Raw genomic sequence first — 111541 nt, 5'->3', positions numbered from 1 at the left:
TCGCATTGGAGTTTCCGGGCCAGGCCGAGCCCAACGCTATCACCAATGGCGATATGATAAAGAAAAACTGGTCAGAGCGCAAGTGGCTGAGCTTTCTAAAATTTTAAAGAAATGCCTGCAGCCTGAGGAGAATTCGCCTTCTCGGATTATTGACGTTCTGGCGATATATCACTCCATCCGGGGGCTGAACCGCCATTTGCAAAGGTGGGTTCTGCAATCAGACCCACAAACTTATGAATAGCTTGCCACTGTGGTAGAAAGGTTTTGTGTGCTACAGCAAATGACTAAAGAACCTGCATTCGTACCAAAGCCGCTGCCACGCCAAAAGCCAGGTTTGATAATCCTTGCTACAGGGCCCAATGGCAAAACTGCTACGGACAGAGGGCCAGGTGCAAAGCTGTCTAATCTGAAGTGTTTTGAATGTGGTGAGCTAGGCCACTTTAAGGCAGAGTGTCCTAAACTACAGAAACCCATGGATGTTCCGTGGCACATATTGGACCTGCTTTCTAAGCTGTTTTACCATGAGTCCCACATCAGGAAGTCCTTGTTTGTTCCGGGTGACTGTGCTAATCAACCAAAACCTTGTTCTGGCATTGGTTGACTCGGGGAGTGAACTTCCATTGGTTTCCAGTTCTGCCTTACCCGTAACCATAACTTCTCGGTTGCCCAAGGTGAAGGTTCTTTGCGTACATGGCACGACAGAGGAGTATGAAAGAACAATACTACCAGTCACACTCAAAGACAAAACCGTTATGGTGGTAGCTGCCATAGCACCTAAACTCCCATATCCACTCATTTTGGGGCGAGACTTCCCACTGTTTAATGATGTCCTCGGTGAGCGGATCCGGCCAGACATGCCAGCAACTGATGCAACGGTCGGAAGCCCGGTCTTAAAGGAACCGCCTAAGAATCCACAACATCTGGGCATCGATCTTTGGGAACCGCCAAACCGGAATGCCATCCTGGGAGTCACAGCAGGAGTTCCACAAAAGCATCCACCTGCGGGGAAACATGGACAGCCCAGACTAGCACTGGTCGGTGATGTCGCAGATGAGCCCACCCCGCCTGTCAGTGAGGATACGGACTGGTCCGCAATACCAATTTTGTTTTCTCTGCAGGACTTTGCACGGGACCAACTTAATGATGCCACTTTGGAACATGCCTTTAAAAGTGTGACTGAGGTAAATGGGGTAGCGAAAGCCGCCCAGCCTGCAGAAGGTATACTATATATTATTGTCAAAAATAATTTCCTGTATAGAGTTGCTATTGTACAGGGGGAAAAAGTAGAACAATTAATGGTTCCTCAGGTACATGTACCCCTAGTGTTAAAAGCAGTGCACACATGTCTGTGGGGGACACCTAGGGGAGGATAAAACACAGGAACGAGTTCTGCTTAGGTTTTACTGGCCCGGTGTACACATGGCAGTGAAAAAGTATTGCCGATCCTGTCCCATTTGTCAGAGAACCTGTCCCAAACCCATGTACAGGGCACCTCTCATTCCAATACCAATAGTACAAGTTCCTTTTGAACGGATAGCCATGGACCTTGTGGGGCCACTGGAAAAATCTGCACATGGGCACCAATATATACTAGTGGTGCTTGACTATGCAACCAGGTATCCAGAAGCAATTCCCCTACGAAACATAAAGACCAGTACCATAGCTAGAGAACTTGTATTGATGTTTACACGCTTGGGAATACCCAAAGAAATTCTCACAGACCAGGGTACTCCCTTCATGTCCAAACTGATGAAGGACATGTGCCAGTTGCTAGGGGTTACAGCACTTCACACCTCCGTGTACCATCCACAAACATATGGCTTGGTGGAATGCTTTAACCGTACATTAAAGCACATGCTCAAGAGAAAAAAGATTGGGACACTCTTATTCCCTATTTGATGTTTGCCATCCGTGAGGTACCTCAAGCTTCAACAGGGTTTAGTCCCTTTGAGTTATTGTCTGGGAGACAGCCCAGGGGTATCTTGGATATGTTAAAAGAAGGGTGGGAGCAGCAAGGTCCCAGGGAGCAAAATCTGGTACAATTTGTGTCCCAAATGTATGAGAGGCTAGGAAAGATAGGGCCCATTGTGCAGCAACATGTAAAAGAGGCTCAGGAACGACAGAAGAAAAGTTATGACAAAAGTGCTGTTGTTCGATCTTTTAAACCTGGGGAGAAGGTCCTAGTCCTGGTTCCTACCCAGGAAAGCAAACTTTTCGCCCATTGGCAGGGGCCATATGAAGTTCTAGAGGCTGTCGGTCCTGTCAATTACAGAGTCCGCCAGTTAGGTAGGAGAAGGGAGGAGCAAATATATCCTGTTAACCTCCTTAAACCTTGGCATGATGAGGAAACTTCTCCTTAGGTAGTGAGTACTGCCATTGAAAAGTCTGAAGTGCCCATAGAGCAGGCATTGTCTGTTAAGCAGAGACAACAGACTGAAGAAATGATTCGTCGGAACAGGGATGTCTTCTCTTCCCTCCCTGGGCGCACTACCTTAATCGAACACGACATTGTCACTCCGCCAGGAGTCATTGTAAAGCAGAAGCCGTATCGTATTCCAGAAGCCAGACGGGTGGACATGAGAAAGGAGATGGAGAAGATGCTCCAGTTAGACGTAATTGAAGAGTCCACTAGTGAGTGGAATAGTCCCATTGTGCTTGTTCCGAAACCCAATGGGGACAATTAGGTTCTGCAATGACTTTAGGCGCCTAAAGAGTATGTCGTAGTTTGATGCCTACCCGATGTCACGTGTGGATGAACTAGTGGAAAATCTTGCTGGTAGCAACTATTTGGCAACCCTTGATCTAACAAAGGGTTATTGGCAAGTTCCCCTGACTTCCACGGTCAAGCCAAAGACTGCATTTTCCACCCCTGATGGTCTCTATCAATATAAAGTCCTACCCTTTGGGTTGCATGGGGCACCTGCCACCTTCCAAAGGACCATGAATAAATTGCTACGACCTCACCCAGCTTATGCAGCCGCTTACTTGGACGATATAGTGATTTATACCCCAGAATGGGGATCACATTTAGCCAAAGTTGAGGCGGTCTTAGCTTCATTGAGGTCAGCAGGGTTAACAGCTAACCCAGAGAAATGTGCCATAGCCATGAGAGAAGCCAAATATTTGGGGTATGTTGTTGGTCGAGGGCGTGTAAAACCCCAGATAGACAAAGTGGAGGCAGTCAAAAATTGGGCAAGACCAGAAATAAAGTCGCAGTTAAGAACCTTTTTAGGCTTAGTAGGTTACTACAGGCGGTTTGTAAGCCACTTCGCTGCTAGAGCTGCTCCACTTACGGACGTGTTAAGAAAAAGTTGTCCAGATAGATTAATCTTGTCTGACTCTGCAGAAACTGCCTGGTCTGATCTTTGGTTAGCTCTTTGTTCCTCCCCAGTTCTACAAGCACCAGATTTTACCCGGAGGTTCTTCCTCCAAACTGATGCTTCTGGTGTTGGCTTAGGTGCAGTCTTGTGGAGTAGAAAATCCTGTCCTGTACCTAAGTCGTAAGTTGCTTCCAAGGGAACAAAAATATGCCACTGTGGAGAAAGAATGTCTCGCCATAAAATAGGCTACAGAAGCTCTGCGCTATTATCTCCTAGGCAGAGAGTTCACCTTAATAACAGATCACGCACCATTGAGAAGGATGCAGAACAACCGGGAGGTAAATGCCAAGGTAACCCGATGGTTCTTGGCACTGCAACCTTTTAAGTTCTCAGTAGAACATAGACCTGGGATTCTGGACAAGAATGCAGATGCATTGTCACGAAAATATGCGATCCTCGCGAAGTCCACGTCCCCCTACTTGGAGACGCTAGGGGGAGGGATATGTAACAAAGGGAGGCATTTATCTGACAAGATGCAGAGAAAGCATACAAGCAGAATAAAACATTGGCGCAGTTATGCACCTAGATTGAGTTTAAACCAGGTAAATACTTATGTATAGTTTAAAGTTTGGTTAACTTACATGATTTGAAAGCTCCTTCCTCTCGGCAAACAGACAGGGTGTGTCTGTTAGTGCAAACAGAGCCAGTGATGGGCGTTTCTTCTTAAAGAGAAGGTGGGTGTTTCACCTGCCCATCAAGCTAAGGCTGGGGGAGGAGTATCATGTATAAAATCTTGATTGTGTCATTTGTTCACGGAGACCAATGCTGGGGAAGCCGGCTGGTCTGGAGAGAGCTGGTCTATGTCTAGTTAGCGTATAGGGTCTCCATAATACTGTGAATTGCATACGGTGTCAAATATATTTTAACCATCCTGACAATTAGGCTGTATAACGAGAAGAAGTTGTTCGCGTGTGCTTCAGCAGTAGCGGGCTCTTGCCACAATATATATATATACTAGCAGAATACCCTGCGTTGCCCGGGATTTAAAGAATGTTTATTTACAAAAATCAATCTAAATATTAAACATACATGTAAATATCATGTTAAAATTGGACCAGTAGAAGGTGAAAAGTGAAAATGTCAAACTGTATTTGAACTGTATATGATGGAATGAACCGATAAACAATTACTTCAAAACAGCTTGATAAACTATATTTCTCGTTTCTTCATTTGGGGCAAATACATACAAATTTCTAGGTGATCCAACTCTTGAGCACACAACGTAAAATTGTCCATGAGAAAAGCAAGGTGATTCCAAGTTGACTCCAGCTACATGTAAAGATTGTCCTTGGGCATTATTGATAGACATGGCAAAAGCTAAACGAACTGGAAATTGTAGACGCTTAAATTGAAATGGCATATTAGATGGAATGAGAAGTATGCGTGGAATGAAATCATTGTCACCTTTTGCACAGCCTGTCAAAATAGTTGCTTCAATGACATGAGAAAGGAGCTTTTGGACTACTAATCTTGTACCGTTACAGAGTCTTGGAGGATTTAAATTTCTGAGAAGCATAATGGGGGATCCAATCTTCAGTACCAGGTTATGCGGTGGCATTGCGGGAGGTTCTAAAGAGTTTAAAAATTCAGTAGGATAGTGCACAGCCTCATTTTCTTCAACAACGGTATCTATTGATTTGTATAATATGGCTTCTCCAGGCAACTCTTATTGAATCTTTAAGTTGATGTTGTTTACACAATTATTTTTTGGTGCAAGAATCGCACGTTCGCAAAGCCACTTATGCTCTGTAAAATGTTGTTGAATATTTGGAAATACTTTTGCCTTGAGTTCTTCAACAGAGACAACTGTGTTACAAAGTGTTTCTCTGAGTTTGAAGAGACCAGTTACTGGATGAAGCGGCATTAAACCATTCCCAATATTTAACAAATGATCAGCAAACTGACCGTCCATTGTGTTGCCATGCAGAGAAACTCTCAAATTTGTGGTTAGTCGCAAAGTGCGAACATGCCTCCAAAGATGTGATGATTTAAGGCATGCATTAATTTCATCCGCCATTGTTCCTTTTGGAATGACAGGCAATGTTTGTCGAAAATCTCTAGCCAATACAACAGTGACTCCACCCATTAGTAAATCATTGCCTCTTAAAAATTGAAGTGTTTGATTGAGGGCCTGTAAAGCATTTTTGTGTGACATGGTGCATTTATCCCATACAATTACCTGACATTCCTGCAGAATCTGAGCTTTTTCTGTTCGTTTAGTGATATTGCAGACGGGAGTTTCACTTCGGGCCAGATTAAGCGGTAACTTGAAAGCTGAATGTGCTGTTCTTCCACCAGGGAGCAAAGTTGCAGCAATTCCAGAAGAGGCCACAGCAATAGCTATCTTGGAATGTACTCGAATTTTAGCAAGTAACAACTTGATGAGAAACGTCTTACCTGTTCTTCCGGGTGCATCCAGAAAAAATATATTTCCCCTTTTTTTTGGAACTTGTTCCAAGACATTGTTCCAGACATTCCAGAGTTATGGTCGTTTTCGATGATTTTTAGGTGTTACCCCCCTCGCCACCCCCACCCTTAGGAGTGCTAGGGGTGTCTTGCCCCCACAATATTTGTTGTCAGACTGTAAGTCATATGTGTACCAGGTTTGGTGTAAATTGTTCCAGACATTCCAGAGTTATGGTCGTTTTCGATGATTTTTAGGTGTTACCCCCCTTGCCCCCCCACCCTTAGGAATGCTAGGGGTGTCTTGCCCCCACAATATTTGTTGTCAGACTGTAAGTCATATGTGTACCATGTTATGGTCGTTTTCGATGATTTTTAGGTGTTACCCCCCTCGCCACCCCCACCCTTAGGAGTGCTAGGGGTGTCTTGCCCCCACAATATTTGTTGTCAGACTGTAAGTCATATGTGTACCAGGTTTGGTGTAAATTGTTCCAGACATTCCAGATTTTTAGGTGTTACCCCCCTTGCCACCCCTACCCTTAGGAGTGCTAGGGGTGTCTTGCCCTCACAATATTTGTTGTCAGACTGTAAGTCATATGTGTACCAGGTTTGGTGTAAATTGTTCCAGACATTCCAGAGTTATGGTCGTTTTCGATGATTTTTAGGTGTTACCCCCCTCGCCACCACCACAACGTAATGAATTTCAATTTTAAATTTTTTTAGTTGCCTCCGTCATGTTTTAATACACTCGCATGCAAAATTTCATGATCTTCGCTTGAAAAATGTGGATTTGTATAGAAAGACAGACAGAAGGACAGAAGGACAGAAGGACAAAGTTCCAAGTTTTTTTGGAACTTCTTCCAAGACATTGTTCCAGACATTCCAGAGTTATGGTCGTTTTCGATGATTTTTAGGTGTTACACCCCTCGCCACCCCCACCCTTAGGAGTGCTAGGGGTGTCTTGCCCCCACAATATTTGTTGTCAGACTGTAAGTCATATGTGTACCAGGTTTGGTGTAAATTGTTCCAGACATTCCAGAGTTATGGTCGTTTTCGATGATTTTTAGGTGTTACCCCCCTCGCCACCCCCACCCTTAGGAATGCTAGGGGTGTCTTGCCCCCACAATATTTGTTGTCAGACTGTAAGTCATATGTGTACCAGGTTTGGTGTAAATTGTTCCAGACATTCCAGAGTTATGGTCGTTTTCGAGGATTTTTAGGTGTTACCCCGCTCGCCACCCCCACCCCGTAATGAATTTCAATTTTAAATTTTTTTAGTTGCCTCCGTCATGTTTTAATTCACTCGTATGCAAAATTTCATGATCTTCGCTTGAAAAATGTGGATTTGTATAGAAAGACAGACAATCGGACAGAAGGACAGAAGGACAAATTTTCTCTTTTATATATTAGATAAATATAGATATTATGACACTGACACCCACCAGATATCAGACAATAGCAGCTTGTTGCTGAATAAATCATGCTTTTATTATTCACATCACAGATAAACAGCACACTTTTAGTCAGGATGACATCAGGTGACCTAACTCTATGTGCCATCGGTCACACAGCACATTATAATCTTTTGTCCTCCACCCAAACATCACAAACCAAAAGGAACAAAAAGAAATAGCGGTTGCTAGAGAGACTGGGGTAGCTGACAGAGCTACTCTTTCTATCCAGAGTTTTATAAACCTTTCACGTAGATCAGTTCTGGATTTCTTTTCCCTGGCTGGTATACCTTAACAAAGAGTAGTGGGACAGGCAGACTTTTATAATGAGGTCTGGGGACATGGTACTGACCCTCAGGGCAGGATGCACAGTAGTCAGATACATCTTTACTGGCCAGAAAATCTGCTGCAAAATGTTATCTGAGGTTGTTTCTACCCATAGATGCTGCGCAGTTATAAAACCATGAGCCAGGTCTAACATCGATCTTCTATAGAAATTAATATTGTTCCAATATATCTTTTCCTTCTTTGAACGTTTGATATAGCTACCTTTGACTTATTTCCATGTAAGGATACGACAGCCTTCAGGCTTTAACGGGTTTCCATCAACTACTTTTACATTTTCTCTAGCCTTTAGTAGGATCTTTTAACTGTTCAGAGGCAAAAATATATTTTCTTACTTCAAGATCAGGCATACAGAGAACAGGTTCAACAACATTTCCTACTTCAGTAGGAAGTACACTATCCTGCGCTCCACTACTGCCCTCATCATTTTCTGACTCTACAATCATGCTTGAAAAAGGGAACCTTCAGCCTCAATTTTCAGGTTCAGAACTTACAGTCTCTGTAGGCTTCTGTTCATTTAACCACCCAGCACCCTTTTGCGTTGGAAAGAAGTCACTGGAGATCATCATTGCTGAATTACGGGCTTGTTGGGCACACTCATTAGTTCGTCCGCTGCCACATACTTGATCTGCACCTCTTTCAGCAGAGCAATAGATGAGTTCAGGAACTTGACTTCCTGATCCAGCGGACTTTTCGGCCCCTCCAACTGCGGCACATATAGGTCGGTAACATATATATATATTAAAAGTCTTATGTCTGATACCTTAACCTCTTCTACCTTCTTCATCTTATCACTATAACCTGAAGTAATGACACGAGACTTGAAATAGGACACAAATAAAAATGATTTATTCATAAACATGGTGGAGGTGAAATAAGCAGTCAGACCGACGTGAGCCAGGCGAAACCCAACTGTCCTAGTATATCCTTAGGACTACACACTGGGGAACAACCAAACCCCTGGGTTCAAGTGGGGGACCAACCAATCAAACCCTGGGCGCAAATATCTACCTGGATGGGGCACCACGTCCTGAATCTACCGAACCCGCCCCTCCTCTGGGCTATACGGAAAGCAACCACAGGGCAGCCCACAAGGGCGGTGCCTGAAACCTGAGACTAATAGCCGATTCACTCGAAGGGAGGCGGGTTTACCATGCCCAATACCGTAAATGTGCGCCCAAACCACTGGCCGTCGACTGTACTGCTTTTCCGGCCGGATCCCTAGGAGCCGCGGCCCACCACCATACTAAAACCTTCTGATGCTAAAAACTCATAAATATCCCGAACGAAAATAACTATGCCCTCATCACTCAAATGCACTCCGTCCCTCCTATATAGCGAGGGGCTCTGATAACGAATACGCGGGTGTTCAATCCGCCAACCACTCATGGAACGTATAAAACGTGTAACAACTGAATTAACTTTCCTCCTCACTTCGTCAGCAACACGTCCTTCAGAAAATGCGCGCCAAACCCTCCTCGGCACCATATCTGACCAGCAAATGACAAGGGAAGGCCAAGATGCATGTACCCAAGCCAAGTCCTCCTGGATACGCAAAATCAACTCAACCGACTTGCAACCACCTATGTCATTACCACCCAGACGTATAACTAGCACCCGGGGTACCCCTTGAACTTCAACATAACCACTCAGTAGTTCCCGAAAACCAGACCATCTAAGACCTCTACGACCTATCCACTACACTACCATTGACCCCTTAAAAAGAGAAGTATCTCTAGCTGCCCTGTGCAATCCGGCCCAGTGAATATAAGAGTGTCCCAGCACCCAGATGCGCAGCGGGGTCCGATGGTCTGTAAGGTGGAGAAACCAAACGTTAGTCACAAACAACAAAGTGTGTTCATACATCCAGAAAAAAGGAACTCCGAGAGCCCTTATGATGCTGAAAATTTGAACCTGACAAAACCACAGAAAGCACAAGAACTAACAAGTGCACAGCACACCAGAGACACAAACACCCAAGAACACACCACACGCCGACAAAGAAGGAAAAAGGTTTTGGGCGGAGGCACAGACGAAGGTGAAACCATAAAACCCAGTGGGAAAAAAAATGGACAAAGCCCTTCGAGCCCGACCTCCAAAGGCCCAAGCAGTCTAAGACCTGTGCCACCACCGCAGGAGATAGATAGGTAAAAAGATAAAAGATTTAGGTAAGGAGAGCAGGACGAACATAACGCTTATATACCTTGGTTTTCCACCTACCAACACCCTGTATGGTCTGTTCAGATGCCCCAGCCAAAGCTGCAGACGTGGCGGCACCAATTCTGAATGAATGAGTTCCGAACTGGGATCCGTCCAAACCCAGCTTAGACAATGTACGTTTAAACACTGCCGTAAACTGGTACCGGGTGAGGGGGGTACCATTACCATGCACCAGCCACGGAATTGCAGACACATGATGAATAACAGAAAATTCATTCATAATAACAACAGGGCAAACTGAGAAACCCAACTTTGGGGCCAATGTAACCCACTGTCCTCTACCTAACTGGTCAGACTTTGATCTCCTGACTTTACAACATACTGAGGAAGGGGAAACTATAACATGCAGCGCCAACATTCCTGACAAAGGACAAGACATAGAAGAGGCCACTACTTCACTTACTCTAAACGCTCCAAAATAAAGCATGACAAACGCTGCGCGAAATAAGGAAGTCTCAAATGCATCGCGCGCTACTTCCTTGATAGTCCCCAGCAATTCTATCGACAAAGCCTCACCAATGGGCCGTCTTCCATCCGGAAGCGCAGGGCGCTCCCTCGCCCAACCCTTTAATGCTTTGGCTATCATGAAACTTTTTGTATAATCCACCTCATTCCTAAGCCTGGTAAAAAAGGATATCCCCGCCAAAGCCCCTGACATTGCCGCTTTGGACTTACCGGACTTGAAACCAGCCCAAATATACGCTAGCATCAGCTTATGCCCTGTGGCCACGGACTCGCGCCCTTGGTCCCGGAACGCACACCAGTCACGCCAAGCTGAACGATACTTCTCCCTTGTAGTGGGTGCCAATGATGATTCAGCTAGACCCTCTATCCCGGCTTGACAATCTGCAGGATATAAGTGGGACAAGGTGACCCCGACAGGGATGCCTGTGGTGCCAAGGCTCGGAATTTCTCCCATTCCCCTCTAGATAATGAATCCGCCAGCGCATTATCCACCCCAGGGACATGCTGCGCCCTGAAGCTAATGTCATCTACTAAACACCTCCATACTAATCTCCTCAACAGCGTGATGACCGGCTGAGAGGTAGCCTTCTGCCGGTTGATTACTTGTACAACACCCAAATTGTCGCACCAGAAAACTATCTGTTTCCCAACCAATCTGGGGGCCCACAATTCAAGAGCAACTATGATCGGGAAGATTTCTAACAGCAACAGGTTAGCAGTCCAGCCGGCCTGTACCCATTCTTTTGGCCACCGTGCAGCGCACCAGTCACCCGCGAAATATGCCCCAAAGCCCACACCCCCTGCCGCATCAGTATACAGCTCCAGCTCCTGACTAGACACAGGGGGAGAAGGCCACAACCTAACCCCGTTAAAATTTTGCAGGAAAAGATCCCATACTGCCAAATCCGTCCGGATTTCGGCAGATAGTTGAACCTGACAGTGAGGTCCCTTACGCCCTGACGTTGCCCTTTCCAGCTTCCGACAGAACACACGACCCATCGGAATCACCCGACAGGCGAAGTTAAAAAGTCCCAGTATAGACTGAGTCATTTTTAAGGACATCCCTACAGACCCGAGCGCCTCCCTTATAAGCTCCCGTAGGTTCTCTACTTTCTCTATTGGAAGCCTACAAAGACTCAAGACCATATCGATCTCGATGCCCAAGTACGCCAACCGGATAGTAGGCCCCTCAGTTTTATCATGCGCGACCGGAACACCAAGTGAATGAAAAAGAGCCGTTACTGAAAACAAAACATCCCTGCAGGTAGGTCCCTGGCTTGGGCCTACCACAAGGAAGTCGTCCAGATAATGCGCAACGCCCTGGTGACCGGTTCCAGCACAGACGCACCAGTGTAGAAAGGTGCTAAAACACTCAAAGAAAGAGCAGGAAACTGCGCACCCCATAGGGAGGCATCTGTCAACATAGTAACCATCACTCAGACGGAAACCCATGAACAGGAACGAGTCCGGGTGCAATGGAAGAAGCCGAAACGCCGACTCAATGTCGACCTTCGCCATCAAAGCCCCGGGCCCAAAAGATCTCACCATCTCTAACGCTTCCTCAAAAGACTGATACACTACCCTGCAAAATGTTTCCGGGATTGCATCGTTAACCGATGTACGCTGAATCAGGCGAAACTTCCCCGCCGCCTTTTTAGGAACCACCCCTACCGGTGACACAACCATGTTCCGATAAGGAGGGTTAGTGAAAGGCCCAACCATCCGCCCAAACGCCACCTCCTTACGCACCTTCTCCGCCAAGATTTCGGGGAAAACACTCGCGGATTTCAGGTTAACCACCGAGGCCGTCCTAACAGACCCCTCAATAGGTAACCAAAAACCCTGCATAAAACCCTCCCGTAAAAATTCTGCAGCCCCTTTATTTGGGTAGCGGTCCAGCCAGCGGCCGAGATTGACCACATTAATTGGTGACGCGGCTTTCCGCAGGTCCGGAAGCTGCTCGACTTTCTTCACCTCCCCCTCCACGACTCTGTTTGTCACAGGTCCTGGCGGGATGACCCCCTCCGCATCGGGTACAGGTGTGTGAAAACCTGCACGCCGCTCCGCGTAGGCAACCGGATTTGTTGAAAGGGAAGCAGCGGCCCCTAACCTCAAAGGGAGCAGCCCCCCTGCTGCGGCCCAAAAGCCGCCGCCATCCTGACCCTTGGGTAGACTCTCCCCCACCATCCTGGGACACCTTTAACCATACCTCAACTTCCTTGAACCCCAACATGAGGCTCGTATGGCCTTCATATTTCTCCAGAAACGCTTCGTCATAAGCCAGCCACACCCCTGGGCGTGACGTTGCATACATCTCATGGATCATGTGTAGGTATTTCAACATGTCCATCCATTCTGAAGGGCGCGTTTCTAAATAACATGCCGCAAAAAGGTATGCCCCCGAAAGCCAATTCTTGTATGACTTGTAACTTGTCTCCCCAGCGCCACCCCGCGCGAGGGCTTGGGCCACCAATTTTTTCCCCTTATCTGTCATAGCGAACATGTCAATGAGCCTGCCCTTACGAATACGGTGTCTGACCGACATTCTAATGCCCTGCAGTATCCCCGTACTAGCACAGCGCAAATTCTCCCCCCCTGTAAGACGGGAACCTCTGAGCTGACTAAAACTCCTATCTGCCGGCCTGGTCCCTTCACGTGGAACAAAATGCTTGTGCAACTTCCTAATGAGCTTTTTGGAACAAGACCCTGATCGATCCGATCCTGAACTTGAACTATAACAGTCAGACCACACAGATTGCATGTCAGGTGAATCAAACAAATCCTGCTCACCTGCGAATTCCGAGCCAGCTACTGAACCCTGCGCTCGACCTTCGTCACCAGACCATGCCTGATAGCGGTCCGCTTCGTCCTCCGTTCCAGCAAACCGATCCTCATCATACCCTCCGGCCTTTGCTGAGAAAGAAATGTTACTGCCAGAAGCCAGAGACTGGGAACCGCGTGACGCTGCTCTATGCCTACGTCTATGATCTGAAACCGAACTTGGACTTCTTCCCAAACCTGAGGCTCCACCATAATTCTTGGTCCCCAGTGACTCACTAACAGAAGCTCCAATTTCGCTGGCTCTGCGTCGCCCTTCCGAGCCGCACACGCCTGGGCCATGCCTGGAGCGGAACCGCCGCCCCAGTCTCCCCACCGTCTCATGAGAAACTGAGGCGCCCTGAGGCTGACGACCTAACTCCCCAGTGACTGAGCGGCGGGACCCACTTCCCCCCCTGAAAGACCTGACACCAGAGCCCGCAAGAGCCATTGATGTCTCCCCCAGAGCGGAACCACTCCCCCTGCTATAAGCTCGATGACCACTGCCTCTGCAACTTGACCCTGCAGGGGAAACATTCTCCCCCACCTTCTGCGCCCTACCCCCACTACCCCTGCTTCCCCTACTCACTGGGCTGCCCCCCGCTATGCCCACCGATGAGGTGTCCGCTACCGGGACCCGGGAGACTTGTATAGTAGGGGGGAGGCGCCCCCCGCCCGAAACAATATGGCCGCCTGACCTAAAATGGGCGCAGGAGACCCTCTGCCCGCGGGACTGCTGGATTGTACCCTCGGCGGGAGGGGGACTTCCCACCAAAATAATGCTCCCCGCTACCCACCCATCCCTCCTGGATGCCCTCTGACCATGGCTGGACAAGCCCGCCGCCTCCGTGCGGACCGCCGACTCTGCTGACCTAGACCGGAAGTGACGGCCGTCTCCGCGGGCTTTCCCGCTGTACCCCTCTGCAGAAGCCCTTGAAGGGGGGACCCTCACCCTACCACTGGACCTCCGTGTACCTGGGGGGGGGGCGCTAACCCTGCTGGAGAGCGGAGTGGGGGCACCTACACCTGACATCGTAACAGCGCTAAACCGGGAAAATAAAGCACCCCGACCAAAATAACAATAACGAGAAAAAAGACAAGGTAAGGGAGGTAATTTGGGAAGAAAGGAGGGGGGGTTAAAACAGAAGGTATGGATGAAAGGGGAAAAGAGGAGATGAAATGAGGGGGGGGGGATGGGTGAAAGAAAAAGAATCGAGTGAAACAAAAAAGAGGGGGAAGATTAAGGATAGGGGCAGACAAACACTGGGGGGGTTAAGAAAATGAGAAAAAGCTCACAAAGCAGAGAAAAAAGGCAAGAGACAGGGAGAAGAAGGGGATACTTATCGAATCCACGTCTGCTGTCTAGAAAAACTACCAGATCGGCAAAGGACTGAGCAAACTCCGCCCATCCAACTTATAGTCCTAACCCCTCCCCTATGACACCAGATGGGCGTATCACCAAATTAACTGTTAACACTCCAGAGAATAGTTCAGTTAAATATACAGCAAAGCTTTTATTATCCTTCCCTCCTATGCAGATCTCAGTTCTTAATATATACAACATTTTCTGCACACAGGGGCTTGAAATAAACTGATAGCGGATTTCAATGAATAAAAATAGGTGGGGGGATTAGTTGAGCGGAAGCACATGTTAAATGGGTTCTGGAGCACAGCTGACACACAAATATTGTTCTAGAATTGCTGCTAAATAATGAAAGATGCTTTGGTCTGTCTGAATAGAAAATGAGCGTATATATCTGTCTGTATCTACCGTATTTCCCCATGTATAAGATGCACCCATGTATAAGACGCACCTTAATTTTGGGGCCCAAAATGAAAAAAAACATGTATCATGTCCTTTTGCCAATCAGACACCATCGGATGGTCGCATACCGGTAATTTGTGCTCTCCCACTCAGAGGATTCATATTCTGCCTTACCTTTGGGACTACAATCGGCCATCAGCACATGGGTAGTGGAGAACACTTGCTGGACTCGCTGGTGACTTGTTTGCTTCCTGAGACGACTGGGGTCTCCCACTGCCGACCGGACATCCTGCGCCATCTGATGCTCTGAACATGCTGCCCTCCTGGCGGTTGCCAGATTCCCAGGTGCCCCCCGCCTTCTGAGAGTCCCTCCTGGCCCTGGTGGCTCCTAGCTGAGTGCCTTACCTCATGGAGTGCCTATCACGGAAATTGTGGCCTGTTTCCGGTGGAGACCAGGGGCTGGAGTTGGAACAGACCAGCGGACCCGCTACTTCCGGTTACGCGGCAGGATTTCCAGTTCACCCGGATCGATCAGAGTCAGCACCTTATCACTGGAGCCTCTAGTGCAAGTTACCCCCACTGCTCCTCTTAATTGCTGGGTTAAAGCTCGCATAGGGATGGCTCCTGCCAGCGGGGACATGCTGTTCCATACAGCCAGCGGGGACATGCTGTCCTGATTAGCGGGGACTCCTCTCTCACATCCAGGTGCCGACTTCTTCATTGAGGTAAGTAGCGCTTGCAGTGTATAAGGCGCACCTTTTTTTTTAGACCCAAAATTTGGGGGAAAAAGATGCGTCTTATACATGGGGAAATACGGTATATCATAATATTTATATCTGTACTATATAACGGTATATGTGGTATATATATTTATACATACATTTATGGGTTATTATATAGAACTGTGCTTCTGTAGGGCAAGTTGGCAAATTGCTGCCTGTTTTGTGCCTATGCTGTATTTGTTATAGTGCATTAGGGTATGTCTGGTGGTGTTACTGACAGTGCCACTGACTGCTCTGTCATTGTGCAGTATATGGTTATGATCCTGGGGGAGCAGTGTGAAAGGAAATCTGGCACTGCTGATGGCTGTTGTGTTTCTATGCTGCATGATTGTCATGATGTCAGTTGCTAATGTAATGAAGATAAAGCACAAGGGAAAAGCCATTTGTATGTTAATTTGGTCAGAGTGTGTATACCCTCCCTGTTCTGTTCATCGCCTTCATTTTCTTCTTCCTTTATCTATCTATATTTATTTATTCCTCATTTTTCTATTCACATTTCCCTTGTCTTTTTGTTATGCTATTCTAATTTGTTTTCTTTCTAATGCACACCAGTCTCTCTCCTCACTCATTTCTCTTCTCTAATCCCCTTTATCTGATGTAGAAATCAAGGCAGCCCCTCAGCACATTGAATCCAGTATCACTTTAAACCTTCTCGCCCCCACTACTCTGTATTTCTAGCTCTCATCTCTCCTTTATGATTTCTGCTCTTTTCCCTCCCTTCAGCTACTTCACTATTTCTAGTATGCCCCTCTTCCACCACTTATCAAACCTTGCTAACCAGAAAAGGCAAGTACAAACACACACATTCACTGCATTTAAGTATATATAGACCCATTTAATCAAAGAAAACATACATAGACACATAAACATATAATACATATAGACTGATAGACATCTGGACACTTACAGAAAATAACCTTGACTGGTGCAAACAGAGCTCTCATTCTTCCCACCCTCTCTCATTTTCCTTTTCTTTCCTTCTTCTCTTTTGCAAATATAACCCCTATCTAGTCATTTGCTTGATTCACTTTCTAGAATCATGTATTTATCAGTTACTTTTCCTGCAAGCTCTTTCTCATCACAGGGCTGTCCGTATGCAGTCATCTGTCTACACCTGGTCCTCACCGCTGCATCATTGGGTCGATGTCAGTAGTTTGCCCTGAGTAGAATTAAAATGACATTCTCACAACGTGGTTCAAATCTGATGTAGAATTTGTAATATGCCGGTGGGGTCAGATGTAGGCAGATTACTACATGCACCTGGCAATGCAAAGATGAAGAATCTGCAGGTAAGGTAAGTGCTACATACTTTCTGCTAGAGATCTAGTCCTTTTTGCACATATAAAAAAGAAACAAAAATGGATTTTCATTTAATATTTGCAACCAGTGTGATTTAACAATTAGTGTGCGGTGTCCAGGAAGACTCCACCTCCAGCGACCAAGGAATGTATTGAAGTGAGGAGAGCACCACTGTTTACTAGAAAACATGGCACATCTGGCAAAAGGGATTAAATGACCTTTTCTATACTAAGCCCAATGGCAATTAAAAAAACGATGATTGATACACACAGTGGATCAGGCACATACATGAGCAGAATGTCACCTCCTTCAAACTGCAGACATGTTTAAGGCATGACAGCCCTTAGTCAGGGCATAGCTACTGTAGCGGTTGATACCTATCAGCAGTTCATTTAACCCTTTTGCTAGATGCACCAAATTTTCTGCAAACAAATGGTGCTTTGTCTTGCTTTCAATACATGTAGTGGCCCTGCTTTCAGTTATATAGAAGTCTCTGGGAGGCAGCCATTAATCTGTAAATGTAAGTCATGATTTTATTAAATGGGCTACATCTCTGGAGTTAGTTGGAGTTAGAGAGGTTAAAATGGAAAAGAATGTTGGAGTGTGGGGGGATGAGATAGAGAGGCTATTGTGGGAAAAAATCCTCATTTTGTGCAGTTAAATATGTATATTATATATGGGATAATGCACCCATACTGTAAATTGCAAGGATATTTTTTTGTTTCCAAATTATTTTTATTGTTGAAGCAAAGCAATACAGATAGATATAGTATTTAAGTGACTATGTATTGAGAAATATCTTATAGTCAATATCTATTATGATTTACAATAGATAACTTTAAGTACATTTTATAACAATAATGTTCTCAAAATGTATATCTACAGTTAGTGTATATAGCACGTATGAGAATTCTTTGAATCGTTTTGGTAGAAGATAAAGATATATGCTTAATGCGCTCTACTGCTGCCATGCGGGAAAGTGCCCCCATTTTACAATAAAATAGATGGGTCATCATCAACAATTCTCAGTTCATACCATGAGATTGAAGAGAAACATTTATAAATTTGTGATTTGATATCCAGTTGTAACAAGTCGATGTAACTTTCCCACATTTCAAAGAAATTTTTAACTTTAGACTTTCTAGCAAGTGAGGCTTCAAGCCAATCCATTTTGAATAGATAGAACAACTTTTCCTTAATTATATTGAAGGGAGAAGTTCCAGGTTGTGACCATACCTGCAAAATGGTCTTTATAGCCGCTGCACTGATAGCCAGAAGGAGACATCTACCACTCCTAGTCACGGGTTGACCCTTAGGTAGGATGCCCAGGATGGCCCAATGAAACGTAAAGGGTAGATAATTTACCAGTTTATTGATGGTGAATGTTTTAACTTTAAGCCAGAAGGCTCTTACCAGGGGGCAACTACACAGGCAGTGGAATAAATCTTCGTCCACTTCATGACAACATGGACAGCGTTGAAAAGACATTGATCCCATCATAATACTGTGGTGAGGGGAAATGAATGATCTATGATAAGTATTTAAAAATAATTCAGAAAACATGGTTGCTGGTATCAAACGGCATGAAACATCTAGGTTCTTCATAAGAGTATCTACTGTAAGATCTGGGAATGAGCGTAACCATTGAGAAAGACCTGTTGTAACCTCAGAGTGGTCAATTCAGTCCCTAATATATATAATTGTAGTGGAGGGTGATAGCCTTACATTGAGGAGGAATACGAGACAAAAGGGAATCCAATCAGTTCTGCCAATCATCTGATGAGAATTCTCTAATTACATTAGTGATATAATGGTGTACCTGGAAATATGCAAAGGGAATGGGACTAAGAAAATTGAATTTCTCTACCGCCTGGGCATATGTAAGGGGTCACTTATTTGGAATATCCAGCAAACAACCTATATTAGTAATACCATGTTCTCTCCAAGCCACGAAAGGGTAGGAAGATGAGCCATTTTGAAAATCAGGGTTTAATGTGAGTGTTTGAAAAAGAGAGAAATGAGAATTTAGATTTAATTTATGTCTCAAAATATGCATGTAAGTATATTTTAAGTCACTGGGGAGTTTGTGACCCAGTGAAAACATAAATTCACAGGCCACCATAGTTATATTTGATTATTATTAAAAGTCATAAAGTGACCAAGATAAGGATGTCTTCAACAGCTGTTTATACAAGTGTTCACACAGCTAAATTATTACATTGCTTAACAGTTACATGGCTTTTGGAAGAATCCACATTTACATATGCCAGAATGGGGATGTTTACATCATAATGCAATTTTGTCAAAATCAGTCTTTGTATTATTGTGTGTGTCATTTTTTCACACCAACACAAGTAAAAGCAGGTTGCCCAAAGAGATACCATATGTCTGCTAATAAGTAACTTCATTGGCTAACAATGTTTAAATGTTTATTAGGATGTTGTTAATGTTCTTAATGTCTGCTGAGCATAGAATACATTTATACAGTTGCTAGAATGCATGTGAGACTGTCATTACTACTCAGGACTTAGACTAGCATGTTAGCTGGAGCAAGAGATATGGCAGAAAGCCAAGTAATTTCGAGATGACCAGAGCTGGATTTGGACATGGCTGCCGGCACTTGAGTTTGGCACACAGCTACTGTAAATTGACAAAGGCAAAACGCCTCTTCCCCACCCCATTTACTCCCCAAAATCGTAGGCTGTAATAAGTGTCCTTTGAATTTAAAGACGGAGCAGACAGAGCTGTGTTCACGCCGTATATGTCCCTGTTCTGTGCATGCACATAGTGATTTTGCTTATGATAAGCTCAAAATCGGCAGAAACGTGCCTTGATGAATCAGGCCCCTAGGGTTGTGTCAAATTAAACATTTCACAGGGGTTGAGTATTACAAGTCGTCAGTGAAAATATCTACAGTCATAAGGTTGACAGTCAGAAGGTGTACATGTTCATAATGTCTACAGTTAAAAGGTCGGCATGTAAAATGTAGACAGGGTTGTAATATAGACAGTCAATGTCTACATAAATCACTATTTTTAAAAATGGCAATACATGTAAAAAACAAAGGAAATGTAAACAGACAGCTTAACCAGCTCTAGTGCTTCCAATCTAGGCTGGTACTAGCAAAATTGTATAGAATTCCACTGCAAAAATGCCAAACCAGTCCCAGTCTGGTCAGCACAGGACTGGATTCCCCAGGGAGATCGGGTCTGCAAAAAACAAATGCATGGATCCTTGGCAAAATAAAAAACACTGATAGATGGTGCAAGGTTAGCTCTTAAGAGCTCTGCTGCAAATTGAACTTTTAGCAGCATTGGTCATATTTGAAACATGGGGCATTCCCTTGGCTTGAACTCCGTTATTTTTGTTTACATTTCTTTTTTTTAAAAATTACATGTACTGTCATTTTAAATATAGTGACCTTGGGCCTGACTCATTAAGGAAGTAAAGCATTTATCCTGTAGCACACACATACTTGATCGCTTATGTATACACTGAAATTTAAAGTTGGTATTTGTGTGCTACATGAAAAAACAGACATTATTTAACTTATGTGCAAAATAGAAAACTAATTTGCCCCCCTTGCATTGTAACATGCTTTTGTCCAGGATACTACTTACTTTACTTTTTTACTTAACTTTCCTTAATGAATCAGGCCCATTATGAACAGATATATATCCTAACTGTTGACCATTTAACTGTGTCGACCTTATGACTGTAAACATTTTTACTGTCAACTTTCAACTACATCCCTTTCACAGGCATGCAAAGTTCTCTGTGAAATTAATAATTTCGAGTTCCGCTTTTGTTTCATCATTCCACACTGTAGGCCTCATTTAGAGTTGGTTGCATTTTGGGCCCTAAACTTATCCATAGAAATTCTGTCACATAAAATATCCAACTCAATACACAACAGTATTCCCCACAATAGCGTAGGGGCGCGGCGTGACAGTGTTAAAAGTAAATGCGAAAGCAGCATTTTCCTATTGCTACAAAATAATATGTAATGTAGTGCCAAATTCAAAATAGACAATAGTGTCTTGCCAGTGTCACCCCACATAGGAATCTTTTTTTCCTGCAAACGGAAATGACAAATCAGTAATATGAATAGACAACCATGGGGAAGAATCGCCGGCTACCTCTCTGTTCCAAATTTGGCTCTGGGGCTCTGGCAATTGTAAGTTATACCCCTGTGTAAACACCAATACTGTTTGTTTTATTAGTGCCTGTATTCTAAGCCACAAATGGGCCAGAAATTAATTGGAAAGGGCATGGGATAGCAGTGATTGTTAACAAGAGAAAATCTGCAAATTAAATACTCTCTTAAAGTTGAAAATAATTCTAATTGAAAATGAACAAATTAACATGCAGTTTAGTCATTTATTATGTTCAGCAAAAACATTTTTGTAAGGTCTGGAGCAACTGCAACAGTTCTCTTCGTACAATAAGCAATTAGCTGATTAAATCTTGTCATTGCTGTATATAGCGGCTCTAGTTATCAACTATTGTTTTACTTGTTAAATTAATCAGAAGAACAGCATGGAAGTATTTGCATTTAACATAAAGAGAACCGCACTGACCACATGGACAGAGACAATTCATATAGTCCTAATTTTTAAGGACTAGTTGACTAATCTGAAAACTTGAAGCATGAAAGTAAAATGTACTGTTTAACAACCCATATTAAACATCACGTGACAAATTCCACTGGCAATAAAAGAAATGGCTGCTAATATAAGATCGAAAGACGAAAAGGAAATGATCACATGTCGTGCCCCTTCATCCTTCTGACAGATTCATATCTTAATACAGCTATTTTATATTATGTTCCCTTTATTATTATAGTCCTTAACCATTAACACACACTTGATATTTAGCATCATTGAGCAGACTTTTTATTCTTTGTTGTTAAACATGTTGTCATTAATGCAAAGCATGTAGTATAGCTGTATACATATAGAAATTCTTATAATACTCTTATTATACAAAGTAGCAAGGTCACATTAAAAATTGTTTTAAACCTTATCTGTGCCATAGGGACATTTAGAGGCATGTGCTCTGTACAGAGCTCTTCAGTCCCCTCTTGTTGGTGGGGGGAGCACTTTTCAGCCTAGCCAGAAGGTCACCCAATGTCACCCAATTTGGCGTGAAGAGAGAACGAGAGCAGAATTTATAAATGCTTCCTTAATGAGTCAGTCGGTTAACTTAAACCTCATGTCCCTTATCAGATCAGACAGCTAAAGGGTGATTTGCATCTTTATAGCTCCTTTACCTGTAAAGTAACATTTATGACAAAATCAATGCTGCCAGCTGTTCTATTTCCCTTGTTCTGAATAAATGATTAAAGTTTATTCATTTATGTTCTTTGGGTTTGTAGTTTAATATTTATTAAAGATTAACGTCTCCTTATAGAGTTTGTAGTGCACCATGGTCAGGAGTAGACTGAGCTAGGGCGCAAGGGGACAACTGCCCCCCGCACCAGTCCCATAGTGGGCTACATTGGGCTGGGTCAATGGGCCACCTGCATTTTTTTCCCTTAAAATGTTCCTTTTAGGCTGCTGAGTCGAGTCTTTCCCCCTGGACTAAAATTTGCCAGCCCTCCCCTGACCAAGATCCACCTTGGCAGAACCCAAAGTAGCATGCTTCCATGCAGCAAAGTTTACCTAGAAAATCTTTGCAATTGTTGGCAACTGTGAAAAAGTTTTAATAATAATGTTTGTAAAATCAATTTATGCCAAAACAAAACATTTCACCAATATGGAGCCATATGAGTTTCAGAAATAATTTTATTAATAGAAAAAGACAAAGAAAATGCAGGAGTAAATCACATGTGCTCAAATTTGAATAACTCCTTCTCTAGTCTTCATTTCCCTTTTACTGTACAGAAGTAGCAAGGAAGTGATGATTCTTCTAAACATGTATTACAAGAAAACATAAAAACAAACGTTTGTTAATTAGATTAGGGATAAGGTACAAGATATGGGCTGAGTGAATAAAGAATAAGGCCAATGGGGTGAATAAGAAAGCTATTCTGTCTGGTTGCAGGCACACGTACATTGGTAGGAAGCACTATGACTTTTTCATTATCATCCCCTTTATGTTATGCTGCATCACAGGCAGTCTCCAGATCACTGGGGGCCAATCTTCTGTGAATGATTAAATATTCTCATATAATATTAGCCATGAAATTGTGCATCATTTTATATCTTGTAGGGGACTTTCTGTTCCAGATATGAAGCTATATAAATTGTCTGTACAAGTTTTCCAAATAGAACTAAGCATAGTTCCACTTTTGGTTCCCATACCTTTAGATGGTGTTGTTTTGGTACTATCTGAGTGTCAAAATGTGCCATCTTAGTTTACTAGATTCACTAAACATTTCCAAGGATTATGGAATAAAGCAAAGATAATTTATACCTTGATTGGGATTGGCTAAGATGAGATTGAAAGCCCAAACCACCGTATATTTGAAATATTTGCATTCCATAGCATGCAAAGTGTGACGTTTTAAAAACAAAACATCTGCTGATTTGTAAACCAAACTGCATGTGAAAGACCTGCCCTGACCTTCGAGCTTGTTTTGAACTCAATGTTCACCTGTTGATTTTGTATTTGGCTGACTTGGCTTGTATGACCTGCCAGCACCTGAGCCTTGTATCAGGACTCTCTAAGCAGATTCCTGAGAACCACATAATGCACACCTCCCAATGGCCCAATTTTGGATGGACAACCCGATTTGCAGACCACAAAAGGGAATTTGCTTAATAGGAGGTAGGAGGAAATACCCCCACAATTTGTCCATGTGTTGGTGAAATTAGGACAAAACAGGGCCTATTTTGTCCTGCTTTCAGGGTTGTTGGGAGGTATGTATTGCCAGTTTATCCAGTACTATTTCTATAAACCAGTTTTGGTTCTGGACAACTACTCTTATGGCTCTTAACCCCTTTGGTGATGGATGGCTACCTTGCTAGGAAATATTCCCTTGCAATCCTCCAGATGTTTTTGTAGACTGAAGTCCACTCTCCTATATGGAGGAAACATCTTGCTCACTAAAAACTGTGCATTTCTTCCTGGCACTGGGATCCTCCAGTTGAACTTTACAAAACCAAATATGGGCACATAGGATGGTGGATCCTGTTGCTGCTCAAATGGTCATTTAAAGGAAACGAGTGCCATAAAAGGGAACCCCACTTGACTTCTATCAATGGATGCGGTGCTTCTTAGCTTTGAGTGTTTTTAAGAATATTAAACTGTAATTGTAATTGTTAATTATTCAGTTATTTTTCCATTGTCTATTCATTTTCTGATGGCAATGAAAATGCATAGCATTTCAGGAAGTTAGCCATAGAAAGAAAAATTTTAATCTGTCTACTCGGAATAATATATTTGATTTGCGCTAGTTTTTCGTGTAAGATAAAGGGGCTTATTTTATTTTGCAACATGTTTAACCTACATTTTTTACAAGAATTTAATTTTTTTTATTGGATTTGGGAATTTTCATGTTTGGCATTAATTTACTAGCTCATGATAATGATGTAATGGTAACTTATGCGATGGTCTAACACAGAATGATCAGGACAAAGAAGAGTTTGGAAACAATGACTGTTAATAAGACCTGTGGCATTTGAATAGACAGTGATCCTGATGACGTCACTAAGCTCTTGGGCTGAGATACGGGATCTCTTCATGTGGGGCCAGCATTACACAACTTGGTTTGAAACTTCACGATTACCATAAACCTTTATATCTCTGCCCATGAATAATTTAACAATAAGAAACACAAAGTTAGTAAAATACTATGGGAAGGATATGAAAAACAAGTTGCGCGTAAAAAAGCCTCCCCCACATCTCTCTCTTGACAAGGGACAAGGGTGTCATTGACAGACTGTTCTGGGAGGAGGTAGAAAGGATTGTGACTGATGACTTGTGAAGAATAATGGATTATCATGTGGAAATGTGGAAATGAAATGTAATAATGCAGAGAAATGGCACGAACACGATGTAAAGCTTAATTACTCTGGGATATCATGAGAAGAGAAAACTGGGCACAACAAAAATAACCATTGGATCATTTCCTTATATCTTCTAATGGTTATATGTTTTCATATAATCATCCGCAAAGAAAAAGAAAAAAAAATTATCGGCCAATGTTTTTCCTATGAAGATAATTATTGTCACGATACCGTTGAACATGTTATTTTTATCCCCATGTCCCCATAGAGTGTCTGCCCTAGCACACATTATGACTGTGTATTCAGTATGTGTGTTTTCATTTCCAAAACATGTCTGTGCTCACCCTCATACTGTGTTTGAATATTAGCTTTAAGATTGGTAATATATGAGATTGTGTCGTATTATCTATTATACTGTAGGTGAGGTATTCATGCTATCTCTAGGGCTTCCTATTGTTTACTTATGCCAAAAGAGAAAGTTTATGTGTATTCTAGGTCTGCAGAAACAATACATCAATAATTATATTATCAGGTAGACCAGACTATTGTTTAACAGAAACTATCTTTGTTTACCTAAACAACAGGAGATATATAGGGATAGAGTCCCCTCCTCTGTTAAAATCTAGTCAGGTAAGTGTTCTGTTTAAAACACAATGGAGTTAATAGTCACCATTACATTATGCTGTAACCATTTATATAGATTGTGTATATTTTGTCCTGCTATTTACATTGCTAGTTAACCACGCGTTACAGGCTAAAAATGAAAAACTGTAATATTGTGCTTTTAGCTACATCTGTAGGCAAACTAGATAATGTTTAGTAGTGTATTCACAAGCCAGACATGGTGGCTTGCTGTGTTTCATTTAAGCATCTTAATTACGAAATGTGTATTGTATTCATATGCCTTAATATCCTAAGACACAGCAGACAGTCAACACACCCCTACAGCCTGAGGCTATTCTGTGGATATAAAAAAGAGCAGTGGAGTGTCAGGGGGGTTGATGGAGGAAAGATCAGGCTGGTGTAGGAGGTATGGTTCCTGCCAGCTGACGGAGGACAGAGTTCAGGAGAAGGACTGCGAGGACCCTTGTTCCTCTTACTTTGGATAAGTTACCCCAGGTCTTGTGATTCTGTGTGCTTGCCAAATGTAAAGTGACAGTGAAGCCGGACCACTGCCCTGCTGGCAGTCACTGGGGCTTCGTACTCCCAGGAAAGCGTAAGCCTATAGTCGGATTTCCCAACGTGGCCATAATAGGACTGGTATTGTATTGTATATACTACTCCCGTGTCCATTGTGCATACCTGTAATTGTTACTCCTGTACATATGTTGGTTTTGTGCCTGTTGTTGCTGTTCCATTACTAAAAGCTACCATTGGTTAAGTTGGATATCTGCCTGGGTGTAAGTATTTACTTACATACAGGGGAACACAATTGGCTGTTCCGCCTTGGTAGACACCGTTCCCTCACACTTATTATTATTATTATTATTTATATAGGACCACCATATTATGAAGCACTGTACAGAGGATATTTGTCATTCACGTCTGTCCCTGCCCCACTGGAACTTACAGTCTAAATTACCTACCACACACACAAGGGTCTATTTTAGTCAGCAGTTAATTGAGCTACCAGTGTGTTGTTGGAAGAGTCTTGAGAACCTGGCGGTAACCCACTCAAACATGACGAGAACATACAAACTCCATACAGATAAGAACCTGGTCAGAATACAACTCGTAACCCCAGCATGTAAGGCAGCCATGCTAACCACTATGCCACTGTGCTACACATAACTATAAGTGTATGCACATATTTTGTCATAATACTTATACCTTGCATGTTATATGTGCAAGGTTAGATGTGAATATACTCTTGTTTTTGAGGATGTATTTCATGTAGTTTATTATAAGCAGATCATTTCCGATTCTTTACAAACAATTACAAACATGATTTTGTCCAGGAGACTGAAATAAGAAGTTTCTCAAGTTAAGATCCTTAATGAATCAGGCCCATGAAGTGTAAGCAGATTCAAACTTAGAATCACAAATAGTTTTCCCAGTCTAGCCATCAACAAAGTAGCGTTATTTGTACGAACATACATTACAAAACAGATATGGAGATATGTAACACAGAAAGAAGAGACGTTAGAAAGATAGGAGAGGTGGGAAGATGAAAGGGAAGGGGGTGAGGTAGAGGGGGGGAACACTCCTCAAGGTGTATAGATCCCACACAAGGGGAGAAGTGTCCTGAGGGTAAACGTGCAGCATGTCCACTCTCCCATTCAACTATCCACATTCAGGTGTCACCTGAAAATGACTAGCCCGTGTCCATAAGGGAGCAGTAAGACGGGAATTCCTTAAATTCAAGCCATCGTAGCCATTTTGCTGCATATTCAGTGACCTTCTTCTAGCCAGAGAGGGTTATCTCCTCCACTAGCCTATAAAAGTCTATCTGTCTGAATCACTCCCGTATGTCAGGGGGCACAAGAGACCACCAGTTGACTGGGATGACTGCTAAGGACATGTTACATAGATGTCGAAGTAGGGATTTTATATACTGAGTAATAGGAGCCTTTGAGATACTAAATAACCAGGAGTCTGGTCCTTCCGGAGCCGGGGTACCTATGATTTTCTCTGTAACTGTTTTCACTTTGCTCCAAAATTACGCTATCACAGGGCATGACCACTGGAATGGAAGGCGGTTCCCGGCCCAGAGCCACATCTCCAGCATGACCCAGAGACACCCAGGTGCATTTTGCTAAGCTGGGAGGGGAACCTGTACCAGTAGCAAAGGACCTTGTACCGCGTCTCCACCACAGAAAGGCTAGAGGAGCTGGCCATAATATATTGGAAAGCTTTGGCCTAAAATTATTCAGAAGTTTGTCTCCCAAACTCTGTATCCCAGGCGTCAGCATAGCCAGGCAGCTTGGGGTATAGGTTAACAATGAGCAGTAGGTAAAACATTGAGATAGTATGTTTTGGTTCGGCTGGGACGCAGCACAACTCCTCGAAGCTAGTCAGGTTCCTGCCAACACCTTCCATAAAGTCTCTTGATTGTAAATAGTGTCTACCCTGCACGTATAGCCAAAACTCTGAACCAGCTAAGCCTAGTTTGTCCTGCAATAGAGAAGGCACGCACTCATCCACTAGCCACCAGCTGGCCACTTCTAAGCATCTTGTCTGTGGACCATGCTCTAAAGGCCCCTGGTGTGAGTCCAGGTGTAAAGTCAGGATTGGCAGTCTGGGGGGTAAGGGGCGATAATGGGGAAGAAATAAATTTCAAGGTTCAGAGTCTGGCCCTGCATTGGAGAGTGGGACCAAAGGTGGGATGTCAGGTTTGTGCGAGCTTGGGCAGCTAGGGGAGTATGGTTGTGCACAGTGTTGGACTGGGGCATGAAGGGCCCACCGGGGGACTGCAATGCTAGGGGCCCACCAGATATTAGAGGGGGAGTGGTCAGCCCACAAAGGACAGCTAGCACCATAGTGTAGTATATAAAGATTGCAGTGTATATATAAAGAGTACACAGTCTTGACCTGCCTCTTAGATTGGGCAGAACAGTCACCAAAAATCGGGATTGTCCCACTAGACCAGGCTTGGATAACCTGTGGCACTCCAGGTGTTGTGAAACTACAAGCCCCAGCATGCTTTGCCAATATATAGCAGCTTATTGCTGGAAGGGTATGCTGGGACTTGTAGTTTCACAACACTTGGAGTGCCACAGGTTAACCAAGCCTGCACTAGACTCAGAACATTTGGCAGACTGTCCTACCTGTTCTTGTCACTTTTACCACCTGTGGCTGCTGGTTTCTTTCGTTGCGGCTTGTCTGGATCCTGGAATGTTGGTGGCCCTATTTGGAAAAAATAATGGGTACATTTAGAAAATTTTAACCAGTCCTGGCGTTAAATCAATAGGACCCACAATTAATAGTTAGGCCTTCCTCCAGCCCCAACATTGCAGTAATAGTATTCCCATTTAATAAACCTATTTCCCTCCCTCCAGACAGCCCCTGCAATAAATTAATCACAATCACATCTAATAAATAGACCTCATGCTCCTCAAACTCAGCCCCACATTCAATTAATAGCCCCCCACACACACATTACTTCATCCCCATGCTGTGCCTCCTTATGATCAAACTGCGCCCTTCATGCTGCTTTTGCCCCCCCTTCTCCTGGCACACCTTCATAACCCTGTGCCATGCTGCTTTTGCTCCCCCATTCTCCTGGCTCCACCTTCATCACACTGTGCGATGCTGCTTTGACCCCCCCTTTCACACTCTGCCATGCTGCTTCGGCACCCCTTTCACACTCTGCCATGGTGCTTTGGCCACCCTTTCACACTCTACCATGCTGCTTTGGCCCCCCTTTCACTCTATGCCATGCTGTCTGTGCTCCCCCTTTTCACTCTCTGCTGTGTTCCCCCATTTCACTCTCTGCCGTGCTCCCCCCCTCGCTTCCGTTCCTTCACTTACCTTTTCTATCGGCTTCTTTCTTTTCTTCTTCTCTTCTGTCTTCTTCCCGACTCCTCTCTGCAGCGCTCCTCAATGAACGTTGGGCGTGTTAACATCACGCCCGACATTCAGTGCGAATGGAGCAGAGAGGAGTCAGTGAGCGCCGCGGTCACGTGAGTATTCCTTTTTTTTTTTTTTTAAGTTTCCCACTCCCGCCGCCGATGAAGAGGGGATCGATCAGGGTCGGGACCTGCCATGGGATAGCCCGGTCCCCCGGCGGGCCAGTCCGACCCTGGTTGTGGAGATCCTCATCGCCTGTCCGTCAATATGAATCCCCTGCTTAGAAGGTGTCACTCTAGTCCACTCAATTACTCTATTAAGGAATAATATTTAGCGAACTGGGGGAGTTAATGTTTTAAAAATAAAATTAATAACACATTGAAGACTTGCTCTTAATATCAAATCTATATTAGTAATAAATTAGTGGATTGTACACAGGGCTGCCAAGAGGAATTCAGGGCCTGGGTACAACAAATTCACGGGGCCCCCCTCATAGTCGAGTAAGCGGCGAAAAAAAGAATTGCGGGTGTGGTCATACATTCAGGGGCGTGTCAATGCGCCGTTGGGGTGTGGCTAGCCTAACGGCGGTGCAAAAATGTTCAGGGATGTGGTCATACTTTTGGGGGCGTGGCAATGCGCCATTGGGGCGTGGCTAGCACATCAAAATCATAGGTCCTGAATACACCAGAGCATGACATATGTCCCAGCACTCCTGATTTTTAAGACATCTAGCGCCACAGTGTAGTATAGAAAGAATGCAGTGTGTACACAAAGAGTTCAGTCTTGGCCTGCGCCCACTGGGCTCACCAAACACTTACCAAACATTGGCATTGTCCCTACTAGAATCACAACATTTCACACACTATGCTGCTCTGTCCTACCTGTTCTTCTCACTTTCTCCACCTGTGGCTGCTGGTTTCTTTAGTTGTGGCTTGCCTGGATCTTGGAATGTAGAAGGACCTATTTGGGGGAAAAAATGGCTACATTTAGAAAATTACAGTCAGACGCAGCGTTAAATCAAAAGCACCCACGATTAATAATTAGGCCTTCCTCCAGCCCCAACATTAAAATAATAGTTATCACATTTAATAAATAAACCTATTTCCCGTCATGCACACAGCCTAGCAATACCTATTTCCCACAACCATCACTGCCATTAAATAATTCATAGTCACATTTAATAAATAGACCTCATTCTCCCCAAACTCACCTCCACATTCAATAGCCCCCAAATCCCCCCATCTTAAATTAATAATCCCCACTATTAAATTGCCTCACCATCACACTACAAACAAAATAGCGCCCATTAATTAGCCACCACCTACCTCACACACACTACATTGCAACAAGCCCCATCACAACTACACTGCGCCCTCCATGCTGCTTTCCCCCCTTTTTATTCACTCTGTGCCTCTCTGCCCCAGTTTTCCTCCTCTGTGCCTCTCTGCCCCTGTTTTCATCCTCTGTGCCTCTCTGCCCCTGTTTTCCTCCTCTGTGCCTCTCTGCCCCTGTTTTCCTCCTCTGTGCCTCTCTGCCCCTGTTTTCCTCCTCTGTGCCTCTCTGCCCCTTCTTTATAGTACTGTCTCTCTGTTTCCTCTCCTTGCCTCTCAGTTTCTCTCCTTACCTTTTGTCAGCTTCTTTCTTTTCTTCTCTTCTCTTCTGTCTTCTCTTCTTTCTTCTGCCTTGGTCTTGTTTGTCTGGCTGCGGCGCTCCTCACTGACTGACTGCCGGGCGTGACTTGATGACGTCACGCCCGGCAGTCAGTGTGAATGGAGAAGACAGGAGAGGAGGGACGCGGCGCCACGGGTCACGTGAGTATGGGATTTATTTATTTTTCTCATCCAGCTCCCCCACCAACGAAGCCCACAACCCCCCCTCCCCCCTCCCCCCCGTGGAAAAAAAAAAAAGAATGAAAAGAATGAAAAATAAAAAATGGAAAAAAAAAAAAAAAATTAAGTAAGCAGCGAGGGCCCGGCCCGGGCCCCCTGGCATGGCCGGGCCCGGGTAAAATGTACCCGCTCCTTCCCCCCTCTCGGCGGCCCTGATTGTACAAAGAAGGTTTGCAAAGTGAGGATCATTGACATCCAGATTAAATGGCACAGGGGGGGGGCAAGATTTGGTCCTAGCCCATAGGTTAAACCAGCTGTTCTATAAATATGCAAATACTTTATGTACAGTATCAGAGTGGCATACAGATCACTATAGTCCTCTCTATCCATTTCCAAGTTAATTGTGATACTTGCTGTATCACTAAGATTATTTGTATAATAAAATAAAAGATACTTGGAATAATCTTGAAAAAATATTAAATGTTGACTCTACAATAAAGTATCAATCCTTATATATATTAAAGGAAACCTATGTACAAAGATTTTTATTTTCCTGACAGACTTCCAAAAGATGATATCTAAAAAAATACTGTTTATTTTAAAATTTAATGGGCTTAGTAATTGAATAATATAAATGAAAACAAACATATTGGTCATTAATGAGGTTGTTAATAGCTCCAGGTATAAAATGAAACTCCTAATTGCTTCTGTTCTTCTAATTATGCCAAGATCTCTACACTTATATCCTCATTACTTGCCTAAATTCATCATAAAAGGGCTAATTAACAGATGCCATTAGTATCAAGGGACAGGCTAAGCTCTTTTTTTTAAAAAAAAAATCTCATCTGTGTACTGTCTCTATTGATAAATCAAGGGCAAAAATCAAGTTCTAGCCACGCAAAAAATATCTAAGGCTGGTCAAACTTGGACCTATCGTGCAGTTCAGAAAGAATACTGAGCAAGAGAAGAGCTTCCCAATTTGGCCACACGTGTGTGGCTAAACTGGCCAGAGTCAGCCATTTCTCATATGGCCTCAGCAATCAATTCACTCAGGGGCCTATAAGAACGGTCAGGAGATGACTGCATACCAAGGGCAATAAACTGCATATTGTTAATGCCCCCTTACCACTGCACAGTCACCTTCCCATGTGTTATAGCTTCATACTGTAGAGTGCAAATAAAGACTCAGACACATTTGTAAATTTGGCAAAATTAGGTCTCAGTTTAAAAAGAAAGCAAATTGTGAGACATCTAAAACAAGTGGATACTGAACCAGACAGGTTTATGGCCAAATGGCCCGCAATCCACTAAACCAAGGAGAAACTCCTTACTGAAGCAAGTCAAGGGGCCCTCCACAGAAAAGGACCAAGAACCACCTTTTCCTAAAAGCAGGTAGCGACCTGCAACCAATCAGCAATAGCGCTGTATGTATCAGTCACAGTCGCAGTGGTTTCCTGCCCAACGGTGCCTACTCTGTATAAAGGAGAGAAAAAGGTTAATAACACAGAAAAAAACGGAAAACAGCCAAAATGCAATGCATGATCCAAAGGGGTTGGAAGAAATGAATTTGTGCAGAGAATGAGGCAGAATAGCAACCAGAACCCACCCACAAATGATGCCATTGGCTATAAGGAGCCTACAGAAAATATTTAACCCTTGCTAGGTAAGTGTCTGTGTATGTGGGTCCAATATGCATGAGTATAAGTGCGTTCGGCTTTAGGGCCTCTCTTGTCATAGTGCTTACTGTTGACTTCATTTCCAGTATGCCTAATAATGATACGATTAATTTTGATTGGTTCATTTTCAGGTATTGCACTCACTTTGAACCGCATATGGCCCACTATAGGGCCAAATGAATTATATCAAAAAGATAGTGTGAACATTTGGCCAGTGTAAGGGTTATGATCAGTGATTTCATTACTTGTGTAATACAGATTCCCTGTAGCTTTGCAAATCACAGCTCCCCATCCAGTTGTGGAATAAATATAGAGGGATATTATATGGTATTAATGTTTAAAAATGGCGTTAAATAAACTCCTTATTCTATCCAAAAATACCATTTTATATCCATTTTAGCAGCACAAACTCTAAATCATCGGCCAATAATTCTAAAAATAAGTCACTTGCAAAATTGTTTTATAAAGAGCACAAAACTAACAATTAAAGAAGATAAAACTGTAAAAAAAAGGAAAAAACATTATAGACAAATATAAAATTACTTTTGAAATTAATTTTTAGTTTAAACCGACTTTTTTATTTATAAAAACAATGTTTTAATAAACAGTATTACATTTTAAGATCACCTTATCAGAATGAAGACTAAATCAATAATACATCAATAAAAACTTGATTATAAAAATGATTTTATAAAAATACGGTATTAATCTCAGTTTCAAGTGAGAGAGAACATGTGTAGGATCTCCCACATTATGTCCCTCCAGAAACATGTACATAGATATTTCACCTATTAGTTGAGATTTAATGAGAAACATTCCAATCTAATGGATTTACATATTTATACCCTCTAGAGATCGAGACGGCTACCATATCTATTTGTAAGAAAGGAAGAACCTGAAAGAGTACCAAATGCACTTTTCAAACTTTCCTATAAGAAAAAACTGCAATAACATCCACAAAATATATATTTATTTTTCCTTGTCAGACTAAGGCTAGGTACACACTGAAGAATTTTCTTACTGACGTGTAATCTACAGGGCCGGATTAACCATAGGGCTAACTGGGCTACAGCCCAGGGGCCTATGGCACCCAGGGGGCCCTTGTAAGTGCTCAGCAGCAGTATTGATCGGTCGGGGGCGGGGGTGCCGCTGGTGCGATCAGTGCTGCTGAGCACTTTCCCTGCAGTTCTTCTCCGGCGCGCTGTAGTCTCCTTACTGAGGAGATCTTGTGAGTCTCACTCTCACGAGATCTCCTCAGTAAAGAGAGCACAGCGCGCCGGAGAAGGAGGTAAGTGTCGGGGGAAAGGTGCGCGGGCAGCTCAGGCAGCTCCGATCACGGAGGGTGGGGGGGGCCCAATCAGCTCCAATCACGGGGGGGCCCTCACGGGGGAATGGAGGCCCCCTTAGCCCAGGGGCCTCCATTCCCTTAATCCGGCCCTGGTAATCTACAGTGATTTTACTAACGACTGAAGGCCCGATCGCTCAGGGGATTCATGCGTACACACTAGACACATTTTAAACAATTAACGAAAGACCGACCAACCGGGCATCGACTTTTAACAGCCATAATGTTGTGTTAAAGAATTGGTTTTCGTACATACTAAAACGACATATGTGGTCCCTGTTGCAATATCCCCAAGAATTTGAAATAATGGGCTGAGCATCTAATACACATTTTTTATTTCAAATGTATGTGTCTTTATTCTATACTAGAGTGACTAAGGGGCATAATTATAGAGGCAGACATATGCAATACATATATATATACAGAAAACAAAGCTACGTGCTTTTCTTGTAGACTGTACTGACAAAGGTGTATAATTAAACAAGCAGACATGCTATACACATCAATGCAGTAGACAGCTACTATTGCTTTCCGTTAGAAGCACCTAATTGCCAATTGTCTGACATGTGGACCCCGCACCACGTGGAAGAGGTACAGGTATCAGCAATTTATATACGCATGCCCCCAAAAGAGTCACAGCTTGAGGAATTATCAGCAGTTGGTTGGGGATCGATCGGAAATTTATACACATTACATGATCGTAAGGTGATTGGAACAGTATTATAACATTATTAAACAGTGCAACCAATAAAATGAACCGACAAACTGCACTTTGGAGTGACTTTTGACCATTGTGTATTTATACATACAAACCGACATCTGAACAAACGGTCGTATGTCGGCTGTTTTGCACGATGATTGGACGAAAAAGCTCCAGTGTGTACCAAGCCTAAAGTGATACCAATACACGGTCTGGGCTACAGAGAGATCTTCTTAATCATATAACTGCTAATGAGCATGTCAAGTGCACTAAAGTCAATTGGATGAGGGTAAGGCTGTGTACACACTAAACAAAATTTCCCCCGATGTGATATTCTTAACGATTCTTACCAACGATTGAAAAATAAAGTCTTGATCAGCATGTTGATTCATGTGTACACACTAAACACATTTTATATGATTTACCTTTAGATCTGAGCTTTTTAGCTGTCATAACATCAGCTGCAAAGATCGTGACTCTGCACAGTCCATAGAGATCTAAAGATACTGCTGATCATGAGTACACACTGCAGAATTGGAGCGACAATGTTCCTTTATTGAACAAGATTTTTAATCCGGCTTTAAAAATCAAATGAAATTATACGATGAGCATTGGAACAATAATCATTCATAGTTGCAGAGACCACAATAATGCAATATCGGGCCGATCGGTCGTTTATCGTTTGATTGGCCCGATAATTAGCTGAAGACACTGTAGTGTGTACCAAGCCTTAGTTTTGGGACTATGGACACAGTTACTACTCAGACAGAAGGGTAACAAGGCACAATATTTAATTAAGATTTGGAGAACATCTCAACCCAGTGCCCAATCCCATCTCCTAGGTAGGTCTCTTCTTAAATGAAAAAATAGTGACTTATAGGATGGTTGGTCAATTTGGTCAGAAACTATGTGTGGTCAAATTTCACATCTTATTGAAAAAGTATATAATTGTTCGGCTCTTTTTTTGTAGCTGTGATTATACAATCATGGCCAAAAGTTTTGAGAATGACACAAGTATTGGTTTCCAAAAAGTTTCCTGCTTCAGTGTTTTTAGACCTTTTTGTCAGATGTTGCTATATATTATACTGAAGTAAAATTACATGTATTTCATAAGTGTCAAAAGCTTTTATTGACAATTACATTAAGTTTATGCAAAGGGTCAATATTTGCAGTGTTGACCCTTCTTTTTGAAAACATCTGCAATTCGCCCTGGCATGGCAATCAACTTCTGGGCCACATACTGTCTGATGGCCGCCCATTCTTGTCTAATCAATACTTGAAGTTTGTCAGAATTTGTGGGTTTTTGTTTGTCCACCCAACTCTTGAGAATTTACCACAAGTTCTCATTTGGATTAAGGTCTGGGGGGTTTCCTGGCCATGGACCCAAAATTTTGATGTTTTGATCCCCGAGCCACTTAGTTATCACTTTTACCTTATGGCAAGGTGCTCCATCATTCTGGAACAGGCATTGTTCTTCACCAAACTGTTCTTGGATGGTTGGGAAAAATTGCTCTTGGAGGATGTTTTGGTACCATTCTTTATTCATGGTCGTGTTCTAAGGCAAAATTGTGAATGAGCCCACTCTCTTGGCTGAGAAGCAACCCCACACATGAATGGTCTCAGGATGCTTTACTGTTGGCATGACACAGGATTGATGGTAGCACTCACCTTTCATTCTCTGGACAAGCGGTTTTCCAGATGCCCCAAACAATCTAAAAGGGGATTCATCAGATAAAATTACTTTACCCCAGTCCTCAGCAGTCCAATCCTTGTACCTTTTGCAGAATATCAGTCTGTCCCTGATGTTTTCCCTGGAGAGAAGTGGCTTCTTTGCTGGCCTTCTTAACACCAGACCATCCTCCAAAAGTGTTTGCCTCACTGTGCGTGCAGTTGCACTCACACCTGCCTGCTGCCATCCTGAGCAAGCTCTGACTGGTGGTGCCCAGATCCTGCAGCTGAATCAACCTTAGGAGACAGTCTTGGCGCTTGCTGGACATTCTTGAGCGCCCCGAAGTCTTCTTCACAACTATTGAACCTCTCTCCTTGAAGTTCTTGACGATCCGATAAATGGTTGATTTAGGTGCAATCTAACTAGCAGCAATATCCTTGCCTGTGAAGCCCTTTTTGTGCAAAAGCAGTGATAACTGCACGTGTTTCCTTGCAGATAACTATGGTTAACAGAGAAAGAACAATGATTTCAAGCACCACCCTCCTTTTAAAGCTTCCATTCTGTTAATCTAGCTCAATCAGCATGACAGAGGGATCTCCAGCCTTGTCCTCATCAACATTCTCACCTGTGATAACGAGAGAATCACTGACCCGATGTCAGCTGGTCCTTTTGTGGCAGGGCTGAAATGCAGTGGAAATGTTGTTTTTGGGATAAAGTTCATTGTCATGGCAAAGAGGGACTTTGAAATTAATTGCAATGCATCTCTCCTCATGACATTCTGGAGTATATGTAAATTGCCATCATAAAAACTGAGGCAGCAGACTTTGTGAAAACTAATATTAGTGTCATTCTCAAAACTTTTGGCCATGACTGTACAGCTGTCCATGGTATGTTGACCTGTTCTGAGTTCTACAGGATGTGAAGTCAGTATTGATGGTCTTCAAAATAGTGATCCAATGATTAATAGAACACTATGAACCTTCATTAATTATGGAACTAAACAGATTTTAGGTGCAGCAGGCTGTAGTGCAGGACAATGTAATGCAAACTGTTGTAAGACTTCTTGTGAGTACATACCTTTAAACATTCTAGCAACTATGTGCATATAGGTTGGCTTCTAAACAAATACACCTGTCTTTCATCTTAAAGCAAATAGGTGGCAGTAGATAAAACGTCTCAATGATGAATATGAAAAACAAAAACTTTCTTCCCATAAGTCTAGAAGATCCTCACCTGAAAACTAGATAAGTTGTAAGTTTGGAGTAAGTCAATGCTATAACAATCTAAAGTAAATTAAGACAATACAATTGTGTACGCCTAAACAGTAATTTCCATTCAAAGCAACAAGTGTTGAAACTGTAAAATGAAAGACCACAACCAAATTAAGGAGTTATTATTGAGAGCAGGAATAAAAGAAAGTGAACAAGCAAGTGGAATAATTGAAAGAGAATGAAGTAGTGAGTGAGATGAAGGAGAGTAAGTAAGAGGGAAGACAGAAGGGGAAACAAGAACAGACAATGTAAGAATGGGAATGAGAAGAGGGAGGGCTGTAGAGAGAGTCAGTGACTGAGATGCATGCTGCAGCCCAGTGTTTTGTTTGAGCAGCAAGGGAACAGAACAGAGTGACTGGGAGGAGAGACACAAAGCTGGTACAATGGGACACAGCTAACAAGACTGGGATGAGAAGAGACAGAAACACACACTCAATCTAACCACAATGATAAGGAGGGAGAACAACAGACGGAAGACTCAACTACAGTGAGTGTTGGATCTGAAAGTGTGCTGAGAATGAGTGCTGGAATAACATCAGGGCTGCAGGACAGGATGAAAGCACTGCTATAGCTGCATGCATGTGAGAATGAATAGCAGAGGGAACTGCAGTGCAGGCTAGATTGTAAAAGGTATGTTTAGAGGGTCAATACTTGAACAACAGTGGGGTGCTGCAGTAAAATGTACTATAGTAGAGTATGGCAGCATGCTTACAGAATAGACTACAGGGTTTATCAATGGCACAGCAGAAAGTAGAACCAAGCATTGGCACATGCAGGAAAAATGTGTTTGTTTATTTTTTGCATTAAATAGTTTACATAAACATATTATCTAAGCTCATAATTTAATCAGAAATATTTAAAAAACAAGGACTTGTTATACCCCTGTGCGCATCAAGGATTTCCAGGTGAAAAATATAAGTGTTTGTAGAGAAATGTGTGCATGGCATGTTGTGAGTCTGTGTACGTGAGCACACCTTTGTGGAATTGAATGTTTACAATAAGATTGTGTTAGCTCCTTTCATTATTTGTGTCGAAAGCAGTGCTATAGCTGGGTTTCTTATTGCTCCTTTACATGTACACAATACTTTAGTACATTTGTAATTATATATTGCCCTTAGTTCACACATATACAAATTGCAAATGTCACACACAAACTGTCAATAAGAGCATACCACAGCTTACAGTGCATCAACAATTGCTAACGCTTCATAACAAAAACATGTAACATGAAATACACTACACCTGTGCATATTTAATGAATTAAAAGGTATTAAAAGTACTCTGCACTGAAAACAAAACATCATAAGTACACTGCGAATAACAGTATGTCATGCTGACAGTGAATAGATTACATCACACACAGCCTACTAATAACAGCATTTCATGCTCAGTTTGATAAGAGGATATTACATGCCCTATCTGAAATTATTAGTATATCGCCCTCACAGATGGTTAGATAAAGATGCTATGTCACATGCATTTGACCTATTTATGCATTCTTACATGGACAAGCATCTCACAAGGTTCTTAGGTCACATTATGCACTGTACATGAAACATACAGTCACAAAACAGATCATTATGGTACACTTATAAGGATGGAAAAACATTACATTCTGTGCATGTGATTTATATTTAATCGATGGCTATGTACAAGGGTATCAAAAGCCAGATATCCAAATCCATAAAACATAAATCGTGGACTCTGTACAGTTTGCAGAGTAATTACATGAAACATTACTTGGAAACAAATGTGAGGGCAGCTAATAACAGCATATTGCACTCGCACAGCCTGCCTTGAAAATGTATGACATCCAGCTTTCATTTAGCCTCTACTATGCAATTATACACAGTGCTTGAAAACCTGGTTTGTCAGCTACATTGAAAATGTGAATGTGTGTTTCTCACATTTCCATACTGCTGAAAATCAATTTGTGTCTTACTAGTACTGTTCTGAAAATGTCTGCCACCTTTCTATATGTGTGTTTTGCCAATAAAATGGAAAGTCTACAGCACTCACTTGATTTGCCTGTAAATCTGTGCCCTAAATAAACAGAACATCCACTTTCCTGACATTATTATATTATAGGCAGATATGCTTGGATATGAAAAGCAACTCATAGAGGCAGTTGGCTATTAAATCTGTTAATGTACAACACTGTGTACTAAGGGTTACATATTCAGTGGCTTTCTCTGTGTACATGTGTATCTCAACTGATAGTATATCACACATTCAAACTGCTTATATGACTATAAACAGAGGAGTTGAGGAAGTGGCCGTGGTGCTGAACTGTTCTATGGGATTGTACATGATTAGAAATTCATGTACAATACATTATGCAATTTGTTGCATAATGTATTTAAGACTCTTGTACCATTGGATTATAACTGCATGTTTTATATGTTTAACTTTGGAAAAGAGATGGAAGTAGACACTAGAATATGTTTTCAGTGCAGGTCAATGAAATAATATTTAAAATACATAATAAGCTCTGATTTTTATATTGCCTTTAATTCATCAATCAACTTGTAGGGATGTAGCAATAAAAGTATTAGCAGCCATGGAATATGTTACAATTTGCATATATAAATAATTGGCTTTATTTGCACACCATCTATCGGTACAGTTGTTTTATAATGATAATGATACAGCCCTTCCGTTTTCTGAATCTTTAAATGCTTAATTTATATATACCATCCATCACCAGTGCATGCCATCCATCTCACCAAAAATTATCTAAACATTAATATAATAATATAAAATCAATACAATTTTTGCTGTGTGAGTTATTTATGGAGGTATCTGCTGCTTCCAGGATCCATCCACAACAAAAGATCCACCTATTAGGTACAGAGTAAAGAAAGGAAGAGTATAATAGTGTATTACTGTGGTAGTGTTCACAATGATTATTGTTTACATTATAAAAATAGGAGATCAGTTTATCTGTTATGAAAATGACACAGTACTACATGCAAGAAAATGTAATACAAGGAAATAATAAAAGGAAAACTATGCTCTTTGAAAGGGACTTAACACCTATTTTTTATTTTTTCCCTTTACATGTGTCTTTTAAATACTAAAGGATAAGTATGCAATATGTTGTTTTTGGACTTTACCTTTAATTCCTATGATGGTGCTAGTAAGTCTACTTGCTGTACTCACACATTTAGCACATTTCCATCATGCACTTTATTTTGCTTATTCCCAATTATCTTCTCAAAGAGCTCTTCTGTCTGTGGTTTTATTGATGTGTGATAATTCTCTCATGATACAGTTGTTTGAAAGCATGACCTAATCACAAGAGAGTAGACAAAGACATAACTCCTTAAATTTGCTCATAACCTGCACAAAGGATACATAAAACCATTTCTAGCACATATGTTCTCCTGGGCACAAGAAAGCACAAGGTAGAGCTCCTTTAAAGTGATCATCCAAAACATAATGCACCTGTCTAACTTTAACAGAGTATGTTACATGAAAAGAAGCTGGTTAGGTGGTTAGTTTGGGTATAAAGCGAAACATTGAGCAACAGACAACAATGCCATGGTTGTATTTTGGGACACTGTAAGAATGGAAATGAACACTTTGGGCTAGATTTACTAAGCTGCAGGTTTGAAAAAGTGGGGATGTTGCCTATAGCAACCAATCGAATTCTAGCTTTCATTTATTTAGTACCTTCTACAAAATGACAGCTAGAATCTGATTGGTTGCTATAGGCAACATCCCCACTTTTTCAAACCCGCAGCTTAGTAAATCTAGCCCTTTGTTGGCAGGATATAACAGTTTTTATATGGTATTTGTAATACCTCTAAATTCAGCACATCTGCACAATGCCATCAGAAGAGGTCTCCATTTCAACTGTACTGTTGTGGGATACCCTAATTTTAAACTGTAGGGCTGTGGTGGGTGGTGGTTTTTACAACACAAACAGTGGCACTGTTTCTATATGCTATTCATTAAAAAAATAGCAATTCTTGAGGATAACCATGCCAGTTACGGTTACACTGGCCCCAAAGGTGTGTTTCCTAAGTGCTAATGTAACTTTAATTAGTAATTAGGTAGCCACTGTAGAGGAAACATTGATGTCAGCAAGGTGATTTGTAGGCCATGGCCCACAACACCATATAGTAAAAAGTTCTAAATATTTGTTCTTTCAACACTCAAAATAAGGTCATTTACATTTTGTGAAAAATAACAAAAATAATTGATCCCAAATTCAACATGATGAATGGGGGAAAAGCTGGATATGCTGTGTAATTTCCCATAGATTATTTACCGGCAACGTAACTGTTTCTATGTGAATATTTTTATTGGAACTGGTCCTATAATGAAACACTAGACTCTATTGCCACTCTGTCCTCTGTAAATATGGACATATACTATACATAAAGTGGATCTGACATAATCTTCTATGAAAGTGAAAAACTGGGAGGTGCAGAGTTTATTTTGCACAAATGAACTTATTTGTCTAACTGACAAATACACTAGTACACATGCTCATTGTGTTTTTTTCGTGCCCATACATGCAGATGCTTTGTGCAACATCTGGATTCTAGTCCAAAAGGAGAAGTGAATATTGGCAAAATAACATCAATAGTGCCACTATCTATCACTTTTAGACCACCCACTTCATTTATACTAACTTTTCTTTTTTCACCTAAAATTTATTTTACATTGGTTTGTGTCCTTAAATTACAAAAAGTATCCTATACTTTGGGAGTAATAGCAGTCACACAATAACCGATAGCTCACAGGATTTATAAATATAAGGTAATATTGCATATCCTAAAAGACACTGACGATACACTAAATTGGGAACAGCTCCCTAAATATGTAGTCACTAACCCCATTAAGTACCGGATGTAGTTGAAATGTCGACACTGAAAATTTCTACAGTCATAAGGTTGATACAGTTATAAGGTCTACCGTCATAATGTCTACATGTTCATAAGGTCAATACAGGTGAAAAGGGTAAAAACATGTAAAATGTGCACAGTGTTGTAAAGTCAACAGTCAAATTGTAATAATCACAAGATTTAAAATGGCAATACATGAGAAAAAAAAGGAACTAAATGTAAACAAATGGTGTGCCCAACCTAAAACAGCTTAACCAACTCTAGTGCTGCCAGCCTAGGCTGGTACTAGCAAAATCAGGGGTATAAAAAGCCTGGGGTCTCCACAATTTTACAATTGCGGCACTGTAACAGGAAAACCTATAGTATGGGGTTCAGGCTGGTCAGCACTGGGTACACCTGGGGTGGGGTGGAGGGGACCGCAAAGTATAGTGCTGGTGATAGTAAAATCGGGGGGACCCCACGCTTTTTTTATATCCAATTTTTCTTGTACTAATCTAGACTTGCAGCACTAGGATGTTTGGGGAGTGGACATGCAGTTTTTTCTTTCACTTTTCTTCTTTTCTTTACACATATTGTCATTTTAAATCTAGTGATTTATGTCGACATTATGAATGTCAACCTTATGGTGTACACATTGTGATTGTCAACACTTCAACGGTTGACTTTTCTTACCCAACCCTTAAATTCATCACAATATCTAATCTCACAAAAAATATGCCAATGCCAGTTGGATGCACTAACACATGCATATGCCCTGGAAAGAGGACCAAATGCACATCATAGGCTCATAACATCCCAACACAGATGTTCTTTCTCTGAGCTTTCACTCTGCATTTGTAAATGACCTTAAGCCAGCCACCCACTGGCATTGTGTTTGAGATTCTCCACACTAGTAAAAATGGCAGGTTAAACACATATTGAACTTAAACATGTTTGGCATGTATTTGCTACTAGCATTTTTTACTAGCCTTGGGATCTCACTTGGAGCTAATTATAGGGTTCCTTAATGCATTTTGTGAGGTAATGAGGTGACTGCGGACTATCAAATATATTCTTTTTCTTGCCCTCTGGTTCGCCCATATTTGTCAGTCACATTTAAGCTTGTCCACCAGTCCTGTATGAATGGACATCACACCAGGGGCTCTCCTGTCTTCCTTTAGCTTTGATATATGTGTGCTAGCATAGGAAATGGGTCCACAGACAGAGCTCTATGTTTAATTGCAAAGGAAGGCATTGTGTATTTAAATGGAAGTGTGTCTGGAGGGTGATCTTTCCACATAACAATACCGGTTCCTAATTAAATCAGGAGTGACTAATCTACTATCTCCTTGTCTGTATGTTTACCTGTGAAAAAGGTAAACACACAAAAAGGACCAATCAGGCTGGTCCTGGAATTGAAGATGAGGTCATTTAAATTGGCATTCACTTAATAGTGATAGCTGAGGTCAGGCTGGCGTTGAGATATATCAATCTCTGCCCCTGACAGGTACGGGACAATCGATCACTTGAGTACTGCCGTGCCCTGATCTACCTCTCCAGGTCTTGGGGAGCTGTGTGTCCACCGAAAGCGGAGTGACAGTTACTTTGGGCCATTACGTTTGCTGGTAGTCTTAAAGGAGAGAGGCAGCAGTCCCTGAAAGTAACAAGGATACTGGTGAGGTGTTTTTATTATACCCTGTATGTTGTCTATGCCAGACTGTAGTGATATTTTTTGCAAGTTATTATTATTTACATCTGTTGTTGCTGTTTTGTGCTACCATTTTGTTAAATAAACTTTTTTGTGTTATTTTGGATATTTGTCTGGGTGATGTTGAACCTTGGATAGGTACCGGGTAGGCCAGCTAGGTTACGATAAACCCGGTATCCTCACACATTTACCCATGGATAGATCATTATGTGTTCCGAAAAAGTGAATATGGTGCCATTTAAAAACAATATTTTCTAGCGTTATACCCATGTCTACGTGTTTTACTAGAGTAAGGACTATTGGTAATATACATGTGATAATCATCAATGTTGAACTCTCTGCCTGAGGACCCACATAAACACGTTGAGCAATTAGATATTGCAGAACACTTGGACAGAGAGGACTGGGCAGAAATTTGGATGCATCTCTTCCAGTTCCTTTTGGGTAAAAAAATAAAATAAAATGCTTTTTGTCATGTTAGTACAATGTTCCAAAACGTTATTCCTGATGCTGTTGACAGATACTAGAAAGGGTGCACAACTCTGGGTACAGTTCTACATATCTGGTGGTCTTGTCCCAAATTGTTAAGCTACTGGAATGCCTTGTGACCTAATTCGGTCTGTCATACAATTTGACTTCTCACTCTGTCCTAAATTCTATCTGTTCCCATTAGTACCTCCCAATGCCACAAAACATCACATTAAGTTTATGCGCCATATTCTTTCTACTGTCACCTACAAGCTTGGGACAAACTAGAAATCATAAGCTCCCCTTACCTTTGCAGCCATTTTAAAGAGAATATCGTATTGTACCTTTGGAATACATGACAGCCATTATTAATAATTCAACAAAATATTTTCCAAAAATCTGGGAACCTTGGGTGTCGCAAAATATCCACCTACTTTCCATGTCTTAAGCTTTTAGCCTTTCATAATAAATTTTGTTTAAATATAACTATTCCCCCTCCACTTCTCACCATCACCCAGGGCTCTACACCTCTCCCTGCCCTTTGACATTCTTCTCATTCAATACTACTTCTTTGATTTCCTTCCCCTTCCCCAGTTGACAATCCTATATAGACCTATATGTCTAAGGTTTTTCAGCAGGTTTTTCCCCCCTGAACTTTGTTTGTAATTCTTTGGAAATACATTTTCATGTTCCAGACAATCCTATCTTTACACTATTTTGACATGATACCACTCATGATACCTTCCTATGTTCAAATGTTACTGTAAGATTGTTCAACCTTGCAATAAAGTTAATTAATGAAAATCAAATTCCTGCTGCTGTCCAAATGGAAATGTCAATTAAGTTATGTAAAGAGATGACTTCATATAATATACACTAATGAATTAAGTACTGTCAGCTGGAAGAAGTCAATACACAATTAGCCAATCAAACGAGATAGTACTGGTGATAGTCATTATCATCCATGCATATAGTTTCTCTAGTCTTCCAGCACCCACAAGGGCTCCTGACATGCGTCTGTGTACAAATCTACCTTAGTTGCAGTTATGTGAACATGCCTTTACTGTACTTGGTATACGTTCACACGCACATCTCTACCCCATTCCACCGCTCCTTTTCAAATAGTTACGCTGTAGTAAAATGGCATTTATGTGCTTAAATTGACTATTATATTAATGGTATTACAATACGAGCTGGCTGAGTATGTCATTATCTCTTTTTTCTGTGCGGGGTACACTGCAGGGGCAGATATAAGGTTTCTGTTCTTTTCATGTATTACAAGTTCTCCAGTTTCTCTTTGGCTGCTTGCACAATACAGAAGAGGAACCAGAGTGACCCGCCAGTCTGACATGAATAATTTCATTCACGCTTCCCTCACCAATCCCTTTGTGAGGTAAGCAGAGATTAGTTTACTTGAGGCTGTAAGCCTCTCATGCAGTACACAATGCTAATAACTAAACCCCTGGAGTGTTTTATAAATATAAAAACATATACCAGCTAATTATTATTACCCTAACTGCCTCTTTTTACTTAAATATGTTTTCTTGTTTAGTCACATATTTATTTCCTATTAACTGTATTTATTTACTTTTTCTCCCGCAATGCTAATTAGCACTTTCTTTCCTATTGTAGCTAGATTTCCCTTCTGGCTTCTTTGACATAAAACATTGTGAATTTAACCTGTCAAGCATCCATCTTGTCATCATGACACATACCCGACAGCAAATATATTGTACAGGGCACACATATGTACCGAGGAAAATGGAATAATATTTCCAAGATCAAAACTTGAATGATGCAATTTTGCCTATTTTTACAAGTATTCACAAAAATGCGCTCACAATGTGTCACTTGCATGTTTCTAAAAAAATGCTTCTCTCATGCATTCACATTTCATATAACTTGTAAAATTAAATGAGCATTATGGCTGCCTTTAATTAAAGTGACAAAATTCTTTAATTCCCTTTTCAAAACAAATAAATCATTTCAATACATATTATTAAATTTATGGCATAAAAGATGTGAAAATTGCACTAACATTGGCTTCTTTCACTTCACAGAACCTTATTGAATATGTCCCTCAGTGTCAAGTCCTGTTAAATACTTCATTGCCACACCTCTTTTCATCAGAGTTCTTCCTAAAGATCGCACAATCAATTTGTGATTGCTTTAATTTACACTAAAATCAATGCAAAAAATTTTTTACTTGTGATTTGTGCTACAGTTTTGACAAAGCTGATTTATTTGCATTTGTATACTGTACTATAATGTGTGTATTCACATATGAAAATATGTACATTTTGATGCAGTTCTAGTGCAATTTGTAGGTAATAGTAGTTTGTTTGAAGGCATGCAATCATAAATGCTTTTGATATTTGCATTTTTGCATAATACTTGTGATTTACTCAAACGTGCAATTTGATGTTAAATACTCAACTAAAAGCTTACTGTCCTATTACTCGCTTTCCAAGTTCGTAATAATGCACAAAGGGTCATTTATAAGGCTTTTAAGTGCAAAAATGTGCAGCACCTATTCTTATAAAAATGCACACAATTTTATTCAATGTGTTAAAATGGTGCAAAATCTATATATATGATGTGAAGATCTGGAATGCACTGGTTATGGACACACATATAAAAAGTGAGATTATTTAAATGATGTTAAAAGAGTGGAATGGGCTCATTTAGGGTACACTAACTATATAGCGTAGAACCAAAAAGCCTTTTTGCATAGCAAAAATTTTGCATAGCAAAATTGCTAGATTATTACACATTATATGGTGGAAACCAGACAAAGGTCTATACTTTAAATTTGATGCCCAATGCAATAAGATTTTTCAAAGATATTAAAATAACATATAATAAAGAGATTGGGCCTGAGTCATATAGGAAAGTAAGGCATAAAAAGGAGTAACTTTACACCTGGGCAAAACCATGTTGCATTGGAGGGGGAGCTAAATTTAAAATATTTTTATATGGTTTGTCCAGGAGAAAACATACTCCTTTTTATGCCTTACTTTCCTTAATGACTCAGGCCCTTTATGTCCCCTCACTCCTATAAAGAAACTAAGACAAGCGGTATGTAAGAGAAAAAATAAAAAACATTAAAGTGATCCTAAAGTGTTATTAGGTGTTAAAGTGAAGTATTCACTGTTTCCACCTTTTTAGGTCAGACCTGTAATCCTACAAAAGTAGGAGCAGAAAAATAGAATGTGGGTGTGCTGAAGGAGTGCAAATATTATTATTATTATTATTATTATACAAGCAGAAATGGTTTGCAATCTGCGTTATTTGGACTTGTAGTGTTTGCATTCTTTATCTTGTTCCTATGTATCTTCTCTCTAAAATATTTTGACCCTTTCAACCAAATCTACACTGTTGTTTCTTTTGTTCTTTACTGTGGCTCTCAGCCGCTTTGACTAGTCTTCACTCTTTTCAACCTGTTATATCTCTGTTATTAGACTTGTCTGTGTATTGATTACATGTGAAGATATAAAGGCAACACATGTACCTAGGTCTGATTACCTAGAAAGATAACACCTGTTTGCACTAGATCCACTGTAAAGGCACATTTGAGCAGCAGGAAAATGTTCATGTATATAGAGCCAGAAGCAATACCAGTCAACTGTGCAAATATTTATACACTGGCTATACACTACCACCAGGGCTGCCATCAGAAACTGTGGGGCCCAGTACTAATTAATCTGGTGCCCCCCCCCTCCCTGGTTCCAGTACTAATTAATCTGGCAGGGCCCTCATCCCCATACATGTGCACCCCTCCCCATACATGTGCACCCCTTCATCTTCGCCATACATGCGCCCCTATCCCTCATCTCAGTACATTCCCCCCCACTCCCTTATCACAGTAAATGTTCCTCTCTCCCCTCCCCACAACCATAGTAAATGTCCCCCTCTCCCCCCACAGTTTATGTCCCCCTCTCTCCTCCCCCCCCCCACAGTTAATGTCCCTCTCTCCCCCCCACAGTTAATGTCGCCCTCTCCCCCCAATCACAGTTAATGTCCCCCTCTCTCCCCCAATCACAGCTAAGGTCCCCTTCTCCCCCCCTTCACAATTAAGGTCCCCCTCTCACCCCCTTCCACAGTTAAGGTCCCCCTCCCTCCACAGATCAGGTCCCCCTCTTCCCCCCTCCCTCCACAGATAAGGTCCCCCTCTTCCCCCCTCCCTCCCTCCACAGATAAGGTCCCCCTCTTCCCCCTCCCTCAACAGATAAGGTCCCCTTCTTCCCCCCTCCCTCCCTCCACAGATCAGGTTCCCCTCTTCCCCCCTCCCTCCACAGATAAGGTCTACCTCTTCCCTCCCTCCACAGATCAGTTACCCCTCTTCCCCCCTACACAGATCAGGTCCCCCTCTTCCCCCCTCCCTCCACAGATCAGGTCCCCCAGGCTCTCCCTGTCCCCCCCTATCCACAATTATGGTCCAGCAGACTCTCCCTGTCCACCCCTCCACAATTATGGTCCCCCAGGTCCCCCAGGCTCTCCCTCTCCCCCCCTCAAAAAAATAGTAGCTCATTAACTTACCTTCTACTCCACAATGCTGCAGCTCTGCCTCCCGGTCACTGATACACTGGGAGAGTGGCGCGCGATGATGACGTCACCAAGCCGGCCTCGCTCCCAGCCTGTCAGAGTCTGGGAGGCAGAGCTGCAGCATCGCGGAGAAAGTAAGGAAAAAAAATGGGGGCCCGGGCAGTCAAGGGAGTCCAGTCCGGGACCCCTAGTGTGTCCGGGCCCCTCACAGCAGTACTGGCCATACCCCCCTGATGGTGGCCCTGACTACCACTGTTCTCTTTTTCATGCATAATATTCATTCTCAAATAATTGACACAATTATAATTATTTACCTTGTTTGTACCTGGTAACATGCCAAAACCATGGAGGAGCACAGGGATGGCAGCCATGGAGCTGGGGGTGGGGGGGGGGGTGTAAGGATATTCACATGAATTCTAATTAGACTTCCTTACAGGCTTTATAGACACATCCTTGCTTTAGGCTGGGTACACACTACAATGTTTTCAGACAATTATCGGACCTATCACCCGATAAATTACCTCTCTGCCAGATATTGAATTACTGTGCATAGTTGATGAGGTTGAAAAAAGACACCAGTCCATCAAGTTCAACTTCTTTTGGATCTCCTGCAATCTTTCTCTTTTATTTATAATTCTGGTATAATCCCTCCTGACCCAAAATTGCAGCCCTGTTTCTCCTGGATCCACTACTATCTTTTATTTTAATTAACAGTCATAACTCTGGATACCCTTTTCTGCTAAAAATTTGTCTAACCCTTTCTTAAACATATAAATCATATATGCCATCACAACCTTCCTTGGCAGTGAATTCCTTATCTTGACTGCCCTTACTGTAAAGAATCCCTTCCTTTGCTGATTGTGAAACTTCCTTTCTTCTAATCTTAGGGGGCGACCGCTTGTCCTGTGTACAGCCTTTGGTGTAAAAAGTTCTCATGAAAGTTCTCTGTATTGATTCTTAATGTATTTGCAGATAGTAATCATATCCCCTCTTAGACGCCTCTTTTCTAAAGTGAACATGCTAAAACTAGCTAACCTTTCCTCATAACTTAATGGCTCCATACCCTTTATCAATTTTGTCGCCCTTCTCTGAACCCTTTCTAGTTCCAAAAAATCTTTTTTATAGAGTTGTGCCCAGAACTGTACCCCATATTCAAGATGAGGTCTTACCAACGATTTATACAGTGGCAAAATTACACTGTCTTTCCTTGCATCTATGCAGCTTTTTATGCATGCCAATGCTTTATTGATCCTTGCAGCTGTTACTTGACATTGAGCACTATTGCTAAGACAACTGTCTATGAGCACTCCCAATTCTTTTTCCATTATAGATTCCCCTAAATTTATCCCATTTAACTTATAGATTGTGTGCTTGTTTTTGATCACTAAGTGCACAACCTTACATTTATCGATGTTAAACTTAATTTTCCATTTGGCCGCCCAATCCTCCAGTTTATTCAAGTCCCTTGGCAGAGAAACTACTTTTAGCTCTGATTTTATTATCTTGCAAAGATTGGTGGCATCTGCAAAAATGGAAACTTTACCCTGTAAGCTATCACCAAGGTCATTAATAAATATATTAATAAGAAGTAATCCTAGCATGGAACTGTGATGTACAGCACTTAAAATTTTTGACCAATTAGACAATGTTCCATTTATCACAACTTTCTATTCCCTATTTTCCAACCAGTTTTCAACCCAAGTACAAATGTTGTTTCCTGTTGCCTTTTGTAAAGCAACCTTTTGTCTGACACTGTATCAAAGGCCTTTGCCTGCTGATTCGCACTAATAATCTTACTGCGCACCAAGTAATCTTGAATACTAACCCTTAATATATCTTCCAGTAGTCTCCCCACTATTGATGTCAGGCCTGCAGGTCTATAATTCCCTGGTTGTGATCTCATTCCCTTTATAAATACAGCACCACATCTGCTATTCGCCAATCCCTTGCTACTGAGCCAGATGAAATTGAATCTATGAAAATTAAGAATAGCAGTCTATCTATATCTGCATAAGAACCCTTGTGTGTATGCCATCTGGGCATGGAGCTTTATGTATCTTAATTTTAGTCAGTCGCCTTTGGACTTCTCCCATTGTCAGCCAAGTATTTATTAATGGTACGGTTGCATTTCCATTTTTATGTATTATTCCTAGCATATGTTCCTCATAAATACTGAAGAAAAGAAAGTGTTTAATACCTCTGCTTTTTTTCTTATTATCCTTAATCAATTCACCCATCTCACTTCTTAGGGGTCCTATATTGTCATTTTTAATTATTTTGTCATTGCTACACTTAATAAACTTTTAAGAGTTTGTTTTACTTTCTTTTGCAACTTGTTTTTCATTTTCTAATTTAGCAAAGTTAATTTCCTTTTTGCATGATTTATTACATTCCTTGTAGATATGGAAGGACTCATCAGTCCCTTCAGGCTTAAACAATTTAAATGCACCCATCTTCCTTTCCATTTCTTCCCTTATCTTTTTATTTTGACACATTGGTTTAGACTTAATTCTTTTACATTTATTTCCCATAGGAATTAACTTATATGTGTATTTTTTACTCCAAAAACTGCATCCCAGTCTATGCACTTTATAGATACCTTTAGCATATTAAAATTTCCCTTTCTAAAGTTTAAAGTCCTAGTTGATACTTATACTGTTGCTTTTGGAAACTAATTTTAAAATGAGACCATATTAAGATCACTATTTCCCAAGTGTTCCCTTACTTGAATATTTGATATTATGTCTTAATTATTTGTTATTGCTAGGTCCAGTATAGTCTGCTTACTAGTTGGTTGATCTACTATTTGGGACATGTAATGATCTTTTAGCGTGCTCAGAAACCTATTGCCCCTAGCTGTACCACAAATCTCAGTACTCCAATCAATGTCCGAATAATTAAAATCCCCAATAAATATAACTTGCACTAGTTGTGTAGCCTTTTCAATTTGCTGCAGAAGTTGTGCTTCCTCAGCCATACTAATATCTGGCAGTTTATAGCATATCCCTATCAAAAATTTCTTTTAACTTTTTCCTCCAACCGAATATTTCCACCTACAATGCGTCTTTATTATCACTAATACTCTAGTAAACAACTTCCTGTATACTTGGTTTTAAAACTGGCTTAACATAAAGACCTACTCCCCCCCCCTTTTATTTTTACTCTATCTTTCCTGAAGAGAGTATAGCCCTCCAAGTCCCACCATTTTTCAGTAATTCCTATAATATCACATTGCTCGCTTATTGCTACTAAACATAAAAACATAGGGGCATATTCAATAAGCTTTTGGATTCGTGGTAACGCGCGTTACCGCGAATCCGAAAGCTAATTGAATATGCCCCATAGAATTTGATGGCAGGTAAGAACCGCTTGGCTAATCTAGTCTACCCATTTTTTATTAACCAATTGTACCTTAAACCCTATATGGTCATTTATTATTTATAAGGATATTCTTATGTCAAGCATGTTTAAACTACTCTACAGTATTAGCCTCTACCACATCTGATGGGAGGCTATTCCACTTATTCACTACCCTTTCTGTGAAGTAGTTTTTTCTCAAATTTCCTCTGAGCCTACTTCCCTCCAGTTTCAGTGCATGTCCTCGTGTTCTAGTACTTCTCTTCCTTTGAAGAATGTTTCCCTCCTGTACCTTGTTCAACCCCCTGATATATTTGAAAGTTTCTATCATGTCCCTCCTTTCCCTTCTCTGCTCCAAACTATGCATATTAAGATATTTGAGTCTTTCTGGGTAAGTTTTGTGCTGTAGGCCATGCACCATTTTAGTTGTCCTTCTTTGTACAGTCTCTAATGTATTTATATTCTTCTGGAGATATGGCCTCCACAATTGAACACAGTATTTTAGATGAGGCCGTACCAATGACCTATACAGTGGCATTATTACTTCTTTCTTTCTGCTACTGATTCCTCTCCCTATGCAACCAAGCATCTGACTTGCCTTACTTGTTGCTTTGTTGCATTGCTTACCTGCCTTTAAGTCACCTGAAATAGTGACTCCTAGATCCCTTTCCTCCTTAGTAGTTTCCATTATTATGCCATTAATACAATGTTTAACCTTTAGATTTTTTCGACCCAAGTGAATGATTTTTTCATTTTTTGGCATTAAACTGTAGTTGCCACTCTCTTGACCACTCCTCTAGTCTACCTAGATCATCAATCATTTGTTTTACACCTCCTGGTGTGTCTACCCTGTTGCATATCTTTGTGTCATCTGTAAAACGGCATACTTTACCTTCAATACCATTTGCAATGTCTCCAATAAAGATATTAAAAAGCAATGGTCCAAGTACAGATCCTTGGGGTGCTCCACTGGTAACATTTCCCTCCTGTGAATTCACTCCATTTATTATAACTGTCTGTTTTCTATCCTGCAACCAATTATCCATTCAACCATCTTAGAATCCAATCCCAAGCTTTCAAGTTTATTTAACAGTCTGCTATGTGGGACAGTGTCAAAAGTCTTACTAAAATGTAGATAAGCTCCATCTACGGCCCCCTCTTGATCTATTACTTTAGTCACCCAGTCAAAAAAGTAAATAAAATTTGTTTGACATGATCTCCCCCAAGTAAATCCATGATGTTTGGGATCCTGGAAGTTATTGGATTTGAGATATTCTACAACTCTTTTGGTTAAGAGTGTTTCCATCAATTTCCCTACTACTGATGTAAGGCTCACTGGTCTGTAGTTGGTCGCCTCTTCCTTGCTTCTACTTTTGTGCAGTAGGACTACATTTGCTTTTTTCCAGTCCTCTGGAATTTCTCCTGTAGCTAGTGACCGATTGAATAATTCTGTTAATGGGGTTAACAGCACCCCCTTAAGCTATTTTAGCATCCTTGGATGTATCCCATCTGGCTCTATTGATTTATCCACTTTCAGTTTTGAGAGCTCTGTTAGGACCTTCTCCTTTGTAAATGTACTTATATCTACCTCATTTTTATGAGTATACTTGCAACTTAATTGTGGCCCTGTCCCTGCTATTTCTGTAGTGAACACTGGGCAAAAATAATTATTAAGCTGATCTGCTATTACCTTGTCTCCCTCACCAAGACCCTCACTCTCTGTCTTTAGTTTTATTATTCCTCCTTTTGTTTTTCTCCTTCCACTTATATACCTAAAAAAGCTTTGCCCACTCTACCTACGGACTGGGCCATTTTCTCTTCCGATTGTGCCTTTACACATCTGATTATCTTCTTAGCCTCCCTCTGTCTAGCAAAATACACCTCCTTGGGGCATATTCAATTACAATTCTGGTCCGCGGGATCGCGCCGGAACGGGCCGCGAACTTTATCTATGTTACCACAATAACGTAGATTTTAATTCGCAGCCCATAGGGTTGCGTATGAAAATCCACGTTATTGCGGTACCGTAATACCGGCACTAACGCGCACTTTCCGCGGTAACGCGTGTTACCGCGGACCGGAACCCTAATTTAATATGCCCCTTTGTCTTCATTATTCTGAGTCTGCTTATATTTCCTAAAGGCCATCTTTTTTTCTTTCACAATACTTGCTATTTCTTTTGCAAACCACACTGGCTTCCTTTTCCTTGTACTTTTCTTATTCCTTTTTATACAAAGGTCTGTTACTTTTAGTATTGAACTTATTAATTTTCCCCATCTTTCCTGCACTCCTTTCAAGTTTTTCCACTCTACCAAAGAGTCTCTTACACATTTTCCCATCTCTACAAAGTCAGTCTTCCTAAAATCTAACACCTTTGTTTTTGTGTGGTATGAGTCGGTCTCTGTTTTTATACTAAACCATACTGCTTGATGGTCGCTGGATCCTAGGTTGTCACCCACATTTACATCAGATATTCTGTTACCATTTATAAGAATTGAGTCTATTATTGCATCTTTGCGAGTGGCCTCCCTCACCATTTGCTTGAGGGATGCTCCCTGCAAGGAATTCAGAATGTCCCTACTTCTAGTGGAACTTGCAAAAAAAAACTCCCAGTTCACATCAGGTACATTAAAGTCTCCCATGATTATTATCTCTCCTTTTAATGGCATTTTATTGATGTCCTGCAATAAGTTCCAGTCAAGTTCCTCTTACTCATCTGGTGGTCTATAGATCACCCTGGTACAAATAACAGCCTTATCCCCCTGTTTCTATGGACACCCAAAGGGCCTCAGTTTTCTCTTCAATACTTTGTATTATGCTTTTTTCACATACATTACTACCCCTCCTCCGATTCTTCCCACTCTGTCCTTTCTAAGGAAAGTATATCCCGGTAAAGCTATGTCCCAGTCATGATTTTCATTACACCATGACTCAGTAATAGCCACAATATCCAGATCACCCCTTGTCATTAAAGCAATTAGTTCTGGAATTTTATTTCCTAAGCTTCTAGTATTAGCACACATAGCTCTAAGAGTTTTGTTTGTGCATTTTTTGTTCCTATCTTCTATGTTTATCTCTTTCTCTATATTTATATGTTTATTTTGTTATGATCTGCATTGCTGTAGGGACACCATATATCCAGGCCGGATTTACCGCTAGGCAACCTAGGCACCTGCCTAGGGCCTTGCGGCTCTCAGGGGGCCCAGAAGGGGGGGACAACAGAAAATATTAAAAATAAATAAAATAAATTTAAAAAAAAGTCTGGCTCCTCCCCCGACTCGTGGCACCCCCTCCCCGGGGGGGTCGGGTGCCACGAGAGGGGGGAGGGGCTAGTGTGATGGTGGCTGGTCTCCTTCCTCCCTTCTCTGTGTCACATGGGATGTGCACCACATGACAAGTGCCGTCCCATGTCAGAAGACTGCAGAGCGCGGCACGGATTGAACAAGGTAAGTGGTGGGGGGGTTGGAATATTGTGTGTGTATGTGTGTGTTTGTCAGTCAGTGTCAACATATTGTGTGTATGTCAGTGTCTACATGTTGTGTGTGTCAGTGTCCGCATATTCTGTGTGTGTGTGTCAGTGTCCGCATATTGTGTGTGAGTGTCAGCCAGCATATTGTATATATATATATATATATATAAGTATGGGGCCAATATATTGTGTGTGTGAGGGGCCAATATATTGTGTGAGTGAGGGGCCAATATATTATGTGAGTGTCAGCCAGCATATTGTGTATATATATAAGTATGGGGCCAATATATTGTGTGTGTGAGGGGCCAATATATTGTGTGAGTGTCAGCCAGCATATTGTGTATATATATATAAGTATGGGGCCAATATATTGTGTGAGTGAGAGGCAATATATTGTGCGAGTGTCAGCCAGCATATTGTGTATATATATATAAGTATGGGGCCAATATATTGTGTGAGTGTTAGCCAGCATATTGTGTATATATATATAAGTATGGGGCCAGTATATTGTATGAGTGAGGGGCCAATATATTGTGTGAGTGAGGGGCCAATATATTGTGTATATATATATATATATATATATATATATAAGTATGGGGCCAATATATTGTGTGAGTGAGGGGCCAATATATTGTGTATATATATATATATATATATATATATATATATATATAAGTATGGGGCCAATATATTGCGTGTGTGTTAACCAGCATATTGTGTGTATATATACATATATATATATATATATATATATATATATATATAAGTATGGGGCCAATATATTGTGTGAGTGAGGGGCCAATATATTGTGTGAGTGTCAGCCAGCATATTGTGTATATATATATATATATATATATATAAAAGCATGGGGCCAATATATTGTGTGAGTGAGGGGCCAATATATTGTGTATATATATATATATATATATATATATATATATATATATGTATGGGGCCAATATATTGTGTGAGTGTCAGCCAGCATATTGTGTGTATATATATATATATATATATATATATAAAAAAGTATGGGGCCAATATATTGTGTGAGTGAGGGGTCAATATATTGTGTGAGTGAGGGGCCAATATATTGTGTGAGTGTCAGGCAGCATATTGTGTGTATATATATATATATATATATATATATATATAATATAAATGCCTAGTGGCGTGTGTTAGTCTGTCTGTGTGTGTGGAAAAAATAAAACCAAGCTGCAGCGCCACCTGCTGGGCCGAGTTATACACTGACCTACTAAATTCTTAGTGTGTGTGGCGAAAAAAATTCAGAAAGGGCTGAAATTTGGTATACTAAGATGTTTTTAATTTGTTAATTTAATTTGTTAATTGTTAAAAGTGTTTTTAAAGATTTAAAAAAAATATATATATATTTCTTGAAGGAGAAGTGACAGTTGGGAGTGGTTGGTGGTTGCCGGGGGTGACAGTGGGGAGTGGTTGGTGGTTGCCGGGGGTGACAGTGGGGAGTGGTTGGTGGTTGCCGGCGGTGACAGAGTGAGAGGAGTGTGATACTCAGGACTGCTGATGATGTGGCGATGAAAATGAAGAATGAGGTGATGGAGAAGAATGATGAGGTGGTGACATGTGGACAAAACCACGTTAAAAAAGGGCGCTTTCGTCGGGAAGTAATGCTCTTCCCCTGAGGAGGCCTGGGCTATGGCCCAAATGCATGACAAGAACCTTTTTAACACCTTAAGTAGCTAGATTTGACTAGAATGCATGAGTATCATGCACGGGTTAACTTGTGTGTGTATATATATATATATATATATATATATATATATATATATATAAGTATGGGGCAAATATATTGTGTGAGTAAGGGGCCAATATATTGTGTGAGTGAGGGGCCAATATATTGCGTGAGTGTCAGCCAGCATATTGTGTATATATATAAGTATGGGGCCAATATATTGTGTGAGTGAGGGGCCAAAATATTGTGTGTGTGAGTGAGGGGCCAAAATATTGAGTGAGTGAGTGGCCAATATATTGTGTGTGAGTGAGGGGCCAGTAAATGAATGTAGTGTGTGTGGGGGGGGTGCAGTAAATAAATGTAGTGTGTAGGGAGGCAGTAAATGAATGTAGTTAGTATGTGTGGGGAGGTTCTTAATACAATGTGGGAGGTAGGCTATTAATTTAATTGTGGAGTGCAGGTGGGGACAAATTATTGGGTGCTATTTTATTTGTGGGGTAATGGTGGGGCAATTTAATTTAATAGTCGGGCCTATGAATTTATAATGGGGTAATTAGACCTTTAATTTAATGCTGGGGTGGTTTGGAAGCTATTTATTGATTGTGGGGCTGTTTGTGAAAAATGAGGTCTATTTATTAAATGTGATTATGTATTTTTAATGCCTGTGATTGTTGTGGGAAATGGTAATATTTGTTAAATGTAATTGTTATTTAAATTATTGCTGGGTCTGTTTGGAGGCAGGGAAATAGGTTTATATATTAAATGTGTGTGCTATCTAATGTCAGGGTTGGTCGGAAGGAAAGAGATCTATTTAGCAAATGTGAATATTATTTTAATGTTGTGGCTGGAGGGAGGCCTAATTATAAAATGTGGGTGCTATTGATTTAACACTGGGACTAGTTGGAGTTTTCTAACTGTTCTGTACCCATTTTTTTCCAAATAGGGCCTCCAATATCCCAGGATCCAGACAACCAGCAAATGAGCTAAAGTAACCAGCAGCCACAAGTGGTGACCGTGACAAGAACAGGTAGGAGAGAGCAGGACAGCCTGCTAACTGTCCTGAATCTGGTGGGACAGTCCCGAATTTGGGTGACCGTTTCACTTAGGAGAGTTGGGAGGTATGTCCCACTTCACCGTGTACTGCTCGTGAAGGCAGAACTGTGTACAACTAACAGTAGTGCGCACAGTATTGCCTGTGTATGTGGCTAAAATGATAACCATGTTACATCATAGGGGGTTAACCTGTCTGAGGTGCCCAAGCCCCCCAAAGCCTTAATCCAGCTCTGGGCCTGGGCATAAAAATATATGGATTAAGCAACACTAAAATAGTCTCTTTTTATATAGATAAATATATATTGTACCAAAAACCACCCTTTAAGGATGGGCCGCTACTTATGGGCCAGTGCTATGTGCTTGCCCCCCAGGCTAAAGTCTGCCAGCCCTCCCCTGCGTGTGGCCACTGTGTGTGTGTGTGTATTATGTGTGTGTGTGTGGCCACTGTGTGTGTGTGTGTATTATGTGTGTGTGTGTGTGTGTGTATTATGTGTGTGTGTGTGTGGCCACTGTGTGTGTGTGTGTGTATTATGTGTGTGTGTGTGTGTGTGTGTGTATTATGTGTGTGTGTGTGTGTGGGGCCACTGTGTGTGTATTATGTGTGTGTGAGGGGCCACTGTGTGTGTGTGTATTATGTGTGTGTGAGGGGCCACTGTGTGTGTGTATTATGTGTGTGTGAGGGGCCACTGTGTGTGTATTATGTGTGTGTGTATTATGTGTGTGTGAGGGGCCACTGTGTGTGTATTATGTGTGTGTGAGGGGCCACTGTGTGTATGAAGGGGGGAGGGGGGCAAACCAATATCTTGCCTAGGACCCCATGAGGTCTAAATCCGGCTCTGCATATATCGTGTCAGTGGAATCACGATCTTTTGTCTGTCAAAAATTGCTGCCCAGTCAGTTGGTTATGCAAAAATCGTTTAAAATGTGTGCGCATAAATAGACCGACCAATCAGACCTTCAGTCGTAGGTACAATTGTTGTAGATAACACATTAGTTGGAAAATTCTGTAGTGTGTACCCAGTCTTAGTATCCCAACTTGGTCTGATTTAAGGATTTTCTAACAGTTAAATAAATGTTCAGCATACTACTTTTGTCCCAAATGCCGACTGGCTTATTGTTGATCTTTTCCTTTATATTGGACCTATGATATTTATAAGTGCAAACCCCAAAACATTCCGATTTATACTTATTGAACATTGAGTGCTGGCTCGGCCACATTCTATTTTCATTGATGATTATTTTTTATCCTTTATTCATTTACTTAGCTATAGAGAATAGATTATATTTTTTCTACCCTATACTATTTAAGTTCCAAACAGATAAATATATTATATGCTCTAAATAATAGGATTATTTTGATGCATTTTTTATTTTTCTGATGTCAACAAAGTAAACAAACATAATATGGTCACTCCTATACTTTATGAACCCACATTTTGTTGCTTTGCTCTCATCAATCCCTCAGCCTTAAACTTAGTTTTATCCTAATAATTCTGCTGCATGAAGTTAATTTAACCCCAGGATTTCCTCCTTGGGGAAAACAGCTAGCTTCAAGTCCAGCCAATTTTGGCAGACTTGGTTGGACAACCCAATACCATGGCCAATGCTACACTGCCTATGTGTTTGTTTTCTGTTTGTTTTTAGAGGGCGAGTGGGGTTACATGTTGCTGCAGCACCACTTTGCTTATAGTAACTCATCCTTCTAGTGGCTATTTATTAAACATTTGCAGATTTTACTGAGCTGTAGACTATTTTAGATCAATATGAATAAAATAGAATATTGCCTGAATATTAAATGTTGTATACCATAATCTGTGGCATTCCAAAACTATTTTATTTTCATCCAAATTTCCCTCTCTTGCTCATACATGATAATTTAAACCACATTACTGAGATTATATGTGTAGTATGAAGTCCCAACAAGCCATAATTGTCTTACAACAATCTAGTGTAGTGAAATCATATGGTTACCTAATCTTTATCTACACCGATCAGCCACAACATTAAAACCACCTGCCTGAAATTGTGTAGGACTTTCTCATGCGCACAAAACAGCTCTGACTCATCAAGGCATGGACTCCACAGGACCTCTGAAGGTGCCCTGTCATCCAGATCCTTTATGTCCTGTAACTTGTGAGGTGAGACACCCATGGCTCAGACAGTATATTCCACAGATGTTTGATGGGATTGAGACCTGGGGAATTTTGAGGCCAAATCAACAGCTTAAATTCTTTGTTATGTTCCTCAAACCATTCCTGAACAATTTTTGCAGTGTTGCATAGGGCATTATACTGCCATCAGGGAGTACTGTGCAAGGAAGGGGTGTGTGACTGGATCACTTATAAATAACTTATTTGTGGCTGGATCATGTCGAAATAATTTATTGTAGAAATGTATTTCAATCAGAGGTGCAGGCACTAATGTATAATTTGAAATGCACTTATCGTGTTTTGTATGCAAGTGTCATTGTTTGGGTTTGTAACATTGCTAGAGGAAGTCTGTTTGCTGATAGCAGGAAATGTTATGTGAAGTGACAAAAACCTGTTTAGCCTGTATACCCAGCATGGGGCGGCTGCCCCCTAACGTGACTGGATCTCAGATAATGCAAGTATCAAGTTTTAGCACATAACAGAGAAGTGTAAATAATGTTAGCTTTGCTTGCATGTAAATCCATGTTTGGGTAAACAAATTGCATCCTGATTCTAAAAATAGCCTGTGAGTCTATGTTCAAATTGGTATAAAAAGTCCTGTCTTGTATTGAAAATTGTTCTTTCTTGATTCATCTGACCTGCTCCTGGTACCTTCAATCAGTGTGAGCAAATAAACAATACTTGATTCCTTCAAAGATCTGCTTGGAAATTTCTCTATCCCTGTGACCTACAGATTAGACCCAAAATCTAATCCATTCCTGGCTGTAACTGAGGTTTGGACCCAGTTTTTCTGGTACCACCTCTCTGCTCACTACCCAGCAGCTCTGGCCAGTGTGATAGGCCAGGGGGATCCATCCACAGCAACCCTGATCAATCGGAAGAGGTCAGTAGTACCAGCCCAGGTACACCAGCAAGGGGTACATTAGCAGCGTCAGTTACCCAGAAGAAACCTGATACTGGATGCCGGTAAGGAATACAGTGGTAGCAGTATTTGTAAGCCCCTCCTACTGAGGCAAGAGGGCGCATTTGGGATATGGAAAGGGAATGGTGGCAAAGTAAGCGCAGCCAGATTCCCAGCAACAGCAGACAGGGTGGCACAGATTTCTGGTGGCAATGGTGAGATAACCCCGGATGGCTTTTCATGCACCAGTCAGGAGAGCCGAGTGATTCAGGAGAGGAAAAACTACAGCCAGGAGAATGCACAGGATGTCGAAGTACAGTAAAATGTCTAAGGCAGAACTTGAGATACTGTTCCAAGCAATGAAGTTAGCAATTTCTTACACAGTGACAAGAAGCAAAATGAAAAAGGCGCTGAGAACCTGGCATGTGCAGTACTGGTTAGCAGATGAGGAAGCTGACTGCGACAGTGACCAGGAGGAGACGTTAACTCCAAACCTAGAAGTACCTACAGTAGCATCCCAGAACACAGCACCTGTTTCCAGTAACAGTCCCCTCCCACAAAGTGAACCAATGATGCAAGTTCAAAAGCGTGATGTAACAGTAACTTTTCTGTATTAATGCAGCAGCTGGGGTCACTAGGAGACAAAACAACTGAAGCGGAGCGGTTGCTTATCATCAAGTTGTGTGTTTGAAATGTCTTGTAGCCTCCATGACTTGCCCAAACAGGAGTTTGCCCAAACAGGAGTGGGTAATAAATCTGGTTCCCAAGCTACAAGGTCGTGCAGTGGAAGCTTATCGCAAAGTAACCCCAAAGGACTGTGCGGACTACAACTTGGTAAAATGGGCCCTCCTTAAGCACTATATTATTACCTTGGAGCGGAGACTTACCGGCAGAAGTTTGGCTAAAAGCACCCATATCAGCCATGAGGAATTTGCCAACCAGTTGCAGCAGTTGGCAATAAGATGGATTATTGGATCCGATGCCAAGTCCTGGGAAGAATTAGTGGACTTAATTTGCAGTGAGCAATTTCACTGCTGATGCGCACCGGAGGTGAAGGAGTGGTTATTGGACCATAACCCAGCAAAAGTGAAAAAAGCGGCCCAGTTGGCGGATCAGTATGTGGCAGTGAGGCCACACTGGCAGAAGTGACTGGTAAACAGCCAACCCCAAAGGACTGTATAATCAAGGGGACACCCCTCTTCTACTCACCCCCCAAAGCAAATTCCTAACCCTTCGGGTACCATTCACCAGCCACCGTCCTGTCCTGTCCCTGGGAGTTATCAGGGGCCACCGGAGACCAGACTGGAGAAGAAGTACTACAATTATGGGCAAACCGGTCATTTAAGGATGGACTCTCCCACAGCCCCCTGCACCCCAGACTCGTGCCCCTAATCCAAGTCCAAGGGCCCGGCTGACTTGCTTAACTGGCTAAGGTGAGCCATTAGAGACTGTTTTTTACCCCTGCCAGCCCAACGGAGTGTGACGTGTCTGAAGTTGACTCAGCGGAGAGAGTCACTTGTTTGTCCAAAAGACCCCCAAAAAACATGTCGAGGAACCTGCAGCCGGTCCAAGTCAGACCTCTGCAGGGAGAAGGACTGAGAGATTCAGGGGCATCCATAATTGTATCGAGCCCCCATTTTATTGATCCTGCTGCAGTATTGCAAGGTCGTACTGCCAAAGTTACTGTGGCAGATGGACTGGAAAAGAAAGTGCCTGTTGCAAGGATGTATCTGGACTGGGGAGATGGCCAGGAGTTGCGAGATGTTGCCGTTATGGATAGTCTCCCAACTGATATGTTCTTGGGCAACGATGTTGGGGGTGGAATTGTGACCGCATTTCTCAAATCTGTTACCTGGAGCCAAGCAGCTAAAATACAGTCTTCAGGATCTACACCTGCACAACCCAAAGTCCACAGCTGCTAGGCAACATCCATTACCAGCAACCACAGCTTCAGCCATACCAGAGGAAAAGACCACATCTTCTATTTCTTCAGGAAATAGCCAACTCTTTGCCTCTGGAAAGACAACATCCCCTAGCAATGTAGAGGATGTTGTCTCTTGCCAACCTGATCTTGTGGGGGTGCCCGGTGATGCTCCTGTCCCTAGCAGTATGCAACTCCAGCGGTGAGTATAGTAGACCACAGTGACCCCCCTTTGACTGACAACACTTTAATTGACCCTAGTCACCCCAACATACACTCCCCTGTAGCGTATCCTGACTTAGACGATAGTGAGGGCTGCAGGGAAGAGTTCATGGCAGCGCAGCACTCTGATCCTCACTGCAAGGCATGAGGCGCCAGCCTTCTATCGATGGAGGTGGGGAGTGGAACCTGGCGTAAAGGGTTGTTGTACCGTGTAGCTAGGAAGGTAGATGCAGACAGACCAGTCTGGAAACAAGTTCAACTGGTGGTATCACGGGGTATATATAACATTGTACACTTTTTTGTGCAAATTCAGAAGAAAAGCCTGCAAGGACTAGTATTTGTATTTCAGCAATGACAATTAGCAATGGAGCAATGGATATTTTGTCTTTGGGTGTATATAACATAGTAAACTTTTTGGTGCAAATTCAGAAGAAAAGCTAACAAGGACTAGTATTTGTATTTCAGAAATGACAGTTAGCAATGGAGCAACGCAGCTCTCCTTTTTGTGTTACCCATATAACACAGTAGAATTGGACTGCAGAATTACACCAACCCTGCCAGCACTAGTATTTCTATTTTTCTGCAAAATTTAACACTGGAGCTATAGAGCTCTCCTGAATTTCAATGATTACTTTGATTAACACTGCTACCACCCTCCTCTTTCATTTCTATAACTTTCCCTGCCCAACTGCTCTACACTCTATGCTACCCCTTCTGTGTCCCTCTCTCAAATGGCGCTATATCGCCGTGGAGGGCGGTATTTATAGACTCCAAAACTCACAAGAGACGATATCCGACGATGTCACAATGACTTTTGCCTTGTTTTCGATTCCAAAAAAGCGTGAAATATATTTGGCGCAGCACGGTGGTTTAGTGGTTAGCACTTCTGCATCACAGCACTGGGGTCATGAATTTGCTTCCCGGCCATGGCCTTATCTGTGTGGAGTTTGTATGTTTTTCCTGTGTCTGCGTGGGTTTCCTCCAGGTGCTCCAATTTCCTCCCACACTCCAACAACATATTGGTAGGTTAACTGGCTGCTGTCAAATTGACCCTAGTCTGTGTGTCTGTTAGAGAATTTGGACTGCAAGCTCCAATGGGACATGGACTGAAGTGAGGGAGTTCTCCGCACTGTGCTGCGGAATTAGTGGCGCTATATAATTAGATGCTGATGATGACTATATATATATAGACAAAAAAACAAGAAATCATATCAATTATCATAATCCCCTCTGTTCCTTTCTCTACTTTCTCAGTCCCTTGAGACCTGATGACTGACAGCTTTTGTAAAATGGAAATAGGTGTTTGCCTCTCCTCTGGCAAAGAAAACTTCTAAAAATAAGCCCTCCCTATCCCTTTTTTTCATAATAATAGTCTCGCCCAGCAAAATGAGATCAGATTCCTCCACTGAACTGCAAATGAGGTGAAGCAGTGCACCTGCTCAATACCCCAGTAGGCAGGGGAGGGCTGGCAAATTGTAGCCCAGGGGGCAAGACTCGATTTAGCAGTTTATTTTAATGGGAAAAAATGCAGGTCCCAGTGATCTAGCCCAAGGTAGTGTACTATGGGACCGGCCCAGGGGGAAGATGCCCCCCTTCCCTCCAGCCCAGCCTGCCCCTGCCAGTAGGATGTGCACCTTCACTTTTCACAACAACTCCCATCTGCCTATGAAAACTGCAGAACTTCCACAAACACTGTCACCTTGCTCCATTAACCAATGCGTCCCAGTGGAAATCTAGACTTACATGCAAAAATTAAGGCTCATGATGAGTCCCAGGCTTTTGCACTGTGGAGTGGATATTCAGTGCTTTGTAAATTACCTGCACTGATTTTCTTTAAAACTGACAAGCAGCTACTTTTGAGAGCATGCTGCCTGCCTCATGAGAGGAAAAAATGCCTCTCAGGTGCTCAGAGAGTCTGCTTCTAAAGTGTGCACAGAATTCCTGTACATTCAATATGGAACAACTGTTGCTTTAGAGAAGGAATTACTGATAGTGCAGACAGTGCACCTGCGCTGAGGAATTTCCAACTCACCAATTGGCTGACAAATAGATTTTTGGTGGAGGAGGTGAGAAATTAGTCCTTGGCCATGCGTAGTGTCATGTGACATAAATGTGTGCATTACTGCCTTCTAATTAACCATTTAAAGTGCCCAATTAGAGGACAATAGAGCTAAAGGTGGTGGGGGCTGGAACTGTTAATAGTCAGAGACAGAGGATGCAGTGTAAGTAAGAGAACATTAGAATTGATAGACATATTAGTGAGAATTACTCCTCATAAGTATACTAGTGGTCATTATGGTTGATGGACATGAAAGAGATCTTTATTACTGATGGGCCTATTAGTGATCATTACTATAAATGAGCATTTCAGTGAGCATTACAACTGTTGGATGATTAGACATTACTGTTGATGGACTTTCTGGTAGGCATTTGTACTGATTGCTACTCATGGGTATTTCACTGGGCATTACGGTTAATGGCTATATTAGGGGACATTACTACTGGCAAGCACATTGTTTGCGTTAAAGCAAAGATTATCCCACAGCTCGTACCATGTCACCTGAACACTGCAGGGAGAGAAAATTATTGCTATGCAATGTGATATGTGTTACCCGTGTCCCTGTGTAAACTTGTGTTATGCCTGCTTTTTTCTGTTTGGTTGTGTTAAAGTCAAGTCATAATGTTATAGTAATCCCGTGTACACTGAATACTGCTGGCTTCTTGCTCCCCAGTATGTCAGTCTGTCCTCATTTAGAACCTTAGCGTACAGATCACTGTTCTAACAGGTTGAGGGCCCAGTTCAGACAATCCTGGTAAAATGGCTGCCAATTTGGACTTTAAATCATCCATAGCAAAGCTAAACAATGGTAATTACTGGCTATGGATGTTCGAAGTGGGAACATTCAGCACTGATAGACCAGAATGCAATCCTGATGAGTGAGACAAAAGAAACAGGCAGGCTAAAGCAGTAATCGGCTTACTGGTGGATCAAATGATTCCTTTTATGAGAAAACTCACAGCAAAGATATGGAAAGTCAAATTTAGAAATTTCAGAGCAGTTGACAGGAATTGGAGAGGACATTAAAAATAGACATATGGCAGCTTTACTACCTTGCAGCCATCCTCGATCATATGGAGTTTTATTTAATGCATTGAAACTAGGCCAGAATCAGAACTCACTCACTTATGTTTAGTTCTTTAGTTTCATCAAAGGAAAATTATTTGACGCTTATAACCGCAGGATGGAATTCAGAGTTAGGAAAAGAGACTTTGCAAGCAGAAACTGCTCTTAAACCTAGACATATTTTGGAAGCAAAAGCTGAATTCAAACTGTGTATTTGCCGTAGGAAATCAGGTCATTTAAAGAAAGATTGAATAATATGTAAAAATAAGCAACACATGAGAATTGCAATCACCAGGACTGACAGAAAGTGTGGCTGGAGGGTACCGCGCCTACCGGGACGCCCTGCCAGCCCACCTGTGCCAAATAATATATTTATTTCTTCTCTTTTAACCTCCGAGCCTCCGCTCTGAACAGAGTAGGGATCAGAATAGGGGCTTTACTGTGCATGTGCAAATTGCCAGCAGAGGGACACTGGAAATGCCAGCTCTGGCCCTGGCATTCCCAGTAAAATAATCTACAAATAAAATTACAAACAGCAGACTTGATGCAGACTTGATGTTTTGAAAGGGGATGACGTAATCTGGCGTCAAACAGTATAGCCAATTTATAGAGTGGAGCTCAAGACAATCAAACCAAATCGAGCACAGTACAGCTTAGGAACCTTGTATCAAGGGCAGTGCCGGATTTATGATGGGGAACAGGAACTGTAGGACTATGCCTCCACACTCAGATAGGCCCATCATGATCAGTGCCTAATATCTTTAATATATTAGACACTGTTGAATCATTCAATCATCCCAGCCAGGACCAGTAGAACCCCTCTCAGGTGGACTGATAGTTATGTGTTTAATAGCTTGTTTCACGTTCAGCCTCAGCGGGGGACTGCCTGCTCACGCTGATGACAGTGTAGCTTCTCCCTGCATGATGAATGTAACGATGACGTCAAACAACTTCCCGCCACCTAGGGTCTGACTCGAACTGCCACAGTTCACTGATTGCACCAGTATCCGGTCTTATTCCAATTATTACACATTCATTCACTGACTTCATCTAAATAACATCCCAAGTGTCTCTTGCCCCTGTTCTCTGTCTACATCTCATTGGTCTCCTGTCACACATCAGAGTCTTAGCCTCAGTTGCCAGGGCTGGCGGTATCGTCTCAGAGCCATCTATATTATAATATAGTGCAAATTCTGTGATACTGCAAATACCAGCATGCACTGACAGCCCATGAGTGTTATTGCATACTGGCAATTATAGAACTGCAAGTGACAGCATGCACATGGAAGCAAGTGAAGAAAGTTTTCTCTATAGCTGTTGCCCCCATAAGTACTAAATAAATTCTGCCCCCATAATAAATTAATAAATAATACCAAAATAAATAAATAATGTGTTGTAATAAATCAATAGTTAAAACCCCTGGAATAAATAAATAGTTAATGCCTACAAATAAATAAATAGTTCCCCTGTAATGAATAGTTAATACCAACACATTAAATAAATAGTGTCCACTTGATTAATAAATAGTGAATGTCCCCATATTAAATAAATAATTAATGCCACCTTAATTTATAATTTTTTTGCCCCCATGATAAGTACTTATCTAAAATATTATTAAAGTAATTCTACCGTTTTCAATCAAGCATTGCCCAAGCGATTGTATTGTGTTTCCAAAGCACAAAGTAATTTATTTTAGCAGATGCAAAATTTAACAATTCAATACATGATTATAATACAGTACAGCCAATACCAAAAAGAAACATACATACCGCGCCCGCATGCGCTCACTAAGCTGCGCTCCCACTGGTACCAGTGCAGAGTACTTCACTCCAGAATACTGTGGTCAGAGAAGACTGAGGCCAGTGCCAGTAAGAGCTGCTTTATATACACTCAGTGTTACAGTGAGAACAATGCAGATGGTGTGGCTTGCTTCTATTGGTCCAGGTATCAGGAAGGTCCAGAGTGCTGCAGGTCATAGGCCAGTTCAAACCAAAATATCCAAAGGTGGGGGTCATCTCTCCAGGGGTTGTGCTCTGACTTTCCCGCCAAGAATCCAGTTACAACTAGTCTATTAGCATTTTATAGTCAGTATTATTTTAAACATTTATTCCCTAACATCGCTAACTAGAGTATGCAATGTGCGATCTCTTCGGCAAAGGAACCGGACAACTGCTGATGAATAGGGGATTAAAATGATAGCAGACATGACACGTTTCCTGTAACCTGAACCTTAAATAACACTAAAGTGTACATATAATCATAATATATAAACTAAATACTATCTGCTTATAAATCACTGTGGAATGGAATCAATAAAAATATGAAATATATAAATAACTAAATGTTGTAGTGCGAGTGTGTGCGTGCGTATTTTACTGCGTGATCGCGCCATATACGTGGCATACTGAGTGCAATCGCACGATAAAACAATATTAACCAATATACTTTCGTTCATCCATATTGAACGAATTCAACAATATTTAAATTAGATCTTCAGATACATGTGACTAAATTTACACTTGTAAGTATGGGAGGTTTTTCACCAAAATTTTTAAGCGTACATTTAGATTGCAAAATGTGTCCAATTGTAAATGAAGCTCAAAATGTTTCTGGAATGTGCAAAATGTGTCCCATTGATAATATAGAAGACCGCTTACACTATGTAAAAATTATATATTTTGCTGGTCTCTGTGGTTTCTCAGTAACCTAGGAACATCCCTTCTTGATCCTCTAAAACTAATTGTAATATCTTGTCCTTGAACATAAAATCTTATTTGTAATGTGGCTGCAAAAGGGGGCGTATGAGCTGCATACAACAAGAAATGTCCTGATTGGACAAGCTCCTTCCTTCAGATGGTGCAAACTTATGCACCTTCCACATCTTGATTCACTAGTCCATGCACTTGATGTAAAAATGGCGCATTTGCTCAAATATATTATTAGCCTTTTATTTATATAGTACCGGCATTTTTCACAACACTGTACAATCTTATTCCCTAACACAAGCATATAACACACATACACTACAGACATCTTAGTCAGAAGCCAGTTACCCTACCAGTGTGTCTTTGAGTTGTGGAGGAAACTGGAGCACCTTGGAACCTCAGTGCTGCAATGCTAAGAGTACAGTGCTAACCACTGTGCAACCATTTTGCACACTAAAAAAAGGCACATGATGACAAAATGGCATTTTTCCCACCTTTATGAAGTACATCTACCTAATAGCAAGTTCAATCCATATATGTCCACAGAACAGCCTTGGGAAATTGACTCAATATGGTCTGAATGTGCAGCATAGGGATTTTAGGCCAGATTGACTGAAGTCAAATGTCAAATGTGTTCCATTTTAGCAGAAATCTGCTTTTGTTCATCATTCCTTCCAATCACAAATGCTTGTATGGGATGAAATCTGGTGATCAAGGAAGCTCCCTGTATTAAACTGAATCCATCTCTTTTATTAATTTAGTCTGTGTGCAGGAGTAGGGATGTGCACTGGCCACTTTTGGTGTCTCGTGTTTTGTGTTTTGGATTCGAATTTGCTTGAGGTTTTGGGTTCGGATTTGTTTTGCAAAACACTTGACGGAAGGTTTTGGTTCGGATTTGAGGTTTTGGATTCTGATTTTTTTTGAAAAAAACATAAAAAGTGTTAAAAACAAGTTTTTGGGTTTATTTTCACTCCTACGCTATTATTAACCTCAATAACATTCAGTAACAATCATTTCCACTAATTCCCAGTCTATTCTGAACACCTCACACCTCACAATTTTGTTTTTAGTCCAAAACGTTTCACCGAGGTAGCTTTCTGGACTGCATAGTGCAGTGGTTCCGGTACACAATTTGGTACCGGGGCCACAATATATCACCCTCAACTGGTCTGAATTCCACCAAAAAAGTATCTGGACTGCGTAGTGGAGTGGTCCCCACAATATAATAAAAAAACCTTCAACTGGTCTGAATTCCACCAAAAAAGTATCTGGACTGCGTAGTGGAGTGGTCCCCACAATATAATAAAAAAACCCTCAACTGGTCTGAATTCCACCAAACAAGTATTTGGACTGCGTAGTGGAGTGGTCCCCACAATATAATAAAAAACCCTCAACTGGTCTGAATTCCACCCAAAAAGTATCTGGACTGCGTAGTGAAGTGGCCCCGGTACCCAATTTGATACCGGGGCCACAATATAATAAAAAAACACTCAACTGGTCTGAATTTTACCAAAAAAGTATCTGGACTGCGTAGTGGAGTGGTCCCCACAATATAATAAAAAAACCCTCAACTGGTCTCAATTCCACCAAAAAAGTATCTGGACTGCGTAGTGGAGTGGTCCCCACAATATAATAAAAAAAACCCTCAACTGGTCTGAATTCCACCAAAAAAGTATCTGGACTGCGTAGTGGAGTGGTCCCCACAATATAATAAAATAACCCTCAACTGGTCTCAATTCCACCAAAAAAGTATCTGGACTGCGTAGTGGAGTGGTCCTCACAATAAAATAAAAAAAACCCTCAACTGGTCTGAATTCCACCAAAAAAGTATCTGGACTGCGTAGTGGAGTGGTCCCCACAATATAATAAAAAAACCCTCAACTGGTCTGAATTCCACCAAACAAGTATCTGGACTGCGTAGTGGAGTGGCCCCGGTACCCAATTTGATACCGGGGCCACAATATAATAAAAAAAAAACTCAACTGGTCTGAATTTTACCAAAAAAGTATCTGGACTGCGTAGTGGAGTGGTCCCCACAATATAATAAAAAAAAACCTCAACTGGTCTGAATTCCACCAAACAAGTATCTGGACTGCGTAGTGGAGTGGCCCCGGTACCCAATTTGATACCGGGGCCACAATATAATAAAAAAAACCTCAACTGGTCTGAATTCCACCAAAAAAGTATCTAGACTGCGTAGTGGAGTGGTCCCCACAATATAATAAAAAAACCCTCAACTGGTCTCAATTCCACCAAAAAAGTATCTGGACTGCATAGTGGAGTGGTCCCCACAATATAATAAAAAAAAAACAATTGTTCTGAATTCCACCAAACAAGTATCTGAACTGCGTAGTGGAGTGGCCCTGGTACCCAATTTGATATCGGGGCCACAATATAATAAAAAAAACCTCAACTGGTCTGAATTCCACCAAAAAAGTATCTGGACTGCGTAGTGGAGTGGTCCCCACAATATAATAAAAAAAACCTCAACTGCTCTGAATTCCACCAAACAAGTATCTGGACTGCGTAGTGGAGTGGCCCCGGTACCCAATTTGATACCGGGGCCACAATATAATAAAAAAAAAACTCAACTGGTCTGAATTCCAGGGAACAGATGGCGGACACCGGATGGACGTCTAAAACCAACATAGCAGTTAAGGGCGCAGTTCCTCTTTTTTGTGACTGCACAAACAATTAACGTAGTAATAGAAATGACAGGTTTTTTTTTTGTTTTAAATATAGAAAGAAAGAAGGTAGTACTAGAAATGGCAGTTATTTAGTTTCTTTTAAATAGAGAAAGAAAGAAGGTAGTACTAGAAATGGCAGTTATTTAGTTTCTTTTAAATAGAGAAAGAAAGAAGGTAGTAATAGAAATGGCAGTTATTCAAATCCCCAGGAGAGTCTAAGTGGTGTGAGCCACAGAGAGATTATTTCCCTCAGTTTCTCTAACAGGTTGTCAGTGTTGTGCCTCTTCTTTAAACCTGTGATACATAACTACACACACTCGGCAAAGCTTTTACAAATTATCTGCGGCACAGGAGAGTACCACTGGACTGTACTTTAATAGCAGTACCTATTATTTTTGAGTACAGCAACAGTGTATGATCGTAGTTAGACTTTTAAATAGCAGTACAAGCTAGATTTTTTTAAAAAAATAATATTTTTTTCCAATTAATTTTCGAAAAATTTTTATTTATTTTTTTTAAATGAATTTTTTATAATTTTTTTTATAAAAATAATTTTTATTTTTTTTTAACTTTTGGATAACTTGGAAATAACAATGACCTTAGCAGAACAGACCACAGGACACAGAAAATACAGAAAGAAAGAAGGTAGCAATAGAAATGGCAGTTCCTCTTTTTTGGAACTGCACAAACAGTGATTAAAATGAAGGTGGAGCTGGTGGCATGTCACGGTCCTCTTCAGAGGACAATCTCCTGACCAGCAGGTCTTTGCACCGCTGTAGACTTGTGTCCGCCGGAAACAGAGACACAACATACGCTTTAAACCGAGGATCGAGAACGGCGGGCAGAATGTATTCCTCTGACTTTAAAAGACTGACCACCCTCGGATCCTGGCAAAGCGTGCGAAGGGCTTCATCCACAAGAGCTACATGCTTGGTGGAATCGCAATGGTGTACCAGCTCCTCCTTCACTTTCTCCAGCTGCTTCTGCAAAAGCCTGATCAGGGGAATCACCTGGCTCAAGCTGGCAGTGTCGGAACTGACTTCTCGTGTGGCAAGTTCAAATGGCTGCAGAACCTTGCACAACACGGAAATCATTCTCCAGTGCGCTTGACTCAGGCGAATCCCCACTCCTTTTCCTATGTCGTAGGAGGCTGTGTAGGCTTGAATGGCCTTTTGATGCTCCTCCATCCTCTGCAGCATATAGAGGGTGGAGTTCTAGCACGTCACTACCTCTAGTTAATTTAGATTGCAAGGCTTGTAAATACTTTGAAGATAAAAAAGCAGGCTGCACAAACTGTGGAGCTAGAAAGTGAAATTAAATGGACCACGTTACTTTGGTGGCTATCTATGCCCCCCCCCCCACCCTACACTTGTAGTTGAATATAAAAAAAATCAGCCTGCATAGACTGTAGAACTAGAAATTCAAATATACAAAGAAATGGACAAAGGCAGTTTGGTATCTGTCTTCATCATAATCATCAACATCCTCCTCAGCGCCAGTGTCACTCACCAGACTGTGAGTGCTTCTTCCCGTGTGTTTAGGAACCGTGGCCGTCCACCATCCTGAGGGTCTGCGCATGTGCAGCCCTTTCAAACCTTCTGTTCATGTTCCTTTTAGTTAATTGGCTGATCAGGCAACAATCCCTATTTAAAGAACCTGAGTTCCATACCTCGGGGCCTGATCTTGGAGTCTCATTCCCATGAGCCTCTGAAGGTGTCCTGTGTTTCCTCGTGTATTCAGCTCTGCTGATTCCTGTGGTTTCCAGACCACTTCAACTCTCCTGTGGTTTCCAGACCACTTCAACTCTCCTGTGTTTCATCGAGACTGTATTAGCTGATTCCTATCCGTTGCCTCCGTGAACTACAGTTATCTACTCACTTCAACTCTCCTGTGTTTCATCGTGACTGTATTAGCTGATTCCTATCCGCTGCCTCCGTGCACTACAGTTATCAACTCACTTCAACTCTCCTGTGTTTCATCGAGACTGTATTAGCTGATTCCTATCCGCTGCCTCCGTGCACTACAGTTATCTACTCACTTCAACTCTCCTGTGTTTCATCGTGACTGTATTAGCTGATTCCTATCCGCTGCCTCCGTGCACTACAGTTATCAACTCACTTCAACTCTCCTGTGTTTCATCGAGACTGTATTAGCTGATTCCTATCCGCTGCCTCCGTGCACTACAGTTATCTAGTCACTTCAACTCTCCTGTGTTTCATAGTGACTGTATTAGCTGATTCCTATCCGCTGCCTCCGTGCACTACAGTTATCAACTCACTTCAACTCTCCTGTGTTTCATCGAGACTGCACCAGCTGATTCCTATCCGCTGCTTCCGTGCTCAACAGTTCCAGCTCATCTCAACTTTCCCGTGTTTCATCGAGACTGCACCTGCTGATTCCTATCCGCTACCTCCGTGTACATGTAGTGTCCTGCTTGCCGCTACCCTTCAGTTCTATTCGTGTCTGCAGCCAGCTGATCCGCTCTCCGTGCTTCTACAGTGTTCCTGCCTGTGTCAACTCGCCTGTCTGCATCGGATCAACGCCTCGCTGCTTTCATCTCGTCTAGACCATCTCTACACTTCAGTGTTCTCCAGGTGTCCAGTTCTATATACTACTGCTTCCTGAGTATTTGTTTCGATCCCTGCTGGTCTACCTACCTGTGCGCTGCACCTACTTGATTACCGCTTCTACCCTCCTGGGACTTCGCATCCTGCCGGCCTCCAGCCGTTCAGGTATCTCTGCACTCCTGTCTGACAGCCTGCTCCTGAACCACGGTATGCATACTTCTCATTGACTGTGCTGGTGTATTGCATATCTTGCTGGACTGAGTTGTTCTCCTCTGGAGTTTACTATCCGCTGAGACTATTGCCATCATTTGACTGTGTTACCTTTTGCTCGGATAGTTCCTGTGACTTTGTATTATTGTGCAGTGCTGTTCAGTCATTACTATATTGTGCATATCATCGTGGGATCAAGTTCAGTGTGCCCGTGTATACTCTGTATTGCATTTCTCTCCCCGTGCTCCTCCTCACATATATATTCAGTGGTACAACTTGCTAGAGGCAGACCACTGATCCCTGTTCCCGAGTCACCTGTTTCCAGTGTCCTTTCACATAGCAGTGGTACAACTTGCTAACGCAGACCACTGACTTCCCGGATACCTCCACCTGGATTCCATTCCTTCATATAGACAGCGGTACAACTTGCTAAACGCAGACCGCTGACTCTCATCACCTCCTCGTTGCTGCTGGACATTCCTCCTCACTATAGCAGTGGTACAACTTGCTACCGCAGACCACTGACTACCCTCACGTTTCCTTTGTCCAGTCAGTTCCTCGTGTACTACTACCTGTATATTACCAGTGCTGCTAGTCATAGACTTTCCACGAGCATTCTCTACCATCTGCTGTCTCCTGTTCCGTGATCACCCCGCTACCAGACTACCATATTACCATCTATACTGCTCTGGTAAGTCCATCACCTGGTGATCCCTGGGTAAAGACTCCTAGTGCCCGTGACAGTAAGATCAGGCCATGACAGACCCAGATTTGGAACCAACAGCTATAGAGATGCTGCGGTATCTGGTTACCCGTATGGAACAACAAGATGTTCGTCAACAACAGTTGCTGCAATGTTATCAGACTTTGGTCGCCCAAGTAACTTCTGTGCCAAATGTAGCAGCCACTGTTGATCCTTGTATGTCGTCATCTTCTTCCCCTGTGCCATCCCAGGTGTCTACTGCTTCCACGCTACACCTGCCTACTCCGTCAAAATATGATGGAGACCCCAAAACCTGTAGGGGTTTTCTTACTCAATGCTCACTTCATTTTGAGCTCCAACCTCAAAATTTCTCTATTCATCGTTCCAGAGTGGCCTATCTTATTTCATTGTTTTCTGGACAAGCTCTCGCATGGGCTTCCCCTCTGTGGGAAAGAAACGATCCATTGTTACAGGATAGTGCCAAATTTATTTCCACGTTCCGAAGTGTGTTCGATGAACCAGGTCGTGTGACCTCCGCTGCTTCCAGCATTCTCCGTTTACGTCAGGGTTCTCGTACAGTAGGCCAGTACGTCATTCAATTTAGGATATTAGCCTCTGAACTTCAGTGGAACACTGAAGCATTAATTGCCGCCTTCTGGCAGGGGCTCTCCGATAAAATTAAAGATGCACTGACTACCCAAGAGCTACCTACGTTATTAGAAGATTTGATTTCCCTCTGCCATCGTGTAGACATGAGGTTTCGTGAAAGGGAATCTGAAAAAAACAACTTCAGTTAAAGCACCTCTTCGCTCAACTCCTCAATTTCACCCAGCTTCATCTCCGGTGATACCCATGGAGATAGGTCGCTCCAAATTAACTTTAGAGGAGAGGGACCGAAGAATAAAAAATAGACTTTGTATCTATTGTGCTGATTCCACGCATATGCTCTTTTCTTGTCCCAAGAAATGCCGGGCTCTAACCAATACTGGGGAGATAAGGTTAGGGTTCCTGGAGTCCTCTCCATGTTCTACGAAATTAAAAGTCTGCGCTTTTGATGTTTCCGTTTCCTTTGCTACCAAATCCTTTAAGTCCCAAGCACTTATTGACTCTGGAGCTGTGGGAAACTTTATTTCTGAATCCCTAGTGAATCAATGGTTCCTACCAGTGATTACTTTGAAAACACCGATTACTGTGACTACTATAATGGATCACGTCTCATCAATGGTCTCATCACCCAGAGTACGTCCCCAGTAACGCTTCAGATTGGTGTACTACACCAAGAAGAAATTTCGTTTCTAATTCTTCCTGTTACTACAAGTCCGATTGTATTAGGCCTTCCATGGCTTCAACGTCACTCTCCCCAGATTGATTGGCACACTTCTCAAGTTACGTCTTGGGGAGTTGAATGTCATCATCGTTGTCTCTCTCAAGTTGTTCCATTCAAAAGACAGCAGTCGTCTATTTCACCGGGTCCACCAGGGCTCCCTCCACAGGATCCTTCATCTACGGATCTGTGCGATAAGGTTCAGTCTGAACGCCTTCCTCCTCATCGGGCGTTCGTGACGTCCTCAGACGTTGAAGACGGATCTCAGGAGTCATCTTCAAAAAGTCAACTGCTTGTGGTTTACGGTCACCATCCGTCTTTTCCGGAATTTCCTGCCCTCCCTCCCACCAAAGTTCCTGCTGTAGAGACTGTTTGTCAGACCTTCAAAAATATTTGGTCTCAGGTTAAAACCTGTTTAAAGAAGACGTCTGCCAAATATAAGTCTTTTGCAGATAAGAAGAGGCGGGCTATTCCACCACTGAAAATTGGAGATCGTGTCTGGTTATCTACCAAAAATATTCGTTTGAAGGTTCCATCTATGAAATTCGCTCCCCGTTTTATTGGTCCATATAGGATCATTCAAGTGATAAATCCAGTTTGTTTCAAACTTCTACTTCCTAAGAATCTTCGTGTTTCCAACGCCTTCCATGTGTCCTTGCTCAAACCTCTCATCATCAACCATTTCTCGGCCCCTCCTTCAGCACCTCAGCCAGTTCAAGTTCATCAGGAGGAAGATTTCGAGATTACTCATATATTGGACGCAAAAATTTCGCGAGGAGTTCTTTGTTTCCTCGTTCATTGGAAGGGCTTTGGTCCTGAGGAGCGTTCATGGATCAAAGCTGAAGATCTCAACGTCCCAGCTCTTCTTAAGAAGTTTTATTCCAAAAATCCGGACAAGCCCGGTTCCAGGTGTTCTGTGCCCACCTTTAAAAGGGGGGGTACTGTCACTCACCAGACTGTGAGCGCTTCTTCCCGTGTGTTTAGGAACCGTGGCCGTCCACCATCCTGAGGGTCTGCGCATGTGCAGCCCTTTCAAACCTTCTGTTCATGTTCCTTTTAGTTAATTGGCTGATCAGGCAACACTCCCTATTTAAAGCACCTGAGTTCCATACCTCGGGGCCTGATCTCGGAGTCTCATTCCCATGAGCCTCTGAAGGTGTCCTGTGTTTCCTCGTGTATTCAGCTCTGCTGATTCCTGTGGTTTCCAGACCACTTCAACTCTCCTGTGGTTTCCAGACCACTTCAACTCTCCTGTGTTTCATCGAGACTGTATTAGCTGATTCCTATCCGCTGCCTCCGTGCACTACAGTTATCTACTCACTTCAACTCTCCTGTGTTTCATCGTGACTGTATTAGCTGATTCCTATCCGCTGCCTCCGTGCACTACAGTTATCAACTCACTTCAACTCTCCTGTGTTTCATCGAGACTGCACCAGCTGATTCCTATCCGCTGCCTCCGTGCTCAACAGTTCCAGCTCATCTCAACTTTCCCGTGTTTCATCGAGACTGCACCTGCTGATTCCTATCCGCTACCTCCGTGTACCTGCAGTGTCCTGCTTGCCGCTACCCTTCAGTTCTATTCGTGTCTGCAGCCAGCTGATCCGCTCTCCGTGCTTCTACAGTGTTCCTGCCTGTGTCAACTCGCCTGTCTGCATCGGATCAACGCCTCGCTGCTTTCATCTCGTCTAGACCATCTCTACACTTCAGTGTTCTCCAGGTGTTCAGTTCTATATTCTACTGCTTCCTGAGTATTTGTTTCGATCCCTGCTGGTCTACCTACCTGTGCGCTGCACCTACTTGATTACCGCTTCTACCCTCCTGGGACTTCGCATCCTGCCGGCCTCCAGCCGTTCAGGTTTCTCTGCACTTCTGTCTGACAGCCTGCTCCTGAACCACGGTATGCATACTTCTCATTGACTGTGCTGGTGTATTGCATATCTTGCTGGACTGAGTTGTTCTCCTCTGGAGTTTACTATCCGCTGAGACTATTGCCATCATTTGACTGTGTTACCTTTTGCTCGGATAGTTCCTGTGACTTTGTATTATTGTGCAGTGCTGTTCAGTCATTACTATATTGTGCATATCATCGTGGGATCAAGTTCAGTGTGCCCGTGTATACTCTGTATTGCATTTCTCTCCCAGTGCTCCTCCTCACATATATATTCAGTGGTACAGCTTGCTAGAGGCAGACCACTGATCCCTGTTCCCGAGTCACCTGTTTCCAGTATCCTTTCACATAGCAGTGGTACAACTTGCTAACGCAGACCACTGACTTCCCGGATACCTGCACCTGGATTCCATTCCTTCATATAGACAGCGGTACAACTTGCTAAACGCAGACCGCTGACTCTCATCACCTCCTCGTTGCTGCTGGACATTCCTCCTCACTATAGCAGTGGTACAACTTGCTACCGCAGACCACTGACTACCCTCACGTTTCCTTTGTCCAGTCAGTTCCTCGTGTACTACTACCTGTATATTACCAGTGCTGCTAGTCATAGACTTTCCACGAGCATTCTCTACCATCTGCTGTCTCCTGTTCCATGATCACCCCGCTACCAGAGTACCATATTACCATCTATACTGCTCTGGTAAGTCCATCACCTGGTGATCCCTGGGTAAAGACTCCTAGTGGCCGTGACAGCCAGCTACATCAATATCCTCCTCCCGGAGTACAACATTCACACCTTCATTAGCCAAATCTGTAACTGGACTGTGGGTGATGCTTCCAGCATATGCAAAGGGCGTGCTGCAAATGCTGGATGGAGTCACCTCTTCCCGTACAGTGATGGGAAGGTCAGGGTTCACAACCACCAACACCCTTGGACTCGCCTTGGGGATTTGTGATGTCATCTGTTTAGAAGGCAGAGTTCTTTGCTGTTTTGTTGTTGTTGCTGACAGCATAACTCTCTTAAATTGTTTGTAGGGGGTGGGAGGAGGGGGGATTAGATCCTTGGGTGAAGCTGGACCACTAATCATGAACACGGGCCAGGGCCTAAGCCGTTCCTTGCCACTACGTGTCGTAAATGACATATTGCCAACTTTACGTTTCTCCTCAGATGATTTTAAGTTTCTCTTTTTGCTACTTTTTGAGAACTTGGGCTTTTTGGATTTTACATGCCCTGTACTAGGAGATTGGGCATCAGGCTTGCCAGACGACGTTGATGGCATTTCATCGTCTATGTCATGACTAGTGGCAGCAGCTTCAGCATTAGGAGGAAGTGGGTCTTGATCTTTCCCTACTTTATCCTCCAAATTTTTGTTTTCCATTATATGTAGCACAAGAGAGCGTACCCCTAAGCCACACACACTCGGCAAAGCCTTTAAAAATTATATGCGGCACCGAAGAGTACCACTGGACTTATACTGCTAAATCAGTGAACTTTGTAATATCAGTACCACTGGACTTATACTGCTGAATCAGTGAACTTTGTAATATAGCAGTACCACTGGACTTATACTGCTGAATCAGTGAACTTTGTAATATAGCAGTACCACTGGACTTATACTGCTGAATCAGTGAACTTTGTAATATAGCAGTACCACTGGACTTATACTGCTGAATCAGTGAACTTTGTAATATATCAGTACCACTGGACTTATACTGTTGAATCAGTGAACTTTGTAATATATCAGTACCACTGGACTTATACTGCTGAATCAGTGAACTTTGTAATATATCAGTACCACTGGACTTATACTGCTGAATCAGTGAACTTTGTAATATATCAGTACCACTGGACTTATACTGCTGAATCAGTGAACTTTGTAATATATCAGTACCACTGGACTTATACTGCTGAATCAGTGAACTTTGTAATATATCAGTACCACTGGACTTATACTGCTGAATCAGTGAACTTTGTAATATATCAGTACCACTGGACTTATACTGCTGAATCAGTGAACTTTGTAATATATTAGTACCACTGGACTTATACTGCTGAATTAGTGAACTTTGTAATATATCAGTACCACTGGACTTATACTGCTGAATCAGTGAACTTTGTAATATATAGCAGTACCACTTGACTTATACTGCTATATCAGTGAACTTTGTAATATAGCAGTACCACTTGACTTATACTGCTGAATCAGTGAACTTTGTAATAGCAGTACCACTGGACTTATACTGCTGAATCAGTGAACTTTGTAATATATCAGTACCACTGGACTTATACTGCTGAATCAGTGAACTTTGTAATAGCAGTACCACTGGACTTATACTGCTGAATCAGTGAACTTTGTAATATAGCAGTACCACTGGACTTATACTGCTGAATCAGTGAACTTTGTAATATATCAGTACCACTGGACTTATACTGCTGAATCAGTGAACTTTGTAATATATCAGTACCACTGGACTTATACTGTTGAATCAGTGAACTTTGTAATATATCAGTACCACTTGACTTATACTGCTGAATCAGTGAACTTTGTAATATAGCAGTACCAATGGACTTATACTGCAGGATTGTTTTGGGATATTTTTTCTTTTTTTATTATAATTATTTTTTTGTAATTTTTTTTATAACTTTTTTTGAAATTTTTTATAATTTGGGAATAATGGGGAAATAACAATGCCCTTAGAAGGACAGAGCACAGGACACAGCACCACTGGACCGAACAGGACACAGCACAGGACCCAGCAGCACCACTGAACTCAGAAGGACAGAGCACAGGACACAGCACCACTGGACTGAACAGGACACAGCACAGGACCCAGCAGCACCACTGAACTCAGAAGGACAGAGCACAGGACACAGCACCACTGGACTGAGCAGAACACAGCACAGCACAGAACTGAACAGCACAACACAGCACAGCACAGCACGAGATATAGCAGGACAGAGGACCACCTAACACAACCTTCCTCTACCCTGATCAATGCCCGAGTGAAGATGGCAGCGACTAGCGGGGAATTTATAGGATCCGAGTATCGCGAGATCCGACAGCGGGATTATGACTCAGAGCCTCGGTTTCAGTTTTGCAATTGGCGGGAATACCCGGATCTGTCTCGGATCCGGCTCAGATCGGCAACGTTCGGGTGGGCTCGGATTTCAGATATCCGAGCCCGCTCATCTCTATGCAGGAGTAGTGCTCTGCACAGGCCACCCGCAACATGGAGCAGCAACATAACCAATCCTCTACCAGACACAGCAGCAGGATAAAAACTGCTGTCAGGGGCAGATTGGGAGAGCAACATGAAGTTGAGCATGCCTCCCATGTTCAATTCAGATAGTTGAAAGACTGCAATTCAGTTTCAATAAATTGAGGCTGTTCTGTCTGCCAGAATCAAGGCTGTCCACACAGAATCTCATGCTCTGATCAATCAGAGCGTGTGATTCTGGCAGGCCAGTCTTGAATCTGGCGGCTCTAATTGGTTAGTTGTTGTTAGACCCCATCTGCCAAAGAGTTAGTGCAGATTATTTTAAAAGGCTGAAAAGTATACACAGTCACATTATAACCATAAGTGACAACAACATGTTGTGATGCCTAGCACAAAGCTATTTTTTCATGCTTAGCAAAATATGGTTTAGGTTTTTTGGTATGAGCAATGATTTAGTGAGTTTGCTACAGCAAGAAATTTGCAAAACTACTAAAGTAAAAGAATGCATCCATTATAATAAAAATTGCCATTCATAAACAACAAACATCAAGAATACATCCCAAAATCATCAAGTTCACAGTTAACTTCTAAATCATAAAGTATCATTATGTTTATCAATTATGTATGGTTATAACAATATTTCACATTCCACCACCCTTTCTCTTACAGTATATGACCCTTTTTGTCATGGCCTTCCAACGGAAGAGGTTTAAAATACAACTTTAAATGCTACTGCTGCAACCTCTACAATAAAGGAAGAGCAGTTTCATATGAACTGTTATATGCACTAATGATTTTTCACAACATTTTAAACTGTGTAATGGGCTGTACAAATTGCTGCCAAGACCTGACATTGAAAGCATTCGCCAACCTAAGATTTTCATGCAGGACATGTGACCTTCCATCTCTGATAAAATCCATTTGTGCATCATGATATTACATACCCTTTAATGCTAGAAAAATAAATCCTGCAATGTCCTGTAGGATTTAGTTGTGCAGTAATACAGGAAGCCCAAAGGCATGAAGCAAGTAAACTGCCATATTATAATCCTTGACTGAAAAAATTGTGAAATTGGAATACGGTATCTACGACTGAAGTAGAAGAGACTGCAACCATTTATAAATAGATTATAATTAATATTGAAGATAAAAGCATCAATGGTTTTGTATGGTTTTAATAATTTGTATAAAATTTTCCTTGTGCTCATTCCATATTTATAGTACATAGCGTAGATTAACTTTCAACTACTATAAACAAGGGAATGTATTGCCTAGTTTCCAGATGGAGGGCAGAGGTTGGATTCTCTGTTACAAATGATTTCTTAATGACTACAGATGTTCAGGAACTAAGGGGTCAAACTAAATCCAGTTTGGAGGGCTCTTCATGGTTTCTTAGCAAGAGATACTTTGCAAAATACAAATCAGTATGTATCTGTCAATAGATAGTTTGAAACAACAATAAGATTGTCTCTATGGAGAATAGTATTATTGAATCTGCATGATACAAAAAGTAAAGGTTATGCCTTCAAGGAACAATGTGATTATAGATTTTACAACTTTCTAGGTCAATGCATTCAGTACTAAAAAAATGTACTTGCACTTTTGCTACAATTTTGTTTAACCACTTCAGGATTAATTTAAATTAATTGATTTTTCCACATAACTCCTTTTATTGATCCATATAGTACATTTCTTTGCTCTAACAGGCTATTGCTCAAAATATCTGCTTGATCAATATAACCATTGTTATATTGTAACCTCAGTACTTATGTGTAACATTTCCTCAAACAAGATATTGCAATATTTTCACTTAGTTTTCAATTTATCATTCAAAATTGTATCTACTTCTGGCACTCCTGTCTGTGTAACACCTTCCCAGTGCAATCCACGTCTTTAGCAGTGAGAGATTGAGTAGATAAAAGACACAGAACACAAATCTCCAGGGTTTGAGAGACACTCAGGCATAAGCCTGATGAAGTCGCTGCTGGAGATTATATCTCTCGGATTTATATGTAACATAATATTGTAGATTTTTGGACATTAGACAGGATTAGTGAGAAGCAACAGATGTCATTTTCTGCAGCTGGAAATTTCCTGTATTTTGTGTTTTACTAAAAGATTTAACCCATGCATAGACCAGTGAAAATTTGGCTTGTAGAAGTATATAAATAGCTGAGAGGATCTTAAACATAGGGTGCTACACAAAACATTAACATGTATCATTTGAGGCTGTTGACGGGCTACAATATGGAATTTTATATAAAATCATGGTTAGTGATGTAACTTATATGGAAAAGTAGTAATATAGTAATATACAAAGCAGTAAACATGGATATTTATGTCAGTTTGATAGATAAATTGGTTGCTGGTATGCATAATTAATTATGGAAAAATCAGCATTTACTAAGCAGCAAGACTGGGGACACGGCATAAATGCATTTGTGTGCCTATTTTTGTGATATTATTGCTGCTTGCAAGGGAAAGTACATTGACTAGCACATCAGGATGCAAGGGTGCCAAGTGCTGCTTTTTCTATAGGAAGTAGCTGGGCAGATCATGGCAATCTCTGCTGAATGGGTGTCAGGCGCCATCCCTGTGTCTCTACTTCCGCACAGGGACAGATGTCTACCTTCTGTGATGTGGCCACGTCTGGTTGCTTTGTAACCAGCCGCACTACTTCCAGCCACCTAAAATTGGGCTCTGAGCATGAGCATCCTGTTGGCAGACAACAGGATGCTATTCCAGGACCCGGCAATGGCTGCTTGCGTCAGTGCTGTCGGTAATCACATGACTCTTTTTCCCTATTTACACTCAACTCTGGCACCACTTGGATGCCAGAGTATTGAGTCCCCCTGCTCCAGCGCTTTCTATTGTTCCAGTACTTGGCTCCTGTGTTTGACCTCAACTTCCCTGTGACCTTGCTTCTGCGTATCCCTATTGGCATGATACTGATCCCTGTGTTTGACCTTGGCTTTCCTGTGAATTTGCTTCTGATTATCGCTATTGGCATGATACGCAGTCCTGTGTTTGACCCAGCCTGTCTGGCCTCGCTTTTGGATCATCCCTGTATTTGTTTCTGCCCGCAGGGTTTGACCTGGATCGCCTGGCCATCCTGCTTATTTGTTGCTTCACTGGTAACCCTCTTTGAGGATGGCGACCTGCGCTACTCCTGCAGCGAAACCCAAACTCACCTGCCAGTGCCCCTGGCATTACACTCCGCACCTCACTGTTGGGTAGCGTCAATACCAGTAAGCAGCCATCTCATGACTCCTCTTCCCTATTTATACTCAGCTCTGGCATTACTTGGCTGCCAGAGTATTGGGTCCCCCTACTCCAGCGCTTCCTACTGTTCCTGTACTTGACTCCTGTGTTTGACCTCGGCTTCCCTGTGACCTTGCTTCTGCTTATCCCTATTGGCGCGATACATATCCCTGTGTTTGACCTCAGTTTCCTGTGACTTCACTTCTGATTATCCCTATTGGCGGGATACGTATCCCTGTGTTTGACCTCAGTTTCCTGTGACTTCACGTCTGATTATCCCTATTGGCGGGATACGTATTCATGCCTGGCCATCCTGTTCATCTGTTGTTTCACTGATAACCCTCTTTTAGGACGGCGAGCTGTGCAATTCCAGCAGCGAAGTCCAAACTCTGCTGCCGGTGCACCTGGAGAAGACCGGAGGCGTGTTAGACTCTGCACCTTACTGTTGGGTAGCGTCAATACCAGTAAGCAGCCATCTCAGTTCCAGACAATATAACAGTATAGTCTGGCCATATTTACTGATGGATCAGGTGAATCTTTCACCCATGACCTCCTGATGCACCTTGACCGCTGTGGGAAGCAACAAGAGGCAGACCAGGCCCAGCTGCTTCAGTGTGTTCAGAGTGTATCCTCCCCTGCCTGGATGTCTTGCAGGGATCCTTGGCAACAACCCAGTCTGTTACCACCACTACAGCTGTGACCTCCTGGACCTCCACTGCCGCTTCCACTGCTTCATCCTCAGTTCCTGCTTCGTATTCCTTCTCCAGAAATATACAATGAAGAGCCCAAGAAATGCAGGGGATTTTTGAACCAGTGTTTCATTTACTTTGAAAATAACACCAGTGCCTTCTTCTCTGAAAGGACTAAGGTTGGGTTTATCATCTCACTACTCAGTGGTCAAGCCCTTGCCTGGGCGTCTCCACTTTGGGAGTGTAATGATACCCTTCTTGAAAACTCTGCTACCTTCATAGAATAATTTTTTGCAATATTTTTCATGAAACCGGGTGCATCTCTTTCGCCACATACAACCTCATGAATCTTCACCAAGGTTCCTTACCAGTTGGCCAATATGCGGTGCAGTTCCGCACCATGACATCCGAGCTGTGCTGGAACAATGAAGCATTCGTTGCTACCTTTTGGTAAGGACCGCATTAGGCATTAGCTGTTCTCCAGTGAGCTACCTTCAAATTTAGATGCCCCTATCATCCTGTACATTTGAATTGACCTTTGCTTTTGGGAGAGAACTCAGGAAAGATCCTCGGCCAGATCCTCGGCACTCAATTTTCAGACTCCAGTATTTTCGCCCAAGGAACCAATGCAGGTCGGTTGTTCCCATTTGTCTCCGAAGAAACATGAAAGGCACTTCAAGCAGAGACTGTGTCTTTATTGTGGTGATCGTGGGTATCTCCTGAGTTTTTGTCCCAAGATACCGGAAAAACACTCCCTCCTAGGTGGTAAGAGGGAGGCCATTTTATGAGATGCTGTTTCCACTCACTGTCCATCTCACAACTCCGAGTTCCTGATGTTAGTACAGTCGGACTCTCCTAACAAACCCTTCTTGACTTTGGCCTTTGTGAATTCAAGCTCTGCTGTAAACTTTATTTCAGCCATTCTTGCCTCGCAGCTCCATTTGCCTACTCAGACTTTGCCCCAGCTGCTTACTCTTACTGCTGTAGATGGAAATCATGTTAGCAATGGTTCAACCTCTAGAATCACTTCACCAGTGTGGTTGTCGGTAGGAGCTTTGCATCAAAAGTGGATCCAGTTTCTAGTTCTGCCCCAGTTGGCTTATCCTTGGTCTACCATTGCTGTGAATCCACACTCCCCAGTTTGATTGGGATCAGGCTCAAATCATCTCCTGGGTTCCTCAGTGTCACAAGCAGTGTCTCATGTTGGTTCGTCCTTTGGTGTCTTGGACCTCCTACTATATTATTTAGTCTGAATCTTCTTTACCCGCTATTTACAGTACCTTCTGTGATGTCTTCCGCAAGACTCATTCTGAGGTTCTTCCACCACACAGCCCTTGGGACTGTCCGATCTAATTAATTCATGGTATACCAATTCCTAGGGGGAGAAATTATCTGCTATCTCTACCAGAGAGTCAAGCCATCTCCCAGTATGTGGATTAGAATATTCAGCGAGGTTTCATTAGGAAATCCTTCTCTCCTGCAGAAGTAGGGTTCTTTTTTGTAAAGAAGAAAGACAGTTCCCTTTATCCATAAATAGATTACCACCAGCTGAACAAGATTACCAAAAAACTGATATCCGTTACCCCTCATCTTCAAAATATTTGACAGGATTAGTGCTGCTCAGGTATTAACAAAATTGGATCTTTGTGGGCCTACAATCTTATTCGCATCAATGAAGGGGATGAGTGGAAGACCGCGCTTAATACCCGTGACAGGCATTATGAGTACCTTGTAATGCCTTTCGGCCTCTGTAATGCTCCAGACGTATTTCCATGTATCGTCAACAAGATCTTTCGGGAGCTCTTGTCTGTCTCGGTGCTAGTCTAACTCAATGACATTTTAATTTTTTCTTGGGATCTTCTTGCACATCGTATTCCGCAGACATTGGCCTTTTTCTAAATTGGAGAAATGTGTCTTCGAGGTTACTTAAGTTCCATCTCTTGGATCTATGGTCTCTGGTTCCAGAATGCAAATGGATCCTGAGAAGGCGGCAGTTATCAATGATTGGTCGCAGCCCCAACGTTTCAAGGCCATTCAAAGATTTGTGGGCTTTGCCAGCTACAATTGGCAGTTTATTAAAGGGTTTTCTGCAATCATTGTAGCCATTACCACTCTTACCCAGAGGTCTGCTAACCCCAATTTTGGTCCCCTGAGGCTGTGGCGGCCTTTGTTTCGTTAAAAAGGGTCTTAACTTCCGCACCTGTTCTTTTTAACCCGGATCAATAAAGACCTTTCTTTGTAGAGTTAGATGCCTCCTTTGTAGGAGTAGGAGCAGTACTTTTTCAAAAGTCTTCTTCTGGCACCCATTGTCCCTGTGTGTTTTTCTCTAGATCATTTGCACCTAATGAGAATAACATGGGATCTATGATAAAAAGCTCCATGCCATTAAATTGGTTTTATAAGAAAGGCATCATCGCCTTGAGGGAGATCTTCACACAGTCAGATCTATAGAGACCACAAGAATCTAATTTTTATTCGGGAAAATGAATGCCTCACCAAGCTTGGGGGGCAGCCTTCTGTGCTCATTTTAACCTCATCCTTACTTACTATCCTGGATCCAAGAACTTTAGGGCTGATGCCCTATCCTATTCTTTTGATAATTCATCATCATCATCATCATTTATTTATATAGCGCCACTAATTCCGCAGTGCTGTACAGAGAACTCATTCACATCAGTCCCTGCCCCATTGGAGCTTACAGTCTAAATTCCCTACTATAGACACACACTCACACACAGAGACAGACAGACAGAGAGAGAGAGACTAGGGTCAATTTTTTTGATTGCAGCTAATTACCCTACCAGTATGTTTTTGGAGTGTGGGAGGAAACCGGAGCACCTGGAGGAAACCCACGCAAACACAGGGAGAACATACAAACTCCACACAGATAAGGCCATGGTCGGGAATCGAACTCATGACCCCAGTGCTGTGAGGCAGATGTGCTAACCACTAGGCCACTGTGCTGCCCCTTTCTATGCCAGCATTATTGGTGGCCCACTCTCTATGCAGATATCAAGTCAAAGTAAACAAATATTCTTTATTTTTCCCAATATATAAAAAAATATAAAAATATTCCAATATACAGTTTTTTGGGTGGTGAGAACAGGGGATCTGAAATCAGGTGGAAACTGCCCCTGAAAGATTTGCGGGACTGTGAGGCAATGTGGCCAGCACCTGATATCATCTCGCAGTGATTGCACTCCCTACATGCCTGTTATGTGCTTAATAGAGTAAGAGTCCACCTTCATGGGTATCGAAGAGAAATTTTAAATCAGGATATTGAAATGTTTTTATATTTTTTATATATTGGAAAAAATAGAGAATATTTGTTTACTTTTTAAACAAATTGCACTATTGTTGCTTTATTTGTTTATAACCCCAATCTGTGGAGTGATAAGTGAAATAAAATGCAGAAATGTTTGGTTCATCTGTAAAAAGTGAATAACTCCTATAAAGTCAGACCTCTCTAAGAGAGAAAGGAAAAGGAGCTTGATAGTACACTTGTGGATGAAAACATTTATGAGTTTGAAATTTAATTGGAATATATCTGCTGTGAAGTTTAAATCAGAAGAAAGATGGCTGGAGGATGAAGAGGAAGTGATACACCTTTATTAAGAAGAAAGCACGCATCATTTTAAAGGACGATATTTGTTTGCTTATTTATATTGTAACACTGGAGGAAAAAGGAAGTGACACACTTCTATTAAGAAGAAGCGGTGGTAGTCAGTTTAACGGTACTGACTACCCCAACAAAGAAGGAGACGATAGGAGGACACCGAATACCTAATACAGCGTCCTGAAAAAGAAAATACTTACCAGGATTCAGATGTTTTCATGGGACGACTCATTGTTTTGCCGACTGTGCAAGATCACGTCATCACAAACCGCGACTTGTCTTAAGACGGCGATGGACGGACCCAGCTGTCATTGATGTAATGTAAGTATTATTTTAGGGGTTTAGGGGTTAACCCTAACCCTACCCTTAACTCCTAGCCCTAATACCCCTAACCTCTAAAATAATCCTTACATTATATCAATGACAGCTGGGTCCGTCCATCACCGCTTTAAGACAAGTCGCAGCTTGTGATGACGTCATCTTGCACAGTCGACAACACACCGATTCGTCCCATGAAGACATCTGCATCCTGGTAAGTAGGTCTTTTTTCAGGTTGCTCTACTAGGCTTTCGGTCTCCTCCTGTCATCTTCTTCTCTGTCAGGGTAATCAGTACCGATAATAGGTACTACACCCAGTAGAAGGCACACATCACTTTAAAAGGGCATTGTGTTAATATATGTCTACAGCCGCACCACCCTGATCAAGCCCGATCTTGGAAGCTAAGGAGGATTGGGCTGGATTAGTACTTGGATGGGAGACCCTTTGGGGATACCAAGTGCTGTAGGATAAAGCATAGTTAATGAAATTATATTCTTATTGTATAATGTACCAATAGTGCACAGTACGCTTTACTTGTTTTTCGGATATTTTGTAATATTGGTTAAATTGGATGTTAACCTAAAGTGTATATTGTTGCAATTAGAGGTAGCGCAGAGGAATATAAAACATTTATTTATTTATTACTTATTTTACCCAGACTCCCTTGTGGGGGTCCCTGGAGATGACCAGAGGCGTGTTAGACTCCACACCTCAGTTCCAGATATTGTGACAATGGACCACTGATTGGACCACCCTGATTTAGAGAAATATGTTAATGCAGAAATTATATTTTAGCTGTAGATTTAAATTTTGGTTTAACACAAATCAATATTAAATAAGTACTTATTTGATTACTTACTGTTTATTTAGATTGGCTTTGTTTTTGGTGTCCTATAAAAGTTTTGACAAGTGCCTGAGTCAAGGTTTTGGTCACTGGCAGTTAAACTCTTACTCAAGCAATCTTCCAATGCTTGTTTCAATTTCTGCAGGATTTTCCCATCTTTTTATTGAAAATATTACTCCACAACTAACATGGAACTCTATGTCCTATTGCCATGACATGCATATCAACTGTCATGGAGCGTATTTATATGTAACAGTCACACAGACAAGTTTCCTAGAGACTATGAATAAAACTGCACACATATACATTTGTTACAGAATGCTTAAATGATTTTTATCGGTAAGCCTGGGCAACAAAATTTAGGGACAGTGACAAGTACTCTCTACGCAAACATAAATATATTCTACAGTGCCAAATGTGGCATGCCCATTGAACATGATCGTAATGCAAAACTTCTGCATTATATACTAACATTTAATTAATCATAACATATACAACATGCAGAATAAAATATAGTGAAAAATGCATCCAACAAATAGAAGTGACAATATGCAGTTATACATTCAAGATGGAGCCATTATGGCTCATTTAATGCATTTAGGTGCATCATTTACACTAAACCAGAGAGACCCTTGCTTTCACTAGCTAACTTGTGTTAGACAGATAAAAGCCAATTGCTGAGGTTAAGGTGGTTCAGGGCACCAAAATGTAATGTTAGTAAATGAGCCCTATTGTCATCAATAAAGACTAACTGAGACAGATAGCAGTAGCTTGACTATTCTTACAATGAAGGCCACTTTTCTACAGTAATAGTAAAGCCATTTTTCCTCTAGCCACAATAGATGGCAACTGCACAATATTGAGTATGTAATTTCTTTAAACACACCTTTATATTAACTTTAGCTATAGTTATACATACAATCTATGGAAATATGCTCAATTTGGTTTGGCTATGAGGCAATCTCTTATTAATGAGGTTGTCCGCCTCTGCTCCATTCTTAAGGGTGGATGCTATCCCTATTGCAGTGACTGCCATTTACTATGGATTTTACAGTAAAGGAAGACCCATAATTTTAATGACCACCAGCTGGTTTGTGATTTCTCTATTGTGACTCAATACTTTTAAATACTTCACATGCCAAAAGGCCAAAATAAGCTACAGAAAGCTCCAACACATCACAGCTCATTTTACTCTTGAGGACCCTATCCACTCATTAACTGGGTTTCATCACAGTGAAGGAAGAGAAAAATAACTTAAACCATACTGTAACAAAGCATATGTGTACTGTATTCCCTACCACAGAGGTGGTGATAGGAGACACATTAATTACATTTTAAAACTGTAAAATTGATTGGATATCTTTTTTTTTGCACTAAATATCTACTTATCTACTATAAGTAATCCTAGTAGATAGAATTATTGTATTGATTAATCCAAGGAAATTAAGCTCATTTCCATTTCTTATTTTAATTACCAGCTGTCTCTTGTTTTGCCTTCCTCAATATAGCTCAAAATGTAGACAAGTTTGAACTTGATGGATTTCAGTCTTTTTCATCTTTGCTATGTTATTATGTAACCTTTTGGTTTTTATAAACATGATACTCTATATTTTTAAACAGTCACATCTGCCTATTTCAGGCACAGACTGACAATGCTCATTATTCCAAAGTCTAATTACTGTGATCATTCAACCATACTTCTGTAGCGTGAATTTAGCTAATTATCCTATTATGCTTCTTTACATTCCATTACCTTACATTAATATACACTGATCTTATTTTAAATAACAATGACCGTGCAAAAATAATTTCTTCATAAGTCCACACACTCTTTGTTAAATAGTCAGTAGGTGAAATTCATATATGAAATTCTAGACACTAAAAATTGCACATTAATTGTTGTGTAAATTATAGTATATGGTTCTTATAGAATTGTAGCGTTATCAATAGTAACTTTATGGTATGTTTCTGCAATGTTATCATAACTTATGATATGCTGTTTTCATAATGATCAGGCTGTTTGAAATGTACAGGACCTCATTTACATAATGCACTGAATGTACAGGATAATACACCGTAGTTTTGCATCTATGCGCCTACATGGGGCTCTCTAACTCCTCTCATCAGCCAGTACAAACTTCTGCTGCTCTGCAAACTAATACACTTTGGCAGAAATCTAGATGCACTTATGCAAATCAAGGAGCACAGTACCATTAAAAAGGCTTTTGAGCAGCATGTTGAATGTATTTTGTATTGTAAATGAGAACCCCAGTGTAGCACTGAAATGTATAATATAATTCATTATTTGATGTTGTAACTATAATATATGTTGTATTTTCTTTCTAATTTCTAGGTGCCTTGGAAAATGGTAGCACCTCTGTTTGTATGATGCCTGGTAAAATGGCATCATGCTGGCCCTCCATCCTAGTTTTTCACCTTCTCTTACTTTATTCAGAACGAAAGACACTGGGGTGTCCTGCTCGTTGTGAATGCACACCCCAGATCCGATCAGTGATCTGCCAACGTAAGCGCCTCACTTCCATACCAGAGGGAATCCCATCTGAAACAAAGCTCTTGGACCTCAGCAAGAACCGAATTCGCTGTCTTAATCCAGGTGAGCTCTCCTCATACCCAGAGCTGGAGGAAGTGGACCTTAGTGAAAATATTATCTCAATAATTGAGCCAGGGGCTTTTGCCAATCTCTTTTACCTTCAAACGCTCAAACTGAAAGGGAACCAGTTGAAACTTATTCCAATTGGAGTATTCAACAAACTTAGCAACCTAACTTTGCTGGATATTAGTGAAAATAAAATTGTCATTCTGTTGGACTTCATGTTTAAGGACCTGCGACACTTGAAAAGTCTTGAAGTTGGGGATAATGAACTGTTGTACATTTCACAGAAAGCCTTTTCTGGACTGGTAGGACTTGAGCAGCTGACTATTGAAAAATGCAACCTAACCTCTATATCTTCTGACTCACTGTCTTACTTACAAGGTCTTGAGATCCTGAAGCTCCGAAACTTGAGCATCAACTCATTGGAGGAACAGAACTTCCAGAAGCTTTACAGCCTCAAAGAACTAGAAATTGACAGCTGGCCATTTTTAGAAGAAGTCTGCTCAACTGCTTTCCAAGGTCTGAATCTGAGTTCCCTTTCCATCACCTATACTAATCTTACCTCAGTGCCAGCAGCTGCTCTGAAAAGTCTTACTTACCTGGAATATCTCAACCTTTCCTACAACCCTATTCGAGCTATTCAACGTGGTTCCTTCAAGGACCTAATCAGGCTCAGGGAGCTCCACATCGTTGGAACGTCTCTCACTATTGTAGAATCCCAAGCATTTTATGGCTTGAGACAGATTCGCCTGCTGAATGTCTCCAATAATCTGTTATCAACTCTAGAAGAAAGCACTTTTCAGTCAGTCAATACTCTGGAGACCCTGCGAGTAGATGCCAACCCTCTTGCCTGTGACTGCCGTCTATTATGGATTTTGCAGCGAAGAAAGACCCTCAATTTTGATGGCCACCATCCTGTTTGTGCTTCCCCTGCTGAAATCCAAGGCAATGCCTTGTGTGATTTCCCAGATTCAATACTTTTTGAATATTTCACATGCCAAAAGCCCAAAATAAGAGACAGAAAGCTCCAACATATCACAGCTCATGAAGGGCAACCTGTATCATTTCACTGTCAGGCAGATGGGGAGCCCATTCCACTCATTGTCTGGGTTTCACCACATCGAAGAATGATCACCAGCAGGAGTGTGGGTAGAACTACTGTCCTACCAGAGGGTACCCTTGAGATAAGATATGCTCAGGTACAAGACAGTGGAACATATATCTGTATTGCCACCAATGCAGGAGGGAATGACACTTACTTTGCCACATTGACAGTAAAAATGGACAACTCACCATATTCCAATAGATCACTGTATCTCGCAGAATATAATGACACCTCCCACAATGACACCCATGTTTTCTTGAAGTTTACCCTGGACTTGAAGACAATCTTGGTTTCAACAGCCATGGGCTGCATTACCTTCCTCGGGGTTGTTCTTTTCTGCTTTCTCCTCCTCTTTGTATGGAGCAGAGGAAGAGGGCAACATAAAAATAACTTCTCAGTTGAGTATTCCTTCCGTAAGGTTGATGGACCTGCCTCAGCTGCTGGTCAGGGCGGAGCCAGGAAGTTTAATATGAAAATGATATGAGATTAAAAGTGTTGTTAAATTACAAAGGCTTGGACACTGTGATAGTTTTCTCATTAAATGTAGTGAGTTGAAATGAGTGCCTCATGTATGAGCTTACCTAGCTTTTCCACCTATAGAATCATTATTCTTCCATTGATAACATCAGAAAGGGCTACTGTCTGGCTCTTGTCATATGGGTTGCCCTGGCCTGCTAAATTTATCTAATTTATCTGATGAAGCAAAGTTAGTTTTAATTATAAACTCACTATATTCCAGAAGACTAGTGCCTCTCCTTATATTTCCAGAAGGTGCAGCAAAGTATTAGATAATGATTTTAGCTTCATTAAAAAAACACAAGTATTAAATGTCAAGCTCGATGAACTTGACCAGGGTCAACATAAAGAGCGTTATAAAACAAAAGGAGTTTTATTGATAATGACTCCATCCCAAGAGGAAATAAAGTTTGCAGACATAAATTCAAAAAGCAGGACACCGTATATATCAGCACAGCTCTAGAAAATGTTATTTAAGGTTTACATTTTATAATGACAAATACATTCATGCATAGGTTATTCCCATCTTAAAATAGATAGGCATATAACGCATTTATGTTATATGCATACAAAACAACACTTAATATAGAGAACAGATAATTTAGGTAGAATACAGATACAAAACCTTCATACATGTGCCTATTAAATACACAAAGCATATACGTTGTCATAATATGTAATTCTTGAGAGATGTTACCCAATTTTGTCACCCATCACTTCAGACCAATACCACAGTTCATTGACCGAGGATTTAATGTCTGTATACAAACTTGAGACAAGGTAATTAGAGTTTTGATGTCATAACATTACAATGTATCACACGCACAGCCAGTCAAGATTAACTGATGAATGTGTTCAAATGTCAAGTTTAATATTTTAAATTAATTTGTGTTAGAAATATTTGTTGCTGGAAGCTTAAAGCTTCTTACCCACTGGCATCATGCTTTAAGCTAATGGACAACCAGTTAAAAAAAAATAAGAATGAAAACAATTTGCATATAGAATATAGATTATCAAAATGTTTATCTTTCACTCAAGATTCTGGTGAAATCCTCCCAGTTACAAAATTAAAACTATCCACACATTATGGTATGTAAAAAGATTTTTGTGTGCACCAACTCAACCAACAGGTATTAACTGTTCCTCATTTACCAACAAATAAAACAAAGAGTCATCTTAAAATATCGGTTACATTGTTGCATAGTGGTTTAATTGGTTTCTTACAGAACAGAATCATTCATAGGGCTTTGTTGTGTACACAGTAACATTAGCATGATATTCCCGTACACTGTACAACTCTGTATGTAGAAAAAGGCTGTTCATTCACTATGCAATTGTGTCTACTTTTGTTTTTATACAAGATTTACTTAAAATACATTTTTTTAAATAAGCTTTATTTCCCTCTGTAATGATTTAGTCTTCCTGTTATTATCGTTATTAAATCAAGTATCTTTATTAAGGAAGAATGTTTCCCTTCAGAGCTGGCTAAGCCCCTAAAGTATGTAGAAAACAAGGAAATATGGGAAAAGTTACTTTATTGCCCGCAAGAATAGCAAATTCTTCCAAATAAGTTAAATCTGTATTGTAAATTAGTGTGTATTTAGGATATAAAATATGTGTGCTCTGTTAATATGTTATCTTCATCTATACAGAGGGCTATTGTTACTGGATTAAGTGTTGGGCCAGTCCAACAGTGCCTCTAGGGCTGCTTTATCTTATCTATATAGTCCCGTTTTATCTCAGTTAATGACCTGGGGCCTGATTCATTAAGGATCTCAAATGAAGAGGATACTCATTTCAGTCTCCTGGACAAAACCATGTTATAATGGAAGGGGTGCAAATAAGTGTTCTGTTTTACACATAAGTTAAATACTGCCTGTTTTTTCATGTAACACACAAATATTTGATAGCTTATTTGTACACTGAAATTTAAAGTTGATATTTGTGTGTTACATGAAAAAACAGGCAGTAGTTAACTTATGTGTAAAACAGAACACTTATTTGCACCCCTTCCATTGTAACATGGTTTTGTCCAGGAGACTGAAATGATAATCCTCTTCATTTAAGAACCTTAATGAATCAGGCCCCTGTTGTCTAATATTTGGAGGTACTTTCTACAGACTTTACTGATTGTATCCTGCACCCTACAAAATGTTTTTTACTTATTCTTTAGTACAAATCTGTTCATGTTTTTCACTGCAAGCACTACTTATTTGATATGTAAATATTTATGGACCAAGTCTCATTAAAATATATAACATATTAGGATCTATGGGGGTTCTCAGATATACATATAGATTGAAACACAAATAGACACATTATGCAATTTACACCACAAGGAACAAATTGTCATGTGTACAATACTCAAGAGACATCAACCGTATCAAAGGAAGCAAGACCAGCTCTATGTAAAGGTCTTCCACATAATATAACACAAATTGTACATGCTGCAGCAAATTTCCTAAACCCACAAATATCTCTCTCATTGCTCATAAAACCCCTGCTATATCTTACAGATAGTATCATTCTCCCACAATGTCTAAATGAATGTGCAGGTCACCAATCTTACCATCTACACTGCACCAAACCAAGAAACACACACTAAGCTGTCTCCTTAACAGATCCATTCTATACCCTGAGGAGAACTGAGTTTAAGCACAGGAAAACCACATGCTTAAACATTTGCCATTTTCCACATACGGTCACATAAATTCTGTACACTGCAACAGCCATAGTACCAGGGGCGGATCTAGAAAACGACTGTACCCGGGGCGATTTAGGGGGGGCGATTTAGGCCCTGCCCCTTTCTAACAGTTTAGGCTACCGACGGCTGCACAGTATGTGCAGGTCCGTCCAGCCGTGACAGGCAGGGACAGTGTTCTGCCCGGCTGCTCTGATTGTGGCTGCACAGTATGTGCAGGTCCGTCCAGCCGTGACAGGCAGGGACAGTGTGCTGCCCGGCTGCTCTGATTGTGTTTTAAACACAATCAGAGCAGCCGGGCAGAACACTGTCCCTGCCTGTCACGGCTGGACGGACCTGCACATACTGTGCAGCCGTCGGCAGCAAGTGTCTGCTAGGGGGGGCGCCCCCCCCCCTGGATCCGCCACTGCATAGTACATAAACAAGGTTGTCTCTTGCTATACCTTAAAACCAGAATAGAGTTGATTCAAGGTTTTGTTGTATTTATCTTTCAATTGGTGTATGGTTGCATCATCATCATCATCAGTTATTTATATTGTATTAGGTGTATTTAAGCTGGACCAGATTGTAGAGCGCCGGTGGGTTCACAATTCCTTATTTCAGTTTTTGCTATACCTTCACACTTCTGCTATACCCTGAGGGTTGTTGTATCCAACCTGACAAGCAGACAGACCACAACAACAAGGCATGTCCAGGAAAGTGAGTAGGCCTGCAGAATAATCCCAACATGCAATCTAATTTGTTAGCCCCTTTGTTTTCTTCTGTTCGCTGTCAATTTTAAAGCAAAAAAGACTAATGCCAGTGGAAACAACATGTTTCATTTACAAAACCACAAACTGCACCTTAAATACATTCAGCTTATCATACACTCAATGGGCCTGATTCATTAAGGGACGCATACTGAACGTAATGTGCGTTTTAAAGAAAAAAACATAAATCGGGTATACGAATGTCCCAATTAAACAAGGAGCAGATCTGAAGATACATGTAGTTAATACAGGTGTAGGTCTGCTCTGCACCACTAGACAGGACACTGCAGGATACGTCCAATACCTATGCTGAATATAAACTCACAAAAGAATGCACAGGAATAAAAAAAAAAACGGTTAATGTCACTTGTTAATAATATAGGCATTAATGATAAAACATTTAAAAAAAAAGTTTTTTTTTTCTTTTTCCATGAAATACATTTATTAGGATGTTATGAATGGCTACTGTACATAAAATACATTTTTACAGTTGCTCCTGATTGTAAACACATGTCCTAGCATACATATTCAGTTGTCATCACTAGTAATGCGCACTTAGACTAGACCTGTAGCTGGAGCGAGAGATATGGCTGAAAAACAAGTACCTGAGAGATGCCCAGAGCTTGAATCGGACAATGCTGCCTGCGCTTGAGCTTAGCACACCTTCACTGTACATTGACTATGGACATATACCCCTTCCCTGCCCCGTTCCTTCCCTGAAATCGTAGGCTGTAGTAAGTGTCCTTTGCACTCGACGATGAATGTTTCGTTCTGTGGCGTATGGTCCGGTTCTGGGCATGTGCACAAAATCGACATTTACAACCCTTAATGAATCAAGCCTAATATGTGTATTATAAACTACAATCATAGATTTATTATCTGCTCTCTTACTGCTTGTCTTGTCTTCAGAAGATCATCTGATAGGTAAAGTGGAATCATGATATTGGAACTGGAGCTATAATACTATAACATAAAATAGCTTCTAGACCTGCACATAGATCCAGTACATGTTTCTTAAAATGCACAGTGAATGCAACGTATTGAGGTCACATCTAAAGAGACAGCTCTACGTAGTACACTGATGTCTGTGTATTCTATGTGCTACTGCATTCACAAAGCGTACATACAAAATGAAAATGACTAAGATAAATACACAGGAATATTACTTTATAACTTTTTAAAATACATTATACATAAAAACCTACACCAACATGCCATTATATACACACATAGGACAGACACTTTTTTCAGGTGTACATTAATATATACATAAAAATGAACAAATACATTTGGGACATTTACAGGAACAATCTTCATCTCAGGCATACACAATTCTAAATATCTGTATCCACAAACTGGAAATACAGGCATGAACATAAACATACCCTTCTAATCACAGTCCTTTTTCTTTATTTGAACACTATCAATACAATTTCACACCCGGCAACACCTTTTACTATTATTTACTAGCATAAGAAAATAAATATATTGAAATGCTTGATTAGTTGAAGATTACATTTTAACTGTAGAAAGGTCTTTTTACTGACATTTCTGAGGCACAAAGCATTAAAACACAATATTGTCTTGGCCTGTTTATTAAAGGACTTTGTAAAATATCTGACTCTTACTTGTAATGCAAAAATTAGTTTTAACAAAGAATTTGAGGGTAACTAAGTTATATTTAAGATATGCCCATTTTATCTAGTAGTTTAGTTTAGTTTTATGCCCATGGTGCACAAGGACATAAATATAATATATTTAAAATCCATTTATTTGTATCAATAACACAAGCTATACACAGCATCACATTACTAGGTACAAAGTAACACAAATAGGGAACACTGACTAACATAAATATGCAGGACATTGTTAAGTTTCAGAACAACTGCACCACAATAGATATGATTAATGTATATTTACCAGTCTCAATAAATGAAACATTGCTGTTCAAGTCATACTAGAGGATTACATGGTCAGAGAGTCAACAGCCTAGTTACAAATATTCCTATTGGAACCACTAAACTTAAGAGTACAGAAAAAATCTGTGAGAACATTTTGCACCTTTAAAACCATAAATATAACCTGGTAGGACACCTGTAAAAACGGTAGCTTGTTCTCCTCATGGGAATGGATGTTTTTCATATAAGAATAGTATAAGGGAAAACTCTTTTCCTTTACAGATCAGGATACAGCAATACTTCAAAATCAATTCACCAATAATACAAAACCCACGCCAAAAATACACCAATAATTAGCTGAGGACGAATTCACATAGAAACATGGACAGCTATCCTTTTGTGAATTATGATTGCTGCTGAAACTGCCACTGCCAGTACTACTGAGATTCATAATACTAGTGAGTGTTTTTTTCACATCTATGCATTGACTAAATGTTTGAACACCCACAGAAATAAATAAGTATAGGGACAATGTATTAAAATTGTCTGGGGTTGTGTAAGCCTAATCTTTTTGATTTCCAACATTCCAATTTTAAATTGAGCATTACATATTTAAAAAAAAATGGTGGGCTGTGAAATTCAGCACATACATGAGCTGCACCTCACTTGCAATGCTGTGACTGCTATAATTATACTAGTGACTAATGTGTAACTCAAACTGCAGGGTTACTGCGAGGGCTTCCATGTTGTAGACAAGTTAGGGGAAGGGTGGGGATACAGATGTGTTGTGTCAGTGTGTGTACAATTAGCGGTGGACACGTACAGAGAATATGGAAATTTAAAAGGCAACGCTACAAAAATGCTGCGCTTGTCACTGCAGGACAGGGCAAAATGTAAATTAAAGGACAGTTTCACTTTTTGTCCCTCAAAATACTTAATTCCAAACTCAGATTTCTGATTCTTCTGGATAAACAGGTTTACTGTCAATAGACAACTAGAATTATTTACTGCAGTTTACTACAAATGGGAAACAACAATCCAAATAGTAAAAATGTAATCTTACATGAGTATCTTGGTTGTCTGCTCAAAAAATGTAGGAGCCATATTTAATAGAGAAATATCACTGCCATAAATGAAGCATTCTCAGATTGCCTCATGCAAGTACATAGACCCAAATTATAACTAACTATATCATAAACTCTCCAGCGTAGGTTGAAACACACCAACCACTTGTATGTTTACGTTATTTAAAAAATATATTTCTCTTGTTGTGAGCAAATTTAAAAAGTTGTTGTTCTTAACGGGTTTTCTCTGTGTCTTCCTGAAATAAAGATGTGTTTAACAAAATGTTGTAATAGTTTGATATTTCTAATATTTTTATTTTTTTTATGCGGGTTCAAAAAAATTCTTGAATATTTGAAATCTACAAAATAAAATGACCCTGACTTACCTCATCAGAATGCGTAGTTAGGGTGAAACAGAAAAGTTATACAGAAGTGAGTGAAGGAATGTTTGGTTGGCCATTGGTGTTGTTCCAAAAACTCAATTCTTATCCCTGATGTAGTGAAGCATCAGGAAAATTGTCTCTTCATTGTTAGATCTGAGAGCTATGTCTACATGGTAGCTCTCAATGGAGTTCCTTTTGCACATATACTGAAAACCATAAATCAGGTATACGAATGACCGAATTAAACAAGGAGCGTATCTGAAGATACATGTGATAAATACAGGTGTAGTTCTGCACTGTTCTACTAGACAAGACATTGCCGGAGTATAAACTCTCAAAAGAATGGACAGGAGAAAAAAAATCAATTAATGTCACTTGTTAATAATATAGGCATTAATGATAAAACATTAAAATGAAAAAGTGTTTTTTTTTTAATTTTCTATGAAATACATTTATTAGGATGTTATGAATGGCTACTGTACATAAAATACATTTTTACAGATGTTCCTGATTGCAAACACATGTCCTAGCATACATATCCAGCCGTCATCACTAGTAATCAGTCTTAGACTAGTCAGTCAAAAGAAGGGGGATGGTTCACGCTCCTGTGACGTGAGTGTAGAGAATGGGTTGCCTGGGGGACCAAAGGTAATAAGGGAAGTTCCAACCCTTAAGGTTAAGCTGATATAGTGGTACCTGAGAGATGCCCAAAGCTTGAATCGGATGCTGCTGCGTGCGCTTGAGCTTGTCACACCTTTACTGTACATTGACTAATGGCATTGACCCCTTCCCTGCCCCGTTCCTTCCCTGAAATTGTAGGCTGTAGTAAGTGTTGTTTGTGCTGAAGATGAATTGAATGTTGCGTTCTGTGGTTTATGGTTCTGGGCATGTGAAAATCGCTGTTTATATCCCTTAATGAATTAGGCCCAATATGTGTATTATACACTAGAATCAATAGATTTATTTTCTGCTCTCTTACCGGTTGTCTTGTCTTTAGAAGATTATCTGATAGGTAAAGATGAATCATGATATTGGAACTAGAGCTATAATACTACAACATAAAATAGTTTCTAGACCTGCACATACATCCACTACAACAACATGTCTCTTTAAATTAGAGATGCTCAGGGTCAGTTCCCTGAGAACCGAACACACTCAAACTTAGCAGATCCGAGTACTGAGCTGAGCCGGCTCGGTACTTTTGCGTGCTCTCAGAATTGAAAACGAGGCAAAACGTCATTATTACATCATTGGATCTCGCGAGTTTTGGATTCTATAAGTACTTCCCTCCACGGCCATCCAGCGCCATTTCACAGAGGGATACAGAAGGGGTAGCACAGTTCTTGGTAGTCTCTAGTGCAGATGGGCAGCGTCATAGGTAGAAAAGAAAGAGGAGGGGTACAGTGTTCTGAAAACTCTCCAGTGACATTCAGGAGAGCTCCATTGCTAAATTGCTAATTGTCATTGCTGAAATAGAAATAAGAGGCCTGGTAGGCTTGGTCTTTTAAATCTGGAGTCACATTGTACTGTGTTATATAGCTAACACACAAACAGGAGGGGTCCATTGCTACATTGCTAATTGTCATTGCTGAAATAGAAATAATAGGGCTGGCAGTCTTGGTCTAAATCTGCACTCACATTGTACTGTGTTATCAAAATGGATTCACAGCAGTACACAGAAGACTAAAGCTTTATTGAGACAGATACAAATATAGGGAAGGATGCATAAAACAAGGCAAGACATTCAGCAAAACTTCAAACAGTGATTGGGGAATGGGTTGGAGGGGGTAAGGAAGGGAGAGACACAAGCCCAAGGTTTTATTGAATAAACAGATACATAGGGGGAGAAGAGGGAGACAGAAAATTAATCATCTTCCTCTTCCTCAGGACCGTCAATGGTGTTATAGTCTCTTAGCAGGCTCTTGTCACACTATATTGCGTACCTGCTATTGTTGGCGCAACTCGGAAGAAGGTGCTGAGTCTAACGTGCCCCTGGTATTCACCAGGGACCGCTGCAAGGCGGTATGGACTCCGCAGGGACACGCAGGTTGCGGTCCTTCCACGAGTCAACAGCGAGATACAGTTGGGGTGTCAGACAGGCCGGGTCGGTAACGTTCAGGTATTAGAAGTACACAGGGGTATCCGGAGGGATGGTGAGGCAAGTCGGGTCGGTAACAATCTGGTAGCGCGGTACAAAGGGAAATCCAAAAGGGGTGGTCAAACGGTCCGGGTCAGAAGGTCACAGGCAAACAAGGAAAGGTCAGGAACAAATGCTTGGATCAGTAACACAGAAACACTGGAGGCAGGAAGACCTGATACTCTGGCACAGGTGAGTACTCAGGAAGTGCCTCTTATAATTTGAGGGACCAATGGGAGACAGTGGGCGGCAGCGCTGGTTTCAGCTGCCGCCGAGATTACAGAGTCGATGCTGTTGCCTAGCGACTACTGGATTGCCCCAATGGTGTAGGTCCCAGGTATTAAATCCATAAAATACCGAATGGTATGAAAGGCAAGTTCTGGGCACACTGTCCTTAAGTTCGTGTTTCAAGGCATCCAACAGTGCCTGTGCAGTGGGGCAGTCACAAAAAATACGCTGTGCTGTTTCCCTTCTGGAGACACAGAAGGGGCAGTGGACATATCGGCACAGGTTCCGGGAGTGCATGAATGTCCTGAGAGGCAGACCCTGGGTCTGCCTGGCTTCCCCTTGACTCCCCTTCTGTTTACTACTTGTCCTGCTCTGAGCGCATGTGTACCAGAACTTGGCTAGTTGTGACTATTCAACTGTTTACCGTTTGGCTATTTCACTCCTCCCACATGTACCGAGTTTGATTTGTTCAAATTCGCTCTGATGTGTTCCATTGCACACCCGCTTGTACGACCTCCTCTTCTATCCGTAGTGCTACATTATGAGCAGTCCACTGGATTGTGACCTGCGAGTTCTTGGCAGCAAAGTCCATCCTGCCTTGCAGCGGTTCTTGGTGAATACTGGGGGAACTCATTAGACTCCGCACCTCTGGTCAGTCAGTGTCAATCAGGGTTAGTACTTGAGTCCTACCTGATTAGCTTCCTCTGTATTTGTTACAGTTTGCTCTGAGCAACATGGACCCTGCGGAAAATCTGTCACCTAGAGAGTCACTACAACATCTTGTTGGAAGAGTTGAGAAACAGGAGGCCATCCAAGAACACCTTGTGAAGTTTCTTCAAGGCCTATCTGCTTGCATTGATACCCTCCAGAATACCTGCATGGCCTAGGGATCATCGGCCTCACCTCCAGATTCTGCCTCTGCTCCAGCAATGACCTCACAACCTTGCATTCCAAATCCTCCCAAGTTTAATGGGGATCTCAAGCTGTACAGAGGTTTCCTTAATAGGTGTGTGATTCAATTTTAGCTTCTCCCTTGAAATCTCCCTTCTAAAAAAGCCAAGATCGCTTATATTATGTCGCTTCTTTTGGGCCAAGCCTTTGCATGGGTATCTCCTTTATGGGAGAGGAATTATTCATTGCTTCACAATTGTTCTGAATTTCTGAATTCCTTTAAGAAGAGCCAGGGAGAGTCTCCAATGCAGCCACTCGAATTCTTCATTTATACGCTGTTCAGTGTAGGACCATGGCCTCTGATTTCCGCTGAAATAATGAAGCATTAGTGGTAACCTTTTGGCAGGGGCTTTCCAACCGCATAAAAGATGAGTTAGCCTCACGCTAGCTTCCAGCTTCTCTTGACAAACTTATCTCCTTGTATATAAAGGTGGATCTACGTTTCAAGGAAATATCACAAGAGAGAAAGCAGAATCAGCGCAATACCATCTGCTTAGCTCCTCACTTCCAGGTTCCCACACTTCCTCCAGAAGAACCCATGCAGTTAGTTAGAGCTCGCCTTACTCCCAAAGAAAGGGAGTGGAGGTTCAAGATCAAACTCTGTCTTTACTGTGGTGGAAGTGGTCAACTTCTTGGAACCTGCCTGGTGTGCCCAGGAAATGACAAGGCATGGAGAAGTCTCGTTATGTCCATTCTGTCTCTCTCTCTCCAATTCCTATATTGAAGAGAGCTTTCTCTTTCCAGTTTCCTTGCTTTCCCCAATTCTGCCCTCCTGGACTCTGGTGATGTGGGCAACTATATTTCTTCTTCCATTATTTCACAATTTTCCACTCCTACTGTTTCCCTGGAACAATCTGTGCATCTCACTGCTATCGATGGGAGCAAGATTATTGGTGGCCTTGTCCAAACCTGGACTATTTCTTTCATCCACCAGATTGGGTCCCTTCACAGGGAGAATATATTTCATTTAGTTATCCCAAATGCAAATCCCTGGTCTTGGGTCTTCCATGGCTTTGCCTTCATTAGCCTGGACTGGCAGACATCTCAAATGATCTTGTAGAGACTACACTCCCATTCACGTTACCTTTCGAATGTGATTCCTCTATGTCATTCCAAGTGTTTATCTCTTCAGTCTTTACCTTCCCAGTACCAGAGTTTCACTGATGTCTTCTGTGAACAAAAGGCAACCAAACTTCCTCCTCACCGGACCTGGGACTGTGGTATTGACCTTTTGCCAACAAACCTATTACCCATGGATTTGTCTATCCCTCATCTATTTCTGAGTCCAAGGCCATGTCTAAGTACATCCAGAAGAACTTGAAGCAAGGTTTTATTAGGAAATAAACTTCTCCTGCTGGAACAGGATTCTTCTTTGCGAAAAAAAAGATAGCGGGCTCCATCTCTGCATCGACTTTAGGGGCTTGAATGCCATTACTATCAAGAATAGATACTCGTGACCACTAATTTCCGAGCTTTTCAACTGCATCAAAGAGGCCACCGTATTTTCTAAATTAGATCTACAAGGCGCATGCAATCTCATCTGTATAAAGGACAAGTGGAAGATGGCGTCAGGAACGTAGGACTACTTGCCCATATTGACATAGCCCAATCTGGGGTTGCAGAGTCTAGTCTTTAACAGGGACCCCCGAAAATGAGTTCGGATTTAGCTGTAAGAGATGCACAGGTCACGTTTCTCCAGGTGGGCTACCAGCAAAGTAACAGTAGGCAAACAGATAGTCAGGGAAGCTGATTTCGAGCCAAGTAGTCAGCGAGGTACACAAGGGTATCCAAAAGAATAGTCAGGCAGCCAGAAGTCAAACGCCAGGGAGCAGTAACAGAGCCCAATAGAGAATCTGGAGGCAGAGTCAGGGATAGCCAAGTCAGGAACTGGGTAGTCAAACCAGAGATAGTGAAGCAACATCCAAGATGCCTGGAGCTAGGAGACCTAATATTCTATACCTTTACGATTGGTACAAAAGCATTGGCATATTTTACATAAAGATGACATCCTTACCAAAATACTCCCGAAAAAACCTACTTTCATCTATAAAAGCGCACCAAATATCAAAGATAAATTAGTGAGAGATTTTAATGAAGAGGATAAAACTAACGGTCATATGAGGAATAAAGGTTTCTCTAGGTGTGGAATATGTCAAGGATGTAGAAGAGTGAAAAGTAAAAACAGTAAAATTGAGAAATTTGCAGTAAAAGAACAAGAGTATTCGATAAATCATTTACTTACCTGTAACTCGAAGAATGTGATTTATTTATTGGGATGTAAATGCGGTCTAGTATATGTGGGGAAAACATCTAGACCGCTTATGTCACGTATTAGTGAACAATCTAGAAATACCAAAAAGGACTATTATCCCATTCAGTGTCTTCACATTTTAAAGATGTACACAACTGTTCGACCTCTGATTTAATGTATTTTATGGAAATAGATTCTATACATAGTAATTGGAGAATCATGGAGGTAGATAATAGACTTGCCAGAACAGAGATTTCATGGATATACAAATTAAACAGCCTTATCCCTATGGGACTAAATAAAGAGTTCGAATTAAAATGTTTTTTTACATGAATATATAAAAATGGTATATTTGATAAAGATAATAGTCTTTGTTTCTTTTTATTGTTTTTTGAAGTGTTCCTATGATTACAAATCGGGAAGTGATGAAGAAGGAAAGAATTTGAGATTCATTGTAACTAGATGGAATCTGGAACTAACTGACTATTGATGCATTATAATTTCCTATGTGGGTTAAATTCTGTATTGTGTAAGATGCACTTATGTGTAGTAATTTTGCCCATATGAATTATATTGATAATACACTAGTATAATACCTATACACTGTAACTTGTATGTTAGTAATAATTTACATTCTTTATTATATGTGAAGATGGAGTAGTTGATTATAGATTCCAGCAATACCTTTAATGGAAATCATTAAGAGGTCTGACTCGCAAAACCGCAAATGACGTCATGTTCCCCGGAAACCGTAAGTAATATTGCGTCTTTTATGCGTTCCATAGGAGAATCATAGTGGAAGAACCGGAAGTGAATTTGCATTCCAACATTTGTTCAGTAATACGAGGGTTAACCAAACTTCTTGAAAATTTATTGAAAATGTATATATCGCAATATTTAGAGACCTATAGGTATAAGAAAATTGCATTGGGCTTTAAAATAAAAATAGAGGAGTGTTTTGATTGGGTATATCTGGTATAAAAAGCACACCTGGGACAATCAGCTGGCATGCACCTTGAGAAAGAGAGTGAATGTCAAAACACGTTGAAGCTTGTTAGCTGATTGTGATTTCTTTTCTGAATACGGTCTGCACCTCTTCCGCTGAATGGGAACTTCTTTGGCTTTCTATAATTGATTCTATCCCTGGTACTTTGTGGAACAATTACCAACTGCTTTGATACTCTCATTTATCTGGTAGGAGTGCATGGCTATTTTCCTTTTGGATTTTACCATTATTTTATTTTTTAAAATGTGAGCGTATCATTTTTGTGTGACTAAATATAAAATATTTTAAATTTTATGAAGCGGTATCACACTAGATGCACTTTATCTCTCACTTTTATGGTATGATGGTGAGGAAGAATACAAAGAAAAGAAATAAAGATCCCTAGGTGTCTGTTCCCCACAGTGTTCTAGTGAGTAGCCCAACACTAGGGGGCGATAAGCTAAGAAGAAGTTGTGGGTTTTCAAGCAAAAAAATAATTATATGTGGGACTTTGTCACACAATTTTATATGTCCAACAATATTGTTTATCATACCACAGAACTAGATGATGGAGATCTTCACCTATAGCAGCCACCTTTCCCTTAGAGCTTGACGCGCTCACCGGTACCCGGATGCCCCCAGGACTTAGCTCCACGTGTAGTGTGGGTTGGTAATGCAGGACCACAATGGCGGGCCAGGAGACTGGTAGAAAGCAGCGGGTAGTCAAAACGATAGCCAAGGTCAAAGGTCACAGGCAAGCAGGGTAATCGATAAACACGCCAGAGGTCTGGGTCACAGGCACGGTAGCAAGGTCCAAGGTACAGGCAAGAAAGGTCAGGGTCACGAGCAAAACAGGCAGAGTCCAAATAATCCAAGCAGGGGTTCATACACGGGAGGTCAAACAGAGTATCCACAGGGCAGGACAAGGAAACAGGAGCAGGTCAGCAGACTTGGTTAGACACGCTATAACCGGCAGTGAGGCTTCAGACCTCACTGCCTTAAATACCAGGATCAGCCAATCAACGGCAACGGTCGGGCAGACTCTGGAAATGATGTCCCGGTCGTCAAGGTGACGGCCGGGATGCCAGAGGGCACCAGAAGCGAGTCGCGGCGGCTGTGAGTACCGCCGCGGCTCGTAACAATTGTACTATTGTGATTTTTCTTTTCCATGTACACGACATATGAGAAAAGTACCATAAAGAATAAAGATCTCTAAGAATATCATCACAAATAATATAAGTATAACTTCTTCTATTAATTTGTATTATATTTTAACAGCGCTTGAAGGGTTTCATATTGTCACTAATATTCTGGTACCCTAATGGTGCCAGAGTCATCTTTAAATAGTGCAGGACGCTAATTACTGGCAGCGGTAACATAAGCAGCCACCGCCAGGTTCTAGAGTAGCATTGCATTGCCTTGCTGGACAACCAGGTATCTGCACAGGAAAAAGGCGACCGTCCCTGTGTGGATGGAAGAACACAGGGACGGTGCCTGACAGTACCCACTTCCCTCCTCCGGGACTGGGGAAGATTATGGAATTTACTTTTGAATCTTTTCAGTAGGTGGATTACATGGAAATCTCTTTTGTCTACCCAGGATCTCTCCTCTCGGCCAAAGACTTTCCAATGGACCAAATAAGGCAGATGTCCACGAGAGATGTGAGAATCCAAAATATGACTGACCGATCTCTTATTCTTTACCGGAAGAGGTTTGAATGGAGGATGGAAGAGAGGGTAGTGACAAAATTTGTTAAGTACAAATCATGAAATTTGAGAGTAGAAGGTAAACCAAACTTGAAAGTTACAGGATTGATGAACTCAAACGATAGAAAAAGGCTCGATGAAACGCGGAGCCAACTTCATGGATGGAACTTGGAGTCTCAGATTTTGTGTGGATAGCCAGACCTTGTCACTGGCCTGAAGAACCGGGAAGGCCTTCCGATGCCATACTGCGGAGCATTTATAACATAGAGAGGACGTCATCATGCAGGCTTTAGTCAGAGACCAAATACGGAAGAAATTTTGCATTATAGAATCCGCAGCAGGGACAGAAGAATTAGGATTAGAAGAGAAGTCTTACAGGATGGGGTGCGTACCAAAAACAACAAAAGAGGGTGAGGATGATTCATGAACATTATTGTGGGAAAATTCAGCCCATGGAGGAAGATTACTCCAATTAGTTTGATTTTCCGGGGAAAAACAACATAGGAAACCCTTGAGGTCTGGCTGTTGGTTTGCGGATGATATCCTGAAGAAAACATTAAATTGAGACCCAGGTTCCTGCAAAAGATTCTCCAAAAGTGAGACACAAACTGGACGCCACGATCATATATAATCATCTGAGGACAGCCGTGGAGCCTGAAAATTTCTTTAATGAAAATGTGAGCCATCTGGGAGGCAGAAGGCAGACCAACCAAGGGAACAAAATGAGCCATCTTAAAAAAGCTATCAATGACCACCCAAATAGTATTGAATCCAGCACTGGACAGAAGATCTGTGATAAAATCCAGCAATATGCTAGTCCATGGATGATCAGGGACAGGTAGAGGAAGAAGAAAATTTTGGTCAAAGCCACAATTCTAG

At 41.5% G+C, this 111541-nt stretch overlaps 1 protein-coding gene across 1 annotated transcript; it reads left to right on the top strand.

Annotated features, from left to right (window-relative positions):
• Positions 1–38215: 38215 nt before the first annotated feature.
• On the top strand, positions 38216–97358 carry LINGO3 (leucine rich repeat and Ig domain containing 3). The gene is made up of 2 exons (XM_075204721.1): positions 38216–38365; positions 93728–97358. Exon 2 carries the CDS (start codon positions 93760–93762, stop codon positions 95575–95577), a length of 1818 nt encoding a protein of 605 aa, XP_075060822.1. The 5' UTR covers positions 38216–38365; positions 93728–93759; the 3' UTR covers positions 95578–97358.
• The last annotated feature ends 14183 nt before the right edge of the window (positions 97359–111541 follow it).

This window comes from Mixophyes fleayi, chromosome 1 (genome assembly GCF_038048845.1).
Source record: "Mixophyes fleayi isolate aMixFle1 chromosome 1, aMixFle1.hap1, whole genome shotgun sequence".
Taxonomy (NCBI): Eukaryota; Metazoa; Chordata; class Amphibia; order Anura; family Limnodynastidae; genus Mixophyes; species Mixophyes fleayi.
The sequence above is the reverse complement of the archived record's forward strand: the minus strand, read 5'-3'. Positions and strand labels throughout refer to the sequence as shown.

What these genes read in the sequence shown, in the direction of transcription:
- LINGO3 (XM_075204721.1), top strand. Translation starts at nt 93,760, where the DNA reads ATGATGCCTGGTAAAATGGCATCATGCTGGCCCTCCATCCTAGTTTTT.